This window comes from Moschus berezovskii, chromosome 14, assembly GCF_049115385.1.
Source record: "Moschus berezovskii isolate FMDL1 chromosome 14, NW_MosBer_1.0, whole genome shotgun sequence".
Taxonomy (NCBI): Eukaryota; Metazoa; Chordata; class Mammalia; order Artiodactyla; family Moschidae; genus Moschus; species Moschus berezovskii.
The window spans coordinates 18,267,033-18,411,211 of record NC_142473.1 but is presented as its reverse complement, the minus strand read 5'-3'; the positions used below and the strand labels follow the sequence as shown (position 1 = coordinate 18,411,211).

Genomic DNA, 144,179 nt, shown 5'->3' with positions numbered 1-144,179 from the left:
CAATCCATAATGATAATTATTTGTTGGGAGGAAAGAAAGCAGTGAGTCACTGTAAGACTTTAGGATCTGGGAAAGGAGCCATGTGAATACACACACACAAATATCCACACACACAATTTTCACATCAGCTTGAATCATGGCGTTTTCTAAACAATAGTGTTCAAATGATAAAGGTGTTTTACAGTTCAGTTAAAAACTTACAGTCTATCCATAAGGAACACCTGTGTGGTTGCCCACATGGAGTGGGAAGGGAAGGGGTGGCTTGGGAGTCTGGGGCTAGTCGATGCAAACTGTTATATATAGAATGGATGAACAAGGTCCTACTGTTTAGCAGAGAACTATACTTAATATCTAGTGATAAAGCATAATGGAAAAGAATATGAAAAAGTCTCTGTGATCCCCAGTTCAGTCCAGAATTTAACGTCCTAACCAACACAGTACTGACCACTGAGAGTCCACTGACCACTGCTGTCTTGAGAGAGAGAAAGTAGGAAAACTGGGTGCAGCTTTGTTACTGAAAGCTCACCAGGTTCTACAACCAGGGCACCCAGCAACTAGCCATTAAGGTAGTGAAGGATTTATACGACTAGGAGAGTCTCAAGGCTTGCATCCTTTCTGTTGGAGAGGAGGAGCACCAAAGCATTTCTCCTTCCCATGACCTGCTCCACCAATCACAGTTTGTGGCTTTTTGTAATGCTGTCTTTTTTGTTTGGATTGGTTTCCCTGTGGAAGAAGGCTGGAGACATTCAGCAGAAGTGTCAAGGGCTGCACTGCTTGCTGTCTTGGCCCTAAGACAGGAGTGAAGATGAGAACCCAAGCATCAGACTTAGGTTTTCATAACTGAATAGGCAAAAAATCATTAAAGACCTCCACATGTTTCAGATTGACGGGGGAAGTAGTCTAAAATTAATGATACTTTTGTAACAGTCAAGACTTTGGTTTGGGCATTATATAAGGTACCAGTTGGTCCACAAGATGTTCTCTTTTCAATTAACAGCCAGTTATGTCTACAACTACTCATAATGCCTCCCCTAAATGAGAGGGCTAAAGAAAAAAAATGAAGTGAAGCATAGGAGAGAATTACATCATTTCCAGCACTGTACACTGATGGGGGGAAAAAAGGAAAATCTCCAGAAGTTCCAACATTACACAGACCTGGGCAGTGGTACTTTGGAAGCAGGGTCATTAAAGAAACACATGAGTGCGTGAATGTATGCTCAGTCACTTCAGTCGTGTTCAACTGTGTGCAATGCTAGACTCTGTGCAACACTATGGACTGTAGCCCACCAGGCTCCTCTGTCCATGGGATTCTCCAGGCAAGAATACTGGAGTGAGTTGCCATTTTCTCCTCCAGGGGATCTTCCTGACATGGGGATTGAACCTGCAGTTCCTGTGTGTCCTGCACTGGCAGGCGGATTCTTTAATTGCTGAAACACAGCTGATAGAAACTCAAAGTGTGAATTCTGAGCAGTTGCAGAGAGCCAGAGAATTCTAAAGTAGTATAAGAGCTCTGATTCAAGAAGTAAATCATTCCAACACAGACCTGTGAGGAATAAGGAACAGAGTGGCATGCAGAAGATAACAAAATCACATCCTAGAACGAGATGAAAATGGGGAGGGGAACTGGGCAGAGATACTTCCCTTAGGCATTTCTGACTCAGTCTTTACCAGTTCTCTAAGGAGTTAAGATGGGACATCTTGTGATTGCTTCAATGTGTTCAGTTCAGTTCAGTTCAGTTCAGTCGCTCAGTCGTGTCCGACTCTCCGCGACCCCATGAATCACAGCACGCCAGGCCTCCCTGTCCATCACCAACTCCCAGAGTACACTCAAACTCATGTCCACAGAGTCGGTGATGCCATCCAGCCATCTCATTCTCCGTCGTCCCCTTCTCCTCCCGCCCCCAACCTTTCCCAGCATCAGAGTCTTTTCCAGTGAATCAACTCGTCTCATGAGGTGGCCAAAGTATTGGAGTTTCAGCTTTAGCATCAGTCCCTCCAATGAACATCCAGGATTGATCTCCTTTAGAATGGACTGGTTGGATCTCCTTGCAGTATAAGGGACTCTCAAGAGTCTTCTCCAACACCACAGTTCAAAAGCATCGATTCTTCGGCGATCAGCTTTCTTCACAGTCCAACTCTCACATCCATACATGACCACGGGAAAAACCATTGCCTTGACTAGACGGACCTTGGTCGGCAAAGTAATGTCTCTGCTTTTTAATATACTATCAAGGTTGGTCATAACTTTCCTGCCAAGGAGCAAGCGTCTTTTAATTTCATGGCTGCAATTAGCATCTGCAGTGATTTTGGAGCCCAAAAAAACAAAGTCTGACACTGTTTCCATTGTTTTTCCATCTATTTCCCATGAAGTGATGGGACCAGATGCCATGATCTTTGTTTTCTGAATGTTGAGCTTCAAGCCAACCTTTTCACTCTTCTCTTTCACTTTCATCAAGAGGCTTTTGAGAAGGTTTGGTAATTTGGTGTGTACCTATGCGTATGTATATTTGCTTGCTAACTACTTAGTAAGTGGGACCTAGTACATGTTGTTTAATTATCCTCCTTTAATTCTTCTTGTGTTCATTACTAGACACAGTGTGAAACTCCACAGAAAATATCATAATAAATAATTACCTGGAATGGCTGTGCCCAGTGGACAATCATAATCAGATTCTGGTGATTTGAGTAAACAGACATTAGCAACAAGCCTTTCAGAATGTTGCTCCAGCAAGATTATTCCTATCTGGATATGCCATACCAACAGACTAGCAGGGTACAGAGCTGCAGAAGAAGGGGTCCAAGAGATTTTGTGTGATATAAAACTCTCCCCATAAAGGTGTGATTTGACAGAACTTGATGACCTGGTCACCCACAAGCCATCTCCTATGTCAGCCTGACATGTGCCTGAAATTCTTCACTCCTTTTGCTGAGGCAAGCATGCTGTTAACATGTAGTTGAGGGGAAGGGGTGATTGACATGCTTTGCTTCTACTCAGGCACTGCTAAGGCCATTGCTTCAGATTAACTAGCAAGGGGTCTCAAATACAGGGAGTATATTTTTACAAGTCTAAAACTGGGTCAAGGGGTTACAAAAGTATAAGTGTAGTTTTGAAATTTGAAATCTTTGAAATCATAACAGTACTATGAGGACTAAGCTATTAAGTCATCACAAGCATGGAATAGGGTCATTTTAATTGAGGGAGAGGAAGACAGGCCAATAGGTCCCGGTAGAAAGGAAGCATGTGGGGCCATCAGTCGCAGAGAAGATCACAGCAGTCACAAGAGGCCTGGGAAGATGGGAAGGAATGGGAATCGCCAGCTCTGAAAAGATGAGGTCACAGGGCAGCTCTGGGTGGCCCTAATGTTTCCACTTAGCCCTTGAAATTTTTGCTCTAGTCTTCAGGGAAAGAAGAAGTAAAAGTGTACAAAGATAAATATGGATAGAATGGGTGCTCAATTCATGGTTTCCTGAGTCCCTACTTTGTGCCAACCCCTGACTCTCCCCACTGGGCCAAGGACCAGGTGGTAGAATGCATGTTCCCTTAGTGACCCGCCACTGAAAACACCTCATGCCCCACTTACACTGAGCCTTCTGTTCTAAATATTCTCAAGGCTTATCTCAGGCCGAAATAGTTTCCCTCACACTTCTGAGAAAGGGCTGTAATTACTCTTTAGTTATTTATTGCCATAAAGCTTAGCAATAATATGAAAACTTTAAACATTAGGAAAGAAACAAAACAAACACTCAATGGAATGAAAGTTGTTTGAGTTTAAAAGATCATCATCTACCTGATATCTGGGCAGAACAGCACCAGCTCTTAATGCAGCTCTCAATTCCCTCTGCCAAAATGAGCTTCCAAAACGTCTTTAAGAAATAAATCTCCCAGCCCCCACACCTCAAAAATATCATGAAAAAGCTAAATAGTTAAAATTAAAGCAATGAGGGATTCACTAAAGCAAGTCATGGTAATTCCTTTACTGAGTAGGAAAGTGACTCACTTCAGATTTAGGGGAGGGTAGACCTCAGTCAGACTTTGCCTAGTCAGTGGAGGCTCTTCCTGCCTTGGTTGGAGAGCTCCACCTAGTGTATCTACCCCACTACACTTCTCACAAAGGCCCTCCTTGGTCAGCATCCCAAATACCCAAGGCTTTGAAAGCCCAGGGCCAACGCTAATATATATAAGCATCAGTCGGACATATGTGTCTTGGACTGTAGGATAAAGAAAGAGGAAGGAAGGGCCAGCTCTGAAGATTAGAAAGAGGAGTATTTTGGAGTGTGGAAGGACCGCTTTAGATTTCTTATGACCCACACACTGGTCTGACCCCTCTAGGCCAGGCCAATTTCTTGGCCTTACCTGCCACCAGTCCTTGGATCCAAGTCTGTATGAAACTGAATTCCTCCTCATCTCTTACGTTGTTTTCCATGGCTTCGCTCATCCCATTACTACTGCCTCAGCCTCACCTCCAAGTCAAACCCTGTGCATCTTTCAATTACCATGTGAACTTCTTTTCACTTCAGTGCAAGCTTTCTTTCCAGTCTCAATGATTCTCACACCGTGCACAAAGAGAAATTATTTCTCAATTCAACTGCTTAGTGACATCTCTTGGAGGTGTTTTATTTAATTCTTTGCTGGTTCGCTAGGTATCATGTGCTTTGCGGTAACATTTCAACAGATTTTTAAGCTCCTGGAGGGCAGTGGTGATGCAAGATATTCATTCATATCACACAGCACCCAGAGCAGGGCCTTAAACCAGAGAGGCGCTTTCTCTTGATCTCATGCCTTCTTCTTCAGAACTTTTTTCACTGTGCTCTGCGTAATTCCTCCTAAGAACTTATCTTTGTGAGAGAGTTCTGAATCCAGTTGTTAATCATGTACTCTCTTATCTTCACAACACGGTGGACCAGAGGAGTGAGATGGGCAAAAGTGGAAAAGAAGTACCTGCAAAGCTGAAGACTGAATAATTTTTTCTTTGCTTTAGGGGTTCCTCATGACCCAATAACCTAACAAGCTTAATTTTAATTACCCAGCCAATGCTATGGAAACTTCTGAACTCCTTGTTTTCATTAGTATTTATAAACAGATTAATGTATATAGCCAGCTCAGAAGCATAGTAGCTAAGATCATAAATTTTAGAAAATGTATCAACTAAGCTCAATTTCCAGCTCTATCAGCTGTATCCCATGTAACCCTGGACATACTTTTTGATATCATCGAACTTGCTCCCCCAAATGTGAAAGAAGATAACATTCACCTAATGGGATTTTTATGAGAATTAAATGAGTAATATGCATAAATCACTTATTGCAGTGCATAAGAGTAAGTGTTGGTGGGGACGGTATTTATATTCACAAGGTCTAACAGGAACCTGGCCCACAGGAAGTACTCAACACACCACACACACACAGACACACACACACACATACACATCGAATTAAATAGAACAGAGAATAGATTCATCCTATCCCAGACACTATGAACAAGTACCCCAGACACAACCAAGCACTGCTGCTGCTGCTGCTAAGTCACTTCAGTCGTGTCCGACTCTGTGCGACCCCGTAGACGGCAGCCCACCAGGCTCCCCCATCCCTGGGATTCTCCAGGCAAGAACACTGGAGTGGGTTGCCATTTCCTTCTCCAATGCATGAAAGTGAAAAGTGAAAGTGAAGTCTGGTGATGCAAATCCACAAAGATCCACTCTTGGCCGTGTCTTCAGCATCCAGTCTTCTCTTTCTGCTCTCGTCTCTTCTGAATCTCTGAACTCTTCTCCCAGGTTCTACTCTGGCCCTTCTGTGCTGATGACCCAGTGGGACGTGCCCCTGTGAGCTGACCCCCTATTTGACCGAGCTGAGACGCATAGTCAGGGTCCACACACTCTCCACTCAGTAAAGGTTGTTGGTGCCTCCCATCCTTTCAGGGAATCCCTTCTGACCTCATCCAGGGAGGGAAACGGGCCACCATTATCTGAATGAGTAACTAACAAAAGCAACAATCTCTGTCATTCACTTGAAAGATGAATACACTCAATTTTTCAATTACATTTTGACCAGTTGCAGGAAAATAACGTATTCCACATTTTAACATTGTACATTAGCCTGTCTACTGTTCGAGATTAATGCTTACCATTGTTAATTTTTACAATAAACTATAAATACGTGTCCTGCAAATGTGATGTGCCAAAAACTCTTGCAATAGGATGATTATTGCACACATACGGAGGACCAAGAATGTGTGAACTTGACAAAGTTTGTCCTTGGTTTGTTTTAGCACCATTTCCTGGCAAACTGTGAGATGCACTGTTTTTCCTGTTATTTTGCTTTCAACTAGTTGTCAATGAATATCCCTCAGGTGTGGATTGACATTGCCTTAAGGTGTTTTAAGTGCAAAGGCGTATAAGTCTTAAAATACAATACCTCCCAGTGGTATTTGCACTTTTATATGGAACTCTTGAGGCGAGTCCCAGGAGAAGGGCTCTCAGTATAAGATTTCAGATGTCTTGAAAAAGGTTGGAAATTACATCGGTTCCTGAAATTGCATCATTTGTGGGCTCAGTCACTCCATCATCCCACTAACACTAGAGCCCAGACAGAACAGACAGTAAACAATAAAAAGATAGTGATGAATATATAAAATATAGGACTCCCTTCCTTCATTTGATTTCTGAGGTTAGAAGCAGAGTCATTGACTCACAGCTGCTCCAACAAGAGTTTTAGAACAATCAAGGCCAACTGTGAAAAAGCCTCTCCTGATTTGGCTCCTGACAAACAGCAGCTTTTTTACGAAAAGTAACAGCTCCTTTCCCTCAGGTAAAACCTGAAATGGCTGTGCATTCTGTGAAATCCCAATTGGCCAAAGATTTTGAAAGGATATCATTTTGATACTGAAACCACCAACATGGAGAGAAAGTAGAAATGTTCTTTTTAGCAGGCAGTGTGAGTCATAAAGACCAAAAATAAAGTTCTAGAACTCAACCTACATTATTTCCGGATGGCTGGCGTGTGTGCACGCTCAGTGACTTCAGTTGTGTCTGACTCTGCGACCTCATGCACTGTAGCCCACCAGACTCCTCTGTCCACGGGATTCTCCAGGCGAGAATACTGGAGTGGGTTGCCATGCCCTCCTCCAGGGGATCTTTCCCACTGAGGGATTGAACCCATATCTCTTGCATTACTCATGGAGCCACCTGGGAAGCCCTCCAGATGGCTCAGGGCACCTACATTCAATGAACAACATAGTCCTAATCCTCTAAAGTTGTATTCTTCCTATACCCAGTTCAACAGCGTAAAGCTCACCACTTCGTTTTGCTAACAAATGGAAAAAAAAAAACAGCATTTGGAGTAAACTGTGATGGAATCCCAAGGCAACCAGTAAAAAACACAACAGAACATTAAGTATGGATGTAATTTGGCCAACATACCATAGAGGAAGGGAGGGTATTGTGAACGATGTAGCGCGTGGCTGGGGTGGAGAGCCTCAAGGGGGACCAATGATGACCATGGCCAGGAAATAAAGGCCCTGTGTGTACAGGGATGGGGAAAGGAATTACACCCCAATCCTGTAACCATATTAGGTAGCATATGAGTATCAGAGTAAGCTTCGATGGAATGATTCCTACTACATTAATGCATCCTGCTGCTGCTGCTAAGTCACGTCAGTCGTGTCCGATTCTTTGTGACCCCACAGACGGCCTCCTACCAGGCTCCCCCGTCCCTGGGATTCTCCAGGCAAGAACACTGGAGTGGGTTGCCATTTCCTTCTCCAATGCATGAAAGTGAACAGTGAAAGTGAAGTCGCTCAGTCGTGTCCGACTCTTAGCAACCTCATGGACTGCAGCCTACCAGGCTCCTCCATCCATGGGATTTTCCAGGCAAGAGTACCGGAGTGGGGTGCCATTGCCTTCTCCATTAATGCATCCTAGGCAAGGTCAAAGACTCTCACTAGATGAGAAATAAGCAGAGATTTCCAGTTTCATACTATAACCTCTGAATTGATGGGGTTTTTTCCCCTATTTAAGCCTTAATATAACTATATGTTAAGAGTTTCTTGCCCCACATATTTCAAGATTTACTTCTGGGAGAAGGAAATATGTTAACCCAAAAATAGTCTATGAAACTTATTGCCTGGTAAATTTATACACAAAATTATTGCAGAGTTATTAAATAAGAGATCTGGAAGACATTTTATTCTGAAATCAATAGATTTAAATAAAACCATCATGGTATAAGGTGTGAGATAACACAGAGGATATCAATTGAAGTGTGTGGTAAGGAAGTAGAACTATCTCTGGCATCTTTTCCAAACTACACACATCTACCTATACATAGTTTCTGATGGATTCGCAAGGGAAAACTCTTCCCTTTCCACCTCAGAGAGGAAGACTGTTGTGGATGGACAGAAGTCATCAGGTGTGTTGACTGAGAAAAGTTTGGCAGTCATCAGCAGAAAGAGGGAAACCACTGAGTTGGATGGAACAAGAATTGAATTTGGGTTCCCACACATACCAAATACTTGTTTAGGGCTATTAAGGAACTTCTCCCTGAATCCATTTCCTTGTCTTCAAAAAAGAGCATTGAGGGGAAGTCAGAGCTACTTTACTAGTTTAACGCAAACATTAAATAAGATAATATATGCAATAATGATATCAAAATAAATGTCAGTGGACTCTGAATTATATTGTGCCTTTCATAAATATTTATGATATTTTTATCAAATAATTATGTCATATTCTACCCACTGTTTTCATTTTACCTATTTTCATTTATATCAACTTTCCCCGGTTTGTACCAAAAGGACATCCTGGATTGTACATTTTTAATCAATTTGTGGGAAAGGAAGTTCTCAAAGGAAAGACTCTGCTCTATATCCGATGAAATCACTGGCATAGTATTTAGAAAGTTAAGAAAAAATAACTTGTTTACAATTATTTGATTCAACATGGAAATTTCCTTAAGCTTGGATTTCTTTCTGTTGATTTCATTGGCATAAAGTCAAACTGCTGAATATAAAGATATGAATCTAGTGTTTATGGAACAAAGCTGTGAAATTTTATCAAATAACCTACATTTTATTCTCATTGGTGTTATCAATTAATGTGAAGTTGGACAAATAATTTTCCCAGATTACAAGTTAGTCCATCCAAAAGTCTGTGGAATGCCACCTACCTGTCAAAGAAATAAATACTAGCATAATTCCATTGTAGAATATCACAAAACTAGATTTATGTAAGTCTACACACACAAGGATAAAGTCTTATTTACCTGTTCCTATTTATGTGTCACTAATATTTCTGTATTACTGATATGTATCTCAGCCAACATGAATGTCTATACTGGGAACTCCATGAGATTTGCAGTTTGGTGGATCAGATGAGAAGATTATGCTGAGACCAACAAGCTCCTTTCTTCACCTAATGGTTTATCCACTTAACTGAAGGCTACCATTCTCTTTGAGAATCCATAAGAGTTCTAGGTTAAACTGACAAAATAATTCATTTTCTTAGAATTTTGTGATGTAGTTAATATTCATCTTGGTACCTTCAACATTTAAGAAAAGAGTCAAGTGTAGAAAGAAACTCCAAAGGCTATTTAAGAAGCAATGAGGAGGAATTTTCCCCTTCCTCCCCATCTCGATCCTCTGTCCATCTAAAATACTGAGAAATCAATACAGTTAAATGAATATGTGTGAATTTATCATTGTCTAAGAAGAACTATGCCCAAGCTTTACAAGCTACATTTCTGCAGCTTCTAAGCTGTCATAAAATGTAGTTTCATTTAGCTGAGGTTGAGAATATTGGGCAGAGTCAAGGTGAACATCCTGTAAAGAGCTTTGGAAACCCTCTAGGGAGAAAGCTGAAGCCATTAGTCACAGGAACAACAGATAAAGTGGATTGTTCTAGAATTTGCTCCTAGACCTCCTTCCCCCACCTCCACTTTCACTTTGGCAACCAGTATTAAATACTGGTTCTACTCTGTTCATGAAATAATACTGAAGGGAACAGGAACTCAACATTTACCCCCATTTATCTCAAATCTAATCAAGAAAATACGACAAAATTTATAACACTTCCCCTGAAAGATGTTTTAAAATGTAGCTATATAAAATACATGAAAGTATTTAAAAATCATATTAGTAATAAAAAATCATTCTTAGGCTCAGAAATTTTGCCTAAACAACATCCTTCTCTGGAGTACTGATAAAGCAGAATACATACTCCTCAGAAATATTCAATTGCAAAAGGTCATTTATGAAGCAACAGTTTTACAAATGAAGAAATTAGGATTCAGAAAGTACAAATGATTTGCCCTGTCATGGACCTAGTTAAGAAAAGAGCAAGTTGTTTCTTCCACTTACTATCGTTTTTTTTTTAATCATTTATATATAATTTCTGAGAATCTATTGTATCCACAGTACTGTCTAAGGACTGTGCAGCATATCAACCCAGACAAGTCATGATTCCTGCTCCCAAATATATTATAATTAGACACTTGACACAGAAAAAAAAATGATAAGCCCTATTTATCAAACATTCATCATGTGAGAGAAATTAGGTCAATGTCAGGATTACAGACATTATTTCTTTATCTAAGTGTTATTTTCTTCAGGTCACATATGGGAAAACCAGGATACAAAGTGGTCATGTAATTATCTCAAGTCACACACTTCATCTGAAGCAGGGGTCATATTTGAACAAAGATCTGCCTGATTCCAAGACCTTAGCTCTTTACTACACCTCTGAAACTTAACACTTGTCTTCAGAGGTGATGGGAAATACTTGAGCTAAATGTGATAGACATTTTTGAAAACAAGATTTATTTATCCTGGAATAATTTACTAGAGAAACCTATAGAATTTCATCCTCTCTAAGTGACTTAAAAGTAGGAGATTTGATTTAAAAGTGGGTCTATGTGATTGCTTAATAGGAAATGAAACCAAATGTCATCTCAGGCTGTCTTCCAGCTCTGACTCTAAAGAAAAACAATGACAACCAAAAAATAAAAACATCTACAAACAATAGTGTCTTTCTACTGTATTTTCCCTTGTGTTCACATGAACTAAAAAGGTGATAAATATAAAGTAACAGCAATGCCGTGGGAACAGATGCATGGACTATATGAAACTTTGAGGTGGTCTCAAGGAGATTTTGCAGAATCTTTCAAAGCAAAGCCTGGTACTGAAGTTTGGGCAAAGAGGAGTGTTTGTGTGCAGTGATGAAGCCTGTGTTGGGGGGAGGCAAACACTGCAGATGGCTGGAAAAGATGCTAATGCTGGAAGGCCCACATGATCGTTGGCATTCCAAAAGAGAGAATTTTAGAACAAGCGGCTTGCAGTCCTATTCAGGCTTGGTTCTTTAGCTGCATCTCAGGGTCATATACATTGGAACAACTATGCTCCTCCCTCTGTATCCCAAGAAATAGAGCATCAGTAAAGAGCAGATAGCTAATAATCACAAGGACTTGAATAATAGTATCTTTCACCTGAAATACTTTTTTAAGTTTTCAAGATGTTTTCACGTTTTCTAACATTTGCTTTAGAAAATTTGCCTTTGCTCACAGAGTGTGACCCTATACAGTGCCCCCACAGCACTCTGTACCTTCTTTTCCTCATAAACCAGACCTCTAGTATTCAGTTTGTAATACAGTATCTCTTCTCTGCTAAGCTATATGCTCATTTCATGGCAGGGGGTATGGCTGCCTTATTTAAACCCCAAGGGCCCAACACAATGCCAGACACATGGCAGGTTCTCAAAAGCATTTTTTTCTCAGCACTCCTGATAATATCTCTAAATATTCTCAGACATTCCAGAGAGGCAGAGTCTGGATTGGTTCTTTCATTAGGCTGTTTAGACAAAATAATGCATTCATTTATTCAACAAATAATTTTTAGTTCATACTGTGTCAGACTCTGCACTAAGTGATTGGGAGATTGGGAGTCTATAATGAAAAGAAGAAAAGGGACAAAAACTTTGTACTCATGGAACTTGCATGAAAGCATAACTATATTTGAGATAGAAATTTTAAAATCCAGCAATTTGACTACAGAATCCTTTAGTTTGCATATACATATGTGGCAAAGGATCTCACAAATTTTCCATCTTGATCAGGTGGAGATATGTGTCCATATAACCAGGAGAGTTTTAACTTGAGAAATAACTTAAAGAGGTAGAAATTTATTGTAATGAATATCAAAGCCAGCCAGGGCCATGCTTCCGTGTATAACATTAGACTATTCCCCAGTGGCTTTAGCATGAATACATGTGTCCTGTTGTTTCTTGCCACATATTAGGGTTCTGAATAATGGGCCCTAGGTTCTGATGGGAATAGAAACTTGTGAAGTGCAGAGATATATGTCCAGAGAAAGAAGGTGAAACTAACATGTACCAAGCTGTTTGCAGGTGCGAAATTATGATTGACGGTTTCACATACTACATCATCTCATTTAATCTGGACAATAAACAAACAATAAATTAAATCATATGGGCTCCCTTTTATTTCCTATCAAATGAGGAAACAGGGTCGGAAGCAGAGCTGTGTCTTTACATATCAACAGAGAGATTATAGCTTTTGCAGTGACCAGAGCTCCTAAAACACTTATTAACTTCCCAACTAACAAATTTATGAACTTGCTTAAAGAGTGAATAAATGAACGGTCTCTTCAGATACGAAGAAATTTGTTGTTCAGGACCCTGTGCCAAAAAAAGAAATTGGAAACCATCAGACTAGAGAGAATGGCCATCTACTTTCTATTCAGCCAGGCAAGATGCTGAGGAAAATATGGAAACTGGCTAAAGCTGATGCTATTTAAAGAAATCCTGACTTTTCAGATTCTCCGCTCCCTTTCTTAATGGCAATTTTTTCCCCTGTCCTTTAGGTCACAAGCTTTTCTCCAGCTGAAAACACAGCTGTCTCACAGAAACACTGCATAAGAAAATTAATAACAAGAAAACCCAGAGGAATCAGGGAAGTTGTGATAAGACTGCTTGATGCTTTTCCTTTATTCAACTGGGAACTTCCTTTGGGCTTCACTTGCTGAGTGCTAAGAGGCCTGGGGAGAACTCTAGGCATATGGAAGGGGGGTGGGGTGGGTGGAGAGACGCAAAGAAAAGAGAGAGCAAAGGGAATTTTACAAAGGAGAAAGGTCTCCAGCTGGGGATGGTCCAAGGAGAAATCAAGGTCAGCAGAGGGGCTTCCACACAATCCTCTGCACCTCTCTCTTCCTTCCTTCTCTCTGTTCTCTGCCCTGTTCTCATCACCTTCCGTTCCCTTTCCCTTCCCAGCTGCTCTGTTTTCTATCCCCTCAAGCACCTGAAACAACAAATGCTCTGAAACAGGAGTTAGCCGTCTGTGTGCAGTGGAGCCTCATTTTGTCCAAAAATTTGGGAACGATGAATGCTTTTTATTTTATATTAAAATGCTGGACACTGTACTCATGTTTCCCTTTGAATGCAACATTAGCAAATCAGTTTTAGTTTTACGGGTTCTAGAGTATACAGATTTTTTCCTTTTTTAAAAAGTTTTATTGCAGTATAGTTGATTTACAATTTTGTGTTGGTTTCAGGTGAACAGCAAATTTAACTTCTATTCTGGCTTTAGAATCTAGACCTGCAACTAATTACTTTTAACTTTCAACCACAAACAAACCTATTAGCATGCACTAAGGTTATAGTGGCTCAATAGTCCAAACCAGAACGGAATATACCCTGCAGGCAGGAATTGACACTCCCTTTCTCCTTCTGAAGTTTAATAGGTACTTCAAAGGTGGAATGTTGTGTAGGGCCAGATATCAGAATATATATATTCTTTCTATACCACTTTTGGTCTAGATCAGTGATAATCAAATTCCAATATGGTAAAAACTACTGAAAAGCAAAATACCTCTAAACCACTTATACGATTCTTCATAGATTAGCTAAGGGCTTTTCAAGCAAAACATTGCCTCTAAGTTTTGACTTTTGAACATGCCCAGGTGCAAAAGTCACTTCCACTGTATGTATTTTTTTTCTGGGGAGAAGGTCTTTGAAATACTCTCTAAGGAATTTAAAACCACCCAAGGTAAGTATCACTTCTCTTCCCATATCAAATCTCACCTCTCTCACTTCCTTTTCCCTCAGGTGCATCCTATCCCCTTGCTAAATTACTATGGCTTAACTTATAAATTAATCTGAGTTCAATTTTTCATGGTTCCTGCACCTACACAGCATATGTACTTCACAAAAGACTTTAGCACCCAAACCCGAGGGAGTAGGTGATTTGGGGACATTCCAAGACCTTTGGCAGGATCAGGAAGGGAAATGCTTGAATAAAGAAGTCAAAATGGATTTTTAGAGTCTCTTAAAACCATACCTTGTAAAGTAAGAACTGCCTCCTCCTTAAGGAAATTTCTTCTTGGCACTCTATCCATCCTACACCACTGCGGGTATGCGGTAACATCAAGGTGACTCTAAATTGCCTGACTCTGAAGATCTTTCGGGGAATGAAAGAGAAAGGACCTGAGAATCTTGAAGCAAGAGTGAGGTCTTGGGGGAGAGCTCCTTGGGCTTCTACCATCCCAATCTTCCATCTGTTGAAAGAGAAGAGAATAAAATCAGCAAATCTTATAGCCAGGCTCCTTGAGATCCATCTCATGTCTTCATGTCGGACAAGTATACAGAAATTACAGATCCCAAAATGATTCAACACAGTTGACATTCTTTGCCTCTAGGAAGTGTTGCTGTTAAAAGGAGGTTGGCACACAGGACCAACCCCCAGCCAGTTCTGGGTAGGGAAAAATAACACTGGGAGCTCCCATTCCAACTGCCACACCAGGTAATTGCTAATGCCCACTTGATCAGTCTTAAGAATCCACAAATTCTCTACCTTTGGGGACCATTTTCAGGTCACCCCTACTTAAGCAGCAGCTCTTTCCCTCCACAAAGCAAAAATCACCAGGACAGCACACATCAGAATATGCATGTGCAAAGCAATAGGGAAGGCTGAATCCAGTGTCTTGCAGAGATTTGATTATGACTGAGCAATTACATGAAAAAAAATGGCTAGAGATAATAAACACCTTTCACTCAGAACACTGCATCTGCACTTTGGGCAATTGCAAATAGAAATACAGAAAATTCTATGCAGTTAGATGTAAAACCAATGAAGAAAGTAAACTGTCTGCACACGGATTCTGGGATATAAGAGTGTGAGGCACAGCAGAGTAGCAAGGTAGGCCCTGGATAAAGAACTAAAAAAAAAATGTTTGTTTGTTTTCTTTGGTCATGTCTAGCAGAGGGTTTCACCAGTTCTTTGAAATGGAGGAATCAGAATTACTACCAGAACAGAGTTTGTAGTGTGTTATATACTACTATTTTGTTCATATTAGCTGTGTAGTCAAGTTTATATAATTTTCATTTTATAATATAGACTCACTAACCACAGATCAATTCTTCTATTTTCTTAATAAAAATATCCAAGATAAAGAATTTCCTCATATATTGTTACATCAAGACTTCTGGACTGTAATGAAACTTCAGTGAACTTTGCAGTCAAGATTCTCATATCTAGACAAAAATTCTAGGTAAGCAGCAGGTGTTCTTATTCCATACTTTTGTTTTACGAACAGGAAACATAAAGGACTGAGGGATATATTTCCCCTTCCAATGTCCCATGGATTTGCTCTAATCCTTGTAGGTTTTAAAAAAGATGCAATCATAAGAGTCAGGAAATAGAATTGTTCTCAGTATAAATTTAACAGGATCGGATACTCAACAACTTTCCATCTTAGTCTCAGAAACATGGCCCCATATCACCTGAGCCCCTGTAATGCCTGGCACAAGGGATCTGCTCATGCTCACAGTTCATGTCTCTGTTTCTCAAAAAACATCTCTTGCCATGTGACTTCTTCAAACTCTATCCAACAAAATTAACCATATTATTATTTTTGTTTGTTTGTTGATTGTAGAAAATGGCCCCACTAACAGCCTTGGTATGATTTCCCTTCTATCAGATGCCACTGGGACTTTGAAAAGTAACTGGTCCTCAATCTGCTGATCTGTAAAACGAGGGTTTGGTCCAGAAGGTAATTTGTAAACTGTATATTTAGAGGAAACATGAGTAAATGGTACTCTTCCCTGTGAAAAATCCGTTAATTTAATAACAAAGAGATAATACTACATACCTATTCAAACAGCTAGAATCCAACATACTGACAATACTAAGTGCACAGAGGTAGGTGAAGCAATAGGAACTCTCATCTAAAGCTGGTGGGAATACAAAATAGTACAAACACTTTGGAAGACAGTTGCTTATAAAACTAATATTCTCACTAGCAATTGTGCTTCTAGGTGTTTGCCCAACTTGTTGGCAAGCAATGTCCATAAGAACCTGAACACGAATGTTTATATCAGCTCTATTCATAATTGCCAAAAACAGGAAGCAACAAAAATCCTCTTCAATAGGAATGGATAAACAAACATTAATACATTAATACAATGAAATATCATTCAGTGGTTTAAAAAAAAATTCTGTGTACTTCCGATTTGATGACTTTTTGGAAAAGGCTAAACAATATTATCACCCTGTTTATTTAACTTATATGCAGAGTACATCATGAGGAATGCTGGGCTGGAAGAAGCACAAGCTGGAATCAAGATTGCTGGGAGAAATATCAATAATCTCAGATATGCAGATGACACCACCCTTATGGCAGAAAGTGAAGAGGAACTCAAAAGCCTCTTGATGAAAGTGAAAGAGGAGAGTGAAAAGGTTGGCTTGAAGCTCAACATTCAGAAAAACGAAGATCATGGCATCTGGTCCCATCACTTCATGGGAAACAGATGGGGAAACAGTGGAAACAGTGTCAGACGTTATCTTTTTGGGCTCCAAAATCACTGCAGATGCTGATTGCAGCCAGAAAATTAAAAGACTTACTGCTTGGAAGGAAAGTTATGACCAACCTAGATAGCATATTAAAAAGCAGAGACATTACTTTGCCAACAAAGGTCTGTCTAGTTAAGGCTATGGTTTTTCCCGTGGTCATGTATGGATGTGAGAGTTGGACTGGGAAGAAAGCTGATCGCCGAAGAATTGATGCTTTTGAACTGTGGTGTTGGAGAAGACTCTTGAGAGTGCCTTGTACTGCAAGGAGATCCAACCAGTCCATTCTAAAGGAGATCAATCCTGGGTGTTCATTGGAAGGACTGATGCTAAAGCTGAAACTCCAATACTTTGGCCACCTCATGCGACGAGTTGACTCACTGGAAAAGAGTCTGATGCTGGGAGGGATTGGGGGTGGGAGGAGACAGGGACGACAGAGAAAGAGATGACTGGATGGCATCACCGACTCGATGGACATGAGTTTGAGTGAACTCAGGGAGTTGATGATGGACAGGGAGGCCTGGCGTGCTGTGATCCATGGGGTCGCAAAGAGTCAGACACGACTGAGCGACTGAAGTGAACTGAAACTATGGAGACATTAAACAGTTCAGTGGTTGCCAGATATTCAGGTGGGAGGTGAGTGAGTAGGGTTGAATAGGTGAAATGTAAAAGATTTTTAGGGTGATGAAACTATTCTGTATGATACTGAAATAGTGGATATGTGACACTACACATTTGTCAAAGCCCGCAGAAGATTACAACACAACGTGTAACCTTACTGTATGCAAATATTTTAAAAATCATTTTGGAAGTCAGAGGATACCAGGATTGAATTTAGAATTTGACAAAGGAATCTAAATATATTGCAGATTTATGAAACAACCTCAATGAAGACAGCAAAGAATTAGGGTGCTGTCTCAAAAAACGTTGGAAATCAGTGGAGTCTATAAGTCTAAAAGGGTTCTACATGTTCTATAGTTGATAAATTTGTTTCCCGTGAAACACAGGTTAACAATTCTAAAACCACTAAAGGATATTGGAAATGAATCAGTTCGTAAATGGATAACAAATGATGGAAGCCAGGTTTCTCACTATTGGAGATTACAGACAAGCAATGGGAAGAGTCTAGAACAGTCCATGTGGTAACAAGGTAGAATTGAAGGCATCAGTATAAGCTAATATTTAGCTTAACATAGATACAAATTGTTGCATATAAAAATATTTATAGATACATGTATAAATACTGGTAAGAATACACACACATATCTCCTTGCTTTTCCATCTGAGAGGACTTAGAAGCAATGACACTCCAACAGCAATGAGCACTCCTAGTGCCCAGATCTTGGTTTCTAACACCATTTCCAAGAAAAGGAATGAGAATTCCTTGCAGAAATAGATGATTCTAGGACTTCCACATAAAATATGAAAAATGAGCCTAGAGAAACTTGTAGTGTCAGAAAGCATGCAAAACAAAACAAAACCCTGCACTGATGAGGGGTGGGGAAGTGCCAGAGGTATACAGGAGCCAACTGAAAGAGTTCTTAATGACAAACGTTGGAATAATTTCAGAAAACAAAACAACATTGCACTGGATTCTAACCCAAAGCATAAAGTATCTATGAGTTCACACCGATCAAATGATTAGATAAGTAGAGTAGAAATAAATCTACTGAGCAGAAAAATTCCAAATAATGTTTGTAGATACTCCACTGTAAAGAAAATGCAACTTATCCTGACTATTTAAAGGTGGACTTCACATAATGATTTTCTTCCAAATAGTACGATGGAAGTGAAGTGAAGTCACTCAGTCGTGTCTGACTCTTTGCAGCCCCGTGGACTGTAGCCCACCAGGCTCCTCCGTCCATGGGATTCTCCAGGCAAGAATATTGGAGTGGATTGCCATTTCCTTCTCCAGGGGATCTTCCCGTCCCAGGGGTCAAACTCAGGTCTCCCTCATTGTAGGCAGACGCTTTACCATCTGAACCACCAGGGAAGCCCTGGAAGTACAATGGAAGGGGAGAAACAAAAGAGTAACATTATAGTGAAGAAATCTGAAAAACACTGTCTCAAGCCAGGTGATCAAAGTTAGCATCAACAGTGATAAGTCACATGGCTAGTATGTACCCTTGATATGATATAGTGAGAATGACACTCTACCTAAGTGGTCATCAACCCCAAAACACGTTACCCAATCCAAGCATGAGAGAAAAAAAAATCAGACAAATCTCACTTGAGAGACATTCTACAAAATATATGACTAGTGTTCCACAAAATTTTCAAGGTCCTCAAAACAGAGATGTCTGAGTTGTCACAGCCTTAAAGAGACTTGACTACTGAGTATAATATTGTATCCTAGATGTTGTTGTTCGGTCGTTCAGTCATGTTTGACTCTTTGCAACCCCATGGACTACAGCATGCAATTTCCAGATGAGATTCTGGAAATTAAAAGGATATTGGATTTTAAGAAAACTGGAGTTCACAGGATTTCTGAATGAAATCAATGAAAACTGAAAGTGAAAATGTAAGTCGCTCAGTCATGTCCTACTGTTTGTGATTCCATGGACTGTAGCCCACCAGGTTCCTCTGTCCATGGAATTCTCCAGGCAAGCATACAGGAGTGGGATACCTTTCCCTTCTGCAGGGGATCTTCCTGACCCGGAGACCGAACCCAGGTCTCCAGCATTGAAGGCAATTTCTTTATCATCTGAGCCATCAGGGAGGCTCATACTATCAGTATCGGTTCACTAATTGTGACAAATGTTCCACACTAGTGTAAGACGTTAATAATAGTGGAAACTGAAAGTGGAATATATGGGAAGACTGTACCATCTTCACAATAATTCTGCATATCAATAAAACTGTTCTAAAAAAAATTTACTTTTAAAATTATCCATAGTTGGATAATTGGATAATTTTAAATTTATCCAACTATTACTATGCTCCTGAATTGTATTGGGCTGTTGCCTATAAAGTGGTGAGCAAAACAAACCTGCTTCATGCCCTCAGGAACTTATCATCTAATTTGAAGCAATGACATTCAGCAAATACTCAAAGAGAGAGACAGAGACTATGCTGTGAGGATTTTATAAAGTCTAATGGTTACAGATGTGTAAAGATGTCCTAAGACTGATCCCAAAGTAGGAAGCAACATCCTCTGTCCATGGAATTTTCCAGGCAAGAATATTGGGGTGGGTTGCCATGCCCTTTATCCTTTACTGTGGCCCCACAGCCACAGGCTGACTTTTAATTCAGCTAGCAAACACTTTCTGTTGATGACAAAGAAGACTCTATGAAAGGTGGGGGTAGGCAGGACTTGAATGGATCTAATAGGATCAGAAGATCTGGCATCAAATTCATCATCCTGTCCCTTTATTAGTCATTTAGTTCCCTGAGCTACAATTTCCTCAGGAGTAAAATTTAGATAATAATACCGACCTTTCAGAGTTGGTATGAAGATTAAATGTGATTTTATAAACTGCCAAGTACACTTAATGTCTATTTTAAGGCTCAGGTAAAACCTTACACAAGTCAGCTCCCTTAGTCCATGTTCAGTCCCATAATGCTGTCTTCCTTTTTCTCAAGCTGATCACAAATCAGTCTTGCCGGGTATGCTTTCTCCTTTCTCTCCAAATATGCTTCTTTCTCCTTGAGAACTCTTGTCCCTCCACACCTGACTTTCTTATCTGTAAAAGCCTGCTGTTCAATGACACTATAACTCAGCAGAGCTGCCCAAAATGGAAAAAATTATTTTTTCTACTTGCTTTGCTTTCACACAGGGAAGCTCAATTTATCTTGCAGAGGGCAAAAGGAAGTTTCTTCCAATTTATTTCTGGAAGCAGGGAATGTGTTACAGAGAAAGAGAAAGAATTAGAGGACACAACTGCACGTAGGAGACATTACCTCACTGACTTGTTCACCACTAACTCAGACTTTTTGATAATTAGAAGAACCCATGTGTTTCTATTAAATAAAAATAAAGGCTACTGGTTGCAGTGTAATATGTTCAGTAGTATATTCTATTTAAATTAATTGACTTCCTAGAAACAAACCCATGGTAAATTACATTGAATTTATATGAGCACACTCTTCTAGTCATTTTACATGTATTATATAATTGAGTCACAGTTATATTCTGGATATGTAATTCTGCATTAGTAATTCCAAGTATGCTAAAACCGAACCAAAGGGCTCAACAAACATACAATAGCTGTGTGTAAAATGATGACAAAAAAAAAAAGGTGTTAGGATAGGAGTGAAAGGAGAAAACAATACTTAGAATGTCAAATAAGAAAATGTTCTCAGGTGAACAATTATCAGAAGTCCCAAATCCATTGCCTGGTTAATCTTAATTTTTAATCTAATTCAAATGATGGTGTCTAGCACCTATTGAAAAATTGAACATATTAATATTTCATCAACCCTGAAGCAAACACAGAATTAAACTTTATCCCTTCCTCACCTCTCCCCATCCTAAAATGTGATTGAATTAGCAACTGTTTCACTTCAGTTCAGTTCAGTTCAGTCGCTCAGTCGTGTCCGACTCTCCACGACCCCATGAATCACAGCACGCCAGGCCTCCCTATCTATCACCAACCCCCGAAGTACACTCAAACTCATGTCCACAGAGTCGGTGATGCCATCCAGCCATCTCACTCTCGGTCGTCCCCTTCTCCTCCCACCCCCAATCTTTCCCAGCATCAGAGTCTTTTCCAGTGAGTCAACTCGTCGCATGAGGTGGCCAAAGTATTGCAGTTTCAGCTTTAGCATCAGTCCTTCCAATGAACACCCAGGATCGATCTCCCCTAGAATGGATTGGTTGGATCTCCTTGCGGTACAAGGGACTCTCAAGAGTCTTCTCCAACACTACAGTTCAAAAGCATCAATACTTCGGTGATCAACTTTCTTCCCAGTCCAACTCTCACATCCATACATGACCACTGGAAAAACCTTAGGCTTGACTAGATGGACCTTGGTTGGCAAAGTAATGTCTCTGCTTTTTAATATATTATCATGGTTGGTCATAACTTTCCTTCCAAGGAGTAAGCGTCTTTTAATTTCCTGGCTGCAATCAGCATCTGCAGTGATTTTGGAGCCCAAAAAAATAAAGTCTGACACTGTTTCCACTGTTTTTCCATCTATTTCCCATGAAGTGATGGGACCAGATGCCATGATCTTAGTTTTCTGAATGTTGAGCTTCAAGCCAAACTTTTCACTCTCCTCTTTCACTTTCATCAAGAGGCTTTTGAGTTCCTCTTCACTTTCTGCCATAAGGGTAGTGTCATCTGCATATCTGAGATTATTGATATTTCTCCCAGCAATCTTGATTCCAGCTTGTGCTTCTTCCAGCCCAGCGTTCCTCATGATGTACTCTGCATATAAGTTAAATAAGCAGGGTGACAATATACAGCCTTGACGCACTCCTTTTCCTATTTGGAACCAGTCGGTTGTTCCATGTACAGTTCTGACTGTTGCTTCCTGACCTGCATACAGGTTTCTCAAGAGGCAGGTCAGGTGGTCTGGTATTCCCATCTCTTTCAGAATGTTCCACAGTTTATTGTGATCCACACAGTCAAAGGCTTTGGCATAGTCAATGAAGCAGAAATAGATGTTTTTCTGAAACTCTCTTGCTTTCTCCATGATCCAGCGGATGTTGGCAATTTGATCTCTGGTGCCTCTGCCTTTTCTAAAACCTGCTTGAACATCTGGGAGTTCACGGTTCACATATTGCTGAAGCCTGGCTTGGAGAATTTTGAGCATGACTTTACTAGCGTGTGAGATGAGTGCAATTGTGCGGTAGTTTGAGCATTCTTTGCCATTGCCTTTCTTTGGGACTGGAATGAAGACTGACCTTTTCCAGTCCTGTGGTCACTGCTGAGTTTTCCACATTTGCTGGCATATTGAGTGCAGCACTTTCACAGCATCATTTTTCAAGATTTGAAATAGCTCAACTGGAATTCCATCACCACCACTAGCTTTGTTCGTAGTGATGCTTTCTAAGGCCCACTTGACCTCACATTCCAAGATGTCTGGCTCTAGGTCAGTGATCACGTTATTGTGACTATCTTGCTCGTGAAGATCTTTTTTGTACAGTTCTTCTGTGTATTCTTGCCACCTCTTCTTAATATCTTCTGCTTCTGTTAGGTCCCTACCATTTCTGTCCTTTATCGAGCCCATCTTTGCATGAAATTTCCCTTGGAATCTCTAATTTTCATGAAGAGATCTCTTGTTTTTCCTATTCTGTTGTTTTCCTCTATTTCTTTGCATTGATCACTGAGGAAGGCTTTCTTATCTCTCCTTGCTATTCTTTGGAACTCTGCATTCAGATGCTTATATCTTTCCTTTTCTCCTTTGCTTTTCGCTTCTCTTCTTTTCACAGCTATTTGTAAGGCCTCCTCAGACAGCCATTTCACTTTTTTGCATTTCTTTTCCATGGGGATGGTCTTGGTCCCTGTCTCCTGTACAATGTCACGAACCTCCGTCCAGAGTTCATCAGGCACTCTATCTATCAGATCTAGTCCCTTAAATCTATTTCTCACTTTCACTGTATAATCATAAGGGATTTGATTGAGGTCATATCTGAATGGTCTAGTGGTTTTCCCTACTTTCTTCAATTTAAGTCTGAATTTGGCAATAAGGAGTTCATGATCTGAGCCACAGTCAGCTCCTGGTCTTTTTTTTTGCTAACTGTATACAGCTTCTCCATCTTTGGTTGCAAAGAATATAATCAATCTGATTTCGGTGTTGACCATCTGGTGATGTCCATGTGTAGAGTATTCTCTTGTGTTGTTGGAAGAGGGTGTTTGTTATGACCAGTGCGTTCTCTTGACAAAACTCTATTAGCCTTTGCCCTGCTTCATTCCGTGCTCCAAGGCCAAATTTGCCTGTTACTCCAGGTGTTTCTTGACTTCCTACTTTTGCATTCCAGTCCCCTATAATGAAAAGGACATCTTTTTTGGGTGTTAGTTCTAAAAGGTCTTGTAGGTCTTCATAGAACCGTTCAACTTCGGCTTCTTCAGCATTACTGGTTGGGGCATAGGCCTGGATTACTGTAATATTGAATGGTTTGCCTTGGAAATGAACAGAAATCATTCTGTCGTTTTTAAGATTGCATACAAGTACTGCATTTCGGACTCTTTTGTTGACCATGATGGCGACTCCATTTCTTCTAAGGGATTCCTGCCCACAGTAGTAGATATAATGGTCATCTGAGTTAAATTCACCCATTCCAGTCCATTTTAATTCACTGATTCCTAGAATGTCTACGTTCACTCTTGCCATCTCCTGTTTGACCACTTCCAATTTGCCTTGATTCATGGACCTAACATTCCAGGTTCCTATGCAATACTGCTCTTTACAGCATCGGACCTTGCTTCTATCATCGGTCACATCCACAACTGGGTATTGGTTTTGCCTTTGCTCCATCCCTTTATTCCTTCTAGAGTTACTTCTCCACTGATCTCCAGTAGCATACTGGGCACCTACCGACCTGGGGAATTCAGACGCGAGAGACGCCGGCCCCGGCGCAACCGACCAGGCAAAGAGGCGCGGCCGAGAGGAGCTACCCCACGCCTGAGGCCAGGCCCAGCGGCCGAGAAGAGCTGCCCCACGTCCAACAGGGGGTGGCTGCGCAGGCGCAGGAGGGCCGAGAGGATCTACTCCACGTTCAAGGTCAGGAGGGGCGGCCTTGAGGAGATACCCCTCATCCAAGGTAAGGTACAGCGGCTGCACTTTGCTGGAGCATCTGTGAAGAGATTTTCCACGACCAAGGTAAGAGAAATCCAAATAAGACGGTAGGTATTGCGAGGGGGCATCAGAGGGCAGACACACTGAAATCATAATCACAGGAAACTAGTTGATCTGATCACATGGACCACAGCCGAAAGTGGTCCACTGGAGAAGGGAATGGCAAACCACTTCAGTATACTTGGCTTGAGAACCCCCATGAACAATATCAACGAACAATATCAAAGAGCAACTGTTTAGGTAGGATGATTATAATAAATCTAGAGAAGATATCACCTGCAACAAGCACTAAAAAAACTACAAAGAAGATTTTGACAAATACATATTCTTAGTTCATTCTAATGAATTCATAAATATGTATTGCATGCATGTGTGCTAATTCACTTCAGTCATGTTTGACTCTTTGTGACCCTATGGACAGTAGCATGCCAGGCTCCTCAGTCCATGGGATTCTCCAGGCAAGAGTACTGGAGTGGGTTGCCATGCCCTCTTCCAAGGGATGTTTCCAACCCAGGGAACAAACCCACTTCTCTTACGACTCCTGAATTGGCAGGTGGTTTCATTACCACTAGTGCCACCTGGGAAGCCAGAAATATATATTATATACTGACAAAAATATTCATCCAAATACACCTCTTTAAGAATATTCCACAGTTTGGTGTGATCCACACAAGTCAAAGGCTTTAGTGTACTCAATGAAACAGAAGTAAATATTCTTTTGGATTTCCCTTGCTTTTTCTAGGATCCAGCGTGTGCTGGCAATTTGGTTCCTCTGCCTTCCAGCTTGTGCCTTCCAGCTTCCATCTGGAAGCTGGAGAAGACTCTTGAAAGGCCCTTGGACAGCAAGGAGATCAGACCAGTCAATCTTAAAGTAAATCAACCCTGAATAGGACTGGTGCTGAAGTTGAAGCTCCAATACTTTGGCCACCTGATGAGAAAAACTGACTCATTGGAAAAGACCCTGAAGCTGGGAAAGATTGAAGGCAAGAGGAGAAGGGGACGACAGAGGATGAGATGGTTGGATGGCATCACTGACTCAGTGGATGTGAGTTTGCACAAACTCAGGGAGATAGTGAAGGACAGAGAAGCCTGGAATGCTGCAGTTCATGAGGTTGCAAATAGCTGGACATGATTTAGCGACTGAACAACTGCCAAAAATATTTATTCATTCAAATACATCATTATTTCTCTACTAATTTTAGCTTGAATACTATTTGAAATATTTTTCTTGTAGAACTTCCAAAAGTATTATGAAAAGCTCTCAAGTAAGAAAAAGTTGAACACATCTTCTACAAAGAAACTGAGAAAGCACTCCCGATGTCTCTGTTTACTATTTCTGTCATTAATACCCTGCACTTTGCCTTTTCACAACAGTACCCTTTTCACAACATCTGTCATCTGTCTGTTTTAAAGGTGGTGAAATAATTTCAGGGATACTAAATGCCTGACTTACAGCCTTGCAACAAATAAATGATGGACCTCCTTGCCTGGGACCAAATTACAGGTCTCTCAGTGTATAGCCAGGACTAGACCTTTATAAGTCCATACTATTTGCAGTACAGCTGCACTGAGAGTTGTTTATTAAAAGAACATTTTTCAATTTAACTGTTTATAAAACGCATAAATATATTAATGAGACTGAGAATGTTAAAATTTGTAGTATCAGAGGAAAAGGAAATTACCCAACAATCTGTTCTGTTAATTAATGCTGACAACAAATCACATCAGAAAAATGAGTTAAGCCCTCAACATTAATTCATCTGAGAGAGACTCATTCTGTAGGATATAACTAGTAATGGAGAGCTTAGGGATAATCTTGGGAATTCTGAAGAACTGGAAGGATTCAGAACAGAAAAAGTAACCGTGTTCAGAGATAAACAAACCACTTCTTCCTTCCACGCTTGTTTCAGCTGAGATTCTTTTTGTTGAAAGTAAAAGACACTAACTTAGCTTTATTTAAGCCAAACATGGACATTTTTATTATAAGGACTTGGTGCTGCACAGAATCAATATTGTGTGTTTGGGGCTCATGATTCCGAAGGCTCTATTTTAAGCATTCTTGGCTTGGAGGGAAGAGACTGGAGAATAGAAAAGCAAGTCTAGAGAGGACTCAAAGGGTAGAAAAATCTGAACAGACTTGTTTCTGCACGTACAGAAACGCTCTCAGATTCCCATACTTAAGATACTCAGACATTGGTGGGGACTACTAACTTACCAAAGTTCAATAAATGAAGACAAAGGAAAATTTTGGACATTCTTGGCTCAAATGGTAAAGAATCTGCCTGCCGTGCGGGAAACCTGGGTTCAATCCCTGGGTCGGGAAGATCCCCTGGAGGAGGGCATGGCAACCCACTCCAATTTTCTTGCCTGGAGAATCCCATGGACAGAGGGGCCTGGCGGGCTACAGTCCATGGGGTTGCAAAGAGTCAGACATGACTGAGCGAAGCACATGCTAAGGTAGTTTTATTTCTATCCACAGAAGAAGCCTGAGGACATGAGTTACACAGAAACTAGGAATGAGATACAAAAGAGGGAGAGGGATTCTCCACAGACCAGTGAAGAACACAGCATGAGATTTCCGCACCAAAGCTGTCCCTGTCAGTGACTTTGGCACAATTAAATGGCTTTAGTACGGGGAAAAGTTGGGGGCAGGAGGTAGGAGGGAGCCAAGGCAAGCGCCCTGGGCAGTAGCATCTGCTCTTTGGCATTGGGAAACTTGGCAGCAGACCCTACCCTGGGCAGAGAAGCTGTGGCTGGAAAAAAGTAGAATGGTGTTTGCGCGTGTCCATTATGGTGAGACTCTCTAAGGACAACTCAGAAATATTCTGTAACGGTTTCAAAGGAGTCAAGTGAATAGGCAGAGCAAAGGAAATAATATATTTGTACTGATTTTCTGATCCTCTTCTTATACCTCTTACCCAGTGTGGCTTGGGAAACATGATGATAATACGTCACTAGAAATATGTGACTGTGTCTATCTCTGTATCTAAATCTCTGATTATTACCTTGGAGCCATACTATTCATGGAACTTGACGGTAGAAATGTTGTTTCGTACATGACCTGAGCACTATTTGACACACTGTAGGGATTTAATAAACCTTGGTGTTTATGACAAGCCTGATGCCTCCTCACATACATGGTCTCCTTTCGGGGTCTTTTCTGTTCTCTTCAAAGGATTGGTCAAGATGTCAGTAAGTAATACATATGTAATATAGCAACATACATCTTTTGAAACCCAGAACACGTCTATTACAGTCATTTTATTAATTAAAGAATTCCTTTTGGCTGCCCTGGGTCTTCATTGCTGCCTGCAGGTTTTCGCTAGTTGCAGCCTAGCTGTGGTGTGCGGGCTTCTCTTACCGGTGGCTTCTCTTTTGAAGAGCATGGGTTCTAGGACGCTCAGACTTCAGTAGTTGTGGCATGTGGGCTCAGTAGTTTCAGTTTGTGGGCTCATAATACTTGTAATACTCCATATAATACATGTAATACCTACATTCTTGAAAACTCTATGCAGTGAATTGCATATAAAAGTGAATGCTATTTTAAACACCGATCACTGAAAAAAAAAATCCAGAGTGAGAATTCATTTGTAAAAGAAATAATCACTTGTTCATTTCTTTTGTAGATTTGTCTTGCTTCCTTAGCAGGTTTACAGAAAGGGGATGACACAGCAGTGTGAAAAGAGCATGGGATTAAAATCAAATAGACTAAAAATCAGTCTTTATCTACTGTTAACCATCTGCGTGATCTCAAACAAGTTTCTAAGATTTGTTGAGCATGCTTCCTCATCTGTAAGTAAAGCTATAATCTCACAGTTTACTGTGTGGGACCATACAAGAAAGTTGTACACATTAGATGCTCATATATGTCATATTTTGTATTTTTCTCTTTCTCCATAAATATATATATTCATATGGAGATAAAAATATATGCATATATATTTTTGTTGTTGTTGTTCAGTCGCTAAGTCATTGCTGACTCTTTGTGACCCCAAGGGCTGCAGCATGCCAGGCTTCCCTTTCCTTTACTGTCTCCTATCTCCCGGAGTCTGCTCAATTCAAGTCCATTGAGTCGGTGATACCATCTAACCATCTCATCCTCTGTCACCCTCTTCTTCTTTTGCCTTCAATCTTTCCCAGCATCAGGGTCTTTTCCAATGAGTCAGCTCTTTGTATCAGATGACCAAAGCACTGGAGAGTCAACGTCAGCATCAGTCCTTCCAATGAATATTCAGGGTTGATTTTCTTTAGGATTGACTGGTCTGATCTCTTTGTTGTCCAAGGGACCCTCAAGAGTCTTCTCCAACACCATAATTCAAAAGCAGCAATTCTTTGGCACTCAGCCTTCTTTATGGTCCAACTCTCACATCTGTACATGACTACTGGAAAAACCATAGCTTTGGCTATATGGACCTTTGTCAGCAAACTAATGCCTCTGCTTTTTAATACACTGTCTAGGTTTGTCAATTCCAAGTTCCTGTGTAATATTGTTCTTTACAGCATTGGACTACACAAAAAAAGATCTTAGTGACCCATATAACCATGATGGTGTGATCACTCATCTAGAGCCAGACATCCTGGAGTGCGAAGTCAAGTGTACCTTAGGAAGCATCACTATGAACAAAGCTAGTGGAGGTGATGGAATTCCAGCTGAGCTATTTCAAATCCTAAAAGAAGATGCTATGAAGGTGCTGCACTCAATATGCATACACAAAAAAGAGAATTCCAAAAAAAAATCTACTGCTGCTTCATTGACTATACTAAAGCCTTTAACTGTGTGCATCAACAACAAACTGTAGAAAACTCTTAAAGAGAGGGGAATACCAGACCAACTTACCCGCCTCCTGAGAAATCTGTATGCAGGTCAAGAAGCAACAGCTAGAACCAGACATGGAACAATGGACTGGTTCTAAACTGGGAAAGGAGTACTTCAAAGCTGTTTATTGTCACCTTTCTTATTTAACTTATGTGCAGAGTACATCACGCAAAATGCCAAGCTGGATGAAGTCCAAGCTGGAATCAAGAGTACCAGGAGAAATATCAGTAACCTCAGATATACAGATGTCACCACCCTTATGGCAGAAAGTGAAGAGGAACCAAAGAGCCTCTTGATGAAAGTGAAAGAGAAGAGTGAAAAAGCTGGTTTAAACTCAACATTCAAAAGTTGAAGATCATGCACTGAACCTGGACTGGTGATTCGTTTCACATGTGATAATTTACATGTTTCAATGCCATGATACAGGGTGCTTGGGGTTGGTGCACTGGGATGACCCAGAGGGATGGGATGGGGAGGGAGGTGGGAGGGGGGTTCAGGATGGGGAACACATGTACACCCATGGCAGATTCACGTCAATGTATGGCAAAATCCTCCACAATATTGTAAAGTAAATAAATAAATAAAACTGAAATTAAAAAAAAAATGAAGATCTTGACATCCAGTCCCATCAGTTCAGTTCAGTTCAGTTCATTTCAGTCGCTCAGTCGTGTCCGACTCTTTGCGACCCCATGAATCACAGCACGCCAGGCCTCCCTGTCCATCACCAACTCCCGGAGTTCACTCAGACTCATGTCCATCGAGTCGGTGATGCCATCCAGCCATCTCATTCTCTGTCGTCCCCATCTCCTCCCACCCCCAACTCTTCCCAGCATCAGGCTCTTTTCCAGTGAGTCCGGTCCCATCACTTCATGGCAAATAGATGGGGAAACAATGGAAACAGTGACAGACTTTATTTTCTTGAGCTTCAAAATCACTGCAGATGGTGATTGCAGCCATGAAATTAAAAGATGCTTGCTCCTTGGAAGAAAAGCTATGACCAACCCAGACGGCATATCAAAAAGCAGATATGGTTTTTCCAATAGTCATGTATGGATGTGAGAGTTGGACCATAAAGAAAGCTGAATAACAAAGAATTGATGCTTTTGAACTGTGGTGTTGGGGAAGACTCTTGAGAATCCCTTGGACTGCAAGGAGATCCAACAAGTCCATCCTAAAGGAAATTTGTCCTGAATATTCATCAGAAAGACTGATGCTAAAGCTGAAATTCCAATACATTGGCCACCTGATGCAAAGAGTTGACTCACTGGAAAAGACCCTGATGCTGGGAAAGATTGAAGGCAGGAGGAGAAGGGGACAACAGAGGATGAGACGGTTGGATGGCATCACCGACTCGATCAACATGAGTTTGAGCAAGCTCCAGGAATTGGTCATGGACAGGGAAGCCTGGCGTGCTGCAGTCCATAGGGTTGCAAAGAGGTGGACATGACTGAGTGACAACTGAACTGAACTAAGGTTTGTCATAGCTTCTCTTCCAAGGAGCAAGCATCTTTCATTTTCATGGCTGCAGTCACTATCAGCAGTGATTTTGGAGCCTGAGAAAATAAAATCTGTCACTGCTTCCACTTTTCCTCTCTAATAGCACATATATCTATGCATATATAATATGCCTATACACATATATAAGCTATGGGGTTTCTCTAGTGGCTCACATGATAAAGAATTTGCCTGCAGTGAAGGGGACCCGGGTTTGCTCCCTGGGTTGGTAAGATCTCCTGGAGAAGGAAATGGCAACACATTTCAGCATTCTTGCCTGGAGAATTCGATGAACAGAGGAACCTGGCAGGCTGGAGTCCATGGGGGTTACAGAGTCAAACACAACTGACTGACTTTCACTGCTACTACCACCACTATTAATACATAATATATGTAATATTCACATTTTTGTTTCCAAATAAAATAGCATTTTTTGAATTTTTAAGTAATATATACAGAAATAAAAGTTTAAAAACTATACAAGACAGGAAAAACATCACAACACCTCAATATTCTGGATAAAAATATTAAATTTATACTTTTTAACCATTTCAAATTTACTGAAATTAGCAACTTGCCTTACCATTTATTACTACTTTGACTAAAGTTGAAAATTTCACCTCAGTTCCTATTAAATGAAAGAATAAATGATTGAGATGCACTTTTCTACATCCCTCCATCTCTATGAAAATTCCAATCAGGTGGTCAGTCCACACCTGCCAAAGAAACAACACTGTATAAGTATCTCAGATCAGATATTTAAACATCCTTTTTTTTTGTTTGTTTTGCACTGAAGTGATACACCTAGCTTCCCAAAAATCTTATTGTTGGTAATTTTATCTATCCTCTTAATTTTAGGAAAAAAGTTTGCTCAAAATAGCAATGAATTCTAAGAGTCAATTTCAGATAGCTTTTCTTTTTTATAATTTAGTCACCCAGGTGCCATGTTTTATATATTTTATAACATAGTCACTCAGATGCCATGACTATTCGTTGCTGCTCCAGTTTTAATATTTGTGTATTTGCAGCTGCAAAATGGGCTTCAAATATGCTCAAAACTGGTGTATTTCAATCACAAGGTTTTTCCCAGGAGGAAAACTAGAATAAATTTTGTATGGTAAAATCACTGATTTGCATTCTGCGACCTTAGCTGATTTCTACACTAATGTGGAAGAATTATAGGAATCATTTCTGGAACACATCCGTCATTGAGTTTGCTAGAAGAGAGTAATCTGAGGGCTTAAAGAGGCCAAAGTATGAGTTGGAAGAACATGTTCCTCAGTGTTGGGAACTCTGTGTCAAAGAAATTTGTCAACGTGTTTATCTCCACATAGGACATTAGTTCTTATTTTTAGATTCTCATGAAGCCCAGTAAAGTAAGTGTCTGCATAAACTGAAATTTCATTGATATGCTTGGGATGCATATGGGTAGAAATTACATTGCTTCTTATTATTGGTAATGCTTGCTTTAAAAGCAGAATCTTAAAAGTATTTTAGTATCCAAATTTAAAAAGCTCTTTAGTTTCACTCTTAATCAAGTGGTCAAATCCTGTTATCATAAATGTAGTTTCAGAGAGAAAAAAGATCACTATCAAAATATTGGTTCACACCAGCCAATGTGATAATACTGAACTTAGGTGCTTCAAATCAAATGATACAATTTGAGATTTTTGAATGACCTTAGAGATTATCATGTTGTCCAACCTACTTCTTTTTATAGGTGAGTGAATTTAAGTCCATGGCTGTGTCTCTTGTTGATCTCATAGCATCAGACACTGATATGCCGGTTCCATGAGTAGTCTCTCACATGTTGTGAACATTAAAAGGTTTTTTCCCTAATAAGTGTTCAAACTAACTGTGTTCTCACCCTGTAACCAAGCAGGGACTCTATGGGGCCTTCCTGTAACAGATACCTTCCCAAAGTCCTCCACCTGCCTCTTTTCTGTAGAAAAACTTTACCCTCTTAGACCTTCCCCAAGTTCTGAAGAGCAAATTTAATCAGAGAAGAGAGAAAATATAGAAAGAAATGAAAATTGTCGAGCAAGACAAAGTAATAGCAGTTTAACCATTAATAAAAGTCAAGGACCTTTAGTTCCTCCTCAAGGGCTATTGATAATATTCTGAGCCATATCCCACTGAAACCCCCACCAGGTGGAAGAAGTTAACTGCATCCTGCCCACAAGTACGTGGACCCCAGATGGCCAGAACCAGAAGGTTGATGGTGTTCATTCTCGATTAGCTCACCACCAACCAATCAGAAGCCTGTCCATGAGACAAAAATCACCCTCCACAACCACCTTCCCCCACTCTGTCTTTGAACCCTTTCTATGAGGGCCTTTGGGGAGTTCAGGCCTTATAAGCCCTAGCTGCCTGGACTCCTTGCTTTGCACCCTGCACTAAACACTGAACTTTCCTTCATCACAACCTGGTGTCAGTAGATTAGGTTTACCACGGGCAGGCAAGTGGACCCAAGTCTGGATTAGTCACAAGCACAACTCAGTTTCCAGGCTAGGGAGCAGGCTCCCTTCAGGCATCTCATTCCGGCTCCATAACTTTGTCGCCACTTTCAGTTATTCAAATAGTCACATTGTGGATTTAAAAACTGCGTGCTGCTCCTTTGACTTTAGTCTCAAATTTGATTCTCAGTCCTCTTTCTCCCTGCCCTGGCAGACTAGACTAATGACTCCAGAAACTTGGAGGAGGGTGAGGAGCACACTGGTTGACTTTTCCCCTTTTCACCCCTCCTCTTCCTGCTTCCTGTCCTGCTCTGATGTTGAGTCAGGGAGGAGAGGAAGTGACAAGCGAACAAGGCTCCTATTCTGATCTGCACACCATGAGGTTTCCTTCCTCTCCCTGTTGGTGGCTTCTCCTTTCTGTCTTGCATGGACAGGCTAGCAATCCATCCAGTATGACTGACATTCAAATGCCCCTGAACCTCTCCTTTCATCTATTCTCCCTTGCTTCACTGGTAATGTCACCCAGTCTGGTAGCCTTTAATAACTGCTCTACACTAAAAACCCCCAACAGGGAGAACTGTCTGATCCTCATCTCTACTTGGATGCTCAACAGGCATCGCACACTGAACATGCACACAAAGCCTGCTCCACCTGCTGTCTCTCCCACTCAGCTGACGGCAGCTCCATCCTTCTTGTTGCATAAGCCAAAATTCGGAATCACTTTTATTCTTTTCTTCTTCTCTTACCCCACATTCAATCTTTCCACAAATTCCATCATCTCTCCTTTGAGATTATATCCAGAATCCAAACTCTTCTTACTGACTCCCCTGCTGACACCCTCATCTAAGCCATCACTGACTCTTGCCTAGACTACAGCAATGGATCTCTGGCTTCCGGCTCAGTGTGGTCAATGGAAAGTCCTGAAGGAGATGGCAGGGTGAGAGAAATGGAGATGTCAGGGTGTAATAGAGATCTTTTAATGGCTCTGCCTTGCTTTCCACAGTTTTTCTCAACACAGCAACCAGAGTTGATCCTGTTAAAACATATATCAGATCATATCACATATATGTGGAGTCTAAAACAAGAAAAATGAATGTATCTATGAAACAGAAAAAGACACACAGAAATGGAGAACAGACTTGTGGTTATGAAACAGGGAGGTGGAAAGGGAAGGAATGGGAGTTTGGGATTAGCAGAGGCAAACTAGTAAATATAGGATGGATAAACAACAAGGTCCTACTGTGTAGCGCAGAGAACCATATTAAGTATCCTGGGATAAACCGTAACAGTTTAACTGCATGTGTGCTAAGTCACTTCAGTTGTTCTGTCCAAATTTTTGTGACCCCATGGACTGTTGCCCACCAGGCTCCTCTGTCCATAGGATTCTCCAGGCAAGAATACTGGAATGGGTTGCCACGCTCTCCTCCAGGGGGTCTTCCTGACCCAGGGATTGAACCCACATCTCTTATGTCTTCTGCACTAGCAAGCGGGTTCTTTACCACTCGTGCCATCTGGGAAGCCCAATAGTTTAATTATTAGATCCTTATTAAACTCTGACATCTCCATTTCTCTCATCCTCCCGTCTCCTTCAGGGCTTGCCACTGACCACACTGAGCCACAAGCCAGCTGACACATGAACCTAGGAAAGAGCCTTCAGGGATCAGCCCACCCAAGCAGGGACAGGGCAAGGATTGGATCTGAGGGCAGCAATCAGCACTGCACCAAAGCAAGAATAAACATATATAGAATAATTTGAAAAATGTTCAATGATTCCTATCAGAATAGATGCTCTTTCAGAACATTTCAAACTGCATGTTTTAACATAAAAATGATTAAATGACCTATGCTTCCTTAGTTTCAAAAAAAATTAAAGCTACCTAATGCTTTTGAACTGTGGTGTTGGAGAAGACTCTTGAGAGTCCCTTGTACTGCAAGGAGATCCAACCAGTCCATTCTAAAGGAGATCAATCCTGGGTGCTCATTGGAAGGACTGATGCTAAAGCTGAAACTGCAATACTTTGGCCACCTAATGCGACGAGTTGACTCACTGGAAAAGACTCTGATGCTGGGAAAGGTTGGGGGTGGGAGGAGAAGGGGACGACAGAGAATGAGATGGCCATCACCGACTCTGTGGACATGAGTTTGAGTGAACTCCGGGAGTTGGTGATGGACAGGGAGGCCGGGCGTGCTGTGATTCATGGGGTCGAGGAGAGTCAGACACGACTGAGCGACTGAACTGAACTGAACTGAATGGTAAAACATTATTAGAATAGATAACTCAAGCAGAGCTTGTAAAGGGAGTTCTTGTTGGATTCCATCACACAATAATCCTATTCTGTTGGCCTTTATGGCATAAGAGATTGGTAGTGGTGAGGTGAAAAAAGGTTAGAAGTTTACATGTTATTTCTGGCTACTCCAGTTGCAGCATAGGAAAAAAAAAAACAGTAATGGTTCAGATTTGATCATGATACTATTAAACTCAAAGTTTTGTGTGTTTTTAAAGAAATGAAACTAGTAAATAAAATTGGAAGATAAAGTTTCTTTTTCTTCTATTGTACATTGTAATATTATTTTAACAATTAAAAAATTTTACTCTGAAAAAAGATTGTGTCATAAAGTTCAAGAGTCCATAGTCTATAATTTGTTAGGCAGAATGTTATGACAAGAATAACAATCAGACTATTATTGCACGAAGACTATGATAGCTTAGGAGCAGTAGAGTGAGTGCCCAGCGTTTTGAGTTCCAACACATGGGTCTGAGTGTCACCTGGAATACTTTCCGAGCTGTGTTTTTTTAGACAAAGAACTTGACAACTCTGAGTCTTGGGTCTTTGCAAATAATAGTACAATCACAGCACCACTTGGTGGTGATGACTTAAAGAAATAAAGTTGGTGACCATGATTGCACAAATGTTGGCTATTGTTTTTTTCTTTTTTATTTCAGGGACCCAAGAATGAACCTTCTTTTTATTGCATGAAAAAACATGGAGTACACACATTATGTAGTCAGAAGCAATCTAAAATAGCCATGATATAATTAACCCAGTCTCCAGAAGAGAAAACGATTATAGGAATAGAGAAGGAAAAACACAATTTTCTATGCCTTGTCCACTGCAGCAGCTGAATGAAGACCTTCAAGCTCACTGATGGCCTTCATCTGTTTTACTGACTCTTTGCACTCAGTTGCTTGTCGTGTGTGACTCTTTGTGACCCTATGGACTGTAGACCACCATGCTCCTCTGTTCATGGAATTTCCCAGGGAAGAATACAGGAGCAAGTTGCCATTTCCTCCTCCAGGGGATCTTCCCAACCCAGGAATCAAAACCACGTCTCCCACATCTCCTGAATTGCAGGTAGATTCCTAAATAGTCCAGATGTATAGGGCTTACCTGGGTCTGGTAAGCCATGAAACAAGGTAACCAATGATTTCCCACAAGACAGGGGATTAAATAATCACAAGACATAAAGATCACCTGAACATTTTTGTCTTAAAATAATTGACATGGAGGTAGGAAAAATATTATTTTATAAATCCAAATTTCTTGTAGCAGTTTTCTTATTTAAATACCTCGTGGGAAGCTGTTTGTCTAACCAAATCGCCAAATCAGTTTCCACTTCCTGGCTTTGTATTCCTAATTCAGACCCTGAGAACTGCTCTATTAAACCCACTCACTCTTCTTTTCAAAGGATACTTTTTTCTTTCCATAAAAGTATTTTTTTCTCTTTTTCATAAAATTACCTCCAGTTTAGTTCCTTGATGGAGTATGGCAAAGAATTCGTCATGCAACAAATAGTTAAAAACCTCCAGTTGCCATACCCTCATGTAGGCTCTTGGTATATATTAAGAAATAAATAAAGGTCCATGCCCTTGTGGAGCTTATATTCTAGTGGGGATACAGACAATACACAAGAACTATAATAAAGAAGTAAGCTACATAATGTGTTACATGGTTAGTGTTAGATGGTTAGTGTTAGGTGTGTTGGTGTTCCGAACAGTAGCTCAGGATCAAAACTGCTGAGTTGGGTTTGGGAAAGGGGCAGATGGTTCTCCCCGACCTCTCAACCATAGCATTTAAAGAGTGGGGATTCTCCAACAACATACTAAAAAGATCATATATCATGACCAAGTGGACTTTATTCCAGGAATGCAAGGATTCTTCAGTATTTGCAAATCAATCAATGTGATACACCATATTAACAAATTGAAAGATAAAAACCATATGATTATCTCAATAGATATAGAGAAAGCCATTGACAAAATTCAACACCCGTTTACGGTTAAAAAAAAAAAAACAAAAACCTCTCCAGAAAGCAGGCATAGAAGGAACATAACTCAACATGATAAAAGCCATATATGACAAACCTAAAGCAAACATTATCCTTAATGGGGAAAAATTAATAGCATTTCCTCTAAAATCAGGAATAAGTCAAGGATGCCCACTCTCACCATTACTATTCAACATAGTTTTGGAAGTCCTAGCCACAGCAATCAGAAAAGAAAAATAAATAAAAGAAATCCAGATTGGAAAAGAAGTAAAACTCTCACTGGTTGCTGATGGCATGATCCTGTACAGAGAAAACCCTAAAGATACTGCCAAAAAATTACTAGAGCTAATCAATGAATATAGCAAAGTTTCAGGATATAAAAGAATAAAATACTTAGGAATAAATTTACCTAAAGAAACAAAAGACCTATATGTAGAAAACTATAAAACACTGATGAAAGGAATCAAAGATAACACAAATAGATGGAGAACTATACCATGTTTGTGGATTGGAAGAATCAATATCATAAAAATAAGTATACCCAAAGCAATCTACAAATTCAGCACAATCCCTATCATGCTACCAATGGTATTTTTCACAGAACTAGAACAAATAATCTCACAATTTGTATGGAAACACAAGAACCCTAGAATAGCCAAAGCAATCTTGAGAAACAATGAAACTGGACAAATCAACATTCCTGACTTCAAACTATACTACAAAGCTACAATCATCAAAACAGTATGGTACTGGCACAAAGACAGAAATGCAGGCCAATGGAACAAAATAGAAAACCCAGAGATAAATCCATGCACCTATGCACACTTTATCTTTGACAAAAGATACAGGAAAAGTACAATGGACAAAAGACAGTTTCTTTAACAAGTAGTGCTGGGAAAACTGGTTGCTGCTAAGTCACTTCAGTCGTATCCAACTCTGTGTGACCCCATAGACGGAAGCCCACCAGGCTCCCCCATCCCTAGGATTCTCCAGACAAGAACACTGGAGTGGGTTGCCATTTCCTTCTCCAATGTGTGAAAGTGAAGTCGCTCAGTCATGTCTGACCCTTAGCGACCCCACGGACTGCAGCCTACCAGGCTCCTCCATCCATGGGATTTTCTAGGCAAGAGTACTGGAGTGGCTTGCCATTGCTTTCTCCAGGGAAAACTGGTTAACCATGTCTAAAAAGCGAAACTAAAACACTTCTAATACCATACACAAAAATAAACTCAAAATGGATTAAAGATTTAAATGCAAGACCAGAAACTATAAAAATCTTAGAGTAAAACATAGGCAGAACATGCTTTGACATAAATCAGAGCAAGAGTCTATATGACCCACCTCCCAGAGTAATGGAAATAAAAATAAGCAAATGGGACCTAATTAAACTTAAAAGCCTTTGCTCAATGAAGGAAACAATAAGCAAGGTAAAAAGGCAGCCTTCAGAATGGGAGAAAATAATAGCAAATGAAACAACTGACAAAGAATTAATCTCCAAAATACACAAGCAGCTCATGCAGCTCAATACCAGAAAAATGAACACCCCAATCAAAAGTGGGTCAAAGAACTAAACAGACAGTTCTCCAAAGAAGACATACAGATGGTTAATAAACACACCAAAAGATGCTTAACATCACTCATTGCTAGAGAAACGCAAATCAAAACCACAATGTGGTATCATCTCACGCAGGTCAGAATGGCCACCATCAAAAAGTCTACAAGCAATAACTGCTAGAGAGGGTGTGGAGAAAAGGGAACCCTCTTACCCTGTCGGTGGGAATGCAAACTAGTACAGCCACTATGGAGAACAGTGTGGAGATTCCTTAAAAAACTGGAAATAGAACTGCCATACAACCCAGCAATCCCACTGCTGGGCATACACACTGAGGAAACCAGAATTGAAAGAGACACCTGTACCCCAATGTTCATTGCAGCACTGTTTACAATAGCTAGGACATGGTAGCAACCTAGATGTCCATCGGCAGACAAATGGATAAGGAAGTTGTAGTACATATACACAATGGAATATGACTCAGCTATAAAAAGGAATGCATTTGAGTCAATTCTAATGAGGTGGATGAAACTGGAGCCTATTACACAGACAGAAGTAAGTCAGAAAAAGAAACACCAATACTCTAAACTAATGCCTATATATGGAATTTAGAAAGACAGTAACAATGATCTTATATTCAAGACAGCAAAGGAGACATAGATGTAAAGAACAGACTTTTGACTCTGTGGGAGCAGGCAAGGGTGGGATGATTTGAGAGAATAGCATTGAAACATGTACATTACCATATGTAAAATAAATGACCAGTGCAAGTTCGATGCATGAAGAAGAGCACTCAAAGTCAGAGCTCTGGGATAACCCAGAGGGATGGGGTAGGGAGGAAGGTGGGAGGGGGGTTCAGGATGGGGGGACACATGTGCACCCATGGCTGATTCATGTAGATAAAAGGCAAAAACCATCACAATATTGTAAAGTAATTATCCTCCAATTAAAACAAATTAATTTTTTATTTAAAGAGTGAGGATTCTGTAAAGACCCACATCCTTTCCTCTAGAACAATGCTTCATACTGGCAAGCAATAGCTTTGTTCCCTTTCAGTTCAAGCAAGTAATGGAAATTTTATATAGTCATTTTCACTCTTAATTTCCAGATCTGATTTTATGGAAACTAGGATACTCTAGTTTCTACATCCATTATATTTCATTAGGGCTAATTTAGCTCCTCCATCTCCAAGTCCTTGATCCTTCCATATTCCCTTCACAAATAGAATAATTACCAGTTCACATCTTTTGACATCAGAATAGTCCAATCAGTTGGTGCTTTAGCAATTCAGTTCTAAGACTTTCCTGGGACCTCATTTGAACTTCTACAGGTACCAGCCCATCTTAATAAGAGACATACTTTTGTTATGTGGCAAAATTGTGGAGTAGTTGAAAACTGGAAGGAAGACCCTCCAAAACTCATTTCTGAGGTTCTTTACTCATTATTACTGTACTTTCCTTCTCCCCTCCCTTCCAGTGTATAGTGTTCTGATGGTGGCCCAACTCTGTAGTACAACTCTCCCCAAGTTTACGTGGTGCGTGGCGCTTCCTTGAGGACTTTCCACATAACCTGTACACTAGTGATTGGTAATGAGTTAATTCACCATTACATGATCCAACTAAAGTAAAAATTTTTAAGAGGGGGACGTGGTTTCTGGCCTCATCTTATTCAGCCTTGTATCTCCAGGGCTCAATGCGCCTTAGTACTCAATGCATGTTTGATTAATGAATAGTTGGATGATTAATGAACAGTTGAATGAATGATTAACACTAATAAAATGTAATCCTGTCAGAGGGAAGGAAACAACGTGGATTTTCAGTGGTTGGAATTGAGACCACACTTCTCCTATATTCTGCTTTATCCCCTATTCACGCATATTTTCATTTCACAATATTTCCTTTGTCTCTTTGTCTGCCTGTCTCTTGCACTGGATTCTGAGCTCCTTGAGAGACTGTGCATTTAGCTGTTTTATCTCCTGTCAGCAACATCCAGGATGGGAGAAAACTTCTTTCCCCACTACTTGTTTCCAGCCAGAGAAGAGCAAGAATGTCTATTTTTCTTTCTAGGAAAAGCACAGGAGGAACTTCTAATATCTCTCACAGCCCTCCCTCACTCCGTTTAGACTGCTTGCTCCATTGGGAAGTGCAGGGGAAGAAACCACAGACACTCACCTCAGTGCCGTCTGCCTCCCCAATCGGGCTGACTGCCCTCAGAACATTGGTATTCTGTCACTGCCCTGGGATAAGTGTATGAGGTAGGCTGGAGAGTGAGGACTTGTACTGTCCTTCCAGCCCTGGGTGGGTAAGTCTGCCTCATCCAGGACTTAAGTCTTGGGTGGCCCACTGGAGACACCATTTCTAAACCATTTTCCCCAGCCAGGCTTACCAGCAAATACAGTTTTGTATCTCTGTGAAATTCCTGCAACTGTGCCTGAATCTGCTGAATGCCACATCCGGCAAAGGGCCTGGCTCATCACATGTGCTCAAAAATGGGAGAGTTTAATGAAATAATATTGTCGGGGTCTTTGTGATACTTGACAAGAAATGTGAAGGATGAGCTAGATAAGCACAAGGCAACTTCGATGTTCAGGAAAATGGTTCTGATTCCAAAGTCCAGGACTCATTCATTTACTTGGCACTTAGAGGAAAGGAGTAAAACAGGCGGAGACGCAGAATGTCTGACCTCAGCTGTGTGTTTCCTTATTATTATATCATTGTGTCATTAACGTCTTCAGCCTGAGCTGCGGCAATACTTGTTGTCTTTATCCTGGGGATGCCCTACTCAAAGTGTGTCCCATGATATTCTGCTTGAGGAAGATACTTTTTGGGAAAAAAAGAAAATTTTTTTAAAGGAAGAAAATAAAGCATTGTGGTCAAGACCATGGATTCTGCTGCCAAACTACTTTGGTTCATATCACAGCAAAGCCACTCACTCATAATGCCCTTGGCAAAGATATTAAAGCATTCCTGGCCTCGGGACCATCATGCCAGAAAAACAAAGATGTGCCATAGAATTGTTATATGGATTAAACGAGGTAACCTATGTAAAGAATTTAACGTAATAAACAGTACATAGGTGTGTGCATGCTCAGTCACATCCAACGCTTTGTGACCCCATTGTAGCCCATCAGGCAAGAATACTGGAGTGGGTTGCCATTTCCTACTCCAGGGAATCTTCCTGACCCGGGGATCGAACCCATGTCTCCAGCATTGGCAAGCAGATTCTTTACCATTAGCGCCACCAAGTCCAGGAGGCTTGGTAAATGCTGACTTCCTTGTGTACCATTGATAACTTAATCACTTCCCTCTGTTAGAGATTCTGGAGAAGGCAATGGCACCCCACTCCAGTACTCTTGCCTGGAAAATCCCATGGACGGAGGGGCCTGGTAGACTGCAGTCTATGGGGTCATGAAGAGTCGGACACAACTGAGCGACTCCACTTTCACTTTTCTCTTTCACGCATTGGAGAAAGAAACGGCGACCCACTCCAGTGTTCTTGCCTGGAGAATCCCAGGGACGGGGGAGCCTGGTGGGCTGCCGTCTATGGAGTCACACAGAGTCAGACATGACTGAAGCGACTTAGCAGCAGCAGCAGCAATTAGAGATTCACAATTACTGGAAGTATACACTGAAATATGCATTGACTTCTAAATGTATTTCACCATGAACTCTTTGTGTGTGTGGCTTTAAAATTATTTCTTAACATCCATGTAAAAACCTTATGCACCACTACCATAGGATTGTGAATATAGCTAAGAGCCACAAATACCCCAGTGGTCATCAAACCCTAAAAAAAGAAGATACAATTCAGATATATATCCCCATCCAGCTGGTGGGGCAGCTCTGAGGCCTAACAGTGCAGCTTCCCCCACCATCTGCCTTTCCAAGACCAGTGTAACTCTCAGGCCCTAGTTAATTGAACATTCAAAGTGCTGCCCGCAGGCAACGATCTCAGTGTGTATTTTGACTCATCATCCGACAAAATCAAGAGATGAAAGCAACATCTAATGGTGGTGAATACATAAATAGCCGTTTCCATTCACTTTCAATTACCCTGCAGAGGAATCTGGTCACAGATGAGCTTTGTAAATTCACAGTATGTTGTCCTCGATAGCCACGTTGGGCAAAATCACCCAATTTGTTAGCACATTAATCCTCTAAAAGCTTGCAACCCTAATGATTTTATGGCTTCAGATTGCTTTAATGGTAAAGCTGAGAGGACCCCCCAAGGAGGCCTAGGTGTGACCGTCAGACGTGCAGACAGGCTTCTGATAATGTGCATGCAAGTCATGCTGCCTCGATACCTGCTTTGCACTGGGGTGGCAGGTGTGCAACACTCTCCTTTGACTATAGGTCTTTCACAAAGTCACCTTGGAGGAATGTCCGGTCCTTTGAAAGCCAAGACTGGATTTTATTTACTTCTGAATGGCCCGTAGTGGGCATAATATGAAGCCCATAGAGTCTGCACGAAATGTATTTGTTAAATGAAAAATCAAGTAAGTGACAGGCATTTATCCTCAGGAAAGAGGGGAAAAGAGAAAGAAAGAAGGAAAGGAAGAATGAAGAGAGAGAGGAAAGGAGGGGGGAGGGGAGAAGGAGCAAGGGAAGAGAGAACGGTCATTTTTTCACACTTCTCAGTCTGAGGGCTGAGGTGAAGGCCCTCTTGATTCTACTGGTGAATCTGAAATTCGGAAGCGCTGATAACTTCACAGTGCCCCTGGCAGAGTTATGCAACAACTCAAAGTGGACTGGGCACCACCCTGTGTGGGTTTAAATCTTGGATGTCTCTTAGTAGCTGTGTGACTCTGGGCCCGTTATTTAGACTCTCCGTATCTTAGTTTCTAAACTATCAGACAGGGATGATAGTGAGGATGAGCAAGAGGACCGAATCTAGTTTATATAATCCTGTACCATCTGTCTGTGTGTCTATGTTTATCTGTCTACGTAGAGTGTCCGGTACACGGTAAACACCATGTAAGCCTGAAGGACTGGGAGTACACCGGTAATGAGCTTATGATCCTTGTTTCCACACGTCAATGGCTCTCTCTTAACGTAACACACTGCTCCCTTTTCTGCATCTCTTAGAATTCCTTTCTCAACAGGCAGAGGCAGCAGAGTGTGTGTGTGCGTGCTTAGTCTCTTCAGTCGTGTTTGACTCTTTGCAACCCTATGGACTGTAGCCCGCCAGGCTCCCCTGTCCATGGGATTCTCCAGGCAAGAATACTGGAGTGAGTTGCCATGCCCTCCTCCAGAGCATCTTCCTGACCTGGGGATCGAACCCACATCTCTTAGGTCTCAAGCATTGGCAGGTGAGTTCTTTACCACTAGTACCACCTGGGAAGCCCCAGCCAAGAGTCTACCAAGGAATAAATTGTACGTACATGTTTGCCTGGAGAAGGAAATGAAAACCCACTCCAGGTTTCTTGCCTAGAAAATTTCATGGATAGAGGAGGCTGGCAGGCTATAGTCCATGGGGTGGCAAAGAGTTGGACACGACTGAGCACACACACATACACACACACACATGTTTGTCTGGCCTTGCCCCCTACTCAGATCTCTCTGGGACCTAGTAGAAGTGGCGACTACCTGGTGTTTACTACCTGGTGGTAATTTTCCAGGCAAGAACACTGGAGCGGGTTGCCATTTCCTTCTCCATACAAACATGTACATACTATTTATTCCTTGGTAGACTCATGGCTGGGGCTTCCCGGGTGACGCTAGTGGTAAAGAACTCTCCTGCCAATGCAGGAGACCCAAGAGACATGGGTTTGATCCCCGGGTCAGGAAAATCCACTGGAGAAGGGCATGGCAACTCACTCCAGATGGGTGCTCTTTGGCCTCCCCTTTTATTGCTCCTGGGGGGGGATCTCTCATTCACACCTTGCATTCGCAGAGACCATGATGAATTGCAGCCGTGCAAAACCCCCACAGCCTCACCTGGGGAGCTATATTCATCCTGCATTGGGTAGTGAGTCAGTGTAGCGTGAATTCATACAGTTAGCAGGATGACAGTTGCTGGCTGACTAGTGATCATCTCAGGGACGCATGCTTCATAATGCCTTTCCTCTTTCACAATGAAAAGTGTTTCTTAAATATTAACTTCAGGGACTTCCCTGGTCATCCAGTGCTTACGACTCCATGCTCCCAAAACAGAGGGCCTGGGTTCATTCTGGTCAAGGGAACTAGAGCCCACATGGGATAACAAAGACAGTACAGTCATACACAAGAAAAAAAGAAGAAGAAAAAATCAACTTAATTGAAGTATACACTATATGTAGTAAAATGCTCCCATTTTAAACGTTCGGTACAATCAGTGTAATGAGATTTGACAGATGTATACACCTGTGTAACTACTACCATCATGAATATATTTCCATGCCTCCAAAATTTCCCGTGTGCCCCTTGGTAGTAAATTATTCCCACACCAGTCCCCAAGCAATCACTCATTTCCCACTACAGATGAGTTTTGCCTTTGCTAGAATTTCATATAAATTCACTTTTGTGTGTTCTCTTTCATTCAACATGTTTCTGAGAGTAAATCATGTTTTTACATATTGCAGTGGTTTGCTTCTTTCTATTGCAAAGTAGTAGTCCTGTGAATAGATATAATTTGTTTTATTCAACTGTTGATGGACATTTGAATTATTTGCAGCTTTTGGCTCTGATGAATAAAGTTTTTGTGAACGTTCATGTACAATTTTTGGTGTGACATATGCTTTTGATTTCTCTTGGATAGATTCCTAGGCATGAATCCTGGTCCTGTGGTAAATCTGTGTTTAACTTTATAAAAATTGGCCAGATTGGTTTCCAAAGTGTCTTACCATTTTATGTTCCTATAAGTAATGTACAAGAGTTCCAGTTACTCCACCTTATTGTCAATTCTTGATATTATCAAAATTTTTTAAAATTTAGTAATTCCAGTAGATATGCGATTATATCTCATTGTGTTTTAACTTTCATTCTCTGATGATTAGTGATGGTGAGCATCTTTTCCTGTGCTACTGGCCATTTGTATGTCTTTGGTAGAGTATCTGTTAACTCTTTTGCCCATTTTCTACCTTGGTCTCTTTTGTCTCCTTATTATCTAATTCTAAGAGTTCTTTATACATTAAAGATTCAAGTTTTTTGCCATATATGCATGTGTGTATATATATATATACATTTTTTTAATTGGAGGATAATTGCTTTATAGTTGTGTTGTGTTGGTTTCTGCTGCACAACAATGCAAATCAGCCTATATGTCCTTCCTCTTGAGCCTCCCTCCCACCAGCCCCTGCGAGGTTGTCACGGAGTGCCAGGCTGGGCTCCCTGCATTATTGTACAGCAGCTTCCCACTAGCTGTACGCATGACAGTGTATATACGTCAATGCTACTTTCTTAATGTGTCCCACCCTCTCCTTCCCCTGCTGTGTCCGTGAATCCATTCTCCACACCTGCACCCCTATTCCTGCCCTGCAAATTGGCTCACCAGTGCCATCTTTCTAGATTCCATATATATGCGTTAATATACAATAACTGTTTTCCTCTTTCTGACTTACTTCACCCCGTATAACAGCCTCTAGGTTCATCCACCTAAGTTCAACTGATTCACATTTGTTCCTTTTTATTCCATTCCATATAAATATATATATATATATATATATATACACACACACATACATATATATGCATATATATTGAAATATATATTTTGAAAATACTTTTTCCAATGCTTGCCTTTTCATTTTCTTAGTGGTATCTTAGGAAGATCAGAAAATTTTCATTATGATAAAGGTAAATTTTTCAACTTTTTCTTCATATGTTTTTTGTATTTCTAATAAATCTATGCCAATACGTGTTCACAAAGATTTTCATACATTTTTCCTTTAAAAATTTCATAGTTTAGGTATTTACATTTGTGTCTGTTCAACATTTCAAAGTACTGTATGAGAATGTGAAGCACAATGTTCATTTTTTTCCTGACTGGACACCCAGTCATTCCAGCATCATTTGTGAAAAAGACTTTCTTCAGAGTCAGTTCAGTACACACACACACACACACACACACACTATCTTCTGTTCTAGCCTTACATCAGTACCATGCTATCATGATTACCATAGCTTTTAGAAGTCGTGAAAGCAGGTAGTGAAAGTTCTCCACCCTTGTTCTTTCTCAAAATTGTTCTGACCTTGTAGGTCCTTTGTATTTCCATATAAATTGTAGAATCAACTTGATAATTTCTCCCCTGCCCCCCCACAAAATTATGCTATGATTGAGGCAAAATTCTGCGTCCGTGAGAATTGATATCTTAATACGGAGTCTTCCAATTCATGAACACTGTCTTACCACTTATTTAAGTGTCCTTTCACTTCTCCCAGCAACATTTTGCAGTTTTTAAGTTTCACAGTGTACAGTCTTAATATCTAGTGTTAAGTTCATCCTTGATTACGTCATGCATTTTTACCCTACTCTTTGGAATCACTATTTTTTCTTGGCTCCCCCAGTAATTCATTGCTAATATATAAAAATACATTTTTTTGCATACTAACTTTTATCCTATGACCTTTCCACTTAATTCTAATAGATTTCTTATAGATTCCTTAGGATTTTTCTACATATATGATAATGTCATACTTGAATAAAGGCAGTTTTACTTCTTCCATTGTAATTTGTATGCTTTTTTATTTGTCTTCCTTTATTGCATAGACGTTGACCATGTACTAGCACCAGTGAGGTGCTGAACAGAATTGACAAAACAGACCTCCTTGTTTTGTTCCCAATCTTACATTGAGTCCATCACCATTAAGTCTGATGTCAGCTGTCATTATTTTTTGAAGGTGTCCTTCATCAGATTGGAAAGTTTCCTTTTATTCTTAGTTTGCTGAGTTTACCACGAATATATGTTGAATTTTGTTCAATGCTTTTTCTGTAGGTAATGAGGCTTATATTGTTTTTCCTCTTTATTCTGTTGACATGGTGATTGATATTGATTTTTTAATATAAACCAGCTCTGCATTCCTAGGATAAATCTTATTTGTTCATTTTGTATTATTTCTTTCATGTGTGGCTGGATTCCATTTTCTGATCATTTGTAATTTTGTTTCAATGTTTATGAAGAACACGTGTCAACAGTTTTCTTGTAATGGCTCTGTCTGGTTTTTTATCTGACTAAGGCTGGCCTTATAAAACAAGTAAGAAGTACTTACATATCTGCTGTTTTCCAAAAAAGTTTGTGTAAAACATGTGATTTCTTCAATAAATATTTGATGGAATTCACCAATGAAACAATCTAGCAAATCGGCAGTAGTCTTTATAGGAAATCTTTTAATTTTGAATGCTCTATCTTCGATAGATATAGGACTATATAGACATTCTATTTTACCTAAATTGGTTTTGATAATTTTCACTTTTCAAGAAATGCTTTTTTCATCTAAGTTGTCAATTTTTTGGCATAAATTTGCTCACAATACTTCCTCATTTTCCTTTTAATGCGGCAGGATCTATAGTGATAAATTATTTTATTCTTTTTATTGTCTGTTGATTGATTGACTCGGCTACATCTAATCTTGGTTGCAGCGTGCAGACTCTTTCCACATGATGCCTGGGCTCTCTTGTTGTGGTGCTTGGGCTCAGTACTTGCACGTGTGCTTAGTTGCTGCACTGCACGTGGGACCTTGGTTCCCCCAACCAGAGATCAGACTCCAGTCCCTGTATCTCAGGTCGGATTCTCAACCACTGGACACCAGGGAAGTCCCAATCCTTTTATTCTTCATATTTGGTAAGGTTTATCTTTTTTCTTTTTTTTCCTGATCAGCCTGCTTAAAGGCTTATCTATGTTATTCTTTTTGTTTATTTCAAAGGATCAACTTTTGGTTCTATTTTCTCAGTTTTATTTTCTCTCATTTTGTATTTAATAACTTTTGTCCTTTATTATTTTTTTTTCTGCTTATTTCGGGTTTCATTTCCTCTATAGTGTACAACACGCAGATTCTTAAAGTAGAAGCCTAGATCATAATGCCCTTTTTTATCCTGGTAACATTCCTTGTTCTGAGACTACTTTATCTAATATTAATACAGTAACTCTTTCTTTTGATTAGTTTTTCCTTGGTATTTTTTTCATTCTTTTAACGTTAACCTGGTTTTTGATACTTAAAAATAGGTTTCTTGCAGTTATCACAGAGTTGAGTATTGCTTTTTTTTAATCCAGTTTGGTGATCTTGGTCTTTTATTTAGAATCCTTAGTTCATTTACATTTCATAAATTATTGATATCAGTTCAGTTCAGTTCAGTCGCTCAGTCGTGTCCGACTCTTTGCGACTCCATGAATCAGAGCATGCCAGGCCTCCCTGTCCATCACCAGCTCCCAGAGTTCACTCAAACTCATGTCCATCGAGTCGGTGATTCCATCCAGCCATCTCATTCTCTGTTGTCCCCGTCTCCTCCAGCCCCCAATCCCTCCCAACATCAGAGTCTTTTCCAGTGAGTCAACTCGTCACATGAAGTGGCCAAAGTATTGGAGTTTCAGCTTTAGCATCAGTCCTTCCAATGAACACCCAGGACTGATCTCCTTTAGAATGGACTGGTTGGATCTCCTTGCAGTCCAAGGCACTCTCAAGAGTCTTCTCCAGCACCACAGTTCAAAGGCATCAATTCTTCAGCGATCAGCTTTCTTCACAGTCCAACTTTCACATCCATATATGACCACTGGAAAAACCATAGCCTTGACTAGACAGACCTTGGTTGGCAAAGTAATGTCTCTGCTTTTTAATATGCTATCTAGGTTGGTCATAACTTTCCTTCCAAGGAGTTGTGTCTTTTAATTTCATGTCTGCAATCAGCATCTGCAGTGATTTTGGAGCCCAAAAAATAAAGTCTGACACTGTTTCCACTGTTTCCCCATCTATTTCCCACGAAGTGATGGGACCAGATGCCATGATCTTAGTTTTCTGAATGCTGAGCTTCAAGCCAACCTTTTCACTCTCCTCTTTCACTTTCATCAAGAGGCTTTTGAGTTCCTCTTCACTTTCTGCCATAAGGGTGGTGTCATCTCCCTATCTGAGGTTATTGATATTTCTCCCCGCAATCTTGATTCCAGCTTGTGCTTCTTCCAGCCCAGCGATCCTCATGATGTACTCTGCATATAAGTTAAATAAGCAGGGTGATAATATACAACCTTGACGTACTCCTTTTCCTATTTGGAACCAGTCTGTTGTTCCATGTCCAGTTCTAACTGTTGCTTCCTGACCTGCATACAGGTTTCTCAAGAGGCAGGTCAGGTGGTCTGGTATGCCCATATCTTTCAGAATTTTTCACAGTTTATTGTGATCCACACAGTCAAAGGCTTTGGCATAGTCAATAAAGCAGAAATAGATGTTTTTCTGGAACTCTCTTGCCTTTTCCATGATCCAGCAGATGTTGGTAATTTGATCTCTGGTTCCTCTGCCTTTTCTAAAACCAACTTGAACATCTGGAAGTTCACGGTTCATGTATTGCTGAAGCCTGGCTTGGAGAATTTTGAGCATGACTTTACCAGTGTGTGAAATGAGTGCAATTGTGTGGTAGTTTGAGCATTCTTTGGCATTGCCTTTCTTTGGGATTGGAATGAAGACTGACCTTTTCCAGTCCTGTGGCCACTGCTGAGTTTTCCAAATTTGCTGACATATTGAGTGCAGCACTTTCACAGCATCATCTTTCAGGATTTGAAATAGCTCCACTGGACTTACATCACCTCCACTAGCTTTGTTCGTAGTGATGCTCTCTACGGCCCACTTGACTTCACATTCCAATATATCTGGCTCTAGGTGAGTGATCACACCATCATGATTATCTTGGTTGTGAAGATCGTTTTTGTACAGTTCTTCTGGGTATTATTATTATTGATATAGTTGGGTTTAAATCCATAATCTTGTCATGTGCTGTTTGTATTTGTCTGAATAAGTTTTTTCTCATCTTTATTTTCTGAAAGATGTTTTTGTTTAATATAGAATTCTAGGTTAGCAAGTTTGCTTTTTTCTTTGTGCTTTTATCAGCATTTTAAATGTTTTTCCATTATGTATTAGCTCACAATCTTTCTAATAAGAAGTCTGATATAATTCTTATCTTTTCTTTTATATAATATGATATTCTCTTATCCTCTGGCTGTTTTAAAATCATCTCTTTATCATTTATTTTTAGCAATTTGATTAAGATAAGCCTTGGTGGGTATGGGGGGTTTTGTTTGTTTATGTGATTGTTCATTTTAGTTGGGGTTCATTGAGTTTCTTGACCATATTATTTTATGGTTTATATCAAACTTGGAATTTTTTTATTTCACCAAACACTTTTTCTATCCTTTCCTTTCTTATCAAATTCCAGTTATACATATGTACAGTACTTGAAATTCTTGGAAAGATCACTGAGGAACTGTTCATTTGCTTTTTCTTTGTGTGCTTCCCTTTGTATAGTTTCTATTTCTGCATCTTCAACTTAACAGATCTATTCTTCTACACAATCTAATTTTCTGTATTTTCATTCTGTAACATGCTTATGTTAGATTTTTTTTTCATTCCTGGAAGTTTCATTTTCTTCTTTTTAAATGTTTTATTTCTTTCCTCACTAACTTCAGTAAAGAATCTGTGTGCAATGCAGGAGACCCAGGTTCAATCCCTGGGTCTGGAAGATCCCCTGGAGAAGGAAATGGCAACCCACTCCAGTATTCTTGCCTGGAGAATTCCATGGACAGACCATGGTTTCGCAAAGTCAGACATGACTGAATGACTAACACACACATACACATACACACTCACTTCATGTTTCTCTTTAAATGTCTGAGCATATTTTTTATAGCAATTATAACGCTGTTACATGTTAATTTTCTCTTGTCATTTCTAGGTTTACTTATTGACTTTTTCCTGGTTATGGGTCACATTGTCCTGCTTCTTTACACATGTAATACCTTGTATTAGATGCTGGGGATTGTGACTGTTACACTTTCAATGCCTAGATTTTATTGGTTTTCATTAAAGTGTGTTTGTTTTTCCAGTAGTGATGTATGGATGTGAAAGTTGGACTATAAAGAAACGTGAGCGCCAAATAATTGATGCTTTTGAGCTGTGGTGTTGTAGAAGACTCTTGAGAGTCCCTTGAACTGCAAGGAGATCCAACCAGTCCATCCTAAAGGAGATCAGTCCTGAATGTTCATTGGAAGGACTGATAGTGAAGCTGAAACTCCAATACTTTGGCCACCTGATGCAAAGAACTGACTCTTTGGAAAAGTCAGGGAAAGATTGAGGGCAGGAGGAGAAGGGAATGACAGAGGATGAGATGGTTGGATGGCATCACCAACTCAATGGACATGAGTGTGAGCAAGCTTTGGCAGCTGGTGATAAACAGGGAGACCTGGTGTGCTGCAGTCCATGGGGTGGCAAAGAGTCAGACGCGACTGAGCAACTGAACTGAACTGAACTGAAAGTTTGTTTTGGCAGATTAATTTCTCTGTGGATCAGCTTGATCTTTCTGAGGTTTGCTTTCAAGTTTTTAGGAATGTCAAGAGTAGCCTTTACTTTAGGGTTAGTCTAGATTTAGTACTAAAGTGTGAGCCTTCTGGAGTCCCCATTTAATGTTCAGTGTCTTACTACTTTGGCTACTTGGAACTCAAATAGATTCTAGTCCAGTGTGATCTCTGAGAATTGCTTGTTTTACATGTCCCTGGAGAAGGCAATGGCAAGCCACTCCAGTACTCTTGCCTAGAAAATCCCATGGATGGAGGAGCCTGGTAGGCTGCAGTCCGTGGGGTCGCTAAGGGTCGGACACGACTGAGCGACTTCACTTTCACTTTGCACTTTCACACATTGGAGAAGGAAATGGCAACCCACTCCATTGTTCTTGCCTGGAGAATCCCAGGGACCGGGGAGCCTGGTGGGCTTCTGTCTATGGGGTCACATAGAGTCGGACACAACTGAAGTGACTTAGCAGCAGCAGCAGCAGCAGTGGTTCCTTAGTTGGCTTTGAGGGGTTTTCATCACCTGCATGCAAAGCTTACAGTTCATTTATAGACTCCAGTGGACCTCTGGGCGAGTGTCGGGTGCTCTCTCTCCGCTCGGTGCCCCACGGTGCAGTTGCCTGACCTAGAGGCTGCAGCTGTCTGAGCCTTCCCAGCCACGGGTTTCTGTGTCCTCAGTGCAAAAGGGTGGCTGCGCTCTACCTAGACTCTCCCTCTATGAGCTGAGGCCATTGAAAGGGTGACTCTACATTGCTTTCTCACTCTGACTGTGATCTCTCTTAAAGAGCACGGTGCTGCACTGCCTATTACCCAAAATCTGAAGTTGCTGTTGTTTAGTCTCTAAGTCATATCTGACTCTTATGCAAGCCCATGGACCTTAGCCCACCTGGCTCCTCTGTCCATGGGATTTCCCAGGCAAGAACACCAGAGTTGGTTGCCATTTCCTTCTCCAGGGGGCTTTCCTGACCCAAGAATCAAACCCACATCTCCTGCATTGAGCCACCTGGGAAGCCCAGAGTCTGAAGACAGTTGTTTAATGTATTTTTGTCTAATTTTCTAGTGCTTCTGGTGGGAGAACAAGTCCAATCTCAGTTACATCATCATATTTGGAACTGAAAGTCAAATGCTGCTTTTTCTGTTATACTTTAAGCAAAATGATTTTCCGATTTAAGGAAAATTCACATTAAACTACAAAAGACTTAACCTTCCCCTTCAGAGATCATAGTAATCCCTTTTCATCATTGAAAAGATTTGGTAAAGAGAAAAGAACAAATGGTCACAGAAATCCTAAATGGTTACTTTGTCAGGATTTCCATTAAAAGAATGTATGCACCTCTTCACTTAGCAAAAACTATCCGCCTCACTGCTTTTGCTCATTTGGATTCTTGGTTCTGGATTCCCCCATGTCATACACCACGTCCCCCACTTTGTTCAAAATGTCTCTCAGCAGAATTTCTTGCCTAATTATCCATCTCTTCAGAGTCCAACTCCCCATGCAGGGACAATCTATGTGGGCCACACTTCAGTGGTGGTGGGAGACCAACTCAGGGTTTATTGCCTTTGACCAAGGTAACATCTATTATTATCAGCAGACACCTTCTGAAGAAACACTTCTGCCTTTGTTGTTTAACCCTAATCAATCCAGGAAGAACAAAGGCCTCTTGGCCAGTCATTGGAAGTGAACATTTTAATTAAATGAGGTCTTTAAATGTCTCCAGGTGGGCAGTTAATAAAACAAGAGAACTTTCAGTGACATTTAACCAAAATTTATTTCTCTCCCTCCAGTCTCCAGAAGAGCAATAGAAGGAAGCATTCAAAACAATTCCTTCTTAATTGACTTCCAAGGGATGATACAGTTACCCACCAGGCAGTTACAGGCTAATGTTTATTTTATTTTCACTATTTTAATTAATTTGTTAAATGGCATTTTCATTTATTTATTAATTCAGAAACACTGAATTATTTATTTCACTCTTATTATTTATTTCACCTGTCATGCCTTTTCCTAGCCATTCCCTATTGGTGGCTGGAGATGGTGGCTGTTCCCAAGATGCTCACAGTCTCCTAAAGGAACAAGAGGAGTAACTGGATCATTATAATATAATGAAGTCATTTTAGGGAGCTGTGCTCAGAGCTACAGCAGTACAGAAGGAGTCATTCTCTATGCCTGGCAAGAAGTCCCAAGGGGTTACCATTTCAGCAATGATTATGGTCAATATATCTGAACCTCTCAGATTGAGCCAGTCTTGAACTGGATACATGGTAAGAAATATAAGGGGAGGTAACACAAAAGGAGAGAAATAGTATAGTAACCCCCCATGTACTATTAATAGTTTCCATATTATCAACATATAGCCAAACTTGTTTCACCTATACCCCATCTTCTCACTGGATTATTTTAAGGTAAATATATCATATCATTTTATCTATATACACCTTAGCATGTTTCTTTTTAAAAGAAAAGGATTCTTTATAAAAACAAAAGGTATTGCCATTTTTAACATAACAAGTGTCATTATTTCACCTTCCAAATTGAAGTTGATTCTCAATATCATCACTGTACAAATTTCCCTGCATAAGAGCCCAAAGTCTGCGTTGGGTTGAGAGGGCTCCCAAAGTTCACTCCATGGTGACCTGTCCAAAGCCTCCTCACCAGGGCCCTCAGTACCCTTCCCCTGCAGCTCCTGAACCCAAGCTGATCTGGCCAGGATTGTAGCAGTGTTAACCACCAGCAGGGGGATCTGAAAACTATTTTCCTTGCCATACCTCTCTCTTATCAGCTATAGCTGATTCTGAGTTTCCTTTGTGCTTCTGCTTTACTTCCCTGGTAAGTTTCCGACCATTTGACTACTGCACATGTGACTATCTGTGGTGGCTCTAAACCTAGCTACAAATTCTTCAACACATCTTCTGTTAAGAAATGATGTCAGTGCCCCAGTTGAATCAGGGTGAGTTTGGACTGCTGATCAATATAGTCGAAGTGATACAATGTGACTTACCAGGCTGGGTCATAAGTGGACAGGGAGCTCCAGTCACTGTGGCTGCACCTGTCCACCATACGTGAGGCACGGAGAAGTCACAGGCCACATGGAGGCATCACATTTGGACGTTCCAGTTGAGAATCCCAGTCGAACCCAGTCGTTATACCACCTCAGCAGGCACCACACCTGCGGCTGAAGAAGTGTCCAGCTGATTCCAGTCCATTACCAGTTGAGTCATTCCAGAAATCAGTCTTCTCAGCTGAGACTTGAGGTATTATAAAGCAGAGACGAATCATCTCCACTTAATTTTTATTAGAGAGTGTCCCATCTGAAATCCTTATCCACAGAATAACAGATTCAGAACAATTAAATGGTGAATGCTTTTGTCACTAAATTTTGTGGTAATTTGTTCATTTCAGTTCAGTTCAGTCGCTCGAATCACAGCACGCCAGGCCTCCCTGTCCATCACCAACTCCCAGAGTTCACTCAAACTCATGTCCACAGAGTCGGTGATGCCATCCAGCCAACTCATTCTCTGTCGTCCCCTTCTCCTCCCGCCCCGAACCTTTCCCAGCATCAGAGTCTTTTCCAGTGAGTCAACTCGTCGCATGAGGTGGCCAAAGTAGTTTAATCAGAGAAGTGGAAAATGCAACAGCAGCAATCAAACAAGACCAAATAATTGTTTAGGCATTTGTTGTTGTTGTTTTTGTTTGGTTGTATCCAACTCTTTGTGACCCCATGGACTGCAGCAAGCCGGGCTTTCCTGTCCTTCACCATCTCCCAGAGCTTGCTCAAACTCATGTCCATTGAGTCGCTGTTGACATCCAGCCATCTTGTCCTCTGTCACCCCCTTCTCCTCCTGCCTTCAATCTTTCCCAATATCAGGGTCTTTTCCAATGAGTTGGCTCTTTGTATTAGGTGGCCAAAGTATTGGAGCATCAGCTTCAGTCCCTCCAATGAATATTCAGGGTTGATTTTCTTAAGGATTGACTGGTTTGATCTCCTTGAAGTCCAAGGGAATGTCAAGAGTCTTCTCCAGAACCTCAGTTCAAAAGCATCAATTCTTCGGCACTCAACCTTCTTTACAGTCCAACTCTCACATCCATTAGGCGTTAAACAAAACCAAAGGTCTTTAGTTCTCCCTCAAGGTCTATAAACAATCCTTTGAGCTGTTTTGTATATACTGAAACCCCCACCAGGTGAAAGAAGTTAACTGCATGATGACAAGACTGTAGTATGATATACCACTGCTGCTGCTGCTGCTAAGTCACTTCAGTAGTGCAACCCCATAGACGAAGCCCACCAGGCTCCCCCGTCCCTGGGATTCTCCAGGCAAGAACACTGGAGTGGGTTGCCATTTTCTTCTCTAATGCATGAAAAAGAAAAGTGAAATTGAAGGCGCTCGGTCGTGTCTGACTCTTCGCGACCCAATGGACTGCAGCCTACCAGGCTCCTCCATCCATGGGATTTTCCAGGCAAGAGTACTGGAGTGGGGTGCCGTTGCCTTCTCCAGTAGTATGATATAAGCCTGCCACAATTCCAAGAACTGGCCTCGAGGAAATGGGAGCAATAAAGATGATGCTGATTAGACCACTTCATGATCAGTTTCAAGATACTGTCAGAACTGATGGTGCTGCTTTGCATGGAGCCTCCTCCCTCTGTCTATGCACCCTTGAAAGTTCCCCTTAAAAGCTCTTGCTCATTGATTGTCAGTGGAATCGGCCTTTGATTGCTGGTCTCCAAAATAAAGCAAACTTTCCACCAGCCTTGCCTCTTGCGTATTGGCTTTTGAGCAGGCAAGCAGCTGGACCTCACTTTCAGTAACAAACTGACACAGAGCCCCAGAAAGGAATCAAAGGCCTCCCTCCCCTAGACCACAGCCCTCACTTACCTCAGGTTATGACAGTGGGAATATCTATTGCCTTCAGGGGAAAGCCTTTCCCCACAGCAGGGTGCTATATGGTTCGTGGCCTCAACAAAGTAATTTGGTGCATACTGGATCTCCCGAAATCTGCGATTTTCATTCATATTCATGATTATCTTGGGTCAATGTTCCATTTATTGAATTGGATCTGTTGGCTGGCTGGTTAGGATATTAAAATTGCAAAAAGCACTTTCTTTGCTCTATGTTGGCCAGGAAAGTCAGGCAACTCACGATCACTGCAAAATTAAAACAAAGCAACAGTAAGCAAGTAAAAAGAACAAAACAAAAATTACTAGGGAGAAAGACAGGAGAGAGAAAGACTGAAGAAGAGTCAGAGTATCAAATGCTGGCAGTCAAAGAAAACAGCTGTCTCCAGAGCTCACTGAGAACTTGTGGTCTAGGGGGACATTCACTGAAAGGGCATCTGACTTGTTACTTGTGGCAGTCCATAGAACACGGCAGAATTCAGAGCGTGTCAAGTTCAAGGTACTCCGATGAGTTCAGCTCAGCTGCCAAGGGAGCATTTACTATTTGGTCTTTAATAAAAATAACATTTGGGCTTTCCTGGTGGCTCAGTGGTAAAGAATCCACCTGCCAGTGCAGGAGGCATGGGTTCAATCCCTGGTCTGGGAAGATCCCACATGCTGAAATGCAACTAAGCCCACGCGCCACAACTATTTAGCCTGTGCCCTGCAGCCCACGAATGGCAACTATTGAGCCCATGTGCAGCAACTACTGAAACCCACACTCCAGAGCCTGAACCACGTTAAGCTGCTTCATCTGTGTCCAACTCTGTGCGACCCCATGGACTGTAGCCCTCCCAGCTCCTCTGTCCGTGGGATTCTCCAGGCAAGAATACTGGAGTGGATTGCCATGCCCTTCCCCAGGGGATTTTCCCAACTCAAGGATCGAACTGGCGTCTCTTACATCTGACCTGCATTGGCTGGCGGGTTCTTTACCACCAGCGTCACCTGGGACGCCCTGCTCCACAACAAGAGAAACCACCAAAGCCAGCGTCCTGCACTGGAGAGCAGCCCTGCTTTCCACCACTGGACAAAGCCCGTGCAGCAGCAAAGACCCAGCACAGTCAAAAATATAAAATTTAAAGAACAATAACATTTATGGAAACTTATGAAATGTATAGGAATTTTCATAATCACGATCTTATTTGATCCTCCCAGCCCCAGGCACTGATAGTTACAGAAGTATTATTGGATTTTAAAACTGAGCAAACTAAGATGAAAACAAGAAAAAGTTATCTTCTCAAGGACTCCCCATTTCACATTTCTTTCTATACATCACAACAGACTTTGATTCAATAATTAATTGACTAGAAACTCAGCTCTGAAAGTTATGCAGTGACAAGATATCACTCTTCTTTACTCAGGAGACAAATAATTAACAAGAAAGTGGCTGTCAAAGATTTTCCAAGTGAGCAAGTTCCAGTGTCCTATCTTATTCAGTCCTACATTTACCTTTATAAGGAATAATCATAGCCCATTTATCGAGCATTTAATGGGATCAACATCTTAGATGCTCTATATAAACCTGACAACAAATGTGACCGACCTTCATTTTAATGACAAAACTGAGGCTCAGAGAGGTAAGTAACTCACCCAGTGTTGCACAGTCAGATAATAACAAAGTCTGAATTTGAATGAGTACCTCAGTCTAAAGTCTTGGTTCTTTTTTTTTATTAAGTATTAATAGCTGATTTACAATTTTGTGCAAATTTTCTCTGTACAGTGAAGTAACTCAGATATATATATACATAGTTTTTCATAGTCTTTTCCATTAAGGTTTGTCACAGAATATTAAATATAGTCCCTCGTGCTATACAGTATGATCTTGTTGTTTATCCATCCTATATATATATTAGTTTACCTCCACTAATCCCAAACTCCCAATCCTTCCCTCCCCTATACCCTCTCCCCCTTGGCAACCGCAAGTCTCTTCTCTATGTCTTTGAGTCTGTTTTCATTTCATAGATATATTGAATTGTATCATATTTTAGCTTCCACACATAAGTTATATCATATGGTATTTGTCATTCTCTTTCTGACTCACTTTGCTTAGTATGATAATTTCTAGGTCCATCCATGTTGCTGCAGATGGCTTTGTTTCATCCTTTTTGATGGCTGAGTAATACTCCATTGTGTATATACCACATTTTCTTTACCCATTCATCTGCATATGGACATTTAGGTTGTTCCCATGTCTTGGCTATTGTAAATAGTTAAAGCCTTGGTTCTTAAAGACCACATCTTATTGCCTTGGTAAGCAACAATGTGCTAAGTCACATGTGATGTGTCTTATCTTTGAGTTAAGGGAAAGTTAAATTCTTTCCAGCAATCACCATCAAAGAATGTCAGGAAGTGTTATATATAAAAATATTGTCAGGGATGGTGGGGAGGGAAGAGGAGCATCATCAAATTCTAGTTTAAATGTTTTGACTTAATTAAACTTTAGTGATCTGGAGGAATTACTTTTCCAAATTACATTTTTCCTTGCAGTTCAGTGCACATGAGTTGTTATTCCACATTTACTTTGTATATATGCTCATGTTCAATTCTGTCCAACTCTTTGTGGCCCTTTGGACTGTAGCCCACCAGGCTCCTCTGTACATGATTTTCTAGGCAAGAATACTGGAGTGGGTTGCCATTTCCTTCTCCAGGGGATCTTCCAAACCCTTATCTTTATTACTAGTATTTTGATTGCACTATTTTCTTTATTTACATAAAGCAAAAGGATTTTCTTCTAAAAATAAAAAAAAATCTTGATCAGTAGTTAAAAAAATTTTTCAAGTACATATGCACATAATTTTTTGCATATGAATAAATGTGATATATTCATACTGGATTCTTATGGCACAGTCCTTTTCTTTGTGATTTCCTCTTCTTTGAACCATTCCACATTTCGTCATTTCTACCTTCCTGTGGTTATGTTTTGAATAAGGTTTCCCTTTTGCATTTTCATTATTTTTGCTGGTGTGATCAAGCTGCTTTCAGTCCAGTTTTTCCCGTTAATTTGCAATTCTCACCTCTCCTTCATTTCATTGATGGCTGAAGTCCCTTTCCTGTGCTCTCAGTCATCCTCGAGCTTTTTTATTTGAAGAAGAGATACCATTGGTTTCTCCTCTATCCCAGGCGTCCTATTTTTTCCATTTTCTCCTGATCCTAATGATACCAAGTTTTAAAATACACTCATTCCCTTTTCTCTTCCTGTCCTTGACAGCCTTCCTTCCTCACCATGAAACTTCAGGAATGGAATAATTTAGTCCTTCTTCCTATCTCCAACTTCCAGACTTTGAGATAGTTAAAATCATTGGTTTGTCTTTTCAAGAGCTCATATTTATCACATCCTATTATTAAAATGGGTTTCCCTAATGGCTCAGATGGTAAAGAATCTGCCTACCACACAGGAGACTCTGGTTTGATCCCTGGGTCTGGAAGATGCCTTGGAGAAGGGAATGGCAACCCACTCCAGTATTCTTGCCTGGAGAATCCCGTGGACAGAGGAACCTGTACAGTCCATGAGGTCACAAAGAGTTGGATACAAGTGAGGAAATAACATTTTCATTTTCATATTAAACATAGTAAAACCTCCCAGGCTAATATTATCTATTAGGTTTAAAATAAATCCATCTTGCAAGCCGGGTTTCTCACCACTGTTTCCCTCCCTCGACATTTCCATACTGATTGTGTTTTTCCATTCCTTTGTTTGGTGTCGCTTCTAGAATCATTTCTTCAGGTGGAGAAGATAGATGCTAGAGTTTCTGATTACTAACACGACCACAATTAAATTCCTTTCATCTTGACAAAAGAATGATCATTGGTTAGTGTAGAGTTCCTAGATTGCAGGCTTTTTTAAGTAGTTTTTTGGAATGTTAGTTTGCTGTTGCTTCTACTATTATCAATAAGAAGGCTGATTCCTCATCCTGTGTAGGAAATCTGACTTTTTTTTTTTTTCTGGAAAGTCTTGTTGTCTGGAAGTTTGTGAGATTTTTCTCCCCACCCTTAGAATTACCAAGACATGTCTTCTTTTTTAAAAAAAATCAGTACTACCAGAAACTCATTGATTCCTTTCAATATGCAGACTCAAGTCTTTTGTAATTCTGGGAAGTGTTCTCTACTATAATTGAATAAATTCTCTACTCCTATTTCTTATTGATTTTTTTCTTCTAGGACTTCTTACTGCTCCTACTACTTTTCATATCAGGACTCCTAAATATATCTTAGGAAAAAAATATATTTTCTCATCATTTCTACTTTGCATTTTGGATTTCTTTCTTTCTATTATTCTTCCAGACCCACTAGTCCCAATCAGCAAAGGTTTGGTTAGGAAATCATCTTTCTGGGGTCAAGAAAGGCTCTTCCCTGTCCACATGCTGGCTTTCTTCAAGTGTATTTTACGATCCTTCTGTTCGAACATTCCTCTCTCCCCATCAGCAGCTCTCGTCCACTGTGCAGTGTTATTTGTTCTGGCTGATCTTCCTCCTCTAAATTCTGGGCCTTGTTCACTGGGAGCAAGTCCTTCATGAGCTCCCGAGAGCTCAGGTGGGTTGTTGGGGACCCTAAGCAGTGGCTGGACCACTGAATTGCTTGGAATCCACTATTTTAAGATTCTCACTGGTACTTCTCTAATGGCTCACTGGTAATGAATCTGCCTGCAGTGCAAGAGATCTGGGTTAGATCCCTGGGTTGGGAATATCCTCTGGAAAAGGAAATGGCAACCACTCCAGTATTCTTGCCTGGAGAAGTCCATGAACAGAGGAGCCTGATGGCCTACAGTCCATGGGGTCACAGAGGCAGACATGACCAAGTGACCATCACTTCATGTGTTGATTAAAACAAAGACTGTAATATTAAGAGACTTCTTTGATGGTCCAGTGGTTGAGACTTTTGTCAAGGAGTTAAGGTCCCACGTGCCTCATGGCCAAAAAACCAAAACACAAAACAGAAGCAGTATTGTAACAAATTCAACAAAGACTTTACAAGATGGTCCACAGAATTGTAGCATGTATATTATCATAAGTGACCAGTCCAGGTTCGACGCATAAATTTTCCTCTGTTCATTTCTTTGCATTTGTGCTTTTTTAATAAAATTCTTTTTTAGAAATAAATAAATAAATTAATTAAAAATAAAGTATTTAAAATTAAAAATAATAATAATAGTAAAACTGTAATGTTGAGACGCATTCTCCTCTCCAGCTGAGGACCACTGTGGACTAGCCACTCCGGTGGGGAGAGAGGTCCCAGCCTTCTCTTCCTTCACTTACTTTGGTCTTTTTCTGCCAGCTTGCCAGTGTCTCTGACCCAGCAGCACCAAAGCAGGGAGATGAAGAGCAGTGAACAGAGTGGGAGTTTTTACTCTAATGACGATGGAAGGACTGATGCTGAAGCTGAAGCTCCAATACTTTGGCCACCTGATGCGAAAAGCTGACTCATTTGAAAAGACCCTGATGCTGGGAAAGACTGAAGACCGGAGGAGAAGGGGACGACAGAGGATGAGATGGTTGGATGGCATCACCGACTCAATGGACATGGGTTTGGGTGGACTCCAGGAGTTGGTGATGGACAGGGAGGCCTGGTATGCTGCATTTCACGGGGTCACTAAGAGTTGGACATGACAGAGATTGAACTGAACTGGACTGATGTTTTTCCAAGATGGCTTTGCTCTTTGAATTTGGCAAATGTTTACAACTGACATCTTCTCTTGTGCTGGGACAGGTGGCTGTGGCTTGGTGCTCTCATGAGTTCTTCTGCTATCTCCAGCCAGGACACGGGGATCTTCGTGTTGTACGTTCCACAACACGAACAAGAGAGTTTCCTTTGGCTTGCTGCTGCTAAGTCGCTTCAGTCATGTCCGACTCCGTGCGACCCCAGAGACAGCAGCCCACCAGGCTCAGGCTCCCCCATCCCCGGGATTCTCCAGGCAAGAACACTGGAATGGGTTGCCATTTCCTTTGGCTTACTGGATGCCTTAAAGCCCAGGTTTGTCTTCTGACTCTTCACTGAAGACCCTTCACTGGGATTCCCTCTTTGCTCATCTCCTACTCATCCAAAGCAGTCCTCTTGGACAAGATTCAGACCAGCTCCTAGTTGACTAAGTCACATTCCCACAATTGGAAACACTACACACGGACACATGACGCAATAATCTCTGAGAATGAAAATCAATCTCAAGGCAGGAACATGTTCTTAGTTGGTACCATCAGAGTAACTAGCCAAGCCAGTTAACTCTCCCATGTTTAATTTCCTAGGGAGAAGCTTTATCTCCCCAGGGGCAGGGAACAAACCAAGCTCTTCAAGTAAATTCACTGAAGATCCTCTCTTTTCATGGGGTTCACACCCCAACTACCTCCTTGAGTGGAGAGAAGGGTTTACAGCTTTGCTCTCTCCAAATAAATCTTCTCCTAGGTACAACTCTCAACCTTTTAGACCCTCAGTGTAGGGAGAGGTTTAAAATTTGTGCCCTGTATAGGGAACAGACTTGTGGTTGCCAACGGGACAGAAGGTGAGAGAGGGATGGATTAGGAGTTTGGGATTAGCAGATGCACAGTATTATCTGTACAAAGGATAAACAATAGGTCCTATTGCATAGCACAGGCAACTATATGCAATATCCTGTGACAAACCATGATGGAATGAATATGAAAAAGAATGTGTATGTGTATAACTGAATCACTTTGCTGTACAGCATAAATTAACATAACATTGTAAATCAACTATAATTTAGAAAAAAAAAGATTTGTGTCTTGAGTTTTCAGTTACCTCCTTTTCCAAGTCCCCAAGGATGGCTCATCTCACTTTTGAATCTACTATCTATTGTATCTTGGCATCTCAAACATGATTTTTAATCCCATTTCCTAATATAAATGATGCTTGCACTTGCCGGATTCATAGCCTGATTTCTAATTCAAATGTTTGTTTTGCACTTCCTTTCAAATGCTTCTGAAAGATTTTTCTTCCTTCAATATTAAGTACCTTGAGACAAGTGGATTAGGAACAGTTGTTTAGAGTAAGAGTCCCCAACCTCCAGGATCTAATGCCTGATGATCTGAAGTGGAGCTGATATTAATATAATCATAATAGAAATAAAGTGCACCCAACCCATACTCCCCCACCCCAATCCATGAGAAAAATCATCCTCTATGAAACTTGTCCCTGGTGCCAAAAAGGTTGGGGACTGCTGATTTAGAAATCACAGAGAATGTGGAGTGCTTTATATTTCAAAAATATTTATGTCACAACATCCTCAAATTGATTTACCCAAAGGAGAGACTAAATACTAACAAACGCCCTTTTCTCCTGGTTTGTACAGCTACACAGATTTTCACAGTCTGGAGCCAGGCCACTTCACCGACACAGATGATCCAGAATCAGGGTCCATCTTGGTAACCACAGGAGCAGGCAGGCAGTGACATCAGAAGCCAGCACTGCGATTTCTGTTTGCTTAGTACTGCTGCACTGAAGGAAATCACAAGGTGGTGTAAGGAAAACATTATACAAAAAGCCTTTCATTCCTACTGAGAGGTGCTTGGGAATGGATTCTAAAGGAAGTTTCTGAATCCCTGCAGCCATTTTTAAACCTTCAACTTGCCTTAATAAAAGGTATAGTAGAAAAGAACTTGACAATTTGAAAGTGATGTAAAGTAATAAGAATGCAGATTCAAATAGATCTACTTTCTATTTTTCATTATATTATATATATATATATATATATATATATATATACACATACATACACACATAAGTATGTATATATGTATATATTTCCCAGGTGGCTCAGTGGTAAAGAACCCGCCTGCCAATGCAGGAGACCTAAGAGACATGTGTTCAATCCCTGGGTCAGGAAGATTACTGGAGGAGGAAATGGCAATCCACTCCAGTCTGCTTGCCTGTAAAATCCCATGGAGAGAGGAGCCTGGAGGACTACAGTCCATGGGGTCGCAAAGTCAGACGTAACAAGCGTCTTAGCACCAGCACATACATTCTCCTTAAACCAATTGTTAGTTTTGGCTTTTAGTTTGACTATAAAGGTATGCAGCTGTAGGGTGCTTACACCATCACTCCAGATTCAATCAGGCTTGTATAAAGTAATTTTCATATAAACGTAAGTTGGATGCAGTAATTAGGCTGGCCTATGGTGTTTATTGATTTCTGCTTGAACTCTGCTTTTCCTAATGCTCCACTTTCCTTCCAGCTACACTCTAGGCTCTCATATTACCTCCTCACACCTGTTCTGCTCCATCATGACTTCCAGGTTCACTCATTACTTTTCAGGGCATCTCTAAAACTGTACCCTGAAATAACATGCCACACAACAGATTTATTATTCAGAATGCTCATGCATGTAATATATTTGGTCTAGAGCCTCAAAAAAATAAGTTGGTGGTTTTATCCCACTAAGAAAATTCGCAAGCCCCATCCTGGTTATAAGAACTAGCAGTTGGTTGGTTATTCTCTGGGCAAGAGAGAAACAATTTTCTGGCTGCACTATTATTAAAAAGAGGGGCTTTTCAAGAGAAGCTGAAGGGACGTCCTTGGTGGTGCAGTGGTTAAAACTTCACACTTCTATGGCAGGGGGCATAGGAAACTAAGATCCCACATGCCTCACCATGTGGCCAAGAAAAAACAAAACAAAAAAATAATAGTTTAAAAAAATAGAAGCTGAATGGCCCAGGCTATATGAGTTCCCAATATCTTGGCAGACCATTACTAATGATTAAGGGATTAAAAATCCATGTCACATGAGATGTGCCAAAATGAGAAAACTCTACAAAGAAATGTCATCTAGCAGCCGTCCAACACATTCATAGCCGGACTCAAAGGATACCACTCCAGCCCCAAGATCTGCCCAGTTGCAGGCCAGTGTTGATGGATACACAGGCCGTGTGTCATACAACCCAAGACTCCAGGCACTCTGACGTACCTGCTCAATGATGTAGAGGCTGTGTCACGCCTCTCTGGAGACACAGCTTAGCTGGAGATGCAGGACTTCTGACTTAGGACTGCCAACTCCCTGATCCATTGCTGCTAAGTCACTTCAGTCGTGTCTGACTCTGTGCGACCCCATAGACGGCAGCCCACCAGGCTCCCCCGTCCCTGGGATTCTCCAGGCAAGAACACTGGAGTGGGTTGCCATTTCCTTCTCCAATGTGTGAAAGTGAAAAGTGAAAGTAAAGTCGCTCAGTCATGTCTGACTTGTAGCAACTCCATGGACTGCAGCCCACCAGGCTCCTCTGTCCATGGGATTTTCTAGGCAAGAGTACTGAAGTGGCTGCCATTGCCTTCTCCGTTAGGTCACCCCTAAGTAAGTGTCTTGTTTCCAGGGAATCCCTCCCAGGTAGGAGGAGGAAGGCCCAAACAGATGAGCCTAGTGCTTTAGTAGGACTGGGTTTAGAGAAAGACATATACGCAAAACATTAAGACAGATCTTTAGAGTAACTCTTTTTAAAATAGTGTTTCTGAATTCACAAATAACTCATCCAAAGACAAATATTTTAAAACTCCTTTTTTTGTGAGCTAATCGGCTGAGTGAATTGAAAAGTTGTGGGACTTGTACAAAACCAATTGTTTCTGCAAATGGGTTATCCCACTTAAAACAAGTCTGACTCCGCGACCCAGTGGACTGAAGCCTGACAGTCTCCTCTCTCCATGAGATTTCCCAGGCAAGAATACTGGAGAGGGTCGACATTTCCCTCTCTTAGGGGATATTCTTGACCCAGGGATCAAACCCAGGTCTCCTGCCTGCATTGCAAGCAGGTTCTTTACCGACAGAGCCACAAGGGTATGCTCATACATGCCAAAACTTTTTTTCACAAACGGTAGCTATGACAATGCTTGCTCTCACCAGGGTGATTCCTCTGCACAGCAAAATTGTGTAGTATTATTTAGCAGTGAAGCACACCCTCTGGTGGATATAAGTAGGAATTTAAAATCAGTAAAACCTTTACATAAATTTCATTCTTAATGTTTAAATCACAGAATTAAAAATTAAAAGGGGAATTTGGTGGGCCATAAGTGCTGTAGGATTGTAGAAAGCTTTATGTTAACGTCAAGGCTTTTTAGGCCTTTGTAAGGAAATGGCAACCCACTCCAGTGTTCTTGCCTGGAGAATCCCAGGGACGGGGGAGCCTGGTGGGCTTCCGTCTATGGGGTCACACAGAGTCGGACACGACTGAAGTGACTTAGCAGCAGCAGCAGCAGCAGCAAGCGTTGAGATGAAAAGTCATTTTAGGGTTTGGAATGGGACGGGGTCTCTCAGTCTTGGCACTATTGATATTTTGAGCTTGACAATTCTTTGTCTGTTCTGGGCATTGTAGGATGTCCAGCAGATCCCTGGCCTCTACCAAGCTGATGTTAGTAGCACTACTCCACACACACACACACACACGCACATACACACACACACATGCATTGCTAACACTACAAATAACCCCCAGTTGAGAACCACTGGAGTAGGAGGAGAGGGATGACATGATATGATGTGATATCATTTAATAAGATCACTCTCTGCTTCTCTGTTGAGGCAGGCAATAGCTAGGCGTGGAGATGGTAAAAAGCAATCAGATTCTAGATTTATTCTGAAGTTAGAGCTGACGGAAATTTTGAAGGACAGATATGGAGTGAGAGGGAGAAAGAATAAAGGCTGATACCCAAGATTTTGGCCTGAACAACTAGAATTACGTTGCCATTAACTGAGGTGGGAAAATAGCAGGAAGACCTGGCTCTGGACTTGTCTGGACCTGAGGACCGAGATCAGGAGCACACACAACTGTGGAAGTTAGCTTTGAGAGGCATTGTAGACACCCAAACGGAGATGGTAGTAATAGACAGTCTAGAGATCAGAAGTGAGGTCCAGACTGTTAGTGTAAGTTTGGGAGTCAGTACCTTACAGATAATATTGTAGATAATGTTTAATGAACTTAAGAAATGAAAAAAAATATGTATTTATGAAAAAGGGTCTGACACTGTTTCCCCATCTATTTCCCATGAAGTGATGGGACCAGATGCCATGATCTTTGTTTTCTTGATGAAAGTGAAAGAGGAGAGTGAAAAGGTTGGCTTGAAGCTCAACATTCAGAAAACAAAGATCATGGCATCTGGTCCCATCACTTCATGGGAAATAGATGGGGAAACAGTAGAAACAGTGTCAGACTTTATTTTTGGGGGCTCCAAAATCACTGCAGATGCTGACTGCAGCTATGAAATTAAAAGATGCTTACCCCTTGGAAAGAAAGTTACGACCAACCTAGAAAGTATATTAAAAAGCAGAGACATTACTTTGCCAACCAAGGTCCGTCTAGTCAAGGCTATGGTTTTTCCCATGGTCATGTATGGATGTGAGAGTTGGACTGTGAAGAAAGCTGATCGCCAAAGAATTGATGCTTGTGAACTGTGGTGTTGGAGAAGACTCGAGAGTCCCTTGGACTGCAAGGAGATCCAACCAGTCCATTCTAAAGATCAATCCTGGGTGTTCATTGGAAGGACTGATGCTAAAGCTGAAACTCCAATACTTTGGCCACCTCATGAGAAGAGTGGACTCACTGGAAAAGAGTCTGATGCTGGGAGGGATTGGGGGTGGGAGAAGAAGGGGACGACAGAGAATGAGGTGGCTGGATGGCATCACCGACTCGATGGACATGAGTTTGAGTGAACTCCGGGAGTTGGTGATGGACAGGGAGGCCTGGCGTGCTGCAATTCATGGGGTCGCAAAGAGTCGGTCACGACTGAGCGACTGAACTGAACTGATGAAAAAGGGTGATGTTCTGGAAGTCATGTGTCTGTATGCAGATTTTTTTTCTTTTAAAAAATGGTTTTATCCTAGTAGCTCACTTCTTCATGTTATCGTTAGTGAATACCTGTAATTTATCATACTTTCTGCAATAGTTTAATTATTTGGTTGTTTCTTCTAGGTTGTGAGCTCCCGAGAATGAAGATCTATCTTGCATGTTTGTAGCAACTGGCACAGTGCCTGGCATGTAGTACATACAAGATGTTTATAATTTAACAGGAAATTCACTCCTCTGAAAGGAAAGTACCTGTACAGTAAGATGACAGTCATTGAGATTCTCAATTAATTCAAAATTAGCAATAACTCAGACATAATTCTAGTCACTAAGATCTTTAGATTATGTGGCATTATCAAGGACTCTTAGTCACCAACATGTGCTGTGGTGACTCCTACAATGAAAGGGATGTCATTCTTGCCTTGACCGCAACCAAAGTGTCTCAGCTTTTATTTGTTTCACATATCGGGACTCCTGATAAGGTTTTACTTGATAAAAGAAAATTAGTTCTATGGTTAAAAACTATGAAGTCATGAATCAATCCCAGTAGTCTGCTGTCATCGGACTCATTCAAAGATGGGCTTGAAAACTGAAAAGCACAGTCTTCATGTTATCTTTAAAAACTTTTAGTTGATTAAGTAAAAATTGAGTTAGCACATGTTTGTAGCTAAGAGTCCTTGATAACGCCACATAATCTAAGATCTTAGTGACTAGAATTATGTCTGAGGTATTGCTAATTTTGAATTAACTGAGACTCTCAGTGACTGTCATCTTACTGTACAGGTACTTTCCTTTCAGAGGAGTGAATTTCCTGTTAAATTATAAACATCTTGTATGTACTAGATGCCAGGCACTGTGTCAGTTGCTACAAAGATGCAAGACAGATCTTCATTCTCGGGAGCTCACAACCTAGAAGAAACAACCAGATAATTTATTGCAGAAAGTATGATAAATTACAGGTATTCACTAATGATAACATTAAGAAGGGAGCTACTAAGATAAAACCTTTTTAAAGAAAAAAATCCGCATACAAAGACACATGACTTCCAGGACATCACCCATGCTTGTTTATCTTTAGTTAGGGAGCTGGGGATTGACATGTACACACTGCCATGTTTAAAATGCGTAACCAACAAGGACCTACCTTGTAGCACAGGGAACTCTGCTCAGTATTAGGTAACAACCTAATGAGGAAAAGAATTTGAAAAAGAATAGATACATGTGCCGTGGTGAATCCTACAATGAAAGGGATGTCATTCTTGCCTTGACTGCAACCAAAGTGTCTCAGCTTTTATTTGTTTTACATATTGGGACTCTTGATAAGATTTTACTTGATAAAACAAAATTAGTTCTATGGTTAAAAACTATGAATCAATCCCAGTAGTCTGTTGTCATCAGACTCATCAAAAGATGTGCTTGAAAACTGAAAAGGCACAGTTAGTCTTCATGTTATCTTTTAAAAGTTTTAGTTGATTAAGTAAAAATTTGCCTAATCATGTTATATGTCTACTGTGTGCCAGAGAATATGTGAAGGGCTTTGTATATTAATACTTTATCTTATTTAAATGTAACAATGCTATAAATTCTTAGTGATACAGATGAGGAAACTGAGACTCAGGGATAGTAATAAACATTCTCCCAAGATATCTAGTTAATAAATGGCAGAGTTGGCTTTGAAACCAGATTTGATTCCAAAAACAGTGGGCTCTACTGCCGTACATGTATGCCTATGAAATGGCTACAAATGGTTTTATAATGTAGGAATTGCTTTTGTGATGAAAGTTAGGGGAGAAAGGAAGAATGAAAATAAGGAATTAAAACAATATTGTACATGACCACAGCCCTTACAGATAATGCTAGAATATGTGTGCAACAGAAGCATGAATGTCCCAGCAGAGGAACTGTGGGTGGTCTTTTTCCTTATCTCTACTCTTTTTTTAGTGCTGGAGAAGACTCTTGAGAGTCCCTTGGACTGCAAGGAGATCCAACCAGTCCATTCTAAAGGAGAGCAATCCTGGGTGTTCATTGGAAGGACTGATGCTAAAGCTGAAACTCCAATACTTTGGCCACCTCATGCGACGAGTTGACTCACTGGAGAAGAGTCTGATGCTGGGTGGAATTGGGGGTGGGAGGAGACGGGGACGACAGAGAATGAGATGGCTGGATGGCATCACCGACTCGATGGACATGAGTTTGAGTGAACTCCGGGAGTTGGTGGACAGGGAGGCCTGGCGTGCTGTGATTCATGGGGTCGCGGAGAGTTGGACACGACTGAGCGACTGAACTGAACTCTTTTTTTGGTATTGTCCTTGATTTTTTCAATGAAGGTGCATTGTTTAAGGTGAGGCATAATTCAGCAGAATCGATAGTGGTGGTAGCAGTGGTGGTATTATTTTTAATAAAAAATAACATACTAAAATTGAACTGAAGAGTATAATAAACTGCCATACACCAATTGCTCATTTCTGATAATTATCAACTACAGTCAATTCTGTTTCATTTATATTACCATCCATCTCCCTCCCTATATTGTTCTGAATCAAATACCAAACATGTCATTTCACTGTATTTTAGTAGGTGTCTTAAACATAGCTGCAATAAAGCCTAAAAAGTAAACATAATTCCTTCAGTTCAGTTCAGTCGCTCAGTCGTATCTGACTCCTTGCGACCCCATGAATCACAGCACGCCAGGCCTCCCTGTCCATCACCAACTCCCAGAGTTCACTCAAACTCATGTCCATCGAGTCGGTGATGCCATCCAGCCATCTCATTCTCTGTCGTCCCCGTCTCCTCCCACCCCCAATTCCACCCAGCATCAGAGTCTTTTCCAGTGAGTCAACTCGTCGCATGAGGTGGCCAAAGTATTGGAGTTTCAGCTTTAGCATCAGTCCTTCCAATGAACACCCAGGATTGCTCTCCTTTAGAATGGACTGGTTGGATCTCCTTGCAGTCTGCTATTAAATAACCAGTCAGTATTCAAATTTCCAATTGTGTCATAAATGTTACAAACTTTTTTTTCAATTTTTGTTTCTTTAAGATCTAAAGATCAGGTCCACCCATTGTGATTGGTTGATGCCTTCTTAGTACCTCTCACCTTGTATGTTTCCCCTTCAACTTCCCTCCATCATTTTTTTTCTCCTTATAAACTACTGAAGAAATAATTGTGCCAGTACCATCCCTTTGGTGTCATTCAACAATATACGTTGTTCTCTTTCCTGTAAATTGGTAGATGGTCGATCAGATTTAGGTTTGATTCTTTTTGGCAAAATGACTCTATGGACAGTAGTACGCGCCTCCCTCAGAAAGCATGTGATGCAAAGAAAGCATCTCTGTGTATTTTAAGCAGCTCACCAATAGCATGACCAATGTTTATTATCTTCATTAATTCTTTGGAAGGTGCAAAACGATATTGCAATTCCATCATTCCCTTTTCACTCATTAAGTGGAACTTGTTTTTTTTTTTTAAAGAAAAAGTGTCCCTCATTTACTGTGTGCATACCCAGAGGTATGGGAGTTTGTATGGGAACCATAGGAAATAAACTGAATTACTTTCTGTTTATTTACAATTTTTCAAAATGATGAGCTAGCTTGCCAGCGTCCTCCAATGGTGAGCAACTGGTGCTTCGGTTACTGTACCGTGTGTTTGTCTCTTCATTTAGTCTCATTTGGGTTCTTGTGTTTTAAACATAGTGTTTCCAACCACTACAGATATTATTTTCTATATCGATGTTGAAATTGTGCTATCTTCTGCCTGGCTCATGAGTCTTTTGAGAGTCCACTAAATTGTCCTTGATAGTTTCCTTGCTATCTGACCTGACAAGATTTGCAGGCTCATTTTATACTTTTTTTACTGAATAAGTCTATTTCTTCTTAAAGTAACTGGAGTTTATGCTGATAATTCTAATTAAAAACAAGATTAAACTTATATTTATATTTCCTTTTTCTTTAGCCAAGAATCCTAAACAATGAAAGGAATAATGGAATTAGAAAATCGCATTATTCCCCTGCCTTATTCCACAACGTTTTAATCCCACACAATAATCTCAGAATGCTGACACTGTCACCAACAATAGGATTGTCAAGAGTCTAAGATGATTTTGGAGTTCTTTTTTTACTTTAGGACACGCCCCACTAGGGAGATACAAATTACTGCATTTATAGCAATTATTATAGTTATCTAGGTGGTTTTGGCAGCAACTGGCTATATATTTGGGTACATTTGTTTCACCTACGTTTTTATTGTTTTATAATGTTGTAAAAATACTTAAATGACTTCAAAGTCAAATCAACAAAACATAGTATAATCAAAGAATTCCAGCTTCCAACATTGTATTGTCCCTTCCAGCCTATTCCTACACCTGTCCCTTATTGATAATCATTTTTTAAAAATCATAGTTAAACCTTTGGTTTTAAAAACATATAAGCAGATATTTGTATGTGTACAAGAGTGTGTGTGTGCATGTGTAGAGCCCTATCCTTCTTAAATAGTAACTTGCTTTTAACATACTTTCCTCTAGTTTGCTTCTCTCAATTAATTGAGAGAAATAGCTTCTAGAGAAATAGCTATTTTTCTGGCTACGTCACATATTTATGTATATATATAACGTATATGGTATGTTCATTACATGGACATACTACAGTTTTTTAATCAATCTCTTGAAATATATGTATGACTATATATTATATATTCAAAAACAAATACGTGTTTTGAGATAGATTTTTAGAAATTGGATTGCTAAGTCAAAGCACAGTTGCATATGTAATTTTGCTGGTTATTGAAATATACTTCCATAGTGACTGCTCTGCAATGACAAATAGGAATGTAGCAAAGTATTTCCCCAAAAGCTTTTCAACAAATACTTTGTCAGATTTGGAATACTGCAAACCTATTCCCAGGTGGCAAAATGGCAAAGAAGCTGCCTGCCAATGCAGGAGCCGCAAGAGATGCAGGTTTGATCCCTTGGAGAAGGAAATGGCAACCTACTCCAGTATTCCTGCCTGGAGAATCCCATGGACAAAGGAGCCTGGTGGGCTACAGTCCATGGGGTCGCTAAGATCAGATATGACTGAGGGACTGAACACACACACACACGTATAGGTAAGGAATGGTGAGTCCATAACCTTCTGACTAGTTATCAAACCCGGGCCACCTGCATTGGGAGCATGGAATCTTAGCCACTGGCCACCAAGGAAGTCCCTCCATGTACTTTTTTCATTTTTCTTACTATAAGTGAGGTTGAGTATCTTTCCACAAGGTTAAGAACCGTGTGCATTTTTTCTATGAACTGTCTATTCATTTCTCTGGCCTTGTTTTCTATAGGGTTGTGGGTCTTGCCTCTATTTTGGAAACAAGTCAATCAATCGTTTTCAACCCTCTAATCATGTAACTTTTCATACTATGTGTTTCGTGAAAAGTGGTGACTAGCACTACATATTCCAAATACAACCCTATTACATTAAACATGAGAGAAGAAACATGGCTTGAATCATCTACCATTTCCTTGTCAATTAAAAAAACAAATTCTGTTCCTTATATGTCGTCATTGCTGAGAATGGAGATTTTTCTCTGCCCACAAGCTTGTTGCATCCAATTGACTTTCCTCCCTATCCTCTAACTCTGTCTGATACGACTATACACATTTCTCCCTAAAACTGATTTTAACTGTGGCAAACTGGCTAGGTACAAGTCACTTAAACCAAGTGACCTCAAATGCTTTTTAGAAAATGTCAGGACATTAATAAAACTCAATACTTGAGTCATTTTTGCCCTTGCCTGCTCTGTTTCTTTGGCTATACAATAAAGCAGTTGGAAAAAAATGATTCTGGTCTCGTATCTCTTCCTTCTATGGAGACTCTACCCAAACTTCTTTTAAAATGCATCTCCAAAAACTCTTCCAAGTTTATTCTCCAATTCTCAATATGACTTCCACTCAATGTCCCTTAAACCTCATGCTTTTTTTTTTTTTTAATTGCTCATTCTTAAGGTGTGGGCTCTGCGTCAGAGGAATCAGGCTTACCTGAGTCTGAAATGTCTCTCTGGGCCCCATCCCAGAGGTATGGACTCAAGGATCTGGCTGAGGCCCAGCAGCACAGGCTTCAACGAGCCCCACCACCCCGTCCCTGACTGACACATGCTCAGGTTCGAGAAAACAATGATACAGACTAACCTTGCCCAGTTCTGGGAATGCTTGCACTAAAAGCTGTTAGCTTCCATTGCCTTTTTTAATACTGAAGTTAAGTTCTAGCTATTTTTTCATGTATATTATCTCCCCAACTAGGCTATAAATTCTGGAGAAGGGAATGGTTACCCACTTCAGTATTCTTGACTGGAGAATCAGAGGAGCCTGGCGGGCTACAGCCCAAAGGGTCGCAGAGTTGGACACTACTGAGCGAATCTCTCACACACAGGCTATACATTAAGAAGTCATAATCTTCAACTCTTATTCTATCATAACTCTCATTCTATCATCTAGCATGGTTCTAGTCACATTCCAACACTTGCAAAGTCTTAACTACATATAGCTTGATGCATCTATTGTTGCTTTGAAATAGCACAAGAAAAATTTACAAAATTTTTTCAGGAAAGTATTTCACAAAAGCAGTCTTAACAGGTAGGAAAATTACATTTGGCCTGCGTCAATGCTCTCAAATCCATTGTTTTAGAGTCTTGTACTCGGAAAACTGTAGAAATTTATGGCAGCCTCAATAATGTTGCCTCAAGATGTCCAAGTGCTAATCCCTAGAACATATAAATATATAAACACTATGTTCCCTTACATGATAAAAGGGAATATGTGGATTTAGTTAAAGACTTGAGACAGGGAGACTGTCCTGATCATCCATGAGCTCCCGACAACATCCTCATCCTTGTAAAGGTCCTAATAAGCAGGAAGGAGACACTGACCAAGAGATTTATGACCACAGAGGCAGAGACTTGAAGATGCTATAGTTTGACTGTGAAGATGGAGCAAGTGGCAAAGAACCACAGAATGTAAGGAATGCATTCCAGAACCTGGAAGAGCCAAGAAGACAGTTACTCCCCTGGAGCCTCAGGAAAGAAGCAGCCCAGACCACAGCTTGACTTCACCTGTCAGACTGATTTGGGGCTTCGGGCCTCCAGAACTGTAGGAGAACTGATTTGTGCTGTTTTAAGCCACTAAATCTGTGGAAAGATGTTACTGCAGCAACAAGAAACCAATACAAAGTTTTTGATGAGTTTTTATTGTGAAATATTGGATTTAGAAAAAAGTACAAAATGTCAACGGTCAGATGTGTACATGTACAGTATTTCAATAGTCTATACATGTGAACAGCTTAACAGGTTCACTGCAGAATGCATATTTAGACCAATACAATCTAAAAAGGACTGCAATATTCACAGGCTATTAATACATAAATAACTGGAGCCAAAATGACCCTCACTGGTAAATGCTAATCAACAGCTGAAAGCAGCCTAAAAAGCACAATATACGGCACCATAGTATCTCCTTACAGGTCCACACTGAGAGGATATTAGGTCATTAGGTCAGTACACTACAGATCCAGGACTGGGACTCATTACTAATTTATACAATTGCAAAATAAAAATTAAGTTATAAAACCAGGTCATGGAATAAAGAGAGGCATTTAATTAGGACTAAATACTGTGAAGCCCCTAAAATGTTTTAGCCTCCGAATTTACAAAACTTAATTATTTAGACTGATTTCAATTTTTAATCGCTTACCTACAAAAAAGGGGAAGGGGCACCTTTCTTTTGTAGCAGCTCCAACAAGGTGTAAGAACTATTACACAGTTTATTTTAAAAACACAATGACCACTGTGGATTGACAAATGGCTATGAATCCAGAATACAAACAGTATAAAGAAAGGTAATGACTGTATTATGAATTTAGCAAATCCTGAAAACATTAAAATCTGTGTTAGGAAGGCATTAGCTATCATTGTTGAGAGTACTAAATTTAGGAAAATTATTGCATGAGATCTCATAAAAATAAACTGGTTTAATTTTTCCAAGTCTGACTGATTCAATATTTTACTATCACTTGAAAATTACCCTAGATTATATGTTTTCAAACTGGATAAAAAATTATTTGAAATCGGTTTAAAATGAAACTTTAGGAACAATCTACTGAAACATGAGTCATGTTAAAAACAATACAATCATCCTGTGTTCTGAGGAAAGAGGATAGGACATTCTTAGAAACCAATCTTCAAATCTGATAAATTTAATAACAATTTACTAAAAACAAATTTATCCTTGCCCATAAATTCCTAAGAGAAGGACACTTTCTACTACTGTACAGTATACCGGGCAATGTTTGATACTTTAAAAACAAACTGAAAAGTCTGAATTGGCATTTACTAAGTAGGAGATCAATTCTATCACAGGCTGAAAACCACTGGGTCAGAATGTAATTAGTCAATAATTTCTCCTAACCTATCCCACCCTACCCTTAACCTTTTACAGACAATTTATAGACTCTGATATAATTTTCTTATAAATAGTGCCTGAATCTTACAGTAGATTCCAATTTATTCAAAGATAATCACAGAATGATTTAAAAGATATTTAATTTTTCCAGATTTGCTTTAAACTTACAATTTAAGTATGGTATACATAAATATTAACTTAGATAACCACATATTATAGAGAAAGCAGATATATGGACCACTGAAGAAAATTTTTAATTTTAACAAAAGAAAAATAAAACATGTAACTCACAAAATATGAACATGAAGCCATATGACACAATAAAATTATTCTACCCATACTGATTTAAAATTAAATCTTTTGGGAACTATTTTAACATAATTCAATGAATTCAATGACCAACAGTTTCCCATAGCACACAGAAACAAACCACGAAATCATCTCAAGTCTAATGCATTGTCAGTTCTTAATGCAACCTCAAACATTTGACTAGCAACTTTTCCTTTTGAAATAGGCTTCTGTACATATGCATTTATATACAAACATTTATTAAACATGATTTTAAAACAAACCATATATACAAAAGATCAGCATTCCTATAAATAAAAACATTAGGTGGCAAAAAGGCACTTGTAAGTAAAAATCTACAGTAGTTTTTACAAAACAAACACATTTTACCTTGGATACTGTACAATAAACATTAATTCCTATACCAATAATGAAAATACTAGTTTACTAACTAATGTTAACAATGTAACTTTTAAAAACATATTTACATGTACTCTGAAGTCCATTTAATAAAAGCACCATGATTCTCTATTTCATGTTGATGAAAAGTATAAACACAAATACCAAAAAACCAGTGTTCACAATTTTTCATGTTCAAAAGTTTTTGTATTTCTGAATTGAAAACTGTTTATATGAAATTAGCATAGTGTAAAACAAAAAACAAACAAAAAGCCCTGATGTTCTGACTTCTGAAAACCATACCTACTCTATTATTGCATGTTGCATTTTATAAAGAGCACTAGTCATGCACTCCTTTACAACTGTTTAATACTATTGCTGGCAAAAAAAGTTCCTGGATATCAAATAATTAAAAAGTTACTTCAAACCAGTTGAAGTTTTATTTGAATGTTTTACAACTTAAAAAACGCTGTTTATCAATTACAAAAGTGAATCGGAAACACGCCAATTCATTTGGTGTGCAAAAATATTTTTTCACTACACAGAATTTAAGGGCTTCACAGAATTTTTTTCAAATTTTACATTTTCAGCAGAAGCACTTAACGAATAACCACTTTCTCAAGGGGATGTTAATATGCTTCCACTTTTGTCAAACTTTTTACCCTTTGACAACGCTGCAACCTGTTTGAGTAGCTCTCTGTTTTTGGCCTGTGGGAGACAAAAACGTTTACCATTAAAAATATTTCAAATATTAAGTCATGCTGAAGAATACACACTATCAGAATGAAAGAGGTGATATATTTAGGCTCATCTCTTTGATGTGTAGAAGGAAAACTTCAGATTGGTTTGTCAGCCCCCTTTGTAAATGTCCATATTGATGTGACTGTTGTCCAAAGATACAACTGGTTACAAAAAAAGCAACTTTAAAGTGAATCCATTTAAAAAGAGGGTCAAGTTTTTAAATACGGGGAAAATATTTCAGCTTTATTGTAAAAGCATGAAGCAAAAGCTATTAATATAAGTATTATTTTATAATGAATAAGATCAAATAATTCAAGTGATAATTTGAGACGACCATTTCCAGAACAACTACAAAGATCTTCATTTTGATGTGTATACCTATTTATAAAACATGCATAAGAGGTCCTTTTTGCAAAAATACCAACTTTATTGCTTTGCCCAACAGACTAGACTACTCTGTTAACGATACTTAATTTTTTTTGACGCACCCATCAGAACCACACCTTTCTGGTCTTTTTTGTTGTTGTTCCTTTAATTGGCATACAGTTATTTGGTACTGGTTTTGATATAATTTGAGCAGTTACACATTGTCACTGTGGCTTATGTTTAAAAATCATTTTCCTTTACAGGTCTCAAGATTTTTTGTTATCTAGACTTTTTTTAACCCTTTTTCTTCTAATTTTAGCATTTGTATGGCAAGGTAACACTGCCTTCTCAGTTTACCATCTTAAAGCAGTTTCATGAAATACAAACCTGTCTCAGGCTTTGTACTAAGCATCTCCCTCACCCTTCTGCAGTCAAATTCTCCCTAATTAATACCCTTGACGACCCCCAAAATGCAAATAACCTAGCTATCTTATATTTGCAAGTCAAATCATTTTTTAATGTTCTACTGCATGATTAACAGCATTTCTCTATTCCATGATTATTAAATAATTAAGGTTATAATTAGGAGTTTCAGTTTCAAATTCAATTTCAGAAAACCATAAAGGATCTAAAAGGATTTTTATTTTCCCTTTGGAACTAGTTTGAGAAACTCAGAGGACAAATCAATGAGAATGCCTGGCAGTTAGTGAAAGTCAAATATGCACACTCATTATCAATTGGTATATCACTCGGTTGACCATCCTAGTAAATACAGTAGTCATAAATTGTTTTCTTTTCATTGTTAGCTACATATATTACTTAATTTATAATAGACTCACTGGCTAAAACAAGGAATCTTAATAAATAAATTTTAAAATACAAACTAATGAAGGGCATAAAAAAAAGGAAATATTTGCAAAGTTGCTCCAGAGATCTCTGTCATATCTGTAAGCTACATTATGCAGAAGTGTTTACAATGACAGAGCAAATCATTAAAAAGTTAACTTTTAAACTACCTTTTCTCATTCATGATTAAAAAAATACACAAAATATTAAAGAGTTTATAATTGTCATATTCTAAGTATGAAATACAAGAACTCAAACGTTAGATATTACAAGGGTGGGGGAGAAGAGGGAGAGGGTGAGATAAATGGAAAGTAGCGTGGAGGCACACACACTAACATATGTGAACAGACAGCCAACGGGAATCTGCTGTGTGACTCGGGTAATCCAAACTGGGGCCCTGTGATAACCTAGAGGGGTGGGGATGGCAGCAGGTGGAAGGGAGATTCAAGAGGGAGGGGACTACACCTATGGTTAATTTATGTTGATGACAGACATCAAACCGATATTGTAAAGCAATCATCAACCAATTAAAAATAAATATTAAAAAAACATTAGGTATTGAAAGTTTTTCCTTTTAATTCTTTAGCAGCGAATTTTCAATCTGCACGTATTATTTAGTATCCTAATCACATCATTATAAATTTGCTGATAAATTATGTAAGAAAAAAGCCTTTAAGAAAAACCAACAGTCAGTTGCTAAAAGAAAACAAGTCTAAATCTTATTCTGATACAATTAAAATTCATTTATAATAGTATTTAATATATATGCATTAAAAACATTTTATCCTAGTATTTATTACGCACCACGCAAAAATCAATTATTTAAGAACTCTTAAGCAAGTTGAAAATGTTTAGTAATACTGGCCTAAAGGAAAGAACAAGTGGATTAAGAATCACAGATGCTTCTCTGATTCCTAGTTCTGCCATTTATCTGCTATGTAATTTGAAATTTATTTTCTCATATGTAAAACAGAACTCACACCATCTACCTCAACAGGGGTTGAAAGAACTAATCAAATATACAAAACACTTAGCCTAACACAGTGGTTGGTATACAGCTGGCACTCAAATGTTATTTCCCTTTGCCCTTTTATTATCTTATCCCCTAAATAAAGGTGTATTTTTTATTGGGTAGTCCTGATATTTCAGACAATTTGGTTACTGTTTGGTTGGTTGGGTTTTGTTAAGGGGTTTGTTTTTTCGGACAGTTTTTTTCTTGTGTTGCTCAGTGATTATTTTTCAAGCCTGGTAATTTCAAATGTTTTGAGAGCTATTCCGTTCCGTTCCGTTGCTCAGTCGTGTCCGACTCTATGTGACCACGTGGACTGTAGCCTACCAGGCTTCTCCGTCCATGGGATTCTCCAGGCAAGAATACTGGAGTGGGTTACCATTTCCTTCTCCAGGGGATCTTCCCGACCCAGGGATTAGAACAAGGTAAATTTTGTGCTTCAGTGTTCGGTTTCTTATCACAATAAGATGAGAAAAACAGTTCACTAAGAGAACCTTACTAGTACACGGTTAAAAGAGGATACTTAACTGTGACAGGTCACCAATAATAACACAAATAGGGAAGTGGTCTAACAGCAAGAATGAAACACAAAACCTGAGTAACCTGAGGTGGGAGACAGTGCAGAACAGGAGAAAGTATAGTTAAACCTGAGTTAGAAGATATAGGTTTCTATGCCACTTCTGACTACGCTTCCACAGTTTCATGTGTAAAAGAGGACACCACGTAACTCAAAGTTACACTAAAGTGCAAATAAGACAGCCTGTGTAAAATTATGTTGAAAATGTACACTTCTAAGTAATTATTAGTTATTATTCTGTGAAATTTCAGCTACCAACCAAGAGGTGGGCTAAGGATACTAAACAGACTAAAATGACAAAGAGAAGTCCCCTGTGCTTACAACTACAAAATGAAACAACGAACTGCTCTTCTGAAGAGTGAGATGTACTGAAGTTTAGCAAATTTAAGTACCGCTCACAGGTTTTTTGCTGTATCATTCTGAATTTATTCATGTTTTGGCTACTTCAAACTGGAGATCACCATGCAGATTTTATTTCCAGTAATCACTCAGCACTAATAACCGAATGAATAAAACAAAATAAAACTACTACTTGCTGGTGGATGAGAAATGATAATGTACAAGAAGCCTAGTATATGAAAAGGGCAAATCTCTCAGAAAAGAGGGCTGATAGGTATTTTCATAAATCACCACTCATTTGGCAAACTATCTGAATGTCTACTATGTGTCAGGTTCTACGAAAAGTTTGTCTTCACAATTCTTTGTAACAGTAAGATCAGCATTAGGACTAAACAACCTCTACCTTGAATTTCAACAAGTTCCTAAATCCACTTTACAATCTTACTCAATGTAAACTATGTTCAAAGAATGAAGAACACAAAACCAAAAGACAAGAACAGCAAATATCCCTTGGTGTTACAATGTTAAAAAAAAAAAAAAAAGAAAGCAGGGCAGTATTAATTCCTTCCTTCCCAAGCTGCACTCTCCCAACTAAGGGCCCAAAGTCTGTGTGCTGCCATCTTCTATGCTTTTAAGACAACAAACGCCAGAATGTACAAATCGATAGAACATGTAATTAACTTAGTGCGTCTGATTTCTAAATTCATGAGACCTGGTGAAAAGAGGCTTGAGAGGGAGAACCCGTGTCTCTGTTGGACGCTCTCCATCTCTGCGGGCCAGACCTCAGACACCACCCTCTGTCACTGTGGTGACTCCTGGCATCACCGTTCAGTTGTTCTATATACAGAAACCCTACTAAGTACACCCTGCAGTACTCTGAGGCTGGCTTGTACAGGATCCCTCCTGTGGATACTGGGAGCCCTATTTGCTGCTGCTGCTGCTTAGTTGTTTCAGTCATGTCCAGCTCTTTGCAACCCCAACGACTGTAGCCCGCCAGGCTCCTCTGTCCATGGGGATTCTCCAAGCAAGAATACTGGAGTGGATTAACATTCCCTGCTCCAGGGGATCTTCCCAACCCAGGGATCAAACCCAGGTCTCCCACTTTGCAGGCGGATTCTTTACTGTCTGAGCCACCAAGGAAGCCCAGAGCTCTGCTTGGCACTTTGGAAATCATAGTCCAAAGGTTAAATTGCACTCTTGGGCCTTGCATCTCTGCATGCAGCATGACTTTCCTTCACTTGAGGTCCCTAAAAATTGGTTTGTACCTCTACTTCTCCTCCCATTATCTGGGAGGAAACAGAAGAATAGCTACATAGTGTACTAAACTTAATTTTCACCTTAGTTTCATGAATCTGAAAACTCCATCTAAATTTCAGGCAAAAGTTTTCAGATTTAATCTACTGAATCCCCTCTATCAAGTGATTTCAAGCAACAACTTTTAATGGGAGCAGAATTAAAAACTATTATAAAGTCAGAATCAAAGCTGAAAGTGCTCTGGATATGCATAAAGTAGGGATACCAATATGACTCTAAGAGAAAGAATACTATCAACCAAGTTTAGCCATCCTTGCCTAACAGTTTATATAAATTATCTCATTTACCTGGAGTTGTTCCACTGTTTCTTTGTGAGCTTTTTCCATACTGTTCATCTTTGTTCTCAAGTTTGATTCTTGGTACTGAAAATCTGCCTTAAGTTCAGTTAACTGAAAGGTTAAAAAACATATAGATATATAAATATCCATATATATGCATATACACAATCTGATAAACAAAAACACATCATTTTAAATATTTTTAACAGTAAACTCACAATTCATAATAAAATGGAGAATAACAGATTCCTGCGTTTTGTAACTTATCTAAAATTTCTGTTTTGTGAAATGAATTCTAATTTACTAGTTTAACACTAATATTAAGATAATATTGAAACATCAGTAAAATTTTGAGAACTTGTTGTTTTTGTTTCTTTTTAAGGTAGCGTCACTGGACACAGAATTTGGCAACTGGTATGCCAACAGGAAAGCTTACTGGTTAATGCTCTGGAAAATGCTTCGGTTAAAACATACTTCACATATAAAAACAAAGTAAACAGTACAACTGGTTTCAAGTTAAAATAATCTTTCAATGACAGAAGAAAAAAGGTTCACACTGGACAAGTATGAAAAACAGAGAAACAGTTTTATCAACTGAAAGCTATATTGCTTTTCCTTTAAACTTTATGTCCAGAACTCCATATCTTTTACCACCTAAGATCTGAGGTAAAGATGGAAAACAAAGCACAGAAATACAACTAACATGGAATGAGAAAGGAAAGAGGGTTACTTTAAAATTTGCGCTTGCTGCTGCTGCTGCTAAGTCGCTTCAGTCGTGTCCGACTCTGTGCGATCCCATAGACGGCAGCCCACCAGGCTCCCCCGTCCCTGGGATTCTCCAGGCAAGAACACTGGAGTGGGTTGCCATTGCCTTCTCCAATTCATTAAAATGAAAAGTGAAAGTGAAGTCACTCAGTTCTGTCTGACTCTTCGTGACCCCATGGACTACAGCCTACCAGGCCCCTCCACCCATGGGATTTTCCAGGCAAGAGTACTAGAGTGGGGTGCCATTGCCTTCTCCAAAATTTGTGCTTAGACAACTTAAAAAAGTTAAGTGATTTGAGAAAGACAGCTAGTACATGACAATTTTTCTTCATAAATATAGATGGCCTAAAGATAAAATCTCATGACTTCACACTAAAAAATAAGTTGGTATTACATAATTTCAATAAAAGAACCAAGCAGAAGAAAGCTTCTGGTCATTTTTATTGATTGATTTTTATTATTATTTTTAATTAAAATATAGTTGCTTTTCACTGCTGTGTCAGTTTCTGCTGTGTAACAAGGTAAATCAGCCTTACATATATGTGTATCCCCTCTTTTTTGGATTTCCTTCCCATTTAGGGCACCACAAAGCACCAAGCAGACGTCCCTGTGCTACGGGTTCTCACTAGTTATCTACTTTATACACAGCAGTACAGTATAGTGATGTCAACCCCACTCCCACCTTTCCCCTTGGCATCGTATGTTTGTTCTTTACGTCTGCATGTCTGCTTCTGCTTTGCAAATAAGATCATCTTTACCACTTTCGTAGATTCTACATGCTTGTGGTTATTTTTAAATGTTTTCATTTAAGTTTTAAAGGATTGCAGGTTCTTTTCTGTAATTACCCAGTAATCACTAAACAAAGAAGTACACCAAAAAGAGAGAAAAGAAGTCACGGTGTCTTACATTCTGATTTTCTGAATAAAAGCTCTCGCTTTTGTCAAATTCAAAGAATAACTGAATTCTGCTTTCTATATTACAGAGGAATTCCTGTTCTGAAACGCCAGTTCACATCAGATAAACTATGATATCCTCATCTCTATATCGTCAGTTGCCTCCGTATTATTAATTTCTGAAAGATAAGAACATGTCTTTTTTTTATTATTCTTTTATTCTTCTGATCTAGTATGTGGCTGGCTGTAGAAATCACTGAATGAAGTGAACTAAATTTAAGAAAATAACAGACTGTCTTATACTTACATTGTAAGAAAAAGGTGTAAATATGTAGCTATTTTAGGCTTACAATTACTTTCCTCAAAATGCTGCGAATTCCCATGCCTATTAGTGTTTAAGATAAAAGGAACACTAACAAAAACAGAAAACTTTCACACAAATGCACTAACACAGGCTAGTCATGCTAGAAAAAGAACAACAAAATCTAAGGAAGCCAAAATTCCACAATTCATTACTACTTGGTTTTGGAAACATTGCTATTTTATAGTAAACTTACTGTTTTACTCAATTTTTATCTAGGTTAGTACAGATAGACCTGTCCTTGTGTAACAGAAATCCTCTAAAATTTTGAGTGTAAAACAAATTTTCATTAAAACTAACCTAAAATATTCTGTTGCTAAGCAAAAAGAACCATAAAAAATAAGACACTCATAATTTTGCTACTTTTATGTCAATTATAAACTTCATATATTGAATTTGCTTAAGGTAAGGTACAAATGTATAAAATAAATTTAAATCTGTTAACCATCAAGATGAGGGAAAATGTAATGTAAAAGTTACATTTCTTTACATGAATGTCACAAGTACAAGCCAACTCAGATTCAAGCATTACCGTGGATACTCAGAGGCAGCTATGTTCATAATTATGTCTTGTTTGTAATTTTAAGAATATTTTTAATATTTTCCTATTGCAATAATGTTTGAAGTAGGTCAAACTAGATAATCCAGGACCATAAAAGTAAGTACAGAAGTAGGTTCTACCCTCAAAGATGACCAAACCCCAGTAATAGCAGCTATGAGCACTTATACAGGGACATTACATTTTCATTTAATTACAATCATCCCATGAGACAGTGTTAATACTCTCATTTTAAAATGACAAAATTGAGGCCTAAAGAGGTAAAATTCAGCTCAAGTGCACAGAGAAAGTATTACAACTTTTTATTAAACAGACTATGTATTTGATATTCCTCTTGAGCTAACTTATACAGCTCCAATAAGTAGACTTACTTTCCATCTTATATATAATCACCATCACATAGGAAATTCCCATAGTATTAATTTTCACCAGTTATCTGTTCCTGACTGAAATAGATAATTAGTACATAAAAGAATGCATTCAATTACTTTCTTTTATCAAAAGAATTGACACAATATTCATTTATATCTCGTTTTCAAATTAAGACATTAGACCTAACTTTAGATTTCTGGCTTAGTGAAACTAATATCCAGAAATTATTAGAATTTTATAGCCCTCAACTAATTCTGAGAACTAAAATTCCGAAATACTGTTTTTATGTATCATCATTAGATGGCTTAGGTTCCAACTTGCACTTCTGTGTCTTGTAAGAATCATGCACAACACACATTACCAAGTTATTAAAGAAAGGCTAATAAAATTTGCAGTTATCAAGCAACAGTCAAGATGTAAATCTTACCAGGCTTCAGTGAACCATGTACTTACCTTTTTATCTTTTTCTAAAATGGTCTGGTCTCTCTGCTGTAAAAGACGTTTAAGTGACATCACTTCTTCTTTCAGTTGACTTATAAGGACAAAATTGTCTGTTCCCCCACTATCTGCTGACTGATTTATAGAGCTACTAAAAAGAAAAAAGCAAAACACAGTTAAATGAAGTAGAAGGAAAATTAGCAGGTGTTCAAATTGCATAAATTAGACAATTCCACAAACATCCTTAAGGCTAATGCAAAAAAATATGTACCTGACAGAAATGGATGCAACTGGCAAATTACCTTACTAATGGCACACATTACATACACCTGCAGAAATATAATTCAGTATTAGCTTTTAGGGGGTCAATACTTCTAGTGTAAAGCAATAGGCAGCCAATTTGTACAGTAACATCAGCAAACTTTTGGCTAATGAACTAAAACAAAGTCACTCTCATAATACTTTAAATCTAAAAACATTTTCCAAGCAGGCCAATCTCAAATACCACAATTAGTTTTGTGTTTCACTGAAGAATAATTAAGATAAAGAGAATTCAAACTTTTTTCAAAACCCAAATTTATGCCCCAAATAGAATAAGTGCCACTTTCTTATTACTAAAATTAAGTTAAAAATTTTAACTGATTATGTTTACTCTTCGAGGTGACTCAAAGAAGTCAATGTAGAAGATAAATGTTTCTATTCTTTTACCTAGTAATAACTGGCAACCAGCCATAATTGTTCAACTAAGTTGAATCTTCACAGCACTAAAGGAATTCATTTTTACCTATCTCCATTAGATGGCTTAGATTCCAATTTGGGCTTTTTCTTTGGAGTTTCATTCTGAATTGCTGCAGAGGGTTTATGGCTGAAACCAAACATTAATAAAAATAATTAGAGTAAAAAGGGAAGGGGCACCAAAGGAAAATTTATTTTTCTTCCCCTAAAGCATTACTGAACATCAATTTTTTTAAAGCCTAAGTAACAAAGTTAAAGAAATGCCACATTTTTAAAAATACATGTCGAAGTATTTCAGGAAATATACTAACATATTTACCTCTGTTTCCACAGTCCCTGTTCTTGTTCTGGACTCAGATTGCTGATTCTGAAAAATACACAAATGACATCTAGTAACAGCATTTATTTAAATAAAACATCAACATTTTAACAGCATTCTTCCCAATGGAAACAAATGATATATGTTATGCTCTTTTGTTCAATGAAAGGCATATTCAACTAAGTTTTCAGACTAAGCTAATATACACTGAATAAATCACATTTTAATAAAATAAATTCTAATCAAATGACTACTGGCCATCTTGTTTAAGAAAAGTACAATGATAGGGACTAAATTTTCTTTTTAATTAGGATTTTTATAATTCAATTTAATATATTAAGGGGTAGGGTATATGAGCATGAAAACGAAAGTAACAGGGTTCTATAATGATAAAGTCTGAAAATCACCCTACTTAGGCTACCCTTAATATTTTAGACAGAAGATATTTTATCTTAAAGTTAAGGCCTTCCTAATAATCCAACGTGGAGATGAATTGGAGTAACTCAAGTATCAGACTAAACCAGGAAATAATCTGAATTTCTTTCTTTCCTAGTTTTCCGAAGAATCCTCTCCTCCAAAGTCTCCAGTCTTTCATTAGGCTGTACTCTAGAGCAGTAAAGCTGCAAACATTGGGATATCTCACAGAAACAAGTGATTTTATTTTCCTTATAATTACTGCTGCTGTTTTGTCACTAAGTCATGTCCGACTTTTACGACTCCATGGACTAGCCTGCCATGCTCCTCTGTCCATGGGATTTCTCAGGCAAGAATACTGGAATGTGTTGCCATTTCCTTCTCCAGGGGATCTTCCTAACTCAGGGATAGAACTTGCGGTCTCCTGCTTGGCAGGCGGACGGATTCTTTACCACTTAGCCACCTGGTAAGCCCTTTATAATCATAAGGGATTTGATTGAGGTCATATCTGAATGGTCTAGTGGTTTTCCCTACTTTCTTCAATTTAAGTCTGAATTTCCCAATAAGGAGTTCATGATCTGAGCCACAGTCAGCTCCTGGTCTTGTTTTCGCTAACTGTATACAGCTTCTCCATCTTTGGTTGCAAAGAATATAATCAATCTGATTTCGGTGTTGACCATCTGGTGATGTCCATGTGTAGAGTCTTCTCTTGTGTTGTTGGAAGAGGGTGTTTGCTATGACCAGTGCATTCTCTTGACAAAACTCTATTAGCCTTTGCCCTGCTTCATCACACGCTAGTAAAGTCATGCTCAAAATTCTCCAAGCCAGGCTTCAGCAGTATGTAAACCGTGAACTCCCAGATGTTCAAGCAGGTTTTAGAAAAGGCAGAGGCACCAGAGATCAAATTGCCAACATCCGCTGGATCACGGAGAAAGCAAGAGAGTTTCAGAAAAACATCTATTTCTGCTTCAGTGACTATGCCAAAGCCTTTGACTGTGTCGATCACAATAAACTGTGGAACATTCTGAAAGAGATGGGAATCCCAGACCACCTGACCTGCCTCTTGAGAAACCTGAATGCAGGTCAGGAAGCAATAGTTAGAAATGGACATGGAACAACAGACTGTTTCCAAATAGGAAAAGGTGTACGTCAAGGTTGTATATTGTCACCTTGCTTATTTAACTTATATGCAGAGTACATCATGAGGAACGCTGGGCTGGAAGAAGCACAAGCTGGAATCAAGATTGCCGGGAGAAATATCAATAACCTCAGATATGCAGATGGCAGAAAGTGAAGAGGAACTCAAAAGCCTCTTGATGAAAGTGAAAGAGGAGAGTGAAAAGGTTGGCTTGAAGCTCAACATTCAGAAAACAAAGATCATGGCATCTGGTCCCATCACTTCATGGGAAATAGATGGGGAAACAGTGGAAACAGTGTCAGACTTTATTTTTTGGGGCTCCAAAATCACTGCAGATGCTGATTGCAGCCATGAAATTAAAAGACGCTTACCCCTTGGAAGGAAAGTTATGACCAACCTTGATAGTATATTAAAAAGCAGAGACATTACTTTGCCAACCAAGGTCCGTCTAGTCAAGGCAATGGTTTTTCCCGTGGTCATGTATGGATGTGAGAGTTGCCGAAGAATCGATGCTTTTGAACTGTGGTGTTGGAGAAGACTCTTGAGAGTCCCTTGTACCACAAGGAGATCCAACCAGTCCATTCTAAAGGAGATCAATCCTGGATGTTCATTGGAGGGACTGATGCTAAAGCTGAAACTACAATACTTTGGCCACCTCATGCGACGAGTTGACTCACTGGAAAAGACTCTGATGCTGGGAAAGGTTCGGGGCGGGAGGAGAAGGGGACGACAGAGAATGAGATGGCTGGATGGCATCACCGACTCTGTGGACACGAGTTTGAGTGTACTCCGGGAGTTGGTGATGGACAGGGAGGCCTGGCGTGCTGTGATTCATGGGGTCGCGGAGAGTCAGACACGACTGAGCGACTTAACTGAACTGAACTGAAGCCCTTTATAATTACTATGACAGTACTACTTCTTTTGCATTATGCCACAATGCTATTAACCACTTAATAACTCACCATGAAATGTCCATACCTTTCTCCCGTATTTTCTCATTAGCAAATCCTTCACTAACCTCTAGATTATTCATTCAACACATGCAGAGCATCATCTCCTATGTATGTATCAGACACCATGTAAAATGCTGACCCTTGAACAATATGGGGCTTTGGAGGCATTGATACTCCAAGCAGTTGAAAATCTTTGCACAGTCAGTCCTCCATTTAGGAGGTTCTGCATCTAGATTCAATCAACCACAGATCACAAACTGTAGTAAATATTTAGTAAAACAAAACAAAATCTGAGTATATAAGTGGATCTATGCAGTTTAAACTTGTTGTTCAAGGGTCTACTTGAACCTTATACAACGTAAGAGGTGTTAAGATGACCTGGGCTATGCTACCTTTTGCAACTTACTAAAAATCCCTGAGCCTCAGTTACCTCATCTGTAAAATGGATATAATACACAGCTTATAGGGAATATGAGAATTAAATGAGTTATGTTTGTAAAACAGTACAGTGCTACATACGCAATAGAAATATGTACGTGTTTGTGTGTGTCTATAAAATTTATTGCTGTTGTAGCTGTAGAAGTTTTTTAACCATGTTCTTAAGAATCAGCTATAAATAAATAAGCCAGGGAAACAACAGCTGAAATTCTATCAACCTGAGCTATTCTCTACTTATGGTGGGAAACAGCAACCCTACTGAGGAATTCAGTTGCCATTTTCTCTTACAAATTTCATTAAAAGCATTGGCAAGTCATATCCATTGACAAAGTCCAGACCTTGAAATGAGAAAAATCACAATAGTGACTTAATAGAAATACTTGGAATCTCAGCTTTCTGAGGTGGGCATTTCTTGTATCCATATTAACCTGAGTTTCTTCCTTCCTCCAACCCCCATCAATTTATATCACAATATGTAAACTGTCTGTAATCATCCTCATGCACTGAATTTCAGATATGGCTCCACCAACTGGTTGCCTACTCATCACTTACAAAATAGTATTTACATTTCTTAAATAATCAAAAGACAAAAAATCAATCTATTCTCTTTCCCTTTACTTTTGCAACCTGTCATTCTTTCAAAAGATTAAGCTACTGTGACAATGTTATATCTTAATAAACACAATGTATGTGTGTCCTTTCACCTCATGCTAGAACAAATTTATCCGTTAAGGACAAGGAAAAGAGATATTTCAGCTGAGTCTGAGAAGTAGGTCTGCCAGTTACGATATTTTTTTTTTCGTATTTTTCCCTAAAGCAAAAAGTGAAAATAAGGAAGATTTATGTTCCTTTGCTCCTTGAAACTCTCCGATAAAGAGATCAGACTTCAAAGTAGCCAGGTTAGAAGGCACTATGTAATCTACCACTGCTGCATTCAGAAAGCACTACAGCACAGTGACAAATGAAAAATGGCTGGAGAAGCAAACAGTATCAGTGCCTCAATGAACTCCCATAATCTTTGTGCTTGCCTAAAGTTTAGAGTCAAACGCTGTTTATTAGACAGACCTATAAAATATCATCCGTGTTCCTAACTATGGCAGGCATCAGTTTTCTGTACATGAAACTATGTTTTGACTACCTAGAACTTGAAAAACATTCAGAGAAATTTGAAAAAATATAATAAATTCTCCTGAAACTCAGTGTGTATCATGTCCTGTTTTTCTGCATTTTAATTTTTGTGTTTAATTTGCATTTTAATAATCTTGATTTCCCATGAAGACTAAAGCCACACTTAAAAAAAAAAAAAACCTTCACACACATTAAGGGTTACTATATTACTACTATTTAACTCTTCTTCCCAAGGCAATTTAAAAATCAAAGAGCGGATATTTGAATAGAGTTCCTGTTTTTAAAAACAGCAAAGTACCACTAGTCAGAAAGATTTTTTTCTCACGTTTTGGGAATCTTCTATCATGGTCACAAATGATAGTGTTACAGTCTGTTCTCCAAAAATATGAAATACATTTCCCAGTCACCCGTTAAAATTTATTTTAACTAAAACATGTTAATAGTAACTGCTGTTGCTGCTAAGTCGCTTCAGTCGTGTCCAACTCTGTGGACCCCACAGACAGCAGCCCACCAGGCTCCCCGTCCCTGGGATTCTCCAGGCAAGAACACTGGAGTGGGTTGCCATTTCCTTCTCCAATGCAGGAAAGTGAAGTCACTCAGTCATGTCTGACTCTTTGCAACCCCACGGACTGTAGCCTACCAGGCCCCTCCATCCACGGGATTTTCCAGGCAAGAGTGCTAGAGTGGGTTGCCATATCTTTCTCCAAATAGTAACTGAGGCAAATGTAATTTTTACAAGTAAAATCCTAACGATTCTTTGGATATTGAGGTTTTTGAAAACATGAATCCATGAAATATTAACTGTGTACTTGTATTCTGACTTCATTAATGATCATAATTTTATAGTAATTCCTGAAATGGCCAATCTTCACATTTATGGTAAACAACTAAACACAATCACTATGTATAATTCAGTAAGCTGAATAAAGTGAGGAAATAGCCCTCGACACTCAAGAAGCTTACCACATACTAAACTAGTATACAGCTGCCGTTGCTGCTGCTAAGTTGTGTCCAACTCTGCGACCCCATAGACGGTAGCCCACCAGGCTCCCGCGTCCCTGGGATTCTCCAAGCAAGAACACTGGAGTGGGTTGCCATTTCCTTCTCCAATGCATGAAAGTGAAAAGTGAAAGTGAAGTCGCTCAGTTGTATCCAACTCTTCGTGACCCCATGGACTGTAGCCTACCAGGCTCCTCCGCCCATGGGATTTTCCAGGCAAGAGTACTGGAGTGGGTTGCCATTGCCTTCTCCAGTACACAGCTAGTATTTACAAAAAGTTAAACACCAAAATCAGGTATTAAAATGCCACAGAGGACTTTGGAAAACACGCTTTCAAAGTACTTACTTATGATGGCTACTGCTGTGACGATGGTGGTGATGATGGTGGTGGTGGTGGTGTTTTGCATGATGCTGGTCTTTCTCAGTAAGAGATGAAGATGATGAATTTGAATGTGAAGATCCAAGGCTCTTCCTTTGTTCTTTTGTCTTCTGTAAAACTCTCTTGTATGATAAAGTACAAAGCCAGCATAATAACTTCCCATCAACCTTTTAAAAGACAATACTTACATTAGATTAAATGTACCTGTAACTGGCTATAAGTGAAACCAGGTGAGGAGAAGCTGTTCAACCTCTGACTCTCTCTCTCCCCACAGATTTTTGCAAATTGGAAGTAAAATTAGACTTCTTGAATCTTGGGGAAATGCTTGTTTAGAGGCTCACAAAATGGCAAAGGATGATACATGAACATCCATTAGTTTGATGAATTTGAATTTATAGAGAGAAATTTCTTATTACTGGAAAATAAACATAAATTGAGGACAGATATATTTCAAAGAAACCTTATCTAAGCACTAACCTGAATTCTTAAGTCACTGTTATTACTAAAAAAACAAAGTATCTATCATGACAGCAAAACTGTTAATTTATAGAAAAAAGGAGATTGAATGACACAGAACCAGTTTTCATTCATAAATTCACAAGCTAAAAACTATGGCCCCCCTCAATCAACTTGCAGCACTATTGTGATCATTCACCCACATACATCTCTCCTTCTCTCTTTAGTCACTAAGTCGTGTCCAACTCTTGCGACCCCATGGACTGTATAGCCTGCCAGGCTCCTCTGTCCATGGGACTCTCCAGGCAAGAATATTGGAGTGGGAACCCACATGCACAGAGCAACACAAAATTTGTGTAGCTGGACTGCAAATGTTCCCAGATGAGGTTGAACAAGGTGATGTTCTGCGGCCTTTTTCAGCTCTCACATTATAAACAAGTATCCTTTTCACAGTCTATTTAGTGTTTTTTATTGTTTTTTGGTTGTTGTTTTATTGTGTTTTACTGTTTTTTTATTGGTGATTTCACTGTTAACATTGTCCCCAAGTGTAATGCTAAAGTGATGTAGTGTTCCTAAGCACAAGGTGGTTGTGTACCTTACGTGGAAAAACTGTTGTTCATTTGCTAAGTCATGTCCGACACTTTTGTGACCCATGAACTGTAGCCCACCAGGCTCCTCTGTCTATGGGATTTCCTAGGCAAGAATACTGAAGTGCATTGCAATTTCCCCCTCCAGGGGATCTTCCCAACCCAGGGATCAAACCCATGTCTCCTGCATTGGTATACAGATTCTTTATCACTGAGCCACCCGGGAAGCCCTTATGTGGAAAGCACCTGTGTTAGGTAAGGTTCAATCAGGCAGTTATAGTGCTGTTTGCTGAGTTCAATGTAATCAATCAACAAAGTATATTAAGTAAAGTGTCTTTAGAGACATATACAAAACAGGATTAGATACTGACTGACTCTACCACATTGTGACCAGAGGCAGGAACCTAATCCTGTATTGCCCTAGGAGCCACAGTTCAGTATTCACTAACTCAGTGTTCGCAGCAACTTTATAGAACAAAACTACGACAAACAATGGAAGTCCACTGTATGCGTATCAATGGGGAGGAAAGGAGATTTCTTTCCAAAATTATTAAGATTAAATCTATAAAAATTAGGTTTCTATCTTCTATTTGTTCACACAAGAAGTGCTAAAGGGACATGTTTTCCAACTAGGGTACACATATTGCTGTGAAGGGACCTGGGAGAGCCCCTCAAAGTGACAGTCATCCTTCAAATCCATTGATACTGACAGACATCAGGAAGCCTGAGTCAATGCTCAGCAGAGGAATGTCACACACACACGCACATTTTTTAAGTTACTACAGGTATAGGAAAAAAAAATGATACAAACTATGAGCCTCAAAACAAAAGGCACATGACTAACTTAGAAACACATATACGCTGAAGTGCCATCAGGTATTTTTTCACACTAGCAATATGAAGTAACCAGCAAAAGGTTAAGTAGCTGAAAGGATTTAAAAGCAGTCAGCAATTTTTCCACACAAAATGTTGGATAGCCAAATAGTACAGAATAGTCATCACAGAATACTTTTTAAAGTATGTGTGCTATGTTTAGTCACTCAGTTATGTTCAACTTTTTGCAACCCCATGGACTGTAGACCGCCAGGTTCCTCTGTCCATGGGGATCCTCCAGGTAAGAACACTAGTGAGCTGACATGCCCTCCTCCAGGGGATCTTCCCAACCAGTGTTGGAACCCAGGTCTCCCACATTGCAGGCAGATTCTTTATCGTCTGAGCCACCAGGGAAGCCCAAGATACTGGAGTGGGTAGCCTATCCCTTCTCCAGGGGATCTTCCCGACCCAGAAAGCAAACTGGGGTCTCCTGCAATGCAGGTGGATTCTTTACCAGCTGAGCTACCAGGGAAGTCCCCTTTTCAAAATATAGTAACCTTGATTGCTGGGAGAAATATCAATAACCTCAGATACGCAGATGACACCACCCTTATGGCAGAAAGTGAAGAAGAACTAAAAAGCCTCTTGATGAAAGTGAAAGAGGAGAGTGAAAAAGTTGGCTTAAAGCCCAACATTCAGAAAACTAAGATCATGGCATCTGGTCCCATCACTTCATGGGAAATAGATGGGGAAACAGTGGAAACAGGAAACCGTGTCAGACTTTATTTTTCTGGGCTCCAAAATCACTGCGGATGCTGATTGCAGCCATGAAATTAAAAGACGCTTACTCCTTGGAAAGTTATGACCAACCTAGATGGCACATTAAAAAGCAGAGACATTACTTTGCCAACCAAGGTCTGTCTAGTCAAGGCTATGGTTTTTCCAGTGGTCATGTATGGATGTGAGAGTCGGACTGTGAAGAAAGCTGAGCACCAAAGAATTGATGCTTTTGAACTACGGTGTTGGAGAAGACTCTTGAGAGTCCCTTGGACTGAAGGAGATCCAACCAGTCCATTCTAAAGGAGATCAGTCCCGGGTGTTCATTGGAAGGACTGATGCTAAAGCTGAAACTCCAATACTTTGGCCACCTCATGTGAAGAATTGACGCACTGGAAAAGACTCTGATGCTGGAAGGGATTAGGGGCAGGAGGAGAAGGGGACAACTAAGAATGAGATGGCTGGATGGCATCACCAACTCGATGACAAGAGTTTGAGTGAACTCTGGGAGTTGGTGATGGACAGGGAGGCCTGGCGTGCTGTGATTCATGGGGTCGCAAAGAGTCGGACACGACTGAGTGACTGAACTGAACCTTGATTGATCAAGATGAATCTACATATGATGCCAACAAGGAGACAATGTACTCTTTGTGCACTATCATCTAACCACCTGCTTTCAGGGACTCAATGAATACATCGAGCTTCAGTAATGTATTAATCATAAAAACTTCCAACTTGTTTGTGATGTATTTAATTTCTAGGAGATATCATAACATAAATAAAACATACCTTTCTTCTTCCTTCCTCCTTCCGATCAAAAGCACATTGCTGTTTGCACTGCTCACAAGTCTGAGGTGGTCCATATTTTTTTTCTGAATTGGTGCAACGCTGACACTTTGTACCAATAAATGCTGCAATTATGTTACAGTACTGACAGGGCTTAGGCTGAAAAAAACAGATATGTGTTTTCTTTAACTGAGACATTTAAAAATACTAAAATTTTGGTGCATATCCTAATCTCAGTGTACAGGACATATTTCAGGAGTTAATTAAGGAAATGTCATAATAGGTGAAAAAATTTGTTAATTAAGTTGCTCTATCATAGTCAAAGTCATTTATTTCTAGACTCATGAAACTTTTTACTCTGTTAAGTAGTTAAATAAGACCATGAGAAATGTATTTATGATTCACACAGTATGTTATATAATACAAAAGCTACATGTAAAAAAGTTCCAATCAAAGGCACACACTAATAGAATAGATTCATATATCCATATTTGAGGGAAAGAATCTAACTTAATATCCTGTTAGTTTAATTACTTTATCATTTATTCAGCATACATTTAACAGTTCTCATCATATGTAAGTACAGATGATACAAAGAACAGATGAGTTTTCAACTAAAAAAAATTTGGCACAAGCATATTCAACTATAACAAACATACCTTGGTTTTCTTTCATATTCAAGACAAGTCAGATTTTAGAAAGTCTTAAGGCCAGCAATTTTACTAATCATGATTGTAATATACCAATAATGAGTGCAATAACATAAAAGAATTATACTAGGATAACTTCTCGACTTTTGAGACTAAATGCCTGAACACTGTGCCATATGCAAAAACTGTCAGAGGTTCTGAGGAAGGGGGAAAATATAATTATGCAAATTATGAATATGTAGCTTCTCTAAAATCAGGAGTTTGTTATATTTGACTCTTTAAAGAATAAGACCATAAACGCCACACTGAAATTCTATATATATGAACACGCACATAATATGACTGTTTTAAAATGGTGTCTTCCCAGTTGACCCTCTACAGAAAGTTTCTTTCCTGAAATATTCTGCTACTTTGAAACATTTAAGAATACAGCAATGTATTTTTTTAAAAGGTGAATCTTTGTGAAAACATTAACAGATCAGTAGCAATAAGATGAAAATATAAGATATACTTACAGTGCCAAATTGCTTCACATTTTGAGCACACTTCTTACAAATTGTATTAGTTTTGCTGAAAAGGAAATTGTATATGGATGATGAAACTTACGTAGCACAATGTTGAACTAAAGCAAGTAGTCAAAGTGTACTATCAGTAAAAGTGTACTATTTGCTTTAGTAGTACTTAAAACATATTCTAACACAGAGCAAGAATTTTTCAAAAATACCAACATAAGATCTTTTCAGGGCTGTATATTATCTAAGTTTACTCCTCTTAATTAAGATAAACGCTTTTATTGCACATTTTAAATGGAAACAAAACTAAAATTCTATCGTTTCCTACTCAGTTCCAAAATCTTCACACTGGCCACTATGTATGCACAGCATCAGTGCCTACGTAACCTTCCACTGTTCGCTCTTCACTATTATGATGCTTATACCTACTTGTGAAGAAATTATTATTCATCATTATTCTTTTCATAAGCTCTTCTATGGGTACTGAAGCTCTAACAGGAATCACTCCATTATATATGTGTTTTTCTTCCACTGGTGACAAGTTACTAGACTTTGCTATAGACCTTTCCTCAAGTCCAAGTCAACACTAATGTTCTATCTTTTTAAGTGTTTTTGATATGGGCCATTTTTAAAGTCCTTACTCAGACTTTAAAACTGTGTTTTGGTTTTTGATGACCTCAAGGCATGTTGGATCTTAGCTCCTTCATCAGGGATGGAACCTGCACCCCCTGAATTGGAAGGCACTTAACCAACAAACTACAGAAGATGAGCCAGTCACTTTTTTTTTTCCCCACATCTTAACAATAACAATTGATATTTACACTTTGCATAGTTTATTTTTTATTTCCTCAGGTATAAAATATAGCTGTAAATTACTCATTAATTTTTGGTGAACATTCTCTCTCCTACTATGCAGGAACATGTAGAAAGTGCTTACAACTAAATTTTTGAGAAACTAAAGCATTTTATTTAAAAAAGCTTTAATATATATATGGGGTTACAAGTCTCAAGTATTCCTTACAGACAACACTTTGCCTTTAACAATCAAAAACTGTTCAATATACAAACCTCTCTTGTTGAAATTCTGATCTGCAGTAAGTACATTTTACAATAGGATGTGCAATCCGACATTCCTGTAATAAGACAATATATTAGTCAGTATCTATCTCGAAGTCCCAAATTTCACTTTTCTGGTGGAAAATTATTACTCAACCTAATCAAATGCCTGAAACGTCAATAAAATCTGTTCCCCAACAAAGACAATTGAGTGATTTTATCAAATAAGTGGCCAATTACAGCATAATTCCTTAGGGAAGGCTTAGGTGTCTTTGTCTTTATTAGATGTGAGGGGTACTCAACAGATGAAAATTACAGAAAGCTGTCAGGGCCGACCCCAAGGACTGGTTAAATGTGAAACTACTTGTTATTTTGCACCGTCGCTCACAGACAGCATCCCGGTTTTAATGGGATGGGAGGAGCTCCAAATCTTAGAGCATTCTGTTCCCAAGCCAGACGCTTCGCTTTCCCGGACAGGGAAGGAGGATGCCATCAGCTCTGCGGCTTCGGGTTCCTAGCAAGAAAGTGCAAACACCGTCCTCTGCCTCCCGATGGAAGGAGAGGACAGACCAGACAGAAAACCGAGAGGAAAACGTCTCCACCCCGGGGTCTCTGCGGCATAGACAGGTGGCTGCCTCACGCAGCCCCACCCCGAGACCCCCTCAACGTTGCTGGGGCCCGGACCCTTCTCGGGCCGCCTGGAAGAGGGCAGGGCTCTGTCCTCCTCTCAGGGGCTTTCCCAGCGGATGCCCAGGTCCTCGGAGAACTGGGTCTCTGGGTGAGGAGGCGAGAACTCCAATCCCCCAAGACGCCAGCGAGGAGAGACAGAGAAGGGGGTGCTGCAGTGCCACACGGGCACCCAGCTCCCTCGGGCCACGGCCGAGGAAACCCCGCCCGCCCGCCACCCAGCGCCCACGGACCTTGCAGAGCTGCTGGCCCTGGGAGAGCTCCTCGAAGGGATAGCGCTGGGTGCACTTGGTGCAGGCGTACAGGGCCGAGGCCGCCATCCTGCTCCTCAGCCTCCTCCTCTACCGCCGCCCGCTCCGAGGCGGGGCCCCACGGGGAACTCGGGCGCCGCCGCCGCCGCCTCCGCCCGGCCCGCGCGGGCTCCTCCTCCTCCCCCTCCCTCGGCCTCGCGCCCACCAGACCCTCGCAGCCAGAGCCCGAGGCCCCGCGGCCGCAGCCGTCTCCCTCCGCCTCCACTTCCGCCCCAGCCCACCCAGTGACGCCGTCCCAGCCGCTCCCGCTTAGGCCCCGAGAGCGGCGGAGGGAGACGAAGCAGGGAGTTTCGCTGCGGTTTAGCTGCGCGGCAGCAGATCCGCTTCCTCTTCGGCCTCCCCTTCCCCACCCCTGATTGGCTGAGGCGGCGACTGCGTCACTCGGCCGCCCCGCCTAGCTTCTGACCCCCGCTACGCCAGGCGCGCCCACAAAGGGAGACGTCGCTGGCCAATAACAGCCAGACGCCGTCAGCGCGCGAAAGCAGCTTTAAACTCGCCCCGCCCCGAGGCCCCGGTCGCGGCTATTTCCAGCAGCCAGTCCCAGGTTTGCGTGGGAGCTCCCCAATCTAATTGGGCAGTTGTTTGTGGAGGTTTACTCTCTGCCCCGACTTTTTTTTTTTTTTCTCCCCTTGACTTCCATTGGACCAAATCTTTAGGCCCCTCCTTATCCTATTTGTTATTGGCCAAAAGGGAAGTACCTCACCTGGAGAGGCGTACCCGGGTCAAACTCAAGCTCTCTCCGGCGTTTAGCGCGAGGGAAATGATGGAGGGTTTTGAGCTTCGAATTCAGCTTTATTTTATCCCATTCGACTCACTCGCCAGTGGAGACACCAAAACCCCTCGCCCAGGTTTCCCCCTCGAGAAGGCCCGCCTCTGCGCAGAAGCCCCTCAGGAGCGCCTCCCGGTCGCCCGCCGCGTCCCGGCGGCGCTCTCTCGGCGACTAGCTACCTTGTGACGTCACCGAGGGAAGAGGCGGGTTCTCCCGCCACCGGAAGACGCCTGCTCTTTTGATTGGCTGCTCTGGACGTCCGTTAGGGCGTGTGGTCCTTTCCGTGTGCGCTCGGCGCGTGGGCGTCCCGCTGGGGGTGTGTGGCAGGGTTTCCAGACCCGACACCAGCACCCTAGCCCCTTCCACCAGGGGTTCGGCTCAGGGTCGCCGCTGGCGGGCGGCCCTCGAATCTTGAAGAACAGCCACGCGAACCCGGAGCGTGCCGGGGCTGCGGAGGTCCCCTGGGCGGGCTGGAAGATGGCGGCAGCATCGGTCTCTGAGACTTCAGCTTCTCAGTTCTCGGTAAGAAGCCGTTGACCTTCGAACAGACCCTGGGTCGGTCACGGCGCCCCTGTGCATTATCTCACTTTTCAGAGCGCTCTCGGTCCCGCGTCTCCCCAGTCCGGGGGGGACGCCTAGGTGGCCCCGTTGCTGCCTCGGCGCCCTGCAATTGAGACGGCGCAGATCTGTCTCTCCCCGCCTGCCCCCGTCACCTTTCGGCATAGCCGCCCTGGTTTGCAGAACGTTGCCTGGACTCGCAGGGATGGCTACCTACCTACACCTTGGCCCGCGAAAACCGTGTTCCCGGGTCACGTGGGTGTAACGGCCCCTCTTGGAAACTCTGAGACCAGGTGGGCTCTCTAGTTCGTCGGCTTGATTGGCAGCTGTTGAATTGTACGCAGTCTTGTGCTTCTGCGGATTTCTTTGCCTTCCGTGCCTCCTCCCATCCTCTCAGTAACTTCGATTTGTAGTTAGCCTACCCCGAGCGCGCGTGCGCTCTTCCCGCTTCCCACCATATTACGATGACCCCAGGTTGCAAATCAGCAGGGAGAGCTGATGTTAAATACTGTATTGGCCTCTAGAAGAATCGCTAGCCTGTTAAGGTACTAGTATATTGTTGGAGCGGGACCCTTCGCATTGGGAGTAGATAGGCAGTAAATGAATGAAGAAGCTCAAGTTGGAGCCGTTAACTCTTCATCTAGCAAACCTGAGTATCTGGCATACAGACAGGCTCTAGGATTACACAAATGAATAGGGGAGAATCCTTGCTACTAAGGAAGAAAGCACTGAAGGGAAACTACACGTAATTAGGTTGTTACACAGTACGGTTTGATAAATACCACCTTGCTAGAAGAACCTACGTGAAAGTGATTAGCAGTTCTTGGGGTAGGGAAGATAGAACTAGGCCAGTGGTGAAAGAATAGGAAATGCTTGTCCCAGGAGACAAAAAGGGAGGAGAAAAAGGCACGGCAGGCAATTTGGAATATGTGCCAAGACAAGTGCTTTCAGAAAACTTGAAATAATTTGAAATGAGCAGAGGTAGTGTGAAGGTAGGCTCACAGAAGTTTAGGTGAATTGTTAAAATATGAGAAAAGAGGAAGAATATTAGGGCAAGGTTGTCATAGAAGTTAATGGGGGAAAATTTAGGGAGACAGTAACAGCAGAATCACCTTGGTGAAAATACAGCTTTTCCCAGTTTGACCTTTTGGTGACTGTTGCTATCATTTGTTCCACTGAGGCCAGAAGTGATATTCAGAGTTTCAGCACAATGAAGGTAGCAAGTGTGTGGAGAGGTCAGAGAAGATTAACAGGAAAGAAGAAAGGTAACAATTGGAGTTATCCAGGAACTAAGTCAGTAAAAGGGAAGATAAAAGACAAGCTTAGCCTATTAAGTGTAAGTAGATGGATGAGATTATATCAGTCAGTTCAGTTCAGTCGCTCAGTCGTGTCCAACTGTTTGCAACCCCATGGACTACATACAGCACACCAGGCCTCCCTGTCCATCTTACCCACACTCATGTCCATTGAGTCGCTGATGCCATCCAACCATCTTATCTACTGTTGTCCCTTCTCTCCCACCTTCAGTCTTTCCCATCATCAGGGTCTTTTCATACGAGTCAGCTCTTTGCATCATGTGGCCAAAGTATTGGAGTTTCAGCTTCAACATCAGTCCTTCCAATAAACAATCAGGACTGATTGTAGGAAGGACTGATTGTAGGATGGACTGGTTGGATCTCTTTGCAGTCCAAGGGACTCTCAAGAGTCTTTTCCAACACCACAGTTCAACAGCATCAGTTCTAGTCCAACTCTCACATCCCTACATGACTACTGGAAAAACCATAGCCTTAACTAGACGGACCTTTGTTGGCACAGTAACAGTCTCTGCTTTTTAATATGCTGTCTAGGTTGGTCATAACTTTCCTGCCAAGGAGTAAGCATCTTTTAATTTCATGGCTGCAGTCACCAGTCTGCAGTGATTTTGGAGCCCCCAAAAATAAAGTCTGTCGCTATTTCCCCATTTATTTACCATGAAGAGATGGGACCAGATGCCATGATCTTAGTTTTCTGAATGTTGAGCTTTAAGCCAACTTTTTCACTCTCCTCTTTCACTTTCCTCAAGAGGCTTTTGAGTTCCTCTTCACTTTCTGCCATAAGGGTGGTGTCACCTGCCTATCTGAGGTTATTGATATTTCTCCCAGCAATCTTGATTCCAGCTTGTGCTTCTTCCAGCCTAGCGATTCTTATGATGTGCTTTGCATATAAGATAAATAAGGAAGGTTACAATATACAGATTTGACGTACTCCTTTTCCTATTTGGAACCAGTCTGTTGTTCCAAGTCTGGTTCTAACTGTTGCTTCCTGACCTGCATATAGGTTTCTCAAGAGGCAGGTCAGGTGATCTGGTATTCCCATCTCTTTCAGAATTTTCCACAGTTTATTGTGATCCACACAGTCAAAGGCTTTGGCATAGTCAGTAAAGCAGAAATAGATGTTTTTCTGGAACTCTCTTGCTTTTTCAATGATCCAACGAATGTTGGCAATTTGATCCCTGGTTCCTCTGCCTTTTCTAAATCCAGCTTGAACATCTGGAAGTTCACGGTTCATGAATTGTTGAAGCCTGGCTTGGAGAATTTTGAGTATTATTTTGCTAGCTTGTGAGATGAGTGCAATTGTGCAGTAGTTTGAGCATTCTTTGGCATTGCCTTTCTTTGGGATTGGAATGAAAATTGACCTTTCCAGTCCTGTGGCCACTGCTGAGTTTTCCAGATTTGCTGGCATATTGAGTGCAGCACTTTGACAGCATGATCTTTTAGTATTTGAAATCACTCAACTGGAATTCCATCACCTCCACAGGCCCACTTGACTTCACATTCCAGAATGTCTGGCTATAGGTGAGTGATCACACTACCATGATTATTTGGGTCATGAAGATCTTTTTTGTATAGTTCTTCTGTGTATTCTTGCCACCTCTTCTTAATATCTTCTGCTTCTGTTAGGTTCATGCCATTTCTGTCCTTTATTGAGCACATCTTTGCATGAAATGTTCCTTTGGTATCTCTAATTTTCTTGAAGAGAACTCTGGTCTTTCCCATTCTTTTCTTTTCCCCTATTTCTTTGCACTGATCACTGAGGAAGGCTTTCTTATCTCTCCTTGCTGTTCTTTGGAACTCTGCATTCAAGTAGGTGTATAATTCCTTTTGTCCTTTGCTTTTTGCTTCTCTATCAGATCTAGTCCCTTAAATCTAATTCTCACTTCCACTGTATAATCATATGGGATTTAAGTCATACCTGAATGGTCTGGTGGTTTTCCGTACTTTCTTCAATTTAAGTCTGAATTTGGCATTAAGGAGTTCATGATCTAAGCCACAGTCAGCTCCCTGTCTTGTTTTTGCCAACTGTATAGAGCTTCTCCATCTTCAGCTGCAAAGAATATAATCAATCTGATTTTGGTATTGACCACCTGATGATGTCCATATGTAGAATCTTCTCATGTGTTTTTGGAAGGGGGTGTTTGCTATGACCAGTGCATTCTCTTGGCAAAACTCATTTAGTCGTTGCCATGCTTCATTATGTACTCCAAGGCCAAATTTGCCTGTTACTCAAGGTATTTCTTGACTTCCTACTTTTGCATTCCAGTCCCCCATAATGAAAAGGACATCTTTTTTTGGTGTTAGGTCTGTTCATCTTCAACTTCTTCAGCATTACTGATCGGGGCATGGACTTAGATTACTGTGATATTGAATGGTTTGCCTTGGAAATGAACAGAGATCATTCTGTCATTTTTGAGATTGCATCCAAGTACTGCATTTCAGATTCTTTTGTTGACTATGATGGCTACTCCATTTCTTCTAAGGAATTCTTGCCCACAGTAGTAGATATAATGGTCATCCGAGTTAAATTCACCCATTCCAGTCCATTTCAGTTCGCTGATTCCTACAATGTCAACGTTCACTCTTGCCATCTCCTGTTTGACCACTTCCAATTTGCCTTGATTCATGGACCTAACATTCCAGGTTCCTATGCTATATTGGTCTTTACAGCATCGAACCTTACTTCCATCACCAGTCACATCCACAGCTGGGTGTTGTTTTTGCTTTGGCTTCGTCTCTTCATTGCTTTGGCTCTCTTTCTGGAGTTATTTCTCCACTGATCTCCCGTAGCATATTGGGCACCTACCACCTGGGGAGTTCATCTTTCAGTGTCCTGTCTTTTTGCCTTTTCATACTGTTCGTGGGGTTCTCAAGACGAATACTGAAGTGGTTTGCTGTTCCCTTCTCCAGTGGACCACGTTTTGTCAGAACTCTCCACCATGGCCTATCCGTCTTGGATGGCCCTACACGGCATGGCTCATAGTTTCATCGAGTTAGTCAAGGCTGTGGTCCTTGTGATTGGATTGGTTAGTTTTCTGTGATTGTGGTTTTGAGATTATATAGGAGTTATGATTAATTAAATTTAATTGGGAGAAAACATAAATAAGAGAAGTGTTTTTCACCACTCTCAAAACATCATTTGGAGACTGAGGAGGGAAATTGCCTATAAATGTTGACTTGAACTGAAGTCTGCCAAGGCCATCTAGCTGACGTAGTTACTGGGGTGTGGTCAACCCTGAGTCTTTTAAGGTAACCTGGGCAGAAATCCTGAAAGTGAAAGTGAGGTGGCTAGGTTGTGTCCGACTTTTTGCGCCCCCGTGGACTGTAGCCTGCCGGGCTCTTCCCCCCATGGAATTTTCCAGGCAAGAGTACTGGAGTGGGTTGCCATTTCCTTCTCCAGGGGACAGAAATTCTGTAGAGTTTTTAATAGGAAAACATATATTTTTATATCTAAGCTCAGCTTTAAGTGGATTCTCAGCTTCCAGAGTACTCTATCTAGAATACTTTACACATCAAAGTGTAACTCTTTTAACTTGACCTTTTAAATCAAAATGTCTAATTTGGAAGTCACTATGTCTCAAAACAAAAATGACAATTTATCAATGTATGATGGTCATGCTTTTATACTTTATAGTATCAAAAATAACCCTGGCATTTATAGCAGAATTTGTAAAGCACTTTAACAGACAATTGCTCATAAAATAAGACAACAAAAGACCTTTTAAACCTACAGCATGAACTCATCAGGCTACTCTAATGAGATTTCAGAGTTGTGAATATTAACAGTTTCTGTGTATTTAACATTAATAAGCCCAGCATGGATGCTCAGTTGCTTTAGTTGTGTCAGACTCTTTGCAGCCCTGTGGACTGTAGCCCCCAGGCTCCTCTGTCCATGGGATTCTCCAGTCAAGAATACTGGAGTGGGTTGCCATGCCCTCCTCCAGGGGATCTTCCTGACCCAGGGTTTGAACTCAGGGCTCGTGTGTTGCAGGCAGATTCTTTACTGCAGAGCCAAGGGGGAAGCCCCAGACCCAGTTTGGGTGTAGTATAAATGGAGATGCTTTTATCAGGCAAGGATTTTTCTTGGGTAAATTCACAAATAACACAATCTGTAAGTAGCAGTTGAGATGTAAATCTCAAATGTGAACAGTGTGGAAGCGGGTGATACATTTGAATTGTTCTTATAAGCCTTTCACTGTAACAACAGCAGGAAGAGTTGACACCTAGCAGCTAACATTTATTGAATGACTGCTATGTATCAACTCACTAGTAGAGTGTCTCAGAAAAACATTAGTAAGTGTGATCAGGCATAATGATACAAAAGTATATAGTCTGCATAGTGTTGTAACAATATCTTTCCTGTGTTTTTTTTTATTTGTTTTACATTTTCCCGTTAATAATGATTGGTCTTTCCTTTTGGCTCAGCTGGTAAAGAATCTGCCTGCAATGCAGGAGACCCCGGTTTGTTGGGCTTCCCTTGTGGCTTAGCTGGTAAAGAATCCGCCTGCAATGTGGGAGACCAGGTTTCGATCCCTGGGTTGGGAAGATCTCCTGGAGCAGGAAAAGGCTACCCACTTCAATATTGTGGCCTGAAGAGTCTGGTCAACACACTCTTATGTCACTTTGGAATTAACAAACTAGTCTCCTAATTGGTCTCTCTGGCTTTTTATCCAGGCCCATTAACAAACTTGCTCTTTATTTATTTTCCTTAAAAGTGTTTTATGATTGTTTCATAGATTTCATGTGAGATTTATTTCTGGGAATCATAAAATGAGTATGTTCATGCCGCTTTGTGCATCTTCCTGCTTCTGCCCTTTGCTCTCACTCTTTCACACACACATTTTGAGGTTATAATAATGTGTAATTGTGTAGCACTCATTATCTGGCAGGCATTTTAAATACTTTTTATAGATTAACGTATCTAATCCTTATAGTAATTTTATGAGATTGACGTTAGTATCTCCATTTTCAAATGAGCAAAATAACGGATTAATTCAAAATTATACAACTAGCAAATGTCATGCTTTTATATTTCTGTGTAGTATAGTATCTTTGGAGTAGCTTTGGAGTTTTTAGTGTTTTTTCATATGTTTGCCAGCTATAATTAACTGCCCTGTTGTGATCATCTCTGTATGTTCCATATGTGCAAAATTTTCTCTAGAATGGTAGTTTTCAGAATGGTCTGAAGACCTTTGAGGGGATCTTCCTTATCCTTCCTTACCCAGTCACTTTGTGGGAAACCAGATTCTTTATATACATCGACCAAAACAGGGTGAATACAGAAGCAAATAAAATCTAGCAGCCTTCTTTTAAGTCAAGAATTAAAGAGATTTGCAGAAATGTAAAACAGTGCCACTTAATATTTTGGATGATACAGTTAATTCTTATTTAAAAATTATATTTATGCTAACATGGATTTATTATTTTTAAGGTAGTAAATATCTTTAAATTTTTTCAGTTTTAATTTTTCATGTGATAAATAGCAATTCATGTAACCTATTTATAAGGAAAAGCTCGTTGGGGATCTTAAGCAATTTTTGAGTGTAAGGGCTGCCTGACACCAAAAGGTCTGAGAAGCAGCGATTTTACAAGTGATGGTTGTGAATTGCAAGTCAGTAATCAGTTGTAGTATATGTTCAGAAACTTAGAACACTTTTTTTTTTAAGAGAATATGGAGAAAATAGTGTAGTTAATAATTTAATGAAATCCTGGGTCATAGAATAGGTGCATCTTTGGCTTTATTTGGAATTGCTGAATTGCTTCCCAAAGTTATTGTTACAGTTTGCATTCCCATCAACAATCCCCTTTAGTCTGTTTTAATAGGTGTATCCAATTTTAACAGGTGATGTTGTGTCTTTTGTTGTTGTTGCTGTTGAGAGGTTGTGTGAAGTGATATCCTGTTATTTGTGCTCCCTCTTCATTGATGAAGATGCTTTTTTTTTTTCCATAATTTTACTAGTCTTGTGGGTTTTTTTATTCTATGAAATGCCCTTTGGTAACTTTTGCATGCTTTCGATTGGTTTTTCTTTTTTAAAACTGATTTATAGTCTTTCTTTATGTATTCTAGGTGTTTATTATCTATCAGGAGTATTCCAGTACTCTTTGGTTTGTCTTTTTATATGTTTTGATAAACAAGATTCATTGTTTTAATGTAATAAAACTTATTCTTTCTTTTAGGATTATTATTTTTTGGTTAAATTCTTCCTTGGTTAAGTTCTTCCAATGCCTTAATGATATTCTTCCATATTTTTTTCTATGTATTTTAAAGTTGGGGCCTATTGTCTTTTATTTGCTTGAAATTAGTGTGCTGTGAGGTAGGGATCCAATTTCATGTTTTAAGATGCACAATTATTTCAGCATTACTTATTGAAACTCATTCTTTCCCTAGTGGTTTACAGCTCCAGCTGTCAGTATATTAATTTCCATATGTGTATGGCTGTGTTATGGGCTGTCTGTTCCATTGTTGTATTTGTCTCTGCCTATGTCTCTACTCACTCTTCTAATGATTTTGATTTTTTTTTCTTAATCTGAGTGCAACTATCTGCCTTGTTCTTCAAGAGAAATGCATCTATTCTTGGTCTTCTGCTGTTCTTCGGTGGAAATTCTAGAACTTTATTGAATAGAATAATTCAGTATTATAAATATTATGAAGTTTTCCTATTTTGAAGAATATTTATATAATTCATTGAAAAGATTAAGCATTTCTTGTCTTGTTTGGAACTTAAACTCTTAATAGGATGACTATGTTTTTTCAACATCCAATTTTTCTGTGCAAACTGTGTGTCCCATCAGTCAGTTCTGACACTAGCTGGAGATAATGCAGTGCAAACATGCAGGTTAAGACACTTAAGTCCCACAAGACTGACCCCATTTCAGTTGCCACCTGCAAGTTCCAGATGTCCCCAAGGAACCTATTTCTTCCCAGCCAACTGCAGGTTAAGGAGTTCTCCTAACTCTCCCCCATCACATTCAGGAATTGCTAGAATGACTCACAGAATTCAGGAAAACACTACACTTATAGTTAAACCTTTTTCCTTTTTAAATAAAGGATACAACTCCAGAACAGCCAAATGGAGACACACACAGGGTCAGAAGTAAACGAGCTTCTGTGACCAGTCTGGACACTCCTGGGGCCTCATTGTTCAAGAGTTTTTTAATGGAGGATTCATTATGTGGGTATGATTAATTAAATCATCAGCCATTGGTAATTGAACTCAATCTCTAGCCCCTTCTCTTGAGGGCTTATTGCCTGGTAGGTTTTTTTCTTTTTTTTACTATCTGCCAGAGGCCCCACTATAACAAAGACAGTCCATCACTTAAAAATTCTAAGAGTTTTTAAAACCTCTGTCAGGGACATAAACTAAATATGTAGTTTTTATTTTTCCACAGGACATAGAGATAATAAATATATCATGTAGGAATAAGTGTTTTTAAAAGGGTAAGAAGATAGAATGACAAAGGGTGCTACTTTAGATAGGGAAAATCTCACTGACAGACTTTTCTGTGGCTTTATCTTGCTCCTTTATCTGGGACAGAATCTTCTGCCTTTTAACTTTTTAAATTTATTTTTAATGTGGAGCATGATTGCTTTATAATGTTGGGTTGGTTTCTCGTGCATCAGCGTGAATCAGCCGTAGGTTTACATATATTTCCTCCCTCTTGAACCTCCTTCCCACAAGCCACTTCTTGGTTGTCACAGAACATCAGGTTTGAGCTTCTTGCGTCATACAGCAAATTCATACTATCTGATTTACATATGGTAATATACATGTTTCAGTGCTACTCTCTTAAGTCATCCCAACCTCTCCTGACTAAATATAAGACCAAAAACTGTAAAACTCTTAGAGGAAAACAGGCAGAACACTCTGATGTAAATCACAGCAAGATCCTCTATGACCCACCTCCTAGGGTGTTGGAAATAAAAACAAGAATAGCCAAGTGAGACCTAATTAAATATTAAAGCTTTTGCACAGCAAAGGAAACTAAACAAGATGAAAAAACTTTCGAAAAATTATCCAAAAGGCAGCCCTATGAGTGGGAGAAAAGAATTCTAAATGAAATAACTGAAAAAGGATTAATCTCCAAAATATACAGGCAGCTCAAGAAGACATACAGGTCTATTATGTATTAATAAATCTATTAATAAGCACATGAAAAGATGCTCAACATTGTTCATTATTAGAGAAATGCAAATCAAAACTACAGTGAGGTGTCACCTCATTGGAGAGAATGGCCTCATTGACAGATGATGGACAGACTGGCTATCATCAAAAAATCTACAAACAGTAAATGCTAGAGAGGGTGTGGAGAAAAGAGAACCCTCCTACACTGTTGGTGGGAATGTAAATTGATACAGCCACTATAGAGAACAGTGTGGAGATTTCTTAAAAAAAAAAACAACCTAGGAGCAAAACTACTATATGACCCAGTAGTCCCACTGCTGGGCATATACCCTGAGAAAACCATAATTGAAAAAGACACAGGTACTCCAGTGTTCACTGCAGCACTATTTACAGTAGCCAGGACCTGGAAGCAACCTAGATGTCCACTGACAGATGAATGGATAAAGAAGTCTTGGTATATATACAATGGAATATTATTCAGCCATAAAAAGCAATGAATTTGAGTGAGTTTTAATAAGGTGGATGAACCTAGAGCCTGTTATACAGAGTGAAATAAGTCAGAAAAACAAGTATAACATATGAATGCATATGTATGAAATCTAGAAAAAATGCCTTTTCATTTTGATTTTCTTTCTGTGATTGTGGTTTTCATTCTGGGGGCTGTGGGAAGGTAGTTCTTCTAGCTTCTTCTGTCTGCTCTCTGGTGGATGAGGCCAAGAGACTTGGGCAAGCTTCCTGATGGAGGGACTGGTGGTGGGAAACACTGGATCTGACTGTGGGCAGGGAAAACGTTTGGTAAAACTTGAATCCAAGTGTCTGCTGGTGGGTGGGGCTCTGCTCCACCCCTGTTAGTTGTTCTGTCTGAAGGACCCAGCCCTGGAGTCTACAGACTTTAGGTAGGAGACCCGGGTTCGATCCCTGTGTCCGATCCCTGTGTCGGGAAGATAACCTGGAGAAGGAAATGGCAACCCACTCCAGTACTCTTGCCTGGAAAATCCCATGGACGGAGGAGTCTTGTAGGCTACAGTCCATGGGGTCGCAAAGAGTCAGACACGACTGAGTGACTTCACTCACTCGTAACCTCCAAGAGGGCTTACGCCAAGGGTCCACCTCCCAGGCCTGCTGCAGCCAGTGCCCCTGTCCCCTCTGTGAGTCCCTGCCAGCCCACACCTCCCCAGGAGACCCTCCAACACTAGCAGGTAGGTCTGGTTCAGTCTCTTGTGGGATCTCTGCTCCTTTCCCTGGGCTCTGGTGTGCACAAGATTTTGTTTGTGTCCTCCAAGAGTGAAGTCTGTTTCCTCCAGTCCTGTGGAAGTCCTGCGGTCAAATCCCACTGGCCTTCAAAGTCAGATTCCCTGGGGATTGATGTTTGTCAGATCCCTTTGTGAGATCCCCAGGTTGGGAAGCCTGATGTGGGGCTTGGAACCTTCACAACAGTCGGAGAACCTCTGTGGTGTAATTGTTCTCCAGTTTGTGTGTGTCCCACCTGGTGGGTATGGGATTTGATTTTATCATGGTTGCATCCCTCCTTCCATCTCGTGGCTTCTCCCTTGCCTTTGGTATCTTTTTAGTGGGTTCCCGCATCCTCCTGTCCACGGTGGTTTGACAGCTAGTTGCAGTTCAGTGCTTTCCCAGGAAGAGATGAACTCACATCCATCTATTCCACCATCTTGAACCAGTCTCCCCTTACCTCACTGACAGACTTTTGAATAGATAACTGAGTGGTGTGTGGAAGGGAGCTTTCCGAGCAGAGTAAATGTAGCAAATGAAAATGGAGTGTACTGTGCACTATAGAAGTCCAAAAGTTGGTCAGTATGCCTGGAAAATCTGGGCGGTGGTGGCGGTGGGGCAGTGCGGGTAGGTAGTTTAGAGAGAGACTGGTGAGGAATGAGGTCAGTGTCAGCCTGAGGTCAGATAACGTGGAGCTGTGGTAAGAATTTTGAATTTTATTTTGTGATGGAAAGCCATTGGGAGGGTTTTGATTAAGGACATTACTTGAATTATTTTCTTAATCATAACAACTACTATCTGGAAAATGGAGTTGGGGGGACTATGGCAAGAATGGTTTGGGGGGGGAGCTGTTACGGTAGTCCAGACAGAAAGATCACAGAGAATTAGTAGTGGAATTGATGAGAAGTTGCAGAGTTTCTGGCTATATTTTGAAGACGGAGACCCAACAAGATTTACTGAAAGATTGGAAGTAGAATATATAGGAGAAATGACTCATCCGAGAGTTTTGACCAGATCAGCTAGGTAGATGGTGGTACCAGTTATTGTGCTGTGCTTATGAGAGGAGTTGGGTTGAGAAGTAGATTCAATAATTTGGTTATAGACACATTGTTTGGGATACTCATATTGACATCCAAGTGGAGGAAGCATGTAGGAAGGTTGATTTGAATATGGAGTTTCAAGAGGGAGAAGTGTGTATTCCATATTTAAACTGGGAAGTTATCAGCAAATAGAGGCTTTTTGAAAGCCCTGAGAGTTGATGATATCATCAGAGGTATCCGTGTAGATGGAAACAAGAGGAGGAAACACTAAGCTTTGGAGAACTCCAGCATTAAAGTTAGGGGAAGGTGAGAGAGAGCTAAACCAGATTGTTCCTTCCATTGAAGAAAATGTTGGGATGAAGTGATCTGCTGTATCATGTGCTTCTGGGAGATCAGTGAGTTCAGCACTGTGAAAGTCATGGGTGAGCTTGAAGAAGTGTTTCTCTGAATTAGTGAGGACTTGAATTTGATTGTTGTTGAGTTGCTAAGTCATGTCTTACTCTACAACCCCATGGACTGCAGCACGCCAGGCTTCCCTTTCCTTCACTATCTACTGGAGCTTGCTCAAACTCATGTCCATTGAGTCAGTGATGCCATCCAACCATCTCATTCTCTGTCACCCCCTTCTCCTCCTGCCCTCAATCTTTCCCAACATCAGGGAATGATCTGATGAATCAGATCTTTGCATCAGGTGGCCAAAGTATTATTATCTTAGGTGTTTATCACATCTGTTATTTAGTTGCTCAGTTGTGTCCCACTCTCTGGGATGCCATGAGCTGTAACACCCAGGTGCTTCTGTCCATGGGATTCTCCAGGCAAGAATACTAGAGTGGGTTGCCATTTCCTTCTCCAACCTTACCATCTTAATCATTTGTAAAGTACAGTTCAGTGATATTAAATATATTCACATTGTTGTGAAACAGCTCTTCAGAACTTTTTCATCTTGCAAAACAGAACAACTCCCCTTTGCAACCTTCCTGTCTTACTAATAACCATTTCTACTTTGTTGCTATGAATTTATTTACTTTAAATATCTCATGTAAATAGAATCATAAAATATTTGTCTTTTTGTAACAGGTTTATTTCACTAAGCATAAATCCTCAAGGTTCATCATTATGTAGCATGTGATGGGATTTCACTTCTAAGACTGAAGTACCACATTTTATCCTTTACAATTTTTAATAGACACTTTGTATATGTAATTGTTATCAGTTTCTTATTTCTTGGTTTAATTTTAGTTCAGAATAGTTCTTATAATTAATTTTTATATTCTTTCTTCCTTTTGGGGTGACTTCCGATTCTTTGCTTCAGACTTCTGGCAGCAAATGAGGACAGTGATCCAAAGCGTTCATAGTAACACTGACTTTCATTGCTTAAACACTGATGTTCAAAATGAGGTGATGGACTTAGAAAATGGAATATATTTACAATTACTAGTCAAAAAAATTTCATTATAACTTGCCTTTTTATCTTGTCAATTGACCCAACCCAAGCATATTTTGATGATATATATGTAACAGATTTTTTATTTGAGGTTGGAATTACTTTTATTGGAGCGAGAAATACAAGTTTTGAACTGTTCAAAATTGTTCAAAACTGATAGGCAATGAATTTAGCAAAGATGGTTCTCGTTTTTTCTTTTGGGTGTTTACTTTTTGTTTTGGTTTTTGGTAAATTATTTATACACAATCCTTTAGTTAATATCTGTACCGTGTTTGGTAGTACTAATAAAACTTGTTTGGAAAATCATAAGTTTATTTGCTCATGGTTTATATGTTCATTAAAATGCTTCCTAACCATTGTTCTTTGAATAGTACTTAAATGATAGGATTCACGTAGGTTGTATGGAGATAAAAGGCTCTCTGTGAAGAATAATACTTAAAGTTATGTGAATATTCATGGTGTTTTGCAAGAGCTTTGGCCTCTGTTTATCCCAGGAGGCATTGTACTGTATTGTAAATATTCATTGTTCCTTTTTACTTTTCTGGACTCAGGTTATTACAAGTATACTTTATAGTCATAGTTCACCAAAGGTAAGAGTTGAGAACCTAGTTTACTGTGGCTGTTTGAATAAGAAAAATGGATGTCAAGAGTTTTGAGCAGCTAGGAGTCATATCTTCCACTTGAGCTTTTCCCACTCTGGGTCTTTCTACCAACACTTCGGCTACAACAAGCTAAAAATTATCATGCACTGAAAATCATCATGTAAAACATAGTCCCAAAAAACAATATGACAAATGACAAAATGATGTATATGTAGAAATAAAGTTTTATATTTAGGTGTTTGATAAGACTTAATGTTTTCTAGTAGCTTCTCCCTTTTTTCCCCCCTAACTAAATGTAAAATTTTTGAGATAAGGACTGTACCTTATTTTCTTTCCGTATACCCCCAGAATTTTGGATATTTGATAGCTACTTAGGAAGTATGTAGTTGACTGGGAATAGACTAATTTAGTCACTTTGTAGCAGTTCCTGATACTGTAAGAAGATAGTATTTACTTTTCTGAATATATATCTTATAGTACGTATTTTTAAAAGAAACTATTAAATTCATTGTGAGTACCATGTTTAAGTATTTCTGTGGAGCAGTTGTATTCAAGTTATGTGAACATTATTTCCTTTTTATAGTATTTGGCATATGGCTACATTTAGACATGTGAAGCACTTTAAAAGTTCTACTATTTTCAAGTAATGATTGAATTCTATTGTGTATGATCATAGACTTTTATTTTGTCGCTATCAGTGGAACATAGGTATATATACATAATATATGTGATCTCAAATTTTGAAAGGTAATTTCGCATTTTTATTTTTCAGAACATCTTAGCAGAACCATCAAAGTCTAACGGAAGTATGGTTCGCCATTCCTCATCTCCATATGTAGTATATCCACCCGATAAGCCTTTCCTTAACAGTGATATGCGACGCTCCCCAAATAAGCCTACATTTGCCTATCCGGAAAGCAACAGCAGAGGTAACAGAGCCTAACAAAATAGGTGCTGCCTTTGTGTGTTTGTTGTTGTTTAGTTGTTCGGTCGTGTCCGACTCTTGTGACCCCATGGACTGTAGCCCATCGGGCTTCTCTGTCCATGAGATTTCCCTGGCCAGAATACTGGAGTCGTTTGCCTTTCCTTCTCCAGGGGATATTCCCAACCCAGGGATCAAACCCAGGTCTCCTGCATTGGCAGATGGATTCTTTACCACAGAGCCACCATGGAAGCCCTTTGTGTGTTTACTTAGTGCTTAAAACTCTTAATTTATGTTTTCCATTTATTTTAAAATTAGTGGAAATTATATGTCCTTCTTCCTGTTTTGTGTATTTTAATCTATTTAGTTGTAGTAGGTCTTAGTTGCGGCATGTGGGATCCTTGCAGCATATAAACTCTTTGTTAGGGCGTGTGGGATCTAGTTCCGTGTTAGAATGTGTGTGTGTGCGCGTGCATGCTTAGTCGCTCAGTCGTGTCTGACTCTGCGACTCCATGTCCTGCAGCCCTGACCAGGGATCAGACCTAGGCCCCGACACTGGGGGTGTGGAGTCTTAGCTGCTGTACCACCAGGGAAGCCCTGCGCATTCCTGTTTTTAACCTCCTCAAAATATTTTGTGATTCTTTTGTTCCCTGAGTAAACATCGTCATCCACCTAATCATCAGGACTAAGTTATGAATTATCTAGGACTGCTCTTTTCATTTCCAGCACCACTCAGGAACCAGGACTTGTGTTTTGCTTCTGAAATGCCCCCCACACTTACTGCTTCTATCTCTTCATTCTCATTGGTTTTTTTCAGGTTTTCATCATCTGTTGCACTGATCATTGTAATACAACCTTTACTCATCCCTCATGAACAGCATTGCCGCCTCTTGCTGTTATTCATCATCTCTCCCACTTTAAAGTTTCAGCATCTCTCCATGCCTTAAATAACGCTTGTAGATTTCTTATATATATGGGCTTCCCTGGTGGCTCAGAGGTTAACGCGTCTGCCTCCAAGGCAGGAGACCCGGGTTCGATCCCTGGGTCGGGAAGATCCCCTGGAGAAGGAAATGGTAACCCACTCCAGTATTCTTGCCTGGAGAATCCCATGGATGGAGAAGCCTGGTAGGCTACAGTCCACGGGGTCGCAAAGAGTCAGACACGACTGAGCGACTGAACAGAACAGAACAGATTTCTTACAACTTGGACTGTACCTGCTTTACCAGTTTCATCACTGTCAGCTCCTCCGTTCTTCCTTACCCACTCATCCTTTGCTCTGTCTACTTTGAAATATATTTTTTTCCTGAAACTTACCATCTGTATTAGTTTTCTTGCTGCCTTAACAAATTTAGCAGCTTTAAATAACCAAAATGTATTGTCCCACAGTTTCTTTAGGTCAGAAACTTGAATGAGCTTGGCAGGGTTCCCTATTTAGGGTCCTGTGAGGCTGAAATCATGGTGTTGACTGGCCTGTGTTCCTTACTGGAGAGTCTAGGCAGCACCTTCTGCTAACTCATTCATGTTCTTGGCCAGTTCAGTTCCTTGTTGTTGTAGAACTGAGGTTCACTGTGTTGCTGACTTTCGATCAGGGTCAGTCCTTGTTCTTAGCAACTGTCTGCAATCCCGTGCTTTTCTGAGACGTCTTCTCTACCAACTCCCACAACACATACCTCTGTCTCCTCAGCTGTCTCTTCTGAACCCTCTTGGGCCTTTGTTCATGTCTCATAGCTTTCAGTTTTGTGTGGGGGTGACGGTTTCTGTCTCTAACCATCCTGTGTTAAAAGTCGGTATCATTGGATTGATACCAAAAACAACAGTAAAACTATAATGGATCTTACTGATTATCCTGGGGCATTGCTAAATAGTTCATAACACCACATGCTGAAGAAATAACAGGAACTTACTGCCATCCACGTTCTTTTTTCTCTTGTTTACTTTCTTCTTCCTCTCCTTTTCCCTGCCCCCTCTCTCATTCCTGAAAGCCACTAATTACTCACAAGCAGAATTTAGCTTTATTGTGAACACACTAGATAAAACCCTTGCTAACTCTTCACTCTAAGTAAATTTGCCCCATTTACTTTGTCTTACTCTTGAGTAATTTGCTTTTCTCTGAACTTTAAAAAAAAAGGTTGCTTTCTTTTTAATATGAATGTAAAGATCAGAATTAGATGTAATATCATGATAGGTTTGATATCTTGTTCTTAGACTTTGTGTTCCTGCTAGAACTCCAGCATGTTTTTGTGTATGCTTTTTTTTTTTTTTTTTTAAGAAATTATTACTAAAATTTAGTTGATTTTTGCTCCACTGTGGATTTCAGCTATTTGTTTTTTGGTTTTTTGGATGTTTGAAAGGTATACAACTTTTGTTATTTTTCTAAATTGCCAGTCTTTAACTGCTGTATTCTGATGAGTAGCACTTTATTCATTATTTTCAGTTCAGTTCAGCTGCTCAGTCGTGTCCGACTCTCTGTGACCCCATGAATCACAGCACGCCAGGCCTCCCTGTCCATCACCAACTCCCGGAGTTCACTCAAACTCATGTCCACAGAGGCGGTGATGCCATCCAGCCATCTCATTCTCTGTCGTCCCCTTCTCCTCCCACCCCCAACCTTCCGTAGCATCAGAGTCTTTTCCAGTGAGTCAACTCGTCGCTTGAGGTGGCCAAAGTATTGCAGTTTCAGTTTTAGCATCATTCATTATTTTATCGACCATTAAATTCGCAATCTATCATCATCTTTGAGATACAGTGTCTATAAGATGTTTTTTGGTAGAAATCCTTAAAAAACATTTAAATTTTTAACATTCTTAAAAGACCTCAGATTAAATTTATTTCAGCAGACAGTTTCAAGACCCCATTATGGGCTGGAATTTACATTCATAACTATCCTTGGATACTGTTACACCTAGTACTCCATTATACTCAGTGCATAGTTTACACAATAGTGTTACTGTGAGATTAATTTTTTAAATATTTGCAATGCATTTCTCAGTTGAAACAAAAGGGTGCCTAAACTAATTTGCAAACACCTGTTTAACCCATATGTGAATAAAATATAACACTTCTTTTATCTAGAAAATCATTAGTATAATTGCCACAGTACGAATGATTAAACACAATTTTAAAACATAAAAAGAATAAAATGCAGTAACATTTCAGACAAAGCAAGTATATTTCATTTAAACCTCTCAGAAAAACTGTATAAGGTGGGTATATTGAAAATGACTGATGTAGAAACATCTTAAAGATGGTCACTTTCACATAGGCAGTATCACAGCCATTTTCGCGTCTCACTTTTTCCCCAGTTTGTTGAAGGAACCTTCAGACATTTACTGAATGAGTGAAGGCTTATTTTGAATGGATACTCACTATGATAAACTTTTTCTTTTCTACTTAGTAAATGTTTTTTTCTCACTAATACTTGAGAGGGGGGAAACTAAACCTTTTTTAGTTTAGTTATGGTTTAACATTTTCATTAATAAATGACCATTTCACTTTGCTATCTGAAAATCACTTTGAAAGTATTATTTGACTAATGCCATAGAAAGAGATAATTAAACTGTTCTTGTAATTCTAACATTAATTTTAAATTTTAGAGAGAAATGAACAAATTCAAAATTATTACTGACATCAAAAAATGTACTATGACAACATCATTCCAAAGACTTTCAGTATAACTTATAGCTCACGTTATTCAGTACTTTTCAAATGGTAGTAATGTGACAAATGGCTTAGATGCTTGAAGCTAGATAAGTAGCTGTAAGGCAGTTCTACTAGGCCAGTGCCTTCTAACCTTTCATCACATACCATAGTACCTATGGACAGTAAAATGGTAATATATGTACAGCAGGCTGAGATAAACTGGTGGGGTTGATGGCAGCTAATCTGAGGTCTTTTGTTGTCCCAAAACAAAAGACTTTTTGTTGTTATTCCCCATAAAAACTGAGAGAAAAAACATCTTGATGTATCTTTTACAAATTCAGTGATATTGGTACCAATAAAGGAGTCAAATTATAGCTATTCTGTTAGATATTGATAACAATTTACTGTGCATCTGATTGATCGCCTTTAAATTGTTGGTTCTCAGATTTTTATTTATTTTTGGTCGAGGAAGCCCATTACTTGTGGATATAAGTTTTTCAGTGAAGACTTATTTTCCCAAATTTAAAGAACATACTACAAAGAGTAACATTGTTTTATTTTACACTGTAAATCTCTTATTTCTGGCTTAATAGAAGACAGCTTGACTCGCATATCTACTTTTGCATTCCACTTATGATGGTAAATTATTTTGATTAAAGTGTGTGAGAAAGAAAATCTGACCTTGCACAGGCATGCAGTTGGAAAAGGAGTAAAATTTTAATACCATTCTAACAATTTGTGGCTATTCTTCCTTGATACTTCATCGCAACTTGGCAAATATTAGTTTCTTAAAATTTTGTTTCAACGTGGATTATGAAAACAAAGGTTTTCATACTCTGGGACCTCTGGGACCATCTACATTGTTGCAGATTAAATTTGAGATTCAGAAGCAGTTGTAATTACAACTGTTATTTATTACAGTAACATCTGGAGAAATCCACGTTCAGACTTCTGAAGTTTTTTCTCGTGGTCACACAAAACACACTTCTTCCTCCAGCAGTAAACTGCACAACTAGGCTTAGAGACAAGGGCTCTTATCTGGAGTCGGTTCCACAAACACTTTGTGCCTGCTCGGCCAATCATGATATTTACCATAAAGCACATTGTTTATACAGCCTAAGCAGACTGGTACAGCAGGATTCAGTGCCCTAGTCATACAAAACTATCTTATCAGTTAGTAACCTAGAGAACATTCCAAAAGTGAATTCCTAGAAGTTAAATGTTCAAGCCTGTAAACTTTTTTTTTTTAGTGCTTTTCCACTGAAATCCATTGGTTTTGTTTTGAATGTTGCATTGTTCTTTAGCAATACATGATTTTTTTAATTGTATTGACTTATCCACACTTTCAAAATCTGATGTTTCATTATACAATATCAAAAAATTAATTTGCTAATATCACTGATCTCAGTAGAAGAAAATATTGATATTGGGAAGCTATAACTCTCAGAACAGATAACTTTTAATTTTTTAGGATTTTAACTTTCACTTGAATTTTATCATTGACAGCAATTATTGTCAGATCTTTGAAGGCCCAGGTCATTCCAGAAATTGAGGACAAGCTCATTTGATTCTCAGAATGACTACTGAATTCCTTACATCTGAATAGTCATGGTCTAACAAAAGTGCTTTCAAAATAAAATTGGTGTTTCCTTGAAGGAAATGGTTTTTGTTCAGTTCACGAGTCAAACATTCGTACATCACGACAATTGGCCTTTGTTGTATACTTTACAGTTGTGTTATATATTTTTCACAATATTAAGTGGATGTGTACTCAGGGCTTGAGATTTGATTTTTACTGCTTTATCAAGGACAACAGACACACGACTTTGTTTTTCGTTACTGGGAGCAGTGGTGAAGAGTGCAATGCCCAAACTATAGTGCCAGGACCTTGATTTGTGCTAAAATTAGCAATTTTACCCGGCATTGCTTTTGCATCATCTTTACAAATATCAGCACAGTGAAGAGAGTAAATCTCAGTATTAATAGTATAATGGAAATACTAGTGATCTCACAGATCTCACAAATATAGTGATCTCACAGACCTGGCAATAAGTACCCTCCACCATAGGGCCATATGCTGTGCTTTAAGAACCAGCATAATAAAGACGATGAGTACATACAGAGTAATGTTTGTTTCTGTAAATACTTTTCACCAGATGTAGGAAGAGTAGATAATAGCTTCTCTTTCCAGAAATTAGGTAGTAGCTCCTTGAAAGTAAGGACTTGTAATTTCCTCCTTTATCTTACAGAGTGCTCTATAAATGTTTGTTGGACTGAAATTTTGATCAGAAATTAGAGCAATGCCTGTTGGCATGGAGAATAGGAGACTGGGAGATTTATCCATATTTTTGATGTGGGCAGTGAAGAAGGAGCAATCTTTGAATCCAAGATTTCTGTTGTGGATAAAGGATGGTGTGATTAAGACATTATAGGAAAACTGGGGTCTTTCCAAGAAAGATAATTTAACTTTGGCTGTGTCAAATTTGAGATGCCTGTGAGTTAAGTGGAGGTGACGAGTAAGCAAAGGAAAATAAAAATGAAGTGTAAGAGAACTCTGCACTGATGAACTCAGACATGAACAGGTATACAATAGTGAATGACGCCATGTGTATGGAAGGATTTCTCTGGAGAGAGTAGAGAGGGAAGAGGGTACTGGAAAATAGCACTGTTTAAATGGTGACCTAAAAAGTGGAAATAGCCAAAAGGGTAGAGAGATACCAAGACAGAAAAATACTAGGGAAATTGAAAAATGTGTACTAGAGATTTGGGTCTCCCCCTCACCCTACTTAATCTATAGCAAACGTGCTGATACATTAGTGATAGAAAGAAGTATTCTAGATAACAAATAGACCCAACTCTGTTGTTAATGGGGTGATGCTGAGATCTGCTAGGCTTAATGCAGCCCAGGTTATGAATGAATGACAAACTGGGATTGTAAAGAGGACAGAGTCTTTGTTTTTGTTTTTTTAGTGCTCCTAGATGTTACTAGAGTTTTCAAACTCTAGCATGTTAGAATCACCTGAGGATCTTCTTGGATCCATGGCTTTCATTCCAAATGTTCTTTGATATTTTTAGTTTACTTGTTTTTATGGGTTATGTTCTGGGCATTAGGATTTTTTAAAGCTCACCAAATAGTACAGGAGAAAATGCAGCAAAGGAAGAGGATCACTGACTGTCTTAGGCAAATGGAATGAATTATAAATTACTAATAGGAGGTTTAATCTTGTTAGGTAAAGAATTCAAGAGGTTGCTGTCATTTGTTTCTAATTTTAAATTAATCATGGAGACTTTCCTGGATACGTTTACTGAAATTATCTGCGTACCATCTATGTACCATACACAGTATGTCGCATTGGAATTTCAATTATGAATAATAGGTTCTTTCTTTCCAATATGGAGTTCACATTTCAGAGATGATTAAGTAAAGTTTAAGGAAAACTCAATATCTGTCTTTAATGCTAAGGTTTCCAGTTTTCTCTCATACTCAACTATCCAAAATGTATTTAATATTTCAGATGTGTGTTCAAGGTTACTGAGGGTGAAGAGGATAAAAAATTTAAATCTAGTGTTTGCTGTGAAAGGTCTGTTAGTGAAAATAAGCAAATATGTATGACATTATATTTCATTATGTCACTCATTTCCGTCTTTCAGTATTTGAACATACTTCTTGTTCTAGAAATGTATTTCCCACTGTATCCCTTCCCAGTAAATATATGAAGTTAAAAAAAATCTCTGAATATTTCATTATTCATTTCTACGTAGAATATTTTTTCACTCAAGGGTCTTTCTATGTAGTGTAGTTATTTGAACATAAATGATGCAGTGGTACAAGAGCTCACTCACATATTTTTCTACGAGAAAAGAGAAACAAGACCAATCATTTGGTCACCTAGAATTTTTTTCTTTTATCTCTTAAAGTGAAGATATAATGTAAGTTATTTAGTCATCTGGATCAAAAAAAAAAAAGCCCAGTTAAAAAACTGGAAAAGGATGAAATAAAAATTTGTCATATTTCTTACTTGAACTCTTTTTGTGTAAAATTTCATTTTTGACATTGAAAATGTTTTCAGGGATGTGTGTGCATATGAACTTAGGATTTTATATATTTTTAAATATAGGTCATTGATAGAATAAAGTCATTTTTTGTTTTCACAGTACTAGATTTATTTAATAAAAACTTAGAATGGCACGCTGCTGCTGCTGTGGCTAAGTCACTTCAGAATGGCAAGAGCAGCCAATAAAAACTTAGTTATAAGAAATTCCCAGTATGAAATTAGCTTTGGCAAAGAGAAATCTTTTTGGTTTACAAACATGCAAGGAAGGATTGAACAACCAAGAAAAGAATGGCAGATACACAGATGGGCTTTAAGAACATTGGAAACCAGGTACTCCAACATGGCCAATAGTTTCTTTCCATCTGTTTGTTGTTTTTTGTGGGTTTTTTTTTTTTTTTTTTATTCTAGCTAACTTCACTCTCCCTAGCCACAGAATCACTTTTTCCACATATCGGGAAACGTGGCTACTGATACTTGAGTTGTAAGTTGACTTCACCTTTTTGGACCAGAGTCCAAAAATCCAAGAAGAGAGCCGTTGTCCAGGCTTCGTTTGAGTGCCCTTGTGGTTCAGTCAGCTGTGGCCAGTTTTGTGAGAGGATACTAAACGAACACATCAGTTATAGCCATGTTGATGTAAGAGGAAATTACCAGGAAAAGAGGTGAATAAGACAAACAGTTCACTATACTTATAGTAAAATAAAGTAATGAGAAAGCCAAGGAAACAAAATTAGAAAACATAAAATACAGTGAAAAAATAGGGCGACCTTTATCACATATGATGACAAGTGTGACTGTGTTTGAAAAAACAATTCAAAAGTCAACTTATGCTCAAACTAAATGACACAGATTAAAAGTGAAAAGTTGGCAAAGACAAGTAAGGAACATAGCAAATAAAAAGGATGATGGCAGTATTACTGTCAGACAGAATAGTGTCATAGACAAATAGCAGTTTTGTATAACAAAAGAAGTAAATAAAACTCAGCTTTAAAGCAAGAAAGGGAAATACCTAGGTGCCAGAAATACAATGAATTTAAGGGTAAAAGCCTCAGAGACACTATTAGGAGTCTTGATAGCATATAAAAGCCTAAGGTATTAGGGTACAGTAGGGGAGAAGTTGGGATTTTAAATCCATGTAGCAACTGTAGATAAAAACTTGAGGCCCAGACAAAGTGACTTCCTTTGCAAGTCTAATTGGAGAAAAGGAACTGGACTAGTCCAGCCCCCTGGCCTGGGAAGGAGGCTGTGGTAAAAAGTCCCCTGTGGTATGTCAGCCTAGGCTTGTTCTGTGTGCTCTGCTAAGAGAATACTTGAAGACCTGAATAGAGCTGTGCAGTGTTCCTCAGTAGAAACTTTAATATTATAAATATCATTTAAAGAATAATGTGTGAGAAGTGCACTTTTTCTTTTAATAGAAAGCTTCACTCAGATAAAGGATGGCCTCACCATATCAACTAATAACAGATTGTAGAGCTATAAAAATAGGAAGTGTGAAGCTGGCACAGAAATAGATATTAGTGGAATAGAAACTTCATAGACAAAGATATATAAAGATGGAGTTCTAGAAATGTACCTATAGATTGACATGGAGAAGTACTAAACTTATGGATTGTAGTAGTTGGAAGGAAATTCATATAATCTTAACTACTTTAATTATCAAGCAAGAAAAGAATGAAAATAATTGAATATTGTTAACACTGCTGTATGATATATAGGAACTTACAGTTATATGAAATTCATATATCAAAATATTTAAATTTTTAATAGAAATGCAAAATAAAATAACTGGAATAACCTGGGTTTCTTAATCAGAATGGCAATGACATTGTAATTAATAATGGTCTGTATTGGCAAAGACAGGTACCTCTGGTAAAAGTGTAAATTGATGCAGCCTTTTTTTAAGGTATTTTGCTTTATTCAGGAACCTTTAAATATGAATATTCTTTGATCTAATAACTTTTTCAATTCCTAACTGATCACAGGGAAATAATCTCTTAAGTAATGACCAAAATTGATAGTCATTATTTCTTGTTAGCAGTTCTTCTCTTTGTTGTATTTGCCTTCTACTGTGAATATGTATAATTAGAAGCTTTTTGAGGGGCAGAGTGCTTAGGGTTTTTTGGAGATCAAAAAAATGGTCCTTTTTGTGCTTGTGTGTGCTCAGTCATATCTAACTCTTTGCAACCCCATGGACTGTAGCCCTCGAGGCTCCTCTATCCACAGGATTTTCCAGGCAAAAATACTGGAGCGCTTTGCCATTTCCTTCTCCAGTTTTTGTGCTTAGCTGTTTTTTACTCTATAATTGGATTCTGCATGTGATCTTATTAGTAAAACAAAAGATTGATCATTAATAATATGCCTTAGCACACAGTTTGTGGCTTTTGTATGATTAGCTAAATATTTTTACCATTTTATAAAATCCTTGAAATGTTTTTACCATGGCAGCATTTCAGAGATTCACAAGATATCTTTAAATAGATTTTTTAAAACAATTATCGTGTGATCATAATTAATTCCCAAAGAGTGATCCTCCATCAATTTTATTTTTTATTTAGATGAATTTATTCTTTTTCAGTAAACTTTTCCATGGATAGTATCTTATAGTATCCATATTTGTATTTGACAGCTATATTTTCTGCTCTGAAGAATCTTCAAGATAAAATTCGACGTTTAGAACTTGAAAGGATTCAGGCAGAAGAAAGTGTGAAAACCTTGTCTAAAGAAACAATTGAATATAAGAAAGTATTGGATGAACAGATACAAGAAAGGGAGAATTCAAAGAATGAGGAATCAAAGCACAATCAAGGTTTGTTTAATTATGAGGGAAATAAAACACTATCAAAATAAGTATTATGAAATTACTCTTTAAAAAATTACTCTAAAAGAAATTCCACATTAGTGTTTTCTGGTACTTAGTGTCTTCTAGCACTGCAAAATTGCATTATATTTGAGTGCATTTTGAGGAACAGGTGCTGATGGTCCTGCATTAAAATTATTATCTGAATGCAAGGCAGACTAGACTAACATGCAGAAAGTGAATGGCTTAGATCCTCTGAAAACGCTTCTAGAGGTTTATTATATATACTGTAGATTCATGTTAAACAGTGTTAAACTGTTTTGTGAGTGAGCTAATTTCTGTTTTTCTTTTTAGAACTGACATCTCAGTTGTTAGCTGCAGAAAATAAATGTAATCTTTTAGAAAAACAATTGGAATACATGCGGAACATGATAAAGCATGCAGAAATGGAGAGGACATCTGTATTAGAGAAACAGGTTTGTTACTTCACAGAGTCATTCTCAAGAAAAGTTAGCTGTAGAGAAGATTAGGTAGATATAAAGCCCTTTTTATTCAGTGAGGACTGCTGGTGCTGCCACAGATAATCCATTCTCCCTCTATCTTAGTAATAGTACCCATCATTTTGAAAATCTGCTAGTGGAAGCTTTGAGAGAAAAGTGGTTTGTTTTCTTTCAGCAAAGCTGTAAAGAAGAGTTTGCTGTTTGGATGACCCTCATACACACTGACGTACCCTCTATAGCTTCTGCTTTGGGACAGTATAATAGCCAAGGACTGAAATTACTTGGGATCAGTTATAGTGTCTGAAGATTCTATTGTTCTCCTTCATTGTTGTTGTTGTATTTGGTAGAGGTTTACTTACATTGGAAAAATACTGTCACTTGTGTTTTCAAGTCACGTTAACTTCTTTGTACATTATAAAAAGCATAATAAGCATATTATGTACCTCTCTGCTTCTTGCATTTTGTTTAAAAGACTCAAGTCAGGTCGCATGTTTCAGTTCTTTATACTCTGAAAAGTTCTTCACAGTTGTTACTTTAGCAAAAATGTTTTGCTCTGTCATATCAGAGGTATTTTTATTTTATTTAAGTAACCTATACATTTGTGAGAGAACATCTTCAACATCAGCCTCAAATAAATTTTTTAAAACATGTCTCATTTTCCTATTGTAAATCTAGAATTTGAATTCATCATGAATACTTTTTTAGCATCTTAATTTTGTTACACAGAAATTGAATATTTTGTTGGACAATCTGCAGTGTGAAAGAAATGGAATGCTTTCCACCTCAGTTAGCCTTCAGTCATAGTTGGAGATATTAGACCTAAAAGAAATACTTGATTGCATGACAGTATTTAAGAGAATGTTTCAGCAGTTCTTTAGTGTGAATTATATTATAGTTCTCTTTACTGTGCCATTGAGTTTATTGTGACCTTATATTGTTGCCAGTTGGGTCTAACATTTTTATGTAATAGTTGGAGTGGGGAAGGAGGTGATCTGCCACATGATTGGAAATAGCCAAGAATGTTCAGTAAGCAATATAGTAATTCTCTTTATTAGGATATTTCAGTTCACAGGTTAGAAAGCACTATAAAACGGTAGTGAGATGTCTAATAATCTATTGTATATAAATATGTCTTTGAATTAAGCTCTATTTTCATCAGTAAACTTTGAATAATTCATTTAATAAGAGTGGTTCCAGTACTGAAAAAATGTGATTTGTGCCAATTTTTAACTTAAGGACAGTTACTATCCATTAAGGTGGGTAGGAGGAAATTGGTAGTTCATACAAATTCCTGAGAAATGTATTGCTTTGTATTACTTTGTCATATTCAAATTTCTATTAGGGTGATGCCTATTGCTGTAGACTTATATATGAAGATACACTGTTTACAAGTTCAAATGCTTAGTGTTTTGACTTTTTATTGTATACTTCAATTTAGCTTATTTCCACGTCTTATTCTAGTTTAATTATTCTTATTCTAGTTTATCCTGTGACTGTCAGTCATTAACTCTGATAGGTGGCAGTCCTTAACTATAAACCTCCGAAAAGAAAAAATGATGGATGCTTTGCATAGAATTCAGAGGAAGTGTAAATGGTAGATACCAAAACCATGACTATTGCCTTAATTAAAACTGTTTAAGAAAACCAGACGAATTACAAGTATTTGTGTGCAGCCTGTATGTCACGTGAATACTGTCAAGAGTATTATCACTGTATAGAGCCACATGTTATGATAGTATATGATAAGATTTCACTTGTATTTGTTAACATTCCTATGGTTTCATCTTAATACTGTTTTCCTAGAATTTCTCTGCACTACCTAAGTAGTTCTGTGAAAAGACAAGTAGCCTATTATACTCTGTATTAGTTTTTTCAGTTTTTTGTCAGATTATCATGCTATATTATCATGCTATATTTAATATTGTTTCCCAGGTATCCCTGGAAAGAGAACGACAACATGATCAAACGCATGTTCAAAACCAACTTGAAAAATTGGACCTTCTTGAACAGGAGTATAACAAGCTTACCACAATGCAGGCCCTTGCAGAAGTCAGTGAAAATTTCTTCCTCACCAGTGCATAATATTAGTTCTTTTGTAAAATTGGTCATTTAATAATACTAGATATTTTATAGGAAAGAAGTGACTTTATAGCAAAGAACCATAGGAATATTTTTTTTAGGAAGAAACATAAATTTGAAGAGAAAGTTCACATTTTACAATAGTAGTTACCTAAGGAAGTTCTTGAAAATATTGACAGATGAAATGTTTTTCAGTATCCTTAAGGCTTGTATCACTTTAAGTTTTCTCTGAACTAATTTTAGTTTTAATTGATTCATTTGGGAAGTACTTAATACCACTGAGACTTTAAGGTTCCAGATCCAACTTCCATGTAGCCTACAGGCCTGCATACAGAGGCTGTGTTCTTTGGCTATGGATTTCGCTCATAATTCTGTTAAGTCTTAAGGCAGAGTCATGGATGCTGGCAAGCCCAGAGCCATTACTAGGGTGAACTCACAGGCTTATATTTACCATGCTAATTATTAAAATTTTACAAATACACATTGAAACTCTTTTCACTATTACCACTTTTAATATTTTAATATTTTTATCACTAGAAAAAAATGCAAGAGTTGGAAGCAAAACTCCGTCAGGAAGAACAAGAAAGGAAACGAATGCAAGCTAAGGCAGCCCAGGTAAGTTGAAATGTAAGCTGGTAGGCTCGTCACATTTCCTGCTATTCTTTATATATAAACAGATGTAGATGTGGACTGCTTTGATTATTTATATTTCAGAATGGTCCAGTATATAAATTTGCAGACTTTGCATGTGAAAAATTGAAACGTTTTTATAGGCAGATAGTAAAAGCTGAGCAATTCTTTAGGGTTTTCCCAGTTGTGGACTTTCAGCCAGCTTTTTTTAATCAGTAGACTAAAAAATATCAGAATCTATACACATAATCATATAAAACTTTACAGTTGTATAAAACTTCACATTAGTCACCATTGGAAATGTTTGAAAGCCTCATTCAGTATCCCATCTTGTTAGAGCTCTTTGGTGGCCTCCAGACACCGGGTCAGTAGTGAAGGTAGTGGGCTGCCCAATAGTTGGTGACCTGTACTAATTCACTGAAGCCACCATATGAGGAAAATGAACTCTGCCGATTCCTAGCCCTGCAGTGGTCACCAGGTGGGATGAGTGAGGCAGTGTGATGATCGGAATTTTTCTCAAAAACTCAGACAATTTTGTTTCATAGGCAGGTTTGAAAACCACTGTCTAGACAACACACACATACATATGTATATAATTATATTTTTTAGGGAAAAGTTGAAAACAGCAGCCCTTTTTGAAATCCTTAGCAGTTGCTTATGGAATTTCTACTGTATTAAATTAATGTAGTAACTTAGCTTCTAGAGAAAAGGGCTTGATTACATTCTCTGACATACCATCCACTTCCTTTGGACATAGACTTCCAGTTCCTTTTTCTTACATTAAGTGTATGAGCTGTTAAAACAGGAAGGGTGTACTTTTGTTGTCCAGCTGCTTTGTGTCTAGCACTGTTGTATATGCTGTGTGTGACAAGAAAGTACTGAAACACTGGTTGAATTAAGAATATTGGCTGTAACTCACTAGATAAAATGTAAGGACCTACCTCAATAAGGAACTAAAAGGAGCCAGGCTAAGTGAAAGGACAAATTATAGGACTGTACTTCAAGATAAAATGAGAGCGTGGTATTGATTTAAAATATTGGACAAATGTTCACAGAGTGACTCAAGACATAGTTCCATAGCTGTGACAAGACATACTTACACAGCTGTGATGTGTTTTTTAATCTGCACTATGTGATACTGCTATAGGTTTTGTATAGGCCTTTACATGGCACTGAATCATAACTTTTATTTCTTCGGTATTAACTTTAGACTCTCATATTTTTCCTAGTTGCAGACTGGTCTAGAAGTAAATAGACTTATCTATGAAGATAAGGCAACTTCATGTGTTCCTAGTACAAAAAGAACTAAAAAAAAGAAGTCAAAACCACCAGAAAAGGTATGAAAAAAGAACCATAAGGTACTGGTTATTGCTTGGCATAGTTTATGTGAAAGTACTCATAAACCATGTGGTCCTTCGATCTTGGATGAGTAAATCTGTTTCATTCTAAGTTTCTTCATTGGGAAAATGGGGATAAGTAATACTTACTTCTAAATTTTAACCCTAACAGTGAGATAATGAATATGAAAACATTTCAGAACTACATAGCACTGCACAAATATTAGTTATTATTCAGTATTGTATTAATTACCCTTTGCTCTTAAAAGTTTGTGTGTGTATATACACATATGAACATCCATATAGACACAGAATTTCTCTACTGAGACTGTAACTGCTGTTTCGTCAGGTACTATTTTTTTCTTTCTTAGCCTTTCCTTAGGGTAAGATGTGTGTTGATAAGTATTATGAGGAGCGCTGGCCGTAATGCCAGTAGAGATAAAACAAGTAGGAGCCCAGCAGGTACCTGAAGTTTCAGGTTAGTCTTATACAGGCAGCTCTTATTGTCATGTGAGTAAAATTGCTTTCCTTTTTTTCTCTTCCATGCAGAAGGGTTCTAGGAACTATTTTGCTGTACAGCCGCATTATCGATTATGCTTGGGTGATATGCCATTTGTAGCTGGAAAGGTGAGTTGGTTGAACTCTGAATTTTTTTGTACAACTTAGATCTTTGAATTAAATCCACTCATTTGCCTGTACCTATAAATGGTGAAAACTTATTCTGCTTTTTTACCAAGGGATCCTAGTGTTGTAGTGTTGTAAGAAAGAGATGGAAGAAAGTTTTATAGGACTGGGGCACAGGGGGAAGCTTTGGTGGGACACTTGAAAGCAGGTGAAGTGTATCTGGAAGGAAGTAATGAACGAAAGCAGAGACCCTGCTTGGGTGAAGGTGTGGTTATGGATAGGAAAGGAAATGGGAAACTGTGTATTTGTAGCACTGGAATTTTCATATCAGCCCTGTTGATTTTTATTTGGGTATAGATTGAAGACATTTAAGTGAAAAGAAGTCACATCATCTTTGTCCTCACATGCTTATCACTTAAGGATTGATTCTCCAAGAAATCGCCATATATAGACTTGAATCTTAAGTTCCTATTTAGTGCTTAAAAATGTGGAGATGGTAATTTTGTCAAATATCAGCAAGTACTTGGTAATTTCTAAGAAGTGCTTAACATTGTGTTAGTTTATACCACTTTTTTCATTAATGTTTGTGTAGCTGGCTGTTTCAATAGCTTGAATACCCAACTCTGGATAGTGAGTTTGAGAGGCTTGAGGAATAAATTTTATTTATTTATTTTAACCCACAGTAAATTCTCAGTGAAAGCTTGGAAAAGGAACAATTTCCTAGCTTCTCCACTTGTCCTCTATAGATGTGCATGGCCCAAATCATTCTTTAAAAATTTTGCCATTGGCTGTCTTTACCTAAATTTAACCTTTTCTTGGATTGCAGATATCTTTTGACCTACGTTTTTTCTTGTATCTGTTGCTCCTAACTGTGGTTCTGCTTTGCCATAGAATCTCTGAGTTGCGTTGGAAACAGTTTCTCAAAGGATGACCAGCTGTTATCAGAATCATTGACTATGCATTTGAAAAAGCAGATTATGAAGACTTGCCACAGTTCTCCTGAATCAAAACTGTTTAGGTGTGGGGCCTAGAAAGTGTATTTAATTGGTGCCCAGTCTCAATCTGATGTTCAGTTATATTTGGAACCCTTTTAATAACAGTTCCCAGTCCAGTGTTTTCCTTATGTAAACATTCAGCTAATGGGCCTGGACTCTGTCCAAACACCCTACTGATGAAACCTCATTATACCTCAGACAGCCCTTCACATTTCTATGCGGCTTTACTTGGAAATGCTTAAGTGACATGAAATCTGTTGCTGTAAATTCTACTCAGTGGGGTTTTTTCTGCTCTCAGGGATCCCCATAGATGATGATGATATAGATGACCCAAATGAACCCTTAACTATATGAAAATTTTAAAACTTTTGAAGATAGCTTTATTTTTATTCTTACCTCCTTCTTCTAGGTTACTAAATCTTTTTCTTCAGCGATTCATGATAAGATGTGCTTTGTGAGTTTCTTAACCACTTCATCACTCCATTCCTTCCTAAATCGAATATAGGCCTCTCAATTTGTGACTAGCATAGAATAGAGTGTCATGTTCTGGAGGTCTGGGAATTCAGCTTAGTATCGAATTCATGTTACAGGGAAGCCATAGCATCCCTTTCACTCATTAATTCCAGAGTCAACTAAAGTTGACTTTTACTCAAGTCTTTTACTTAGTCTTAGCATCAGCCTTTCTAGATCCTATATTTGTGGGATTGAATTTTTTACACAGAATTTTTAATTAAATGAATCACTGTAGGAATTGATTCATCCTTCCCATGTTAGATTAGAATCTAGTTCAGTTTTCTATTGTATTTGTATTATCCCCAAATTTAATTTGCTTGTCTTTGGTAATTCCCATTGAAGTCATTAATACAGAGATTGAACGGGGCAGGTTCAAAGATAGGGTTTTTCAACCCAAGGTCGTCTTGTCTTTTTTCAACTTTTAAAATTTTAATTGGAGGCTAATTACAATATTGTAGTGGCTTTTGCCATACATTGCCATGAATCAGCCATGGGTGTACACGTGTCCCCTCATCCCAAACCCCTCCACTCCCCATCCCATCCCTCTGGGTCGTCCCAGTGCACTGGCTTTGCGTGCCCTGTTTCCTGCATCAAACTTGGACTGGCGATCTCTTTCACAAATGGTAACACACACGTTTCAGTGCTATTCTCTGAAATCATCCCACCCTTGACTTCTCCCACAGAGCCAGTACAACAGTGTTGTGATAGTTTCAGGTGCCCTGAGGTCTTTAGAAGTTATAATTTATACTTTTTGTGAAATATTATTCAAACAGCTAAGAAAGTGCTGTCAATTTGAGTATATCCCAGTCTAGTGTGAAGGCCAGTTATTTTAATTTATACATTTTCATAAACTTAATACACTGGTAAAATGCAATAAAAGTTAACTGCCAACAAAATACAAGTTCCAGTTTTTTCATTTCTAAATTCAATAGACATAAAATTATCTTAAGGAGAGTCAGAAAAGTAACAGAAAAAAGAATTTCAAAATTCTTTAAGCTCTTCTACTTCCTTTGTCTTTCCATGTGAATTTTAGAATAAACTTCTCTACCAAAAATATGTCTTGCTGGGATTTTGATAGGAACTGTGTTAGTTCGGGAGAATTGACATCCTTGTTGATAGCTGTGAGAATGGTGTGTCTCTTACTTATTTATTTAGATCATTGATTGCTTTCATCAGGCCTTTCAACATGTTGGTCCCATACCAGTTTTGTTAAATTTGTATTCAATTTTTTTTGAGCAGTTGTGAATTGAGTTTCAACTTGTTTCTACATTATCGTTAGTATATTTGGGCTTTGTATGTTAATCTTACATTCTGTGACCTTGCTGAATTCACTTATTAGTCCTAGGAATTTTATTTTTTTATTATTATTTACTTAAGCTTTTCTATGGCCTCACTGACTCAATGGACGTGAGTTTGAGTAAACTCCGGGAGTTGGTGATGGGCAGGGAGGCCTGGCATGCTGCATCCATGAGGTTGCAAAGAATCAGAAACGACTGAGCAACTGAACTGATTGAACTGAAGCTTTTCTATGTAAAAAATCATGTCATGTGTAAATAAGGATAGTTTATTTCTTCCTTTCTAATTTGTGTAGCTTTTTACTTCTCTTTTGCATTATTGCACTGGCTAGGATTTCCTGTATCATGTTGTAAGTAACAATGATGAGAGTGGACATCCTTGCCTTTTTCTGGTCTTCAGGGGAAAGCATTCAGTCTTTCACCAATAAATACGATATTAGGTTTAGGCTCTTTGTCTATGCTCTTCATCAACTTGAGGAAATTTTTCTCTGTTCCTAGTTTGCTGAAAGTTTATACCCTTAATGGGTATTGGAGTTTTTCATATGCTTTTTTTCATCAAGTGATAATGGTTATGTGGTTTTTCTTTCTCACCTTATTGATATGCTGGATTACATGGATTCACATTCAAATACTGAACTATCCTTGCATCCGTAGAATAAACCCCACTTGGATGTGGTATATGCATCTTCGTATATTATATACACACTCAGTCATGTCCGACTCTTTGTGACCCGATCGACAATAGCCCGCCAGGCTCCTCTGTCAATGGAATTCTCTTGGCAATAATACTGGAGTGGGTAGCCATGTCCCCCTCCAGAGAATCTTCCCAACCCAGGTCTCCTGCATTGCAGGCAGATTCTTTCTTTACCACCTGAGCCGCCAGGAAAGTTATATATATACATATATATATATATGTAAACTAAATTAAATTTGCTACCTAACCATAAAAACTAGGGTAAACAAAACATCTGCTTAGCAGAGTGGTTTGCAAACCTGGCTGATCAGAATCAGTTGGCAAATTTTAAATGTACATTCCTAAGCCCTGACCCTGAACTGACTGAGTAGGGAGTGCTGCCCAGGAATCTGCATTTTAAACAGTCTGTCTAGCTGATGCTTATGGAGCCAATTTGGCCCAACTGTCTGTTTATACATTGAAATTGCACATTGAGACAGTTGTTTAGTATTCAAAACAAAAAAGTTTTGAGAGGGCTGCCAGGTTTTTCCTGTTGTTTATATGACAGACATGAACTAAGTGCTTCCTACTAGAGGATAGAGAAATGAATATGGTAACAGTCTCTATCACCTGGAAGTACTTACACTATTTAATAGGTGAAATAGACATGCAAATACAGTGAACAATCTATTGTAATAAATGCTGTGATAGAAATAAATGCCATAGGTCATCTGAGACTAGACCAATTAATTAACTGGAGGTTTTAAGAAAATATTTGCAGATATATATTTGAACTGTGTATTTTTCTTTTTAATGGTATAAAAATTGGCACATGAAAGAAATGGCATGTGCAAGTACAGTTTACTCAGAGAGTGGAGAGCAGGTAGGAGACAGTGGGACATAAGGCTGAGGTGTAGAATTTGCAGCTTAGTGTCCACAGGGCCTTGATTTCTGTGCTGAGGAGATAGAACATTTTAGAGTCAGCGGGCCTAACGTCAGAATGTATTAAATAGGAGAAGAACATGATCAGAGTAATATTTTAGGAGGACAACTGATAGCACTGTGGAGCTAAGAGGCGGGGAACAGGGGGACAGACAGTTGGGATGTTCTTCCGTAACTGACAGAGGTGGGCACATGAGCCACGTGCGTGACAGTAGGGCGCAGAGTAAGAGGCAGACTGGAAATGCACTTGTAATGTTGGAAGTTTGTATCATAGGGTTTTTGTGGGGAAAGAGTCTTTTTACCCAGGTTAGGGGGTAAAAACATTTTTCCAGAAGATGTGGCTTCAATTACTTCTCATTTCTTCAGTCCACCAGCCCCAGCCACGCGGTGGTAGCCAACGTTCAGCATGTCTTGCATCTAATGAAGCAGCACAGTAAAGTCTTGTGCAACGATCGAGTAGTCAGCAGTATTCCTTTGGCAAAACAAGCGTCTTCACGAAATGGGAAGAGCAAGAAGTCAGCAACACCTCCCTCCTCTAGCAGTGTTAATGAAGAGCTGTCTGAAGTCCTGCAGACTTTACAAGATGAATTTGGGCAAATGAGCTTGTGAGTTTCAGTGTTTCTTTCGGTTTTGTTTTTTTTTAATTCTATCATATTTAAAGACTTCAAGAAATATTTACTGAGCACAATCATTTTACCAACCACTCAACAAGTTGCTAGGACTTTAAAAAATAACAGCTCTTCTGGGCGAAGTGTCTCCTTTTTCTATTACTGTTAAATGTTTTGAAGACCAAGGTTTGTATTCAAGTTTTTTCCTTGTTTGGGAGCTGGTTATATTACGTTTATCTACACGTAACTGGTAAGTTAGGACATGAGTGCTTGAAGGACAAGAGTCCATCTCTAGACTTTGCTTTTCTACAGTGTGTAATGCTCTGGGGGGAGATAGGTAATGAGTGCTCTAAACTCTGCTTCCTTTGCCTCTGGTGCCCTTTTTGGACTTCTTTACTATCACTAATAATTGGAAAATTTGCTCTATTTAAAAAATTGAGTCCCTTTTTAATGGGCAAAGCAGGGATCCCATGGTGAGGGAGATGTAGTGGACTTAGCCATGTAACAGAGGAAACCTAACTAAGACCTCTTCTATTTTTTGTCTAGTGATCACCAGCAGCTTGCAAAACTTATCCAAGAATCACCAACTGTTGAACTGAAAGACAACCTAGAGTGTGAACTGGAGGCATTAGTGGGAAGGATGGAGGCAAAGGCCAATCAAATAACTAAAGTTCGAAAATATCAAGCCCAGGTAACTGTTTTCCTTTACTCATTTCCAATGATTAAAAAACAAGAGTGAAACAGAACAAAAAACCCTTTCCTTCAAATATATTGATGACATTGTATCATAGATAGCTAAAAGAAATATTTCCTTATTGTAGATACTTAACTAATTCAGTTCATTAGTTACTAACAATTGGTGTTAGGCTAGGAAGACACTGTCTTGTAGTCTCTTTGAGTAGATTTTATCATCTGAAATACATCTTCCAAGTACTGAATATATTTAATATTCTTACATGAATGACATTTATCTGTGTTTGGCTGCACTGGGTCTTCATTGCTTTTGGTGGGTTGTGGTGTGTGGGTTTCTTGTGGTGGCATCTCTTTGGCGGAGCACAGGCTCTACCCATGGGCTTCAGTGGTTGCAGCGCGTGGGCTCGGTAATTACGGCGTGCAGGCTCAGGAGCTGTGGTACACGGGTTGCCCCGAGACATGTGGAATCTTCCAGGAACCAGGGATTGAACCTGTGTTCCCTGCACTGGCAGGCAGATTCTTAACCACTGGACTACCAGGGAAGTCCGTTTTCTGTACATTAAATTTACCTTTTTCTAATTGAACACCAGCAGCAATTTATTTAACCAATAGCTAAAGTAAAAATAAAGCACCCTGTTTGAAATTATTCTAAAAGAAAGATAATAAAATTAAAAAATCCTTTTCATAGTACTAATACATAACTATTTCATTCCATCTATCCAGAACATGCTTCTCTCTGCTCAGACTAGTTTTAATAATGCCTTTCTCCTCATTTATTTAAAATCCCTCTTGTCTTCCATTACCCGTGTGGGAGTTTTTTGCCTCCTTCTTGACTTCCCCCCAAACCTTCTTGCTTCTTATATACCCTGTTCTGCATTTGGCAGCATTATCTTAAACTTCCAGAATCGATGTTTTTCCTCTTGTTTACGTTTTTATGTCACTATACACTAGTACAATAGGTTTTTGAAGGCTTTAAAAAAAAAAAAAAACCCAGCGGGGGAAAATATATATGCGTTTTAGTTAGTATGAGAGTTAGAAATACCAGTTTTTCCAAGCATATGTTTTTATTAATTTTTCCTTTTTCTTCCTTGCCTTGGTTTTTTGGTATAGTTGGAGAAACAAAAGTTGGAGAAGCAGAAGAAGGAATTAAAAGCCACCAAAAAGACTCTTGATGAGGAAGGAAACAGCAGCAGCCGTTCTACAACCACGGGGACCACAAATAAGAAGGACTTTGCCAAACCGAGACCTGGAGAAAAAAGCAGGAAAAATCTTCAGTTATTGAAAGATATGCAATCCATACAGAATTCATTACAAAGCAATAGTTTGTGTTGGGATTACTGACTGGTACCAGGTCATAAATTTTATTCACATAATTTGTACCTCATCAATCAGATATTGACTTTCCAGGTCTCATACTCTTATGTTGGAATTAATTAATAGCAGGCATTTAGGGACCCAAGCTTCATTACACAGGCTTCTTGTGCCACATATCACAACTAAATGTTAAGCCATCTAAACAGAAACTGGGGGTAGTTTTTAAAGGCCAAGAAGCCACACATACACTGTTTCTTTGTTTGAGATGAATTTGCTGTACTGAGATATTGCACTTTGTAAACAAATTACCAATTTTTTACTTGTGGGTGTGATTTTTTTTAATAGTTATATAAGTAAAATTAGGTTTAAATTATCGAAGTATGAGGCTATCCCATAGGCAGGGTGTATTTGAAAAGTCTCATTTTTAAATGTTCCCTGGCATGAATCACCTGCTTTTGCTTTTCAATACAACCATTAAATATGCTCCATTTCGACTACTGATGGAGATTTTCTATATTTAAATATTTATACATATTTAAGAGGATTGCTTTATTTTGCTTTTTGACATTACAGACATTGGTCACTATTAAATACACTTGCATTGATGTTAATTCACCATTACAATTTTTAAAGATGCATTCATTTTAAATCAGTTAAATGTGAAAATCACAAAAGCATTTTTAAAACTATAAACAAATTGTTAATGACGTAAATGAGGTTTTGGAATGAAGAGAGAAAGGGAGGTGTTGTAAAGTATATACATATGTATTTTTAGATAATACTTGTTTGTAATCATGCTATTCATTTCGAGGCATTATGGTTTTTAATCTTAAAATCCCTTGATTTAATTTTGTGTACAGTATGAGTGCAGTATTAACTGTACACATGTGACTGTCGTCGTTAATAATGTGAATCATAGTTTTGAATAGTTCAAGACATGTTAACTTTATAAATTTGCCACTGAAATCAATAAAGCAGCTTTTTTAAGGAAACACTGAAATTTTCCTTAGCAGCCTGTTAATAAAGGCTTTGTTGTAATCTCTCAAAAAAATACATTTTTAAATAGAACATTAACCTCTTACAAGAAACAATAAGAATATATGGTATTTAATACATAATTTATTTGCCTTTTTCATGCTTACATGGAAACCAGATCCAACTAAACTGAACTGTCTCACAGTATATAAGATACTTTGTTGTTAAGTCTCTCAGTCACGTCTGACTATACAGCCCCATGAACTGCAGCATGCCATGCTTCCCTGTCCTTCACTACCTCCCGAGTTTCCTCAAACTCATGTCCATTGAGTCGGTGATGCCATCCAACATCTCATCCTCTGTCGTCCCCTTCTCCTCCCGCCTTCAGTCTTCCCAAGCATCAGGGTCTTTTCCAATGAGTCAGTTCTTCACATCAGGTGGCCAAAGAATTGGAGTTTCATCTTCAACATCAGACCTTCCAATGAATATTCAGGACTGATTTCCTTTAGGATGGACTGGTTGGATCTCCTTGCAGTCCAAGGGACTCTGAAGAGTCTTTTCCAGCACCACAGTTCAAAAGCATCAATTCTTTGCACTCAGCTTTCTTTATTGTCCAACACTAACATCCATACATGACCACTGGAAAAACCATAGCTTTGACTAGATGGACCTTTGTGGGCAAAGTAATGTCTCTGCTTTTTAATATGCTATCTAGGTTGCTCATAACTTTACTTCCAAGGAGCAAGCATCTTTTAATTTCATGGTTGCAGATTTTGGAGCCCAAGAAAATAAAATCTGTCATTGTTTCCCTATGAAGAGATGGGACCAGATGCCATGATCTTCATTTTTTGAATATTGAGTTTGTAGCCAGCTTTTTCACTCTCCCCTTTCACTTTCATCAAGAGGCTTTATAGTTCCTCTTCACTTTCTTCCATAAGGGTGGTATCACCTGCATATCTGAGGTTATTGATATTTTTTCCGGCAATCTTGATTCCAGCTTGTGCTTCCTCCAGCCCAGTGTTTCTCATGATGTACTTTACATAGAAGTTAAATAAGCAGGGTGACAATATACAGCCTTGATGTACTCCTTTCCCAATTTTGTGCTAGTGAACATACTGACTAGATGTTAAAGAGATTCCTTTTTGCCTGGGGTTGAAACGGAGTTCTAGGATTTTATCTAGACAAGCAGCATGAAATGCAGTGGCTAAGTGGTCACTAAGCCTATTAGGCCTTTTACTGCACTGATCATGCATTTCAGGACAAAGTGGTGGGTGGCGTGTGTACAGTGCTGTGGTGGTACAGAGGGAGGTGGGGCGGGGCAGAGAAGGGAGTGTTGAAACAAGGATCATTCCCTGGAGAAGGCGATGATTCCTAGCCTACACAACAGGAATGACCTTGAGGGAGAACAGTTCAGGTCCACAAGATAAAAGCAAGGATGCAGGAATCTGCACTTTACATGGGAGAATTGGGACCAGTTGAGTAGTACTTGTACATAAAAGTTGACTTTGTGCCAATGAGAGTAGAAAAGTAAGCAGACAAGTGCCAGGAGACTCAGGAGCTTTGACTTAACCACACAGGTTTGTCTGTAAATTTCATATCCCTAATTACAAAGGAGAAAGTAGACCTGTGCAACCAATAGTCAGATAAAGTTAGAAAACAGTATAACTGTAGATATAAAAAGTGCTAAGACTGCTCTCCCCAGCTTCCAAACACACCCCAATGGATTACCTTTTAGTTCTGTTAGGAACACCTTTATTACAAGTGTTTGTCTGAAACATTTACATGCATTACAGGATGGGTATCACTTGCATGTACTGAAATACTGCTGAATACAGTACCAAGTAGCTTTGTTGGAAACAATCTTTATTATGTCTTCCTAAATACTTAACTACACGCATTTCAGAATGGGTGAGTATCACTTCCAATCCCTGAAATGACACTGCTGGAACACAGCTTGCAAGTAGCTTTGTTAGAAACATCTTTATTGTAAGGAGGTTTTCAAGTTGAACAAATGTGACATGTAACATTGTACAAATTCAGGTGTATAGTGTGTTATTTGATACATTTATATATTGTAATATGATTGCCACTGTAGTGCCATTTATCATACTATATAACTATAGTTCAATATTGTTGTCTGCATTCATTATATTGTGCATTATTTCTATAGACTACCCTTAACATCAGTCTTGTCCCTCTAAACTCCATCTGCTAACCACTATTTTAGTGATTTATGTTTGATGTTTTTAGAGTCAACATATGAGCCCATACAGTGTCTTTCTCTGACTTAGCATAATGTACTCAGGGCTCCTCCATGTTGCAAATGACTGGAATCCTTTCTCAAGACTGAATAATATTCTGTGTGTATATATCCATTATTTGTATCCATTCATCCACTGATGGATTTAGATTGCTTCCATATCTTGGCTGCTGTGAATAATGCTGCAGTAAACATGGGAATAATGCATTATTTTCTTTGAAATCCTATTTTCATTTACTTTGGTTCTTTACCTGGAAGTATGAGATCTATTTTTAATTTTTTGATGAGCCTCTGTTTTACATAATAGTTGGACCAGTTTACATTCCTATCAACAGTATACAGTTAACCCTTGAACAGCATGTCTGCACCCACAGATCCAACCTCAGATCATGTAGTACTGTAATACCTGATGACTGAAAAACATCCCAGGGGCCTGCACAGTTCAAACCTCTGTTTAACTGGCAACTGTGTAAGGGTTCCCTTTTCTCCACATCCTCACCAGCCAGCACCTGTTATGTATCTTCTTGATGATAACCACTCTAACAGGTGTGAGGTGGTACCTCATTGTGGCTTTTATTTCCATTTCCCTGCAGATTAGGCAGGCTGAACATCTTTTCACGTGCCCATGGACCACTCTGATGTCCTCTTTGGAAAAATGTTCATTTAGTTTTGTCCGTTTTTCACTTGGATTTTTTTCATTATTACTAAGTTGTATGTTTGTTTAAATATATTTTGGATATTACCCTCTTATTTAATACAGTAAGTGCCCTACGTATAAACCTTTTCCATTCCAAGAGCACATTCGTAACTCCAATTCGTAAGTACAACAAAGTTAGCCTAGGTACCCAACTTACACAATTGGTTATACGCCACTGCTTTTATGCTTTGCTTCTGTACATCCTGGGCTTGAAATAAAGGACTGTATACTATATGGTAATGAACAGCAAAGTACACAAACGCACAACCACTTGTAGAGGATGCAGGCACATGATTATGTACGCCAGACACATGAATTTAGGTGATTGGACCTGTGAAGGCCTGTTTGCATCTTTGGGAGTTCCCAGCTTGAAGCTTTGTTATAGAGGGGACTTTCTCTATGTGGTGTGTAAAAATTTTCTCCCATTCACTAGGCTATTTTTTCACCTTTTGTCTCTTTTGCTGTGCAGAAGCTTCTGAGTTTTATGTAGTCTCCTTTGTTTTCTGCTTCTGTTGTTTGTGCTTTTGGCATCATGTCCAAAAAAAAAAATCATTGCCAAGCCCAATATTGAGCATCTTCTTCCCTTCTACAAGTTTTATGGCATCAGGTCTTATGTTTAAGGCTTTGATCCATTTCAAGTTAATTATTTTAATGTATGATTTATGTTAATATATTCAAAGCAGGCCTTCTTTGATTACATTTCAAAAATTGCCCCTCATTGCCTTATTAATATCACATTAGGCTGTTTTATTCACAACACTTAACCACTATTTAAGTTTTGTGAGTGGTGTTACATAGGCATCCAATTTGGGATTCCCTGCTAAAGGATTTGGCTGGTAAAGAATCCCCTGCAATGCAGGAGACCCCGGTTTGATTCCTGAGTCAGAAAGTTCCCTTGGAGAACAGATAGATTACCCACTCCAGTATTCTTAGGCTTCCCTGGTGGCTCAGACGGTAAAGAATCTGCCTGCAGTGCAGGAGACCTGGGTTCGATTCCTGGGCTGTGAAGATCCCCTGGAGGAGGGCATGGCAATCCACTTAAGTATTCTTGCCTGGAGAATCCCCATGGACAGAGGAGCCTGGGGGCTACAGTCCATAGGGTGGCAAAAA

At 39.4% G+C, this 144,179-nt stretch overlaps 2 protein-coding genes across 4 annotated transcripts; one reads left to right on the top strand and one right to left on the bottom strand.

The window, feature by feature from the left end:
* Positions 1–77,305: 77,305 nt before the first annotated feature.
* FAM76B (family with sequence similarity 76 member B) lies at positions 77,306–100,660 on the bottom strand. 3 transcript variants are annotated; one of them, XM_055422912.2, is made up of 10 exons: positions 100,368–100,660; positions 99,460–99,524; positions 98,395–98,449; positions 97,233–97,388; positions 93,778–93,977; positions 88,362–88,409; positions 88,092–88,172; positions 87,323–87,458; positions 83,929–84,030; positions 77,306–79,157 (listed from the first exon to the last, which is right to left on the bottom strand). In XM_055422912.2, the coding sequence occupies exons 1-10, from the start codon at positions 100,452–100,454 to the stop codon at positions 79,068–79,070; spliced, it is 1,020 nt and encodes a 339-aa protein (XP_055278887.2). In that variant the 5' UTR covers positions 100,455–100,660; the 3' UTR covers positions 77,306–79,067. The 3 variants fall into 3 exon arrangements, with proteins under 3 accessions (XP_055278887.2, XP_055278888.2, XP_088699022.1); XM_055422913.2 differs by having other exon boundaries at positions 87,323–87,455; XM_088842896.1 differs by lacking the exon at positions 100,368–100,660 and adding an exon at positions 99,836–100,348.
* Positions 100,661–101,171: 511 nt separating this feature from the next.
* CEP57 (centrosomal protein 57) lies at positions 101,172–142,991 on the top strand. The gene is made up of 11 exons (XM_055422911.2): positions 101,172–101,736; positions 116,297–116,453; positions 126,764–126,943; positions 127,289–127,410; positions 129,367–129,483; positions 130,051–130,128; positions 131,373–131,480; positions 132,030–132,107; positions 136,889–137,127; positions 137,677–137,821; positions 138,934–142,991. Exons 1-11 carry the CDS (start codon positions 101,692–101,694, stop codon positions 139,162–139,164), a joined length of 1,500 nt encoding a protein of 499 aa, XP_055278886.1. The 5' UTR covers positions 101,172–101,691; the 3' UTR covers positions 139,165–142,991.
* Positions 142,992–144,179: the final 1,188 nt, after the last annotated feature.

What these genes read in the sequence shown, in the direction of transcription:
- FAM76B (XM_088842896.1), bottom strand. Translation starts at nt 99,940, where the DNA reads ATGGCATCCTCCTTCCCTGTCCGGGAAAGCGAAGCGTCTGGCTTGGGA. An exon ending in AGGAGGAAGGAAGAAGAAAG is followed by an intron (nt 93,978 to 97,232) that starts GTATGTTTTATT and finishes GTCTTTTAAAAG; the next exon opens with GTTGATGGGAAGTTATTATG. An exon ending in AAACAGTGGAACAACTCCAG is followed by an intron (nt 79,158 to 83,928) that starts GTAAATGAGATA and finishes TGTCTCCCACAG; the next exon opens with GCCAAAAACAGAGAGCTACT.
- CEP57 (XM_055422911.2), top strand. Translation starts at nt 101,692, where the DNA reads ATGGCGGCAGCATCGGTCTCTGAGACTTCAGCTTCTCAGTTCTCG. An exon ending in GGAATCAAAGCACAATCAAG is followed by an intron (nt 126,944 to 127,288) that starts GTTTGTTTAATT and finishes TTTTCTTTTTAG; the next exon opens with AACTGACATCTCAGTTGTTA. An exon ending in AGTCAAAACCACCAGAAAAG is followed by an intron (nt 131,481 to 132,029) that starts GTATGAAAAAAG and finishes TCTTCCATGCAG; the next exon opens with AAGGGTTCTAGGAACTATTT.